The sequence below is a fragment of the Indicator indicator genome, chromosome 20 (assembly GCF_027791375.1).
Source record: "Indicator indicator isolate 239-I01 chromosome 20, UM_Iind_1.1, whole genome shotgun sequence".
NCBI classification, from domain to species: Eukaryota; Metazoa; Chordata; class Aves; order Piciformes; family Indicatoridae; genus Indicator; species Indicator indicator.
Window position 1 is genome coordinate 606,078 of NC_072029.1, and position 136,197 is coordinate 742,274.

At 44.5% G+C, this 136,197-nt stretch overlaps 3 protein-coding genes across 3 annotated transcripts; 1 reads left to right on the forward strand and 2 right to left on the reverse strand.

Moving 5' to 3' along the window:
* Window positions 1-61,672: 61,672 nt before the first annotated feature.
* On the reverse strand, window positions 61,673-99,082 carry PRTFDC1 (phosphoribosyl transferase domain containing 1). Its single transcript, XM_054390113.1, has 9 exons — window positions 99,026-99,082; window positions 96,238-96,344; window positions 95,407-95,590; window positions 77,346-77,411; window positions 66,662-66,679; window positions 65,192-65,274; window positions 64,735-64,781; window positions 62,719-62,795; window positions 61,673-61,720 (listed from the first exon to the last, which is right to left on the reverse strand). Exons 1-9 carry the CDS (start codon window positions 99,080-99,082, stop codon window positions 61,673-61,675), a joined length of 687 nt encoding a protein of 228 aa, XP_054246088.1.
* An 8,759-nt stretch (window positions 99,083-107,841) lies between these two features.
* ENKUR (enkurin, TRPC channel interacting protein) lies at window positions 107,842-115,833 on the reverse strand. The gene is made up of 5 exons (XM_054390208.1): window positions 115,757-115,833; window positions 114,570-114,715; window positions 113,923-114,149; window positions 111,950-112,096; window positions 107,842-108,015 (listed from the first exon to the last, which is right to left on the reverse strand). Exons 1-5 carry the CDS (start codon window positions 115,831-115,833, stop codon window positions 107,842-107,844), a joined length of 771 nt encoding a protein of 256 aa, XP_054246183.1.
* Window positions 115,834-117,435: 1,602 nt separating this feature from the next.
* On the forward strand, window positions 117,436-119,700 carry THNSL1 (threonine synthase like 1). Its single transcript, XM_054390232.1, has one exon. The coding sequence runs from the start codon at window positions 117,484-117,486 to the stop codon at window positions 119,698-119,700; it is 2,217 nt and encodes a 738-aa protein (XP_054246207.1). The 5' UTR covers window positions 117,436-117,483.
* Window positions 119,701-136,197: the final 16,497 nt, after the last annotated feature.

The window sequence follows — 136,197 nt, forward strand, 5'->3', positions numbered from 1 at the left end:
CAGTGTAGAAGAAAAATCTGTTTTCCTGTAAGGCAGGTCTTCAACTCAGCTCTCAGACCACAAGCACTATTTCATCCCCTCACGTTTTACTGAGGTGGGGATTGATGAAAATTGCCAAAAAGACTGTGTAACCTGCTACTTCAAGGAGACCATTACTCAAACCAGAGTTCCACTTGAGAAAGAGCTGTTAGTCTCAGACTTCACAGGTCACAGACCTGCTATCCTCAGTAGCAGCTTCCTTGGACACTTCTAGGTGGAGACAGTGAAGAGCAAAGCCACTATTCAAAGCAATACACGTGCCTGATCAGGCCTGACAGCTTCCACTTCTGCCATGGCATGTCAGTGCAGTGGGAAGAGAATAGCTGCACTGTAATATCCCCTAAATGAACTTTCGGCTTCATTTCAAAGAAAACTATAAGCAGCAACTCATTAGAATTTATAGTTTATAGGGAACCAAACAACACCAAAACCAACCTACACAGCCATCACATACTGTACTTAAAATCTAGAAGATCAAACAGGCGGAAGAGTGTGTGTGTGTGTTAATTAAACCTTCCACTCCAAATTGCTGACAACCTCTCTTTCCCTTCCCTCTAGTTATACCAAGCATCAAACTCATTTTAACACTTCAGAGGACTGCCCACATCATGAGCCTTTTCTTTTTTTCTTCTGGATTGCTCTGAAGCATAGGATGCAATTCTTACATAAGTGTCAGTAAGTTAGATCAAGCTTAAGTCAGTTAAGCACCTGTGAAAATCAAGGCTCATGCTTCCTCTTTAACCTCTAAGTGCAAGGTCCTACCTCTAGGTTCGGGTAATCCTTCTTATCGGTCCAGGCTGGGGGATGATGAGTATGAGAACAGCCCTGCAGAGAAGGGCTTGGGGGTATTGCTGGACGTGAAACTGGACATGAGCCAATCATGCACACTTACAGCCCAGGTCTGTCACAATCTGGGCTGCATCGTAAGAAGTGTGGCCAGCAGGTGGAAAGAGGCAATTCTGTCACTCTGCTCTGGTGAGACCTCACCTGCACTGCTGTGTCCAGGCCTGGGGACTCCCAACACATGAGACATATAACTGCTGGATCAGGTGAGGCCACAAAGATGATCAGAGCACCTCTCCTATGATGATAGGCTGAAAGAATTGGGGCTGTTCAGCCTGTCTTCATAGGAGAGAAGAGAAGGCTCTGGGGAGACCTTAGAGCAGCATTTCAGTATCTGAAGGGGACCTACAGGAAGGCTGGGGAGGGACTGTTCAGAAGGGCTTGGAGTGATAGGATGAGGGGAAATGGTTTGAACCTGCTCAGGGTAGATCTAGGTTGGATATTAGAAGGAAGTTCTTCACAATGAGTGGTAAAATACTGGAACAGGCTGCCCAGGGATGTGGTTGAGGCCCCATCCTTGGCGACATTCACCATCAGACTTGATGTGGCCCTCAGCAGCCTGATCTAGTTGGAGGTGTCCCTGCTGACTGCAGAGGGGTTGGACAAGATGCCCTTTGAGGGTCCCTTCCAACCTGATGCAATCTGCAAATAACATTAAGGAGATAACTTGAAAAACCCAGACACTATGAATCAGCTTTTGCATAATCTAGGAACAAAACCAAACCAAAACACAACAACCAACCACAACAAACAACCCTACAGCACCACAGCAACTTACCTGCCCAATTCAGAAGTTCCAGTACAGACATGACACATCCAGGGGATGTTTACATTGTAACTGGTGCATCATTTCAAAGGACTTCTGTGTATGGTGGGAATATTTCTCTATCATCTGCCTCTACTTACTACATTGAAACTGCTATAAAGAAGTGCTCACCTCTCCCTTACACCACAGAAAAAAAAAAAAAAACCAAATTTGCTTCAGTGACTGGCTGAATGTTGTACGAAAAAAATTCAGGTATCTTGAAAGTAGCATTACAACTGCATGTGCTATTTTAAATCATTTAGGAAGTGGATTACACTTAAAAATATTTTCATTCAAAATCTAGGCAGGTTTTTGTTTCACACTTCCCCCCCCAAGTTCTGCAGTAAGTCAATTAGCCATCAATATGTCCATATTAACAACTGAATAACATCCTGTGGATGTTTAAAGTACCACCACCACCCCTGCTATTTTTTTAGATCATATTCATGATCAAGTATTTTGGAAGTAGCTAAGATATCCGAGTTCTAATAAAGCAGAAATTTATATTTATTACCACTGCAGTTTATGCTGGCATCTCTCCCTGATCTTTTTGTGCAATTCAAAGTAAACCCCTCAAGGCTTAAGGCTCTAAGAGAACAATCTAAAGCACCTGAAGTGTTAAAGAAAAGCAATTATCTAGTCAAAGCATGCTTTGTATTGCTTAGGAACTCCAGAGAAACTCCTTAGTAAATGGTAACATTTCTAATACTACATCCCCAATATGACTGGGGGTAGGGAGAGATGATCTCCAGAGCCTTTTCCCCCTCGCCCCACACACCAAATTACACAATCATACGAATAATTGTAAGGAGAAGCAAACAAACCTGCGTACTCCAGGCACAATAGAGGTTACAGAGAAAGCTCCAGTTGCGATTGATCACGCAGTCCAAAATCCTGACCTGGGCCATGGCTTGCTCTAGCGCAGGCTGCTGCTGTGCTCTGACTCAGCTTTTGTCCTAACGATCCTTGAGGATATGAGAGCTATGCAGCAATGACATTCAGGAACAAGGACCTTCCTTCCTGTTCAGTCTCCCTTCCCACTCCAAGCATGTGTCAACTCAACAAAGATAAACTGACAGAACTGCAGAACATTCTTCAAAATAATTGTTCCAAAGCTGCCAAATTATGCATTCTGAGGGGGAAAAAAGGAAACGAGAACATCCTAAATCTCCCTGAAAGCAAACACAAAAGCTGCTCTTAAACTGTGCTGCTTCTCTTCCCCTCTTCATTTCTGCTGCTGCTGAAACCAGGCTGATTAGCAACTATTTAGTGTCATAACTCATAGCATATGAATCTTAAACTTGCTTAGGCACAGTTGTGATGATGCCTTCTGTGTTTTCATGAGATCCAAAAGCTTAGGGTTGCAATTCTAAACACAGTACAAGGGTCAAACAAACTGCATGCTCAAATAGCAACTCTTAAGTGTAAAACACTCATACAGATATGGCCTCATTTGTTTTACCCAAACCAAACCCAAACCATCTCATTCTGATTTATCATCTCAAGGGCTCTGCAAATACATGCCAGAGTCTAAGCCAATCTCTCCTCTTCTCATCACTGTCAGCAAGTTGTGTACAAGAAAATTATCCAGGTCAGGTTCATCTGAAGATGTGCATGCCAAAGATTCTCTACTACTCTTGCAACAGCTAATTACAAAAAAGGGAAAATAGTAGTAGTGTGACACAGCACAAACTGAATGTGACCTCAGAAAAAGCACTTAAAGAAAGAGCTTCAGACAGTAAAAATATGACTAAAAATCTCCTCCTACAAGTTAAATGATCTGAACTGAAGCACCCTGTGCTGACAAGGGGCTAGGAGAAATATCCTGCTTAGCAACTATTACTAGGTGGAACAGATACACTTCCTCACAACACATGGTAACTATCTAAGCTTGAGAAATCTTGGAGAGAGAGGGTATTTGGGAAGCTCTTATGGAAGAGGGGGTTACTGCAGAGATGCTGGAGCAGAATGAGGCAGTGAAGCCTCCAGGACAGGAAGGCTGGAGCGAGCAAGGACCTGGCACCCTGAAGGACCGGCAGCAGGGATGCTGGCAGAAGGTGTGGGGCAGCCTCTCCTGGACTGGAAAAGGGCCTGCTGCACTATGGAAAAATGCTGTCAACAGCTAAGAAGTTGGGAAGAATGGAAAGGGGATCTGGAAAATTAAGACTGCTGTTTTGCACTAGAAATTACATCAACCAAGTTCTTCTTAAACAACATTTTAGTACAATTCTGCAGTGATCAGTGCAATTGCCAATTACCTACTTACTGTAGCCTTCCAATGTCTGAAGGGGGCCTACAAGAAAGCTGCGAGGGACTTTTTAGGGTGTCAGATAGGGATAGGACTAGGGAAAGAGATCCAAGCTAGAGGAGGGGAGATTTAGATTAGATGTTATGAAGTTCTTCACCATGAGGGTGGTGAAACAGTAGTACGGGTTGCCCAGGGAGATGGTGGAAGACTCACCCCTGGAAGTTTTTAAGGCCAGGCTGGATGTGGCTCTGAGCAACCTAACCTAGTGGAAGGTGCAGGTCAGAAACATAACTTCAACTTTTTACTTCTCAGAATCTCCCCACCTTGTATGCAAACTCTGGAAAGTTAAAAAAAAAAAAAAAAGCAGTAGAGAAGAGGCAAGATTTTCCTAAAATGATGTCCCTCAAGTATCTGGACTTAGCCAAAGACTGCAGTGAGCTTTCCAAAATACAAAACACAGCTCATGTCCACAGAAAGGAAGGGCTTCTACTTCCTAACACTCTGGATACTTTCTGTACATGAGCAAATATGCAAGCTGTACACAAAGGTCAACTGCATCGTCAGCACACACTGAAGCACATCCCAGAAAGATGCCACTCAGAACTTACAGCACCAAATTCTTGGGAAGGGTAAATCCTTCACTAAAGAAAACCTTTCTCTTTCTCATCAAGCTAATTGTAACCAAGCTGTCTGTCACTAGAGAATACACCTGCAAAGAAAGGCACTGTCAATCTCTGGTTATGCTAAGGCATAAAAACAACTCTCCAAGGCTCCCTTTTAACAGCTAGACATGGAAAATACACTTCAGTAAACCATGAGGACCCAAGTCAAATGAGGAATTCCCAATATAAGTAAATCTATTTATTACATCATCTATCCAGTCAAGAAATCAGCATGCTTGCAGCCAGTAATAGAAATTTCAGAGGCACTACTGTCCAATGTAACAACAAAGACTGAATTGGATATTAGGAAAAAAAAAATAGGAAAAATTTCTTCACTGGAAGTGTGGCGAGGCATTGGAACAGGCTGCCCAGGGAGGTGATGGAGTCACTGTCCCTAGGGGCGTTCAAAAAACACATAGACATGGCACTTCAGGACATGGTTTAGTGGGCATGGTGGTGTCAGGTCAACATTTGGACTCCACAATCTTAAAAGGTCATTTCCAACCTTGATAATTTTATGTTTCTAGGTTCCATCTTCCTGTGAAAGGCTTTGCTGCACTCTACATGGAGCAATTGATATTTCCTTCCTTATAATGACATTTCAATGACTTAAAGAAACAAAAGCAAAGCATGCACAGACAGAAGCAACAAATAAACGTCTTCATTGGTGCCTCCCTTCTTCCACCTCAGAGAAAATGTTTTTCATATCTGGAAAGCAATTATTTTCCACCAGAATTTAGAAGGTCCTAGAGGAAGGCCAATGTTTGTGTCACCCTTGTTGTCCCAAAGACAGAAGAGAAAAAAGCCTTTTACAGTACCTCTTAATTCCCTCTGCTACCATTAACCACAGCTGTACATTGTGAGTACTTAAGAAGAATTTCAAAAGCAACTGAAATATATTTCAGAGCTTACTAACCAGGTGTAGGCTGATAATGAGAATGGCGAAGCTCCAGAAGAAATCTGGCTTTAGTGAATGAAATTGAGTGTCCAAGAACAAAAAAGCAGGTTTGAAAAACAACAGCGTTTTCATTGCTCAGCTGACAAGACTGACAATGACTAAAGTTCCTACAAACTAAGTCAAGAGCAGGAAGAGTTGCTGAAATATGATTTCCATTCTGAATTCTTTCCTATCATTGAAATTGCTATAAAAACTGTGAACATTCATCAACAACCTGGATGAAGGGGACAGAGTGTACTCTCAGCAAGTTTGCTCATGACACCAAGCTGGAAGGAGTGGCTGACACCCCCCATCAGGCTGTGCTGCCATTCAGCAAGACCTGGAGAGGCTGCAGAGCTGGGCAGAGGGGAACCTCATGAAGTTCGACAAGGGCAAGTGTAGGGAAGGAATAACCCCCTGCACAAGTGCAGGTAACGGCTTGACCTATTGGAAACCAGCTCTGCTGAGAGAGACCCAAGAGCACTGGTGGACAAGTTCTCCATAAGGCAGCAATGTGTCCTCGTGGCCAAGAAGTCCAAAAGTATCCTGGCATGCTTTAAGAGAAGTGTGGCCACCAGGTCAATGGAGGTCCTCCTGTCCCTCTACTCTGCCATGGTGAGGCCACAGTTGGAAGGATTGTGTCCAGCTCCAGGAAACCCAGCTCAAGAGGGCCAGGGAATTACTGGACAGAGTCCAACAGAGGGTAAAAAAAGATGATTATGAAACTGGAAGATCTCTCTTATGAGGAGAGACTGAGAGAACTGGGGCTCTTTAGCCTGGAAAAGAGACGACTCTGAGGGGACCTTACCAATGCTGATCAATATCTAAAGAATGGAGGTCATGAGGATGGGGCCAGGATACAAACACACATAGAAAAATGTAGTGCTAGCTCTGGTGATTATAGAGAAAACTCTTTCAATGTACTGGGATCTTTATTTACACAGCAAATCTATTTAATACAGTTAAATTTCCTCGACAATTTAGCAATCTCTGAAAACAAGATTTAAATAAAGCTAATCAAGTGTGACCACACTGAAACGCCTTAATTCACAGCCCAGTATCCTCTTACTAGGCCAAGAGGTGCTCAGAAGGCTGAACTGTATGTGTACAAAGAACTGCCTGAGCTTCTTGCAAGATGATCCCAGAAAGCAACACCTATGTCAGGCTGCATAGGAAGACAATCTGCCAGCCTTACCAGAAGGAAGTAGTATTTCTGCTTTCTCTGAACTCACTCTGCCAGGAGAGAACTAAAATTAAGATTACTGCTGTTGGTAAGTACATGAATTATTCAATATTAAGGTATTTTTTAATGAAATATTCATTTTTGAGTTAGAACAGTGGGCTCTCAACACCTCACTAGGTGTTCTACTTCAAAATCCAACTGTGACATTCCATAGAGGACAAGAACAGACTGACCTTTAGAACCAAGTATAGGTTTTGCAGTTAAAGTCTCACTTGACAGGCCATTAGACTAGCTGAGCTCCTCCTGAAGCTTGCCAAAATGAGGATAAAACATCATTAAAGTTACCAGAGCATGTGGGAACCAGCTCAAGTTTCTCAGCTAGCAAAATAATCACGCTCCTTTGCTTGCCCTGCCTTCCCCTTGCTTCAGCAGGAAGGCAGTCCACTAGCAGAGCAAGAAAGGAGCTGTACAGAGCTGTCAGTCAGAAAGGTAAGCTCCAAGAGGAAGCTGAAGTCTAATCTTAACTATCGTTCAGAATATCCTAACATCTCTTTCACTTATCCAGTATCACTGACCTGAAAATAAAACACAAACAACACAATACAAACCCTGAAAATCAGTTTTGGCATACTGGAAAACACACTACCTAATTCTATTAACCTTATTTTTTTGTAGAAAAATATTATTTTGCTATTCAAAGCACACAGGGTTTGGGGTTTTTTTCCCCCATGAATATAGTGGAGTAACAAAAACATGTTTATCTTAAGTGATAACCTTGCAGATGGTCAATCCCTGTAATTTAAGGCTTTGCTTCTGCACTATCAGAGCACTATTTTTAGATGCTATCTGAGTTCATGGGGTATTTTTGCACTATTTATCTGCAGTCATACCTTCCCCTGTGTCTTTACAGCATCCTAGCATTTTAACTTCCCTTCATTGGTCCAAATGTTACCACACAGAAAAAAATAAGGAAAAATGCAGAAGATGAGACTTGAATGTCAGTGCTGGAATGACTAGGCACAAGCCATTCCCACATCAGAAAAAAGACTCTGCACGTCCACTCTGCTTCCTTTCCAACCAGGGAGGATGTGTGGCTCTGAAAGACTCAAACAGGAGTACAGAGCTTCACACTGAGCACTACTGGTTCTAGGGGTTGAATTTCAAAACAAAAGCCTTAAGTTTGTCTTGCAATAGCTCTTCTGAAATTCAAGCAATGATCAGCCATGACACATGTCCTAAAGACCCTAGAAAACAAGTTGTAAGAGATCATTACATGTAGTAGGTGAGTACATTCCTTAGTGTCTCACTGGAAGCTTCCCACAGAAGTAGGAGGTCCAGGCTCTGACAGCAAACTCCTTGAAAGCAGCTGCAGTCTGGCTGGCAAGGCCCAGGCATGCTGAATACACTCCTTGGCTACTTCTACTCTCCAAGAGAGATCTCCAAGTGCTCTTCACAGGAGCCTTTCCAAGTGCCTTTCTCCTGTTGCCACCTCTGGTCTCAGAAGTGTAAGGCCCAAGCAGAACTCACACCTTTGCAGTGCTATGCAAACGCTCCAGAGACATCTCCCACTTCAAGGCACTATGAGCAGCAGCTTCCTCATTGCAGTTCGAAGCCCAGCTCTTACCAAACATTACAGCAGCATCCCTGCTTTCAAGCAAACCTTAAAACCATGACAACTGAAAACTATGAGTGCCCCTACATACAGGGAATATAAAAAAAGAGAGTCCTTAAGAGAACACATTGATTGTAAACCTACAGCTTGGCAAGGAAGAAATAAGAGTCACTCATTAGTACTTCTTTTCCTGTAGATGTATGGACAGGGGACACAGATCCTAAAACTTTAGATTAGTAATGAGCAACACACCTCACACCTGCCCTTCTGCTTTGCTTTTGTAAGGGGATAAAGTGTAAATATAGTAGCTAGCACACAATCCCAAATAAAGCTACTAAGGGTTACACTTTCAAAGCTGTCAGTCAATTTGTTGTATTGATTACAGTCACCATAAGGCAGTACAGAGATCTATCACACTTTAGCTATAGAACCCTGCAGAGAAGCAAGTATCACCACTTGTCACTCCTAAGTGAAGAAGAGATAAATAAAAACAGCTTGTTAACCAATACAGCTTGGTGGCTGTTGCGTCTAGCTTTGCCTTCTGACTGCCCTCAAATGTCAGTAAGCTGCACAGTGCCAGAGGCTAGTCTGTCAAATGCTGATGGAATTTATCATCATGAATCACTCCAGATGAACCTGAGGTACCTCAAACAAAAAAAACAACAGAAGTTAACATCTCTGCCCCCTGTAAACCAAGTTTACAAATAAAATTTGACAAAGAAAGATTCAGTTTAGATCCTATGACCTTGCTTCCATACACTGAGTTTTCAGAGGTTCAAAATATTGGTTTTACTCTTAAAAAAACATCAGACAACTCCAAGATGAACTCTGTGAACTCTGCCCATCTACTCATCTCTCCAGACAATTTAGGCAATTGGAAGAAAACTAAATTTTCCTTCAGTTTCTCTATCATTTTTCCATGTAGACCAAGCCCAGTTTTGCACACTGTTAACACACCACTCATCTGACATGTTCTAAAACTGACTTTAATAACTTCCAGTATTTTTTGTTGTATGAAATACATGCACTTGATCAAAGCTCTTACCCCCAACTGTGCCAGTTTCTGTCCTTTCACTCAAGTCTTCACTCATCTAAACACGGACCGAGTTGGAAGGAAACACACTTCAAAAGAAGTTCATATCTTCTCTCAGTGAGCTTTGGAATTCTAAGAAGCCTTAAGGTTTATTTTAGAAACAAATTAGATGTATTAAGTTGCTACATGAGTAGTAGAACTGACTTTGGTCTCATACACCTTGTACCAATCACTTATGCTCTTTCCTGAGACCCCCTATTTAAAAAAAAAAAAAAAACAAACCAGTCTGATGGCCATCAGAGCTCCCCTGTCACACCATCAACGTGAAGCACTAACCTGCACTTCTCTTCCATCTAGCTGATGAGTTGCTCCAAACTTCCAGGCACTTTATTAACTCTGAGACCTTTTTCTTGCCTTGAAATTTAACCAGAATTGGCCAAAGAGCTCAAGAGCAACTGTAGAGGAACTAACAGATGGGCAGACTGATGGCATGCACAAAAGGAATCAGATTCAAAAATTTTTATTTCATTACATCACTTGCTTCCCACTGGATCTTTTCCCTGAAGAATACAGGCCCTGCATTTTGAACTGCACTGCTTTCTGCTCCTTCAGCATGCAGCTACCGCACAAGCTACAGTCCATGGGGATTTTTTTTGGACGATAAACCAATTCCCTACTTCATTAATACTTTTTCCATAATCATTCTCAAACTGTCCTAAAGAAATGCAGAGATCATGACCTCATCAGAAACACAAAAGGAACTTGCAGAACCACAGGCTAGTGCTTTTAATACATGTCAATCCTATAATGCGAATTCTTCAGACAAGAAAAATAAATCAGAAAAGGCCTACAGCAATATTCCATTAAAAGATTACATTATTCCAGGTGGAACAAGAAAATTTTTTTCTGACCAACATTCATTTTCCAACAGGTTCAATTCTACTTTTCCCAATTTCTCTGTTAGGAAGAACAACAAAAGAGATGAAGAAAGCTTTCCTTGAGAATAAAAGCTCAATGCCACAAAACATAACTACAGCAAAGGTGCTGCTGCACTTCACCTTAAATGGCACACACTTCTGGAGTGGCATTTACAATGTGAGGAGCTCAGGCTACCATCTCAGAAATGCACAGATTTAAGCATCTACTAAGGAAATTCAAACAGCCAAGTACAGACCAGGCAGATCATAGAATGGTTTGGGTTGGAAGGGATCTTTAAAAATCATCTAGTTCCAAACCCACAGACATGGGTAGAGACACCTCTTACTAATCCAGGTTGCTCAAAGCCCCATCCAACCTGGCTTTCAAAACTTCCAGGCTTGGAATCTCCACAACTTCTCTGGACAACCTGTTCTAGTGCCTCACCACTCTTATGGGGAAGAATTTCTTCCTCATGCCTAGTCTTAAATCTGGCTTCTTATAATCTGAAGCCATTACCCCTTGTCCTGTCACTTCATGCCTTTGTCAGAAGTCCTTCCAGCTCTCCTGTAAACCCCTTCAAATACTGGAAGGCTCCTCTAAGGTCTCCCTGGAGTCTTCTCTTCTCCAGGCTGAACAACCCCAACTCTTTCAGCCCATCCTCATAGGAAAGGTGCTCCAACAGTCTGATCATCTTCATGGCCCCCTCTGGACCTGCTCCAACAGTTACCAAAATCCTAAAAGCAATACTAAGATATCAAACTCGGCAATATATTACACTGAAGAAAGAAGTACATCCAAAAATCCCAATTGTTTCTAGAGTTCAGACAACCGAACATTATTTTTAGACAGCATGTGCAAAGCACCACATAAAATTAAACACTGCTTGCACTGTCTGTCTAAATCATCAAAAGCACAGGAGGCAGGTGCCTGAACTCATCTGCATGCAACAGGCAATTGCTCGTGGTATGAAAGACTTGACAGGATACTTAATGCTTTCATACAGGGGAATTGAAACTTTTTTGTATCCTAACCACAGGATAAAAAACTTTTTCTGACAAAATAAAAGTATGCAAAGCACTACTGTAACACTGGTGAAGACCAGGGTTTTTTTTCCCTCAACTGCAAGCACTGCCCTGTTACAGTTAGAGAGGAAGTCAATAGCTGCACCCTCTGGCCTCAAAATTTCAATTATAATGTGAACACAGGGCAATTTTTAGTGGTTACCACTAAAGGGAAATGCAGTGATTGCAAAAAACCACAGACTCGACATACACAGCTCCACAGGGAGGATATCTAAGTACATCTCAGCAATAATGTGTCGCTCAGAATTACACTTTTAAACCTGGCTGTTCTGGTGGCACAATTCATCCTTCCAAAGCTCGGAATAACAACCACCAGCACATCCTCTGACAGGTAAGACAAGCAGTGTGCTGCACCTTCCCTCAGTGTAGGAAGTGTCAAAAGAGGCAGCAACTTAAAAAGCAGAATACTGCTTGGACTAGCATCTTAGCATTCATCTGCACACAAAAAATACCTAACAGTAAGTTTCACCTTCCAAATGATCTCTCATGACTACACTGAAAGCCTACATGATTTATTTCTAGAAGTGATGGGCTTGGCCAACTTCACAGCTTGGCGCTCAGCAAACCACTTCAGCTAGAGACTGCTAAGAACATCACCAGAAACACAGCCAGGCCGTCGGTGTGAGCTGAAATTCCCCCCCCACCAACAATAACCAGGCTAGCTCAGTCTGGAAGCAAATGAAAAGCTGTATTTACAAGCAGAGTCTAAAATCTACAATGAAATGCAATGAATATGTACAAATATACAAAATTCACAACATTCATAAATATATATAATCAACAGAAAAAGCACAATCGATCTCCCTTTGCTTCCCCCCAAGGGGACCCTCCCAAAGGGGCCTCCCTCTCCCAGGAGCTTCCCCCCCAGACCCCCTGGACAGAGAAGCAGAGTTAGTTAAGCAGAAAGTTGTTAACTTAGCTGCCAAGGTCAGTGTGTTATCTTCAGCCAGAAGAGAAGAAGAAACAGCAGCCAGACAGCCCAGCAACTGCCCCCACTGCCGAACGCAGAATGTGCCGAATGCCTACTTTGTTTTGGGTAATAGTTCTTAAACATTTCTATCTATCCAATGGAAGTGTTTAGAACAATCGTTATTTTGCTTTCTTACACCCAATAGTGACTTATTTACATTCTTTCACTTTCTCTGTTCTGAACGTTGCAAGGAAAAATTAAAAAGACAGTTTCAAACCATCACAGTCCACCCCTTCTAAACAATTCCATTGGCTGCTACTATCATTTATCTAATCTAAAATAATATCTACAACACTAGGTGAATAAAGACCATAGTCCATTCCGGCTATTTCAGATGTAGATGGTTCAAAAGAGTCAAATCACAGGAAAAACAGCAAACAGCTTTTTTCCTCGCAGATGGAGCGAAGAAAGGAACAGGGACTCTCAGGTGACTCAGGGCTCTCAGGGTTCGTGCACCGTAGATCTCATGAACTCTCCTCTTGGGCGCGATGCTGTATCTGCGCAACACTGTGAATCTAACCTCTCTCAGCCAAAGTTAGATTTCTTTGTGGAATGCACTGAAATTCACCATTTTCTTGCATCACCCAATAGGTGTGACCAGGACCTTCAGCAGAAACCACCCCTCGGACAGGTTTGGCCTCTCCTGAAGGAGAAAATACCCAAACAGTTTTGCCTAACAGATTCTTTTCTCTGATAACAGGAACTCTATCACCTTCTTCCTTTCGCAACAAATCTGATTGGGCAGGTCCAGCTCGATTCACTGAACCTCTACTATTCACCAACCAGGTTGCTTGTGCTAAATGTTTCTCCCAGTTTTTCAAAGATCCACCCCCCATGGCTTTGAGAGTGGTTTTCAGCAAACCGTTGTAGCGTTCGATCTTCCCTGCAGCTGGTGCATAGTAGGGAATGTGGAATATCCACTCGATGCCGTGCTCTTTGGCCCAGTTTTTTACAAGATTGTTCTTGAAATGAGTTCCGTTGTCTGACTCAATCCTCTCTGGAGTTCCGTGTCTCCACAGGATTTGTCTCTCCAGGCCAAGAATGGTGTTACGTGCAGTTGCATGAGGAACTGGATAAGTTTCCAGCCATCCAGTGCTTGCCTCTACCATAGTCAGCACATACTGCTTACCAGATCGAGAACGAGGTAGAGTGATGTAGTCAATCTGCCAGGCTTCACCATACTTGTACTTGGACCATCGGTCACCGTACCACAAGGGCTTGATCCGCTTTGCCTGCTTAATAGCAGCACAAATGTCACAGTCATGGATGACTTGTGTGATAGCATCCATGGAAATGTCAATGGATCTGTCACGAGCCCATCGGTAGGTTGCATCTCTGCCTTGATGTCCTGACGAGTCATGGGCCCACCGGGCTAAGAACAGCTCACCTCGGTGTTTCCAGTCAAGATCAGGATCAGGATCAGAGTTTGTGTCCACCTGGGAAACTCTTGCAGCTAGATCTGCCTGATGGTTGTGTTGTTGTTCCTCTGTAGCTTTGCTCTTAGGAATGTGAGCATCGATGTGTCTCACTTTCACTGGGATTCTCTCAATGCGAGCAGCAATGTCTTGCCACAGATCTGCAGCCCAGATAGGCTTTCCTTTCCTCTGCCAGCCATTCTTCTTCCAGTCTTTCAGCCAACCCCACAAGGCATTGGCTACCATCCACGAGTCGGTGTAGAGATAAAGCTTTGGCCATCTCTCACGTTCAGCTATGTTAAGAGCTAGCTGGACAGCTTTTACCTCTGCAAATTGACTGGATTCTCCTTCTCCATCTCTCGCTTCTGCAACTCTGCGCGTTGGACTCCACACTGCAGATTTCCATCTCCGCTTGTTCCCAACAAGACGACAGGAACCGTCTGTGAACAAAGCATATCTCTTTTCATCATCAGACAGATCACTGTAAGGAGGAGCTTCCTCAGCACGAGCTACTCTCTCCTCTGGAGGTTTAGCACAGCTTGTGCCTTCTGGCCAGTTTGTGATCACCTCCACCAAACCAGGCCTTTCGAGATTTCCCATTCGAGCTCGCTGTGTTATCAGAGCCATCCACTTAGACCAGGTAGCATCTGTTGCCTGATGTGGTGAAGAACCTTTGCCTTTGAACATCCAATTCAGAACTGGCAATCTAGGAGCTAGAAGAAGTTGTGACTCAGTTCCAATCACTTCAGAAGCAGCTTTCACTCCTTCATAAGCAGCTAAAATCTCTTTCTCTGTTGGAGTGTAGTTTGCCTCTGAGCCTCTGTAGCCACGACCCCAGAAACCAAGAGGACGTCCTCGTGTCTCCCCTGGAGCTCTTTGCCATAAGCACCAGGTTGGACCATTGTCACTCGCGGCCGTGTACAGAATGTTCTTAATGTCTGGACCGGTTCTGACAGGTCCCAGACCCATCGCTTGGACTACCTCTCGCTTGATCTGGTCAAAGGCTGCTTGTTGCTCAGGACCCCATTGGAAACTGTTTCTCTTTCGAGTCACATCATAGAGAGGTTTCACAATCTGACTGTATCCAGGAATGTGCAGTCTCCAAAATCCCACTATGCCTAAGAAACGCAGAGTTTCTTTCTTGTTGATGGGATTTGCCATGGTGGAGACTCTGTTTATCACATCCATTGGGATGTGACGGCGACCATCTTGCCACCGCACTCCCAGAAACTGGATTTCTCTGGCAGGTCCTTTCACCTTGTCTCGCTTGATAGCGAAACCAGCTTGCAAGAGAATGTCAATGATTTTGTTTCCTTTCTCAAAGACTTCTTCAGCAGTCTCACCCCAGACAATGATGTCATCGATGAAGTGAATGTGTTCTGGAGCTCCACCTTTCTCCAAAGCATCATGGATCACTGCATGGCAGATGGTTGAACTGTGAATCCACCCCTGGGGCAAACGATTGAATGTGTACTGAATGCCTCTCCAGGTGAAAGCAAACTGAGGCCTGCATTCCTCTGCTATGGGAATAGAGAAGAAAGCATTAGCAATGTCTATGGTAGCATACCATTTGGCCTGCTTGGATTCCAGCTCATATTGGAGTTCCATCATGTCTGGTACAGCTGCACTCATAGGTGGAGTTACTTCATTCAAGGCACGGAAATCAACTGTCAGACGCCACTCTCCATTCTGCTTTCTCACAGGCCAGATTGGACTGTTGAAAGGTGAATGAGTTTTGCTGATGACCTTCTGACTCTCCAGCTGACGAATCAAGTTTTGAATGGGCACCAAAGAGTCACGGTTGGTTCTGTATTGTCTGTGATGCACAGTTTGAGAAGCAACCGGCAGCTTTACATCCTCTATCTCATGTTGTCCAACAACTGCAGATTCATCTGAAAGCTCAGGTCTAATGGACAACTTCAATTTTCCTCCATCAATTTCTACAGTTGCTATTCCAAAAGCCCATTTGTAACCCTTAGGGTCTTTAAAACGCCCTTCTCTCAGAAAGTCAATTCCCAAAATACAAGGTGCATTAGGACCTGTTACAATAGTATGTTTCTTCCACTGCTTCCCAGTTAAACTTATATCAACTTCTATCTTAAACAACTCTTGAGATCCACCAGTGACTCCCTGAATAGTTATAGATTCTCCCCCTTGATAATTTGATGGTATGATGGTGCACTGAGCTCCTGTGTCAACCAAGGCCCTGTACTTCTGAAATTTTGAAGTGCCAGGCCACTGGATGTACACATCCCAATAGATTCTGTTATCTCCATTCTCCCTTACCTCCCCCTGGCAGAAGGCAGGGCACCCCTAATGGTGGGGATTACCTCCACATGTACAGCTGGCACAACGTCCAGCACCAGAATTAGGATCACTGTTGGAGCTATCAGAGTTGTTCTGGGAAACTGAGGAAGCGACAGCTACCCTCCTGGTATTGCTACCTCGGGATCTGCCCCTCTGCAGCTCCCGTAACCTCTTGAAAAGATCAGAAGTTGGTTGACCATCCCATCTGTTCATGTTCTCACCAAACTGATCACGCAGAGTTATCCAGATACTGCCACGTGATTGCCTCTGCTGTCTGTTTTGGTTTGACCTATTCTGGAATGGCCTTCTTGGAGCACGTCTGTTCCTAACAGCTGAAACTTGTATCCATCTGGAGGAAGAGGAATTAGAATCATCCCCCTTCATCAAGTTGGATATGGAGGTTTTAAGTTCCTCCTTCAGCTCTTTCATGCAATTCTTCATTTCTCCAGACAAAGTTTCAATGGCTGAAACCAAAGAAGTACGTGTAAGACTATCCTCCAACTGCCTCATTTGGTCAGTGAAATGGCCAACAGTAGGAGGTGCTCCACCATAATTTCTTGCCACAATCCTGCTTGCCAGAATAGTAGCATAATTAGGAGGAGCAAGCTTAATGAGCTTTTTGGCAAGGCCTGTTCCAACAGGAATTTCATCAGGATTCAGAGTCTTATGATCTCCATACATTACTTCTCTCACAGCAAACTCTCTCAGACGCTTGATTCCCTCAGCTATTGTGGTCCAAGGCTTAGGGTTCCATGGTAAATCATCTCTGCTGGGGTATCTCAGCGAGACTGCCAGTAGGAGGCGTGCCCACAGAGAAACTTTACCAATGCACTTGCCTAGATGCCTGTCTATGCCTGTATCCTTTGAGAGCATCCCCAACTGAGAGGCCGACTTGTCACCTACCACCAATGCTGGGGCTCCCATATCAAAACACCTGGCTAGCCAAGACAGGACTGGCTCATTATCTCCTCTGATGTAATCCTTCCTCACATGTCTAATTTCCTGTCTGGGTGCATTAGCTGACTGTATGTCATCCTCATCATCATCATCATCATCATCATCCTGAGGTCGCTGTCCCCATAATCCTATTTTAATCCTCCGTTGAATTTCTTTGAGTTCAGAGGCACTACCAGCAGTTGCTAATCTACTAGGGTCTACATCCTGACCTACATCTCCATCATCCATGTGGGGTCTCAAGAGGTCTACCAGAGTTTTAAGGCTAACCCTCTCTTCCTCATCAGAAGGATCTTTCTTAAGAGAGGGACCCTGAGTAGAAGGACCCTCATCTCCATCTGCACCATCTCCTGCAGCATCTGCATCTCCTCCTGCAGCTCCTTTACGCTTTCTGGTTACAGTGGCCACCAAATTTACTGGCTTGGTTTTCACATTCACAGCAGAGTTGGAAGAGCAAGTAGCCTTATGTCTTTCTTGATACAGTGCTATCAGTAGCCATATGATTATTCCAAGAAGCAACAAAATTAAGATTAAGGCTAGTACAAGATATCTAGGGTACCACTGGTTACAAAGACCCTCTGTAGTTGTAAGAGGAGTAACAAACTCATATGTGTCTGCTAGCAGATCCATAGTTGAGTTACCATAGCTTCTTAGCCCAATAAGACCATAACAGAATTCACCAACATTCAGTAACTTGTTCTTAACCCAAAGAAACGACTTATAGGCCACATATCTCACAATCTTGTCTATCATGCAGGAAACAGCCCATCTGTAGACAATCACACTGATAACAGAGGAAATAAAATTACTCAAAATCCAAAACAGCTTCATTTTGCTTCCTAATCTGAGCAGAAATAAATCAAACAAGCAATCGAGCCCCACGTTGGGCGCCAAAAATAAAAAGTGTGTCGGTGTGAGCTGAAATTCCCCCCCACCAACAATAACCAGGCTAGCTCAGTCTGGAAGCAAATGAAAAGCTGTATTTACAAGCAGAGTCTAAAATCTACAATGAAATGCAATGAATATGTACAAATATACAAAATTCACAACATTCATAAATATATATAATCAACAGAAAAAGCACAATCGATCTCCCTTTGCTTCCCCCCAAGGGGACCCTCCCAAAGGGGCCTCCCTCTCCCAGGAGCTTCCCCCCCAGACCCCCCTGGACAGAGAAGCAGAGTTAGTTAAGCAGAAAGTTGTTAACTTAGCTGCCAAGGTCAGTGTGTGTTATCTTCAGCCAGAAGAGAAGAAGAAACAGCAGCCAGACAGCCCAGCAACTGCCCCCACTGCCGAACGCAGAATGTGCCGAATGCCTACTTTGTTTTGGGTAATAGTTCTTAAACATTTCTATCTATCCAATGGAAGTGTTTAGAACAATCGTTATTTTGCTTTCTTACACCCAATAGTGACTTATTTACATTCTTTCACTTTCTCTGTTCTGAACGTTGCAAGGAAAAATTAAAAAGACAGTTTCAAACCATCACAGAGGAGATGGAAGAAAAACCTCCAAGCTAAGTTTCTGGTTTCCAAGTGGTAGTGATCTTTGTTCAAGTCATTAAAACAGATAAATAAAAAGTCTCATCTGAAACTCATTCTAGAATAAGGCGTTCCTCTGTTCAAGTTAGGGATAGGAGATACACTCCCTCAACCTCTAACTGCAGGGAGGGGGCATCCACAACCTCCCCAGGCAACCTGTTCCAGAGTCTCACTACCCTCACTTTAAAGAATTTCCTCCTACTAAATCTACCTTCCTCAAGCTTCAATCCATTCCCTCTTATCCTATCACTACAAGATCTTTTATAAAGTCCTTCCCCAGCTTTCCTGGAGCCCCTTCCACATACTGGAAAGCTGCTCTAAGGCCTCCCCAGAACCTTCCCTTCTCCAGGCTGAACAGTCCCAACGCCTGCAGTCTTGCCCATAGGGGAGGTGCTCCAGCCCTCTGATCATCTTCATGGCCTCCTCTGGACCCTCTCACTAATTGATGACAGACAAGCAGTGCATCTGTGGTACAATGGCCTATATCACAACTCCATCAAGATTTATCACTCTCAGGAGCATGCTGAACTGGGATTCATCCTTTCTAGTCCTTATTCCCCGAGACCTTGACAGGAGAGAATTTGCACTAAATTGTTAAAGCACAATGAGAAAAAAAAAAACAAAGAGCTTCCGAGGACTTATTTTAAAACAAAATTTCTGTATTTCTCCAAAATAAAGATAAACTAAGAAAGAAACCTCTAGAAAGCAGACTTCTACCTTCACTTTACTTAAGCACTGCTCATGCAGAAAGTCCTCACTGCAGGAGCCACACAGACAAGATAGCTCATAAGAAAGTCAAACTTCTACTTCTCTTCTCGTTTTTCTTACCAAACTTTATCTCCTAAAGTTAGGTGACAAAGAGAACTCTAAATATGACCTAGTCATCACCCCAGTCAAAACTCATGCTGTATAATGAAAACTCATCTCTTCTTCAGTCATCACAGTGAAGTTCTCAAGACAGACTTAAGATCAAGATGAATCATGTTATTTTTTCTTATCCCTGAAACACCTTCATCTCTAGAAGACATTGCCCTCACTAATCCAAAATAGCACAAGTCAGCTGAAAACTTAATCTTCATGAAGTACTATACAGGTGGGCCTCAGGAAAAAAAGAATTTAAAAATAAAATTCAAGCTGTGAAAGCAAGAGAGACGCCAGTGTTCTGCAGTGAATCCAATTCAGTTTTCCCTATTGTTAAAGGGAATTCCACAGGCTCAGACAGGTGTGCTTTTCCTGGCATAAGTATATTAAGATATGTCTCTTGTTTTTATTAGAGGCACAGTAAGGTTTTTTTGTGTCACAAAATGGAAGGTTAGAGAGAGAATACCACAGCTTTATCGCTGGCTCTGAAGACTACTGATTAAAAGGTTCATAAGGTCTTTGTCCAGTAAAGTCCTGAAAGTCCCCAAACAGGAAGGTTCCAGAACCTCCCACAATCTGTTACAATGCTTCACCATCCTCAAAACCAACTTTTCCCCCTTGCACTCACATGGAGTTTTCCTCACTGCAAACTGTTCCTTCTCATCCCTTCACCTTCAAGTGGCTGAAACCCCCAGCCACAGCCTTCCCTGCTCCCGGCTGAACACAGCACTCCAGCCCCGGAACTTACTCCCTCTCTCCGCTTTGTCCTGTCCTGCAGGGAGGGCCAAAAACTGGGCACGGTCTTCTGGGAGAAACCTCAATAGCACCAAACAGATGGGGAGTGACACAACATATTTTGAAGACAGAGTGCAAGCATTATGACCAGCAAGTATGACCAACCACATTACTATGCCACACAGGTACAACAACAATTTCAGCACCAGCATTACTCATAGTAGGAGTAAGTATTAATTTTTTCCTTCATTGACTCATTAGGACTATCCCCACCAGAGCTGCAAAACTGGCACAGAATTCCATGGCCTTTCTCAAGCCTTTCAGCCACTAAAAGATATAGTCTTTGCCATGCACTCAATCATGGAGAGAAGTCTCAACAATGAGGGAAGCAACAGTTCAGCAGAAAGAAGATGCAGTGAATAGGCTGAGAGAGGGCATTAACCGATCCTCAACTTTAGGCTGCACAGTGGAAGTTATTGACAATGCACAAAGGCATTAAAAACAGCAATACATAAAAGAGGTAACAGCAGAAAAAAAACCAACAGGCTCATCAAACAACATGCAACTATCCCAGAAAGCCTTCGTTAAGGGGTAGGAATTAATTGCAAGATCCTGCTACAGCGAGTCGTTCTGAAATGCAACTAGACCTATTCCCTTCCCAAACAAAGGAACACCAAGCTCCTCAAACACCAACTGCACTGCAGGATAAAGGATACAGAAAAAGAACCATCACTGCTCCTCATGACTTGTAAAGCCTATGGAGATACTCAGCTGAGGGCATCCTTGTAATCCCTGCTTTCTCACTTACAAAAGTAGGGAAGGCTATAAGACCATTCCAAGCAATGAAAGCTCATGGGAACTTGGTCCCAAGCAGCAAAAGGGTATCTGCCAGACCAGATTATCTAAGTGGGGGAAGCATCCACAGTATTAACTGAACTTAATGTCAAGTTAGTCCCACAAATCCTTTTCTTAATCTCATAGATAATACCTTCCCCTCTTCCCTTCAACTCATCTGGTGGCATTAATGGCTTGAATTTAAAAAATTAATTTTTTTAAAATAAAAATCAACAAAGAAACAAAAAACCACCAAAACCAACAACAACAAAAAAAAACCCACACCAAAAAACCCAAAACAAAACACAGCCACAAAAAAAAAAAACCAAAAAAACCCACCACAACCAAAACCAACAAACCTCCACACGCAACACAGCAGCGAAAAGAAAAAGCCCCAAACCACAAACAAAAGCCCCCAGTCTAAAACTATGATTCACCTTTCTGGCACTATCCAAAATCAGATGAAGATGACTGCGGTGTTTGTGCTTCACCTTCTTCACAGTAGACACAGAACATAAAACAGATAAAATTCTGTTTCCAAACTTTAGGTTCCCATTGTGAGCTACAAGCGTGCCCATAGACAACCACTCTATCACTAACTGATGCTGCATCATCCACAGTTTAACCCACTGACAGCTGGCCATGAAATGGGTGAAGGTTAACAGGCTGAGGGAGATGAGGGACATTATTAATCTTTTTCCCATATAAACTCATACCAGACTGAAAAAATAGACACCAATGAATTCTAAGTAGTAGTCTTAAACACAAGGTTTTTTTCCCCTAAGAATATACAACTCCTCAGTATAAATGAAATGAGGAAAAAATTATTCTCTACAATACAAATTTACCAGGTGATAACTGTTTACCCTGAGCACACCTTACTGAATTACTGTCTAGTATGACCACTGTCTCTACTCACTCACCTTAAAGAACTGAGTTTCTCAGTCATGAATCACTGATTACAGGAACAGAAACCAAATTAGCCACAGAGGTCTTAACATTTTAGATACAGCTTTAGAAATAGTTTAGGGGGCTGGAATTTGTTGGTCACCTCACCCACAACAGAAAAACTGCAACTCAGCTCAACTATTTTTGTGGCCACCTCACTTCAGAGTTCTTTAGGTAGAAGTTTACCTTGGGGGTTTTACGTTCTTGATAACCACCACAGGAGAAGAAAGCCGTTTTCCACTATCTTTTAGGGATTTACTGGGTTTGCTGCTGCAGTATTCGCAAGACTTGGAATTCAGGATGAAGTCCTGCAAAGCAATACAGTCCACTAAGAGTAATGCAGAAAACAATTCAACAGACGAGAACAGCTGCCTGGGGATTCAGCAACTTCCCTGGGAAGCCTGTTCCAGTGGTTGAGAACTCTTTCAGGAAAGAAGTTGCTTCCCAACTCCAACCTAAACCTCCACTGGTGCAACTTGAGACCATTCCCTCTCATTCTATCACTTGTTATTAGGGAGAAGAGACCAACACCCACATGGCTACGACCTCCTTTCAGGTAGCTGTAGAGAGTGACAAGGTCTCAACTCAGGCTCCTCTTCTCCAGACTAAACTACTCTAGTTCCCTCAGCTGCTCGTCACCAGACCTGTTCTCCAGACCCTTCCCCAGCTTCATTGCTTTTCTCTGGATGCACTTGAGCATCTCAATATCTCTTTTGGAGTGAGGGGCCCAAAACTGAAGTACTCAAGGTGTAGTCTCATCAGTGTAGAGGACAAGGGGTCAATCACATTGCTGGTCCTGCTGGTCATTCCTGATCCAGGCCAGGATGAATGCTGGCCTTCTTAGCCACCTGGGCACACGCTGACTCACGTTCACCCAGCTGTTTTGTTAACACTTGCACACAGAAAAATTCTTTGCTCCACTGACTGAGCTAAAAGCCTCATTTTGTTCAGGTGTGCAGTACTTTAAGTAGCACTATTTCTCATTTCTAAGAGCAATGAAAAGGCTGGCAAAGATGATGCAGTTAACAAGATACCTCCCTGACACCAAGGCCAGAACACCAGTAGCCATAGTCTGGCAAGCTGAATTACTCCAACATCTGATTCGCATGCACAGATTGCCAGAAACATTGAAGACTCTTCATGTAAACTTGTTTCACTCTTTGAACTTTCATATTAATGCTAATTTAGGGAGATGAGATACTTTAATAACCCAGGAGCAGTACACAACCCATTCCTTCTTCCTTCTTGAAGAAGGGAGATCACGCTCAAATTCCACCTTGCAGGCAGCTCCAAAACAAGTTCTGCAACAATTTCTTTAAAAATAACTAAAGCAAACAGAAAATGTAAGGCTGTATTCTGACAGACCCATATCAAAACAGCAAAGCACACCGAATGGAGCAGAAGGCCTGTAAAACTGCCATGAAAATTGATTACTCCAGGCAAAGTTTAGTTACTCACCTTTTTTATCATGGTGACTGAGGACAATAAAATTTTAAAATGCGTGCAAGAAGTAACAAGCAAGACTTTACAGCCACTGATGAATAAGAAATGTTTGTGGCTACACATGGGAATACTCACTGCAGGCACAGGCTCCCTATTGCATCTGCATCAAGGTGAGGGAGCTGAGAAGGAAAGCACAGCACTAACCAAGCAAGCACTGCAGGGGCTGCCTTGTCACACCAACACGGTGGTATTCCTTTCACAGATAGCCCTAGCCAGATCTTTACCTCACAAAAACAGGTCAGAACCTACAGGTATTAAGAGCCATCTGCTTGAGATGCACAAACCAGAGCTGTGGCTTCATTTGCTGCCCAAAACAACAACAACAAAACATTTTGGTTCCCAATTCTTGCATCACAAGGAAATTTTGATGGTTTTGCATGCCCCTGGCAAGTGCTGACTGAACTCTAGTCCTTTTAAAACATTACAAAACTGAGGGCGTATGAGTTTAAACATGTCTAAACTATAACAGACTTTAATTAAAGAATTGTGTTTAAATACGAATCAAGTTTCTTAGGAAACCAATCACTTCCATCTTTCAATACAACAGGGCAGTTCTTGGAAAAGTTTTTTTTTCTCTCTCTCAAATGTAACTGGAGCTGCCTAATGATTTTGCAATCCACAACTCCATGATCTAGTTTTTGAACAAGTTCTGTCCATATGAAGTTTTTTGATACAAAAACACAACTTAAGTTGTAGATGGACCTTGGTTTCAGTTCTCAAATTGAGAAGTTAGTCTCAACACCAAAAACAAATCCCTGGATAGACTGCATCTCTGTCACAACCCTGGTATGAAAGAGTGCTAAGAATTTAAAATTCTCTTTTAGCTCAGCCCATGCTCAGGACAGGTAGCACCCAACACACATATTCACCTCAAAGTGTTAAATCATATCACAAGGAAATATTTATTTTAGCCTTTTCTACCCTTACACTTAGAACTAAAGAGAGTACACAGACATTGGAGTAGAGAACATCTGTGTAAATTCAACACTAAGTTTACAGAAGCTCATTCCCTTATATTCTCAATTTTGTGATATAAAAAGACCCACAGGGAGAACTAAAATATGAAAATGTAAAATAGAGCAGAGATATAAATAGGAGGACACATTACAATTCCCATTAGCAAAAAAAAAAAAAAAAAAAAACGAAAAACCAAAACACAACCAACAAACAAAACCAGCACCACACCCAACAACAAAACAACAAAACCAAACCAGCTCAAGATTTCTCTTTCCAACTGATTTATACCATCTGCAACTCAATACTTAAGATCTCTCTTCAATATAATTCATAGCTCTCTATTTGACTTCTCTTTTCTAGTCCTCCAAGGGAAAAAAAAAAAAAAGTGAGGCCAAACCTCTGAATTTAAAATCAGGAATATTATGCTGACCAGCCAGCTTAGTGATGCCAAGGCAAGACTATTCCCTCCAGTGCATTTGCTAGTGCTTAATGCAGTCCATACTGTGTGATCCTAACACATTATGTAAATGGCAGACACATAAAAGAAAACATCTATCTCCAAGTGCACCCCTCCACCAACAGCAGAGCTGTAATTAGCCATGTCCTCTGAGGAGGCACCTCATTCACTTCCAGCAAAGCAGCAGCTGCTGGTAAATGGAAATAAAGAAATGGAGAACAAAAACAAGCCTACTACCTACTCTCCCAAAGGTGTATGCTCATGGTTGCAAGCCAGAGTCCAAATCTAAGCAGCTGTTGTGTTTTTCCAGAATGCCCTCACAGAACTTAAGCCCAGCACCAAATATTTACTAGGGTGATTTGTATCAGGCTCTCTGGAACATCACGCTGTTCAGGGAGCTGCAGCACCAGCTCCCAATGCTTCCCTCATAAATCAGTTCTGAACTATGAGTTTTCAACACAAAAAAAAAAAAAAAAATAAAATCAAGAACAGAAAGTAAAGCAGCAATGTCTCCTCCTGAACACAAATCCCTGATGACATACAAAATTATAACAGGGTGCACCAGTTCAGAAAGATGCAGTAGTTCTAGCCCCCCAGTACAAATAAAGAGGTTCAGAGAACAAAGCACATAGCTGTGTGTGGTTTTCACTTCTCTATTAGCAAGTGATCCAGCATCACCTCCCCAGATGAGTTGTCTTCAAACCTAACAGCAACAATAAAACAGTAAATTTAGAGAATTGTTTCACCATTCCTAACAAAAGATGGTAAACAACAACTCAGGGAATAGCTGAGTTCCCCTGTAACTGCAGCAAAGGAAAAATGCATTTTCATCCTGGTTTAAAAAAAAAAAAAGAGAAAAAAAGAAGAAAAACACAGAGGCAAGCTTCCCGTTAAATAATCTTTTCATCTTTAAGAACTGAATGCTCAAAACAGCTTATCCCATCTTGCAAGTGTAAGATTAGGCACTTTCACATTTACAAGATGTGCTGAGCCTCAGATACGCAGTCAATGCTGTTTGCTGTTGCTGTTCCCACTCATCATTGCACTTGTACTTAGGTACCTACTACTAGGTGATGGGGAAAATATACCAGGGAAGTGTCTTTGCAAAAATACTAAAAATTACAATATCTAAGAAGTATCTGGACAGGAGAAACGCACAGTATTGATCTATATCCTGTATGGTAAACATGCAAAGCAGGATGCGATTATCGCCATTCATCCACTGGGCTGATCAGGCAGTGAAACTCTCATCCACTGTTTATCTCCTATGCTTGGGACAATCTATTATTTAGTATATGTACATATATATATATACATATATAAAATCTACTGCGCAGGCAGACCGACTTCCTCTGCAGCACAGCCCTAAATTCGAGGATTCGATGAGCTCATAGATTTGGACACCTTCTACAACTGACTGAGTTACACCTGACAGCTCATCAGGCTACTGCTGGAGTGCTGTCAGTTGGGGCTGTTTCAATGCCCATTTAGAAACCTCACCATTTACACTAGTGCTAACTCACGATTTTAAAAGCAACAAACCATGTTACCAACAGGAACTAAAGCTGTTTTCATTTAACATAATTTCCTAATTTTTTTTACATCGGCTTCTTACCCTATGCAATTTTCTATACAAATTACAACTGCAAGGAAGAATAAACACAACTTCCGAATGCTAGAAAGCCTTCCTTTTGCTTCCACTTGTTATAAGACTAAAAAAGTTACTGGTTGCACGGCACCAGTAAACATTCCTAACAGGTCACTCTATCATTGCTCCACTACACTACAGCTGGCCCAGGCTGCCCAGAAAGGTGAGAGATGCCCCATCCGTGGAATCATTTAGGTCAGGTTATTTGGGACTCTGAGCAACCTGCTTTAGTTGGGGATGTCCCTTCCAAACCACACCAGTCTGTGATTCTGTGACTTCCTTAGGAAGAGACACAGAAAGTTTCTCTTCTAATAATCTCCCTGGTTGCACGTTTGTATTCTAATCATGGTCTACATGATTACATGAGACAGCAACACAAGTACCTATTCATAAAATTAAAACCCACAAAACCCCACAGCTTTTTCTCTTTCCAGAGCCCAAATTGTTCTGCTGACTACAATTTGTTCATACACTCACAGGAAGAAGATGTTTTCATACATTCAAGGACAAGCTCACAAATGCCTGCAGCGTGTAAGATGAAATACCTTCTTGTCCCCAGCTATTCTCTCAAAGTTCAAGAAAATAAATTCAAAGACAGGAAGTAAGCACAAGTCCATCTCAAGTAGCAGATATGTTATTTTCACACTTCAGTAACAGAAATCATTAAAAAACAGCTTATACAAGAAAAAAGTCAACACAGTGCTTTGATGTTTGTTAAGCCTGTTAAAGAAAAAAGTTCACTCTTCTAATGCATGAACTGCATGGAATAAATGCAGTTCCTTTGTGCTGACAAGGTTCAAGATATTCTCCAAAGCATCATGTTCCTCTTGCAAAAAACAGGCTGTCTTTTCAGGCAATTAGCAAAGCGCTGCAATCAGCAAAGGTGGATTCTGGGGAACCAGAAAGCCGCTTTAAAAAACCATCAGATGCAGCTAGTCTCAAAGGCAGATCCCTTTTCCTGAAGTAACTATTAGCTGCTTTATATCATTGCTTATTGAATACGCAATACTTCCTCATGGAAGAGGTCCATGTTCTGTCAAATTACCTCAGGCTTACTCTGACATAAATGGGGACAGAAGTCAGTGTTATGTTTATATGATTAAATGGGATTTGACTCAAGCTTTTTGAATAGCTTCAACCACAGCTGCTGGTAATTTTGGCATTTTTAATGGATTTATTCTCCCTTGGTGCATGGTTTGTGCAGAATTATCTATGTGAATAAGAAGTAACACACCTCTAATATTACTTTTGGTATTGTGTATTGCTTGACGTATAAAAATCTTACAAATGCATTTCTCTAAAATTCTGATTTTTAACATTTTAGTTGAACCTTACAGCCTCTCAGTATCAGACAGAGGAAAAAGCATTGATATCTAACACCACCAAGTTCCAGGACAGTTTCCATGTTTAAAGGCATAATCACATAAAGATTGAAATGCAGTATCAAAATACAGTCCTTTAGTATTTGTGCACTACAGCAGCGAGACAACACCTGGCAGTCACCATTCCAAGTTCACCAATGTCATCCCAACTGTGCTGTTAAAATAGTAAATGATCCATTAATTATTGCTAGTGAGAATGTCAGTAATTTTCTATTTTTAGTGCCATCATTGCCCTTCTCTGGTTCCTGACTCTTCTACCACAGGCTCCTCTTCAGTTACGCAGCTTGCTCTCCCTGCTAAGGTGTAGGACTGAGAATACTAGGGGTGTTCTCCTCCTTTCTCACATTGAGTGCTTGTGGTTACAAAGCCAGTACTAAATTACCTCTGACTTTTCTTTTATGTTAAGTCTTTGGAAATGCACTTCCTAATTATTGCCAAATACAAAAAACTCTATGGAATCTCTAAAGTCAGTCAACTATTCCTAACAACTCACCAAACAAAAAAAAAAACAAAAAAAAACCAAAAAAACACCACAAAAACAGAACCCCATACCCTTAATGCAGATTTGCAGTTAAGTATTAGAAATTTACAATAAATATCTACATGTTTGTGTGCTCCAACTAGATCTGACAGAAAAACATCCAACACCTTTAATAAATTATTTGATAAAGTAATTTTAGTATTCATAAGCTGAGCAAACAGTCTTGTTTATAAGAAAACTTTGGCTTCTAAAGCCACATGTGCTGTGGTTAGTATTTTTTTCATCCTATGTTTAACATTTTAATATAATCTTAATACAGATTAACAGTAAACTATACCACAAACAGATTCAGTAATTCTTTTAAAGCAAACACAAAATAGTGGGGAGAAAAAAATAAGAAAATAAAAAGGCAGCACTTTTTGTTCTTCTTGTGCCTTTCTAGTTTCTAGAAGGACACTAAATTTACAGCAATGGACAAGCCAGTTCCAGTCCCAAACCTGGACAAGCCTGTAGATGGGATGTTGTGACTGAAGTAGTACTGCTTGTACCAGAACAGGGCTTAATCACTCCAACAAAACACGGCTCCAACCTGACAAAACAGATAGTATATGCCTATTAATCCAAAAGCCAGAAAGAACGCACTCTTGCTTATCTGTCCTTATGAATATAAGCTCAGCAAGTCTTGGACCCATTTGCAAACGTGTGTCAGATTTCAAACAGAATGACAAACAGCCTTGAGAGTCCCAGGCCCTTTCTGCCAGCTCCCCCAAGAGCCCAGATGACGTGATCTGTCCCTTGGAACAGGCGCTCCATGTTTAGGCCCGAGCCTCCAAGCCTGAATGTGCAAGCTTTGTTCTCAGCAATCATTGCAGTGAACAGCCTCTGGAGTGAGAAAGACCATCAGGTACAGCATCAAAGGGAAAACAACAAAAATGAAGTATAAATAAAAACAGAAACCACGGCAAGGCATGACCAGTGGGACACAGTAACAGAGCAGACAGGCATGCAAAACAAAATAACAATTAGCAACCGACACAGTCATCACCTAAAGCAGTCAAATTACATACTCTCAATTCTCCACCTCTGCATGCAAAGCCACACAGAAGCACTGTCTTTTCAATCAGACGTTCCCTTCCTTTGCCTGACCGCTTATCTTGAAGCCAGACCACCTGATCAAACCTTGATGATTATAGCTGTACACTTCCAAAGCCTTTAACTGGCTGAAAAGTCTAATTTATGCTGCAACTCCCTTGCCCTGTGATGAACACAGGATATGCTTGGAGTCTTTCTTGTGCCAGCCTGCTGTGCACACAGGTCTACATCTGCACGTTAAATGCAGATGAGCTAATATTGCATTACAATGCAAACGCCATATGGGATACAGTGTCCTGAAAACATAAATCATTTTCCAAAACTGCATGTCAGCATTGGCACACTATAAACCCCTGTGACTGCAGCAACTTCTTTTCCAACAGAATATACCGGTAAGACGTGAGTTAAAGGATTTGTTCCCATGCAACACATCAAGCGCTGCACACAGTAACTGCTCCATCAACTGAAATGAGATAGCAGATGCCAAGCCACAAATCCTCACTCTCTCATAGCATTTTGCACCAATGTGTGAAAAAAAGTTTCAAGAAAATAAGTGGAACCTTAAGTCACGCAGCAATATGCATAGTAAAGTGCGTGCAAAAACGTTGCAACTTCCATTAGGCATTGATGAGGGTTATCTATGTTTAAGCACAGGTTATGCCATGCCTGCTGATTAAGGCAATCATCAGTGTACGTCCATGTTTGCTGACAGTTACCTTTAAACTGCAACATGGAAGTACCAGGCAAAACGACAGACAGAGCAGTCCATCTTGCGATTCCATGCCTATTAGTAGTTCCCAATTACACAGTTTAAACACGATGAGCTTCAAAAGCCCCACAGGCTGTGTTAGGGCTTACCACAGTAGGGATAGGTGGATTATGACAAGCGCTACTGCCAAAAGACCAACAGTCTCAATTACACAGAATTAAAAAGCAGATTTTCATTTCTACACTTGGACATGTGGTTTCCTCCCTCTTCCCACACTATTTGAACAGTATTAAAGGCCAGGTTCTCCAAAAACATCCTTGTTTTCAGTCATGTTTTTAAAAAGGACATCAACAAGAATAACGCCAGATTAAATCTACATAAAAATGAGGATCATCATTTATCACAGAATCTTAAACCTTAACATTTCCTGTTTTCTTACTTAAGACTCACATTTGACCCTCACCTAACCCACCCACTTTAAGAGACTCTTTGAATCTGTTAACAAAACTAAGGGCAGTAAGGAAAATATTACAATACCATGTGTGCAACTTTTAAACCAAGGAAAAAGGGTGAATTGAGGATACCAATAAACTGAAACTTGGTGTCCTTAAAAAACAGTTTTTAAAATCACGTAACAGAAAAACTCCACGACCAAACCAAAACCCACCAACACTTTTGTTTTCAAGGTCTCCAAGTTTAAAATGACTATACTGTATTTCAATTTCAGCAAACAAAAGAGGAGCACCCATATAAAGGACAACCATTTCTCAGCCCTACACAGATTTAAGTCGGCCTTTGGCACAAGATGCCCTAACACAGAAACAAGCCTGTCTCCGTAAATAAAGTTTCAGACAGGTCTCATAACAAGTCCACTTAAACTGTTAATGTGTGTTTTGCTGCATCTGAAGTTACAGTTGTTTCACAGATTTATTGCTACTCCCAGGGAGCACAGAAGGAAGCAACAGACACAGCTCAGTGTTAAAAACTCTGCTACGAGTCGAAACATGCAATGGTGCCACCACAGGGCACGCTATAAAGTTTTTAAACTAAACAGAGGACCGTTCCAGCAACAAATGCCATGGATAGAAATACTTTTGATACAAGCCGCTGCGTACAGGCAGGAGCGTGGCAAGTACAGGCTACAAGAAGGGAAAGACCAGGCCCATATTACTACTGAAAAGCACCGGCGTTTGAGCCTGAGGAGGAGGGAGGACGAAGCCGTATCACCGTGCCGCCCAGCGAAGCGCTCCCGACCCTCGGGGCCGGAGCTCACAAGAGTCGGCACGACGCGGAGAAACTGACACAGGGGCCCCGAGCTAACCGCGAGGCCGGGGGCTACGAGGAGACTCACCGGCAACCCCGAGAGCCAGCAAGGCGGTCACTCCGCTGGGCGGGACGCGCAGCCGCCGCCCGGCCCGTCAGGCGGGGGCAGCCCCCAGCCTCCCAGCCGCAGAGCGATGCACCAGCTACGAGACAAGCCCTCGGCCGGGCCGGCAGCCTCCCCTCCGGCCCGGCAGCACGCCCGTACCGCTCCCAGCATCCAACTCCCAGCAACTCCAGGGCGGGCAGGAAAAGAGAGGGAGGGAGAACGGAAGGGAGGGAGAGAGGGGGCGGCCATTAAGCCCGCTGTAGCCAAGCCGTTCCCCACAGCGGGAGGCGGCCGCACGGCACGGCACGGCCCTAGTCGCCGCCGCGTACGCTCAGCCCGCGCCGCGCCCGCCCCCACCGCCCCTACCTGGATGCCGCCGCCGTCCGGAGGGGGATCGTTGTCTCCATCTCCGCCGGGTGACCCCGCTGCCCACCGGGTCGCCATTATTTCATTCCCCGTTACAAAAGAGGCGCAAATCCTCTGGTCCCCACATCGGGGAAGGGAAGAGAGGGGAGCAAAGAACCAGCGCCAGAGTCACTCGCGCACAACCGAGGCGACGAGGCCAGCTCCGCCGTCGGAGGAGAGGGACTCGGCCCCTTCAAGCAGCTGCCATAAGGAAAAGCGCCGGCACGGGCCTGAGCTTCAGCTGCGCTCCCTGGCTTCTGCCTTCATGGCTGGAGAGAGAGAGAGCAGATGTGTCAGTCCTCGGCACGGGGCCGGGGCCGCTGCCGCCGCCTCCACCCGTTCCTTGTTAGGCTAATTGCACCCGCTCGTCATCTTCCTCTTCCTCCGGCTCCTCCTATCCAGAGCTCCAGCCGCGGGGAGGAGAGAAGCAGGAGGTGCCCACTCCCTCCTGCTTCGCTACACACAGGCGTTCGTGCTGCCGGAGGCAAGGCAGAGGAGGCAGCGCTGTCCCGGGCCGCAGAGGAAGGAAGAAGAGCCACGGCTGGCAGGAGCAGCAGCCAGGTAGCTGCTCGCCCGAGCCCAGACGAACTTTGACCAACCGGTGGAGGACAGGGTAGGGAGTCGCGGGACCGGGCGGAAGCTGCCGCCCGTTCGCGGTTCTCGCTGCGGCCGTAAGTAGTGCCCTGACCGGGTGAGAGGCACAAACTCCGATTAGCAAACCGCAACAAAAGAGCCCCTTCCGGCAGCAGCGAAGTCGAGACCGTCGGCTGGAGGAGCCGGGCTTTTGTCTCTCACATAAGCCTACCCCGCTCATAGGCAGCTCCCTCCCCCCAGTCTACGTAGCTGGAGCTGTTCGCGATCAGACCACCGCGCCTCACGCCCCGCCCGCAGCCCCTCCCTCGGCACAGACGCGCCGTTTCGCCCCGACCACGGCAGCCGACGGCCGCTCCGGGCATGGCCTTGGCTCTCCCCCCTGCTGCCAGCTCCGTCGCTGCCAATTAAGGCGTCTCGTTGCTGGGGGACATCGAGACGCGCCAGCTGCGCCCGCTGCGCTCCCTCGGCCACCTGGGTACCGGTCTAGTCCACCGCCGCGGGCAGGGGCCGCTGGCTGAGCTCCAGGCTCAGCATGAAGGGGAGCCATGGGCGTGCCGAGCTTCAGCCGGCGCTCCTCTGTAGGCGCGGACTCCTGCGCGGCTGAGCCGCCTGCCCCGCGCCGCCGGCTGCGCTCTCTCTGAAGGCCAGCGCGGCACCTCGTCGTCCGCGCCGCTGCCCCCTCCCTTTCTTCCTGCCCCATTTACACCCCCGCCTCGGGAAGGCCCCGAGGGCCCCAGCACCTCATGTGGGCTCCCGCCCTGACAGGAGCAGGAGCGGCAACCGCCCCCAGCCCGCCGAGCCCGGACCGGGAACGCAGTCCCGCGACGGGCGTCTGCCCGTCGCCGGCCCTCTTACTCGGCGGCCCGCGGGGCTCCGGCCCCGCCGCGGCGACGAGGCGTTCCCGGAGCTGGCGGCTCCCACTGCCTCCGCCTCTGGGGCCGTTGGGGAGCCCGTCCCCTTCCCCCGCCTCCAGGCTGGCGGTTTCTGTTCCCTCCAAAATCCACCCACCTCCTCAGACGACACCGCGAGGGCAGGAATTGGCTCCCGGCTGCCTTCCAGGGCACGCGCCCTGCGGCCGGGGAGCGCAGATCTTTGCCGGGCCCGCACCCCGCCACTGGCCTCCGCCCTTCGCCCGCCGGCACGTCCCGAGGCCCACGGTGTCGGCGTTTTCGGGGGTGTTCGCACAGGACTAATACCCAGGTTTCTACCCTCACGATTTATTGTTTCTGTCCGCAGTTCCGACCTGCACTTGGCTTCTTGCGGGCTCTCCCGGCGGGACGGCGGTGATAACGATCGCCCCTCGGGGGGTTCTGGGTCGGAGCCTGGCTATCATCTGTGGGGTGCGGGAATCAGTGTAGACTCTGAACGAGTAAGGTTTCAGAGGGGGTGAAAACACAGCGTTTGTACGAAATAATAAAGATCTGGTGTGAAACGAAAGGTCGTGTCTTGTTTGTGGGCTCAAGACAACGATGATGTTTTGAGTGGTGGTGGTTTTTTCACTCTGAAGTGATCTCTGAAAAGAGGTGAGGAGCCCGGGAAGCAACATGGTACCCAGAGATTCTGGGAAAGAGCTTACATGGAGTAGCTGGAAGAAAAGGCTGAAGGGCCAAGTGCTGTTTCTTTTCAGCTGAGGACACATCTGGCAAGTTTAAAGGGTGTTACTGCTTGAGGCCTGTCACACTGTCTGAGGTGCTGACCTACAATTCTGTGTGCTGCCATGGATTTCATTAGGTGTACACACAGTTAAGAACTTGCAGTAGTTTGTGAAGAGTTTGAGTTCCTCATAAATTCCTGCTACTAAAGACTTCTTTGTGGATAAACCTAACCTGGAACAGAGATTATTTGTACATGTTTTAAATAATCACTGCCATTCAATCTGGCAAGCCACAGGATGGTTCTCTCCAGCTTCCTAATCATTTCTCACTATCATACAACATTTAAAGGTTTATTTGCCATCTAGACCCTGAGCAAACTTACAGCCTGGTCCTCAGTTGCCAAGAAGTTGAATGACTGGAAAGTTGAAAAGATTTTTGAAGGCTTGAGAAAGTGAACAGTCAGGACACTTCCTGTAAGAACCAAAAGCGTAGCTGTGTGCTCTGCACTGTAGTCATCACATAAATCCACAGAACATTAGCAAGAATCCATGATGTATATAAAATCAGCTCTTTGTATTCGTAATAATCACTTTTTTTTTTTTTGTCTTCAGGAGCCACAGTACTGACTTCAAATCTAAATTAGCATCTTAGCTAATATCTGTGTAGAAGGCTCTCATATTTACAAAATGTCTTAGCATTAAACCACAAGCAGACTCTGGGACGATCCTGTAGTGTCTGTCAGGTCTCTATTGATACCAACATAGCTACATCACTACAGTGACAGATCTTCTGGGTTTACTTTTCTTACGCTGCAATTCAATTTCTCAGCTTTAGTTTTAAAACTATAATAGGAAGAGGAAAATGCCACAGAAGAAAATGTGATCCTAGAATCACAAATTCTTTCAGAGCTAGACTGAGGAAATAGATCTTATTATTAACTCTGAGCAGGTTATATTTGTGTAAGTATCAGAAGAATGTTGACACTGTCGAATCTTTTATTAAACTGTGTACTTAATTTTCTTCCTCAGTGTTCTGTTTTATTGTGGCAGGTGCATTTGTTCCAGATGCTGGGGTGTTTTGGGGACTTTCACATATAAGGCTATGCTGCTGTAATTTTTCATTCTAAATATGGTATCTTAGTTACAACAGAAAAACCTTAAGAAGGAGGCTTCAGAAACATGCTCATTACCTGGGATTCGTAACACACAAGTAAAACCTCAGGGTCCCTTAACCACCCTTGAAAGTGATTTAGTAAAGGAGGTTGCAAAAGCAGAATTAGGGTAACTGAAAGCTATAATTTCACTTTCTCACCTTCCAGTCCGAAAGTGTTGACACATCCTCACTTACCAGACAGCTGCAGCAGCTTGCAGCGTTAGCACCATCCTACTGTTTATTATCACTCCTTGCTAAAGAGCGTCACCCCCACAGGAGAGCCAGTGCAGACTTTTCCAGCTCATCTCAGCCACCTCGCTGTGAAGTCCAGCAGCTGAGTTTGAGTCGCTGAGATAGGCAGAGTCCAGCTTGCACTGTGGTCCAGGGGCTGAGGCGTGCTCAAGCCGATCTGTTCTGCCCGTTCTGCTGGGTCAGCAGTGAGTTAATTATGGGGTTTTATCTCCTTGAACTATCATTTGCTGAATTAACATCTTGGTATCCTGAGACTATAGAAATTCTAGAGGCTAAACTGTGGACATCAAAATTCACTTGGCCAGGTAGACTGGAGGAGAGAGATTCATTACATTAAATACGTCCCAGCATGATCTCTAAGCCCAGCCTCTGGCAGGGCCTAGGGAGATGCCTTTCTCTCACATGCATGATGCGTTTAGACATGTGTGACCTGCACCCAGCCCACTGGGAAGCAACTCACAGCTCGAGCAGTTCTTTTGTCCTTGCCATCTTGGAGGCCCTCTCATTTCTTACCACCTGCAGCCCACCATGTGTCAGACCTGGGGAGCAGTGAGGTTGCTCAGTCAGAGCCAGTGTCAAGTGTCCTACCTTTGGGTTAGAGAGTGACACGAATGGTCAGAAGCAGGTTTCTTACAGAACTTCTTAGATTATTGTGGAGTACCTGGGTAGGGTAGATGAGATAGTGGATAGTAATGGGAGACAGTAGTTAATCCCAGGAGGTTTTGTGCTGGCATAAGGAGAAAAACTAAAAAGTCTGACATTTTAGGGAGGAAAAGGTCCAAGATTAAGAGGGCCTGATTTTGGGAATGGAAATAAATGTGAGTGGGAAGAGGCATGCCTGTAAGCAAGCAGATGTTTGTTCTGATCTTTGCTTTCACAAATCGTTGCTTGTAGGTGTTGCTGAGGCAATGATCACTCCAAGAACACTTTCACTCTACTGCTCCTGCACTGGAAACAGAAATAAATGTAATCACTGCTCCCATGTATATGCTGAACTGTGACCAAAGTGTCTCCTTTCCTTTACTGCAATCTTCTTGTCACAACAGGTCACACCTACCTCACTTGGCCCCAGATGCTGATGCTTATCAAGTGTTTCCAGAGCACTACCAAAGAGAAGTGCAGCCAGACCTGCCACAAGGTCCACAGTGAAAGAGGACTTTGGCATCCTGAAGCTTCAGTTGTGCATCTCCACCAGTCACCACCAGGGTGGTAGGCAATGTCCCTTAGAAGTAACACCATTTTAAACTCTTGCAGTATCCTGCAGGACAGCCCTCAGGGAAGATCTCCTTCTATCTATCTGCCTATCTAAAGTCGTGGTGAAAAGGAGGCATTTGCCTACTGGAAAGCTAAGAAGCATGCCTAAGATATGAGGTGGGCTGTACATCTGGAAAGTGTCAGGGTGCCATCTATGAGCTGCAACTGGCCAGCTTAAAATCACTGATCAGAGACATCCAAAGATCCTGTGAACAGAGCAGCAGAAAGTAGCAGATATTGCAAAAGGTGACCATCAAGGCACAAGAAATGAGATGGGATGTGAGAGGACTGTACTTCACACATCCAGAGAAGGATGAACCATTTGGGAGCAAAATGCACAATTTATACAGCAAGAAGTCTCAGCTGTTCAGACCAACCATCACTGTTATTCTGAGTCTGGGGTTTGGTACATTTTGGTGGGTTTGGGACATGAGTGTTTCAGCTCCAAACCAAAGTTGGTACTCTCTAAAGAAATATTAAATTGTTCAAGCCTGCAGGAATTTACCATCACCCAACCAGAGGCAAAACCAATTTCAAGTCTAACTCAGCTCAGAGGAATGAGTTGCAATGTAAAATCTGAGCAGGCAAGATTATGGTTAGGAGGAGCCTGTCAGAACTCACTTTGTTTTGAACTGGGGTTCCTAGCAATGAAAATCTACTGAAACACTCTGAAACCATAAGCAAAGCAAAACTTCTGTTTTTCATGTTCTGCTGTTGGAAACTGTCACTGTGGAATAACAACTTGTTTCTGAAAATGCTAAGCCTGTTTACAGCAAGATTTCCTAATTTTGTAAAGATCTACCACTTCCACCTCTTCTGCATTCACTTAAACTATCTACATTCTTTCATTTGTTTTAAATTAGAGGAGCCAGAGTCTAATAGATACAGTCATCAGCCTCAGTTCTGCTGAGGGTTTATTCACTTTAGGTCAAACAATGTTAACTTGTTTTAGAAACCCAGCAGGGACTATTAGATATGCAGCTGTTTCCCTCAGAACCCTTTCCCTCCCACACACACACAGGTTAAAAGAGTTCAGCCCGTAAATATCCAAAGTATTTAACAACAGAAAAGGTTGAATTGTTTGAATGGCAGAGAAGAGCAAACTGACAACTTAGGTTACCTTAGCTCCTCTACTGAAGCAGCAGCTCTGTGTTTGGTTCTGTGCTGTCGACTGGGAGGTGCTAAATCAGCCCTGTTTTGTGAAATGTTTAGTTTAACTACTGAGCCGACAGCTGAGGTGGAAATAGCTGGTGATGAATTGACAACAGCGCTAGCCAGCGCTAGCGCTCTCTCCTTGCTTTATCACACCATCAGCACCCTGATCCGCTGATTAGTGAGCACTTGTGTTAGTAGCACAGAGGTGCTAACAGACATCTCTAAAATTCAGGCTACCCATCTTGTCCTGCTTCTGACTATCAACAGCTTCCCTCTAGGTGGACAAAGTGTGACAGCCTTCTCCTGAGCCCTGATATTTAACAGATATTGCGTAGCTGGGACTGGATCGAGATAGCTTCCAGGCACTGAGAAAAAGCTCAGCAGTTAAAACGATGCATTTGTACCATACAAATTGATTTCATCACAACCCTCCCTCTTTCCAACAATGGCATGCTCCCCCCAAGGGCAGTGTGTCATTCGCTACTTTCTTATTGTCTGCTCTGTCCAAAGAGCACTTGGAGTTCCTCAGAACCTCACTACCAGCTCTGTAGACACCAGGCACCTGGCTCTTACTGGCTTCTAAACGTTGCTCCATGTGCTGCTACTTATGCCAACAGATTGCTGCTCAGCTCTCTTCACTGAAGAGAGGCACAAGAGATGCTCTCTGGGACAGCAGGAGCCATCTGAAGGTCTTTAAACCTCTAAGCTGATTACTATTTATGGGGACTAGGCTCTGAAAGTGATATTACAATGTTCTTTTTTTTCTTTCTTTCTTCTTTTTTTTTTTTTTTCCCACTGCTTTCCCATCACCCATCTTCTGGCTCTGGCTTTTAAAAAGTGAGATACAAAATGGGGAGATAGGATCCAGAAAACCAGGACACGCCACTCCCCTCTCCCAAATAGTAATAATTCTGTGAGGCAAGCTGGATTGCCTTTATGTCTGTATGGGATGAATTTTCCAGAAGAGGTTGGGTTAAGGTTATATTTGATATTTTAACAGACCCGAACTGCCACCATTAGCTTCCTGGAAGAATACTATAGATTCCCCAGTACATCCTAATTCCAGAGGGAAGATTGTCTATGAATGCTGTTTTCAAAGAGAAGGAAATGCTGGATTTATTCTCTTTCACTACAACAAACCTTTTGAGCAAATGTCAAGTGCTACAGGAGATGCTGGCTGGTGGCAGGTAGAGATACTATCTGCTGAGTGATACTGCTCTAGGTTTAGGGACCAACAGAGAAAGCTTTGGGAACTGGGGACACCTGTGGCTGTTTTCAGGTTCCAAGTAGCTCATCTGCCTGTACAGAAAAAAAAACCCAAACAACCCCAACTTTAGAAATCCACCCATGTAAATTATTGCAGCTAATGGACAGAAATGGTCACTGCTGACTGCCTGTGCAAACTGCAATGTTTCAGGAGGAAACACGACTTTGAGCTGACTGAAGAAAGCATTGTAAATGGCATGTTCCTAGTGTAGCTAAATTAATTGTTAGCATCGTCCACCAGTTTGTCCCTGTTTGACAATGGACTTAGAGTTGCAAACCTTGATAAAAATCAATCCAGAAAACTGCTCAGCAATAATATAATGTTGGGAGAAGGCAAAATGAAAACTAATGAGCTAAGGAACAAAGCCATGTTTATGGAATATTTTCAGCCCAGTCTTTTGCTGAGACACCCTCAAAACTGGTTTCCCAGAAGAAAGCAGCAGCCAAATATTTTAACTCATTAGACATACTGGAACTCTTCTCTGCAGTGTTGTACCATTTCACGTGCACAGACTCCAAATGGCTCCATGTGGATGCAAAGTATGTCCACACAAAGGTCACTTGCAGGATCAGACCAAAGCGTTAGGAGGGAGGCGAGAGGAAACAGTCCAAGTTAATTTAATTCTCAAGGCAGTCCTTAAGCCCTCAGCAAAATATGAAACAAACTCTGCTCACAGTAATGCAAAGCATTTCCCCCTGAAGTCTCAGGATGGGGCTTAATCTTTTTTGGTACAGTAAGAGTGGTCTTTGCTTTTGATCAGGTGGGGATGGACCATTAGATTTCAGGACTGTCCAACTGCCTGAGGCGGGGACCACAAGAATCATGCCACTTCTACAGAGGTAATTATCCTTAATCACTGCATCTGATTAATGCAGAAAAGAAATCTACAGAGAAAAGCCTCCTCCTTGATATGCTCCTTGATATTCCTGTTTGATCTTTTCATTCCCAGAGCTGTAAAACCAGCTGCAGGAGCAACAGTTTCTGTTCCATTTGTGATATATCAAGCTTCTCTTTTGGAGACATCCTTATGTTTTAGAGAAATCTTGACAAAAGCCAGAGAAAAAGCAAAGATTTGCATTAATCACTCTTTGCCAAACTTTTCTATCTGCTAAGACCTTTTATTTTGCATTGTTGATAGCTTCTGTGTTTATTTAATCTGCTTTCCCTTAGTTATTGCTTTTCTTTTAGAAAGAGACAGTTGTTAAAATATTGCCAGCACAATAATTCTCTTCAGATGTAACCACATTGCCTTTTGCACTGAGTGGTACTTCCAAAGCAGGAAAGAGTTAAAGACAAACAAACAGATTACTGCAACTGTCTGCATTTCAAAACAGAGGTAAATAACAGCTGTGCAGAGCTTAAGTCCCCTTCCAATAGTTAGCTGCTTTAGTGAAGGGGATAAACTGAATGGAAACACTGCAGCAGTCATCTTTTGGCTTCTCCTCCTGCAAGATGTTTCCTGACTCCATCTCAGAGGGCTGCGTTCTTCATGATCATAACAATATTGTCCTTACAAGAACAAAGATGAGGGCTGAAAGTGAAGCATGCACGGGGTCACCGGGAAAAGATGCTCCGTGAGAACGTCTCCTGAAGACAGCTTCCTCAAACAGCTCCCTAATTTAGCTGCACCAAGAGCCAAATGGCTCTTTCACAGGCTGCTGGGCTACTGGAACAGTGCCCCCCGTTGCGCTACTCTGCACTGAAAGAGGGTTTAGAAACAACTGACCCAGGAGGGTGTGCTGCACGTCCGGGCAAGGGGATTGTGCTGCTCCATGATGCTGCTCCTTGGATCTGCAGAAACATTGCTGGAACACCTTCTTAAAGTCACATGTGGCACTCTGGACAGAGCAGGGTGGCAGCCTGCTCTAAACTGTGTTGGGGATCACTTGCCACTCTCCAACAGGCAGTGGGTTCACTTAGTAGCTAAATATTTGGGTTCTTCTCTGATAAACGTAGGAGTCTCATTCTTGTAATTTATGGTCTAGACTCTTGCAGTCTTTGCTCATTTTACACTGCCTTCCTCCAAGTCTTGCCAGCCTTTGCTCATGTAATTTCCATTGACTATGCATAAGATACGTGCAGAATCTCAATGCTCCTTAACATATTGGCTGGAAATGTAATTAAATGGAGCTCTTTACTCCTGTTCTCCTTCTGGCTCTTTAATGAAAGACTTGCTTTTGGTTCCAATTCAGAGCAGGAGCAGTGCTGAAATATTGAGAATGTTAATGGGTTGGCAAAGTGCAGGCTGGGCACTCCCTTTCACAAATATGAATGTCTCATTCCCCTCTGGTTTAGCTCACTGTGAAGATGAGAACATGAGGCTCTTGTTGCAGATGAAGGTGTTTCAGCCCAGCCGCTGGTGCTGGCTCCAGGTGCAAGCAAATCCTTACAAATCTGGCTGCAACAGGACTCTCTCTGGGCAAACAGGGAGCCTAGTAGTACAGCCCTCAGATATCCTGAGGCAAGGGAGGTTTTCTGCCTGCCTTGTGCTCTCCCAATGTGCTACACTGAGGATGGTATTCATGACACCTGATTTTACCCATCTATAAATCACTCATGGCATCTGAGGTAATCAGCTAGGCTCTCTCCATGAGAGACACAGGATCTGACCAGACACGTTCATACCACTATTTAGGATGGTTTACATCAACTTAGGTTCTTATTTCTTGCCACTGACTTCTGGGAGAGCCCACACTACTGGAACTGTAATGACTTCTTGTTAGCCCACTTGCTTTTTGTTCCCCCTCGTGTTATGAGAGTGACAATCAAAGAAAAGCTGTATGTGTATAAACCAGCATCCCTTTGGTGACTGGCAGGGGACAGCTGTGCAGCTCTGCTCTATGGAACTGCACATATACAAGTATTAATTATTTCTATATTAAGCAATAAGTGTGGCATGAGTTAACAGTAAGGCTTTCATCCAAGAGTGTAGGGGGAATGTTCTCCTGGTAGCATTGCTGTTAACCAAGTATGTCTCAATTGAGACATTTCAATTATGTTAATTAATTGTTTCCTAATTCCTTGGCTTATCACTTTATAAATTGTCATGCTGTTTTGTGGGTTGAGAGCAACAGTGCAACAGTGTGCTGCAGGATCTGTGCTACTGGAGGCTTGCCTTTTCTAAGGGAGGATATTTTTGAACCGAACAAAGTGCCAGGGCTTGTATTTTACAAGGTTCTGTGAAAGAAAATATTGATTTTCTGTTTAGTTTCATTCACCATGTTACAAAACACAGCAGTCTCCATCCAGACCATACCAGGAGTGGTTGTGACCCTAGAAACAACATGTCCAGGACATGTCATCATTATTGACAGAGACACTGGGCCCACTTCACAGCAACGAAGAATCGAGCGGTGGTGTCCACTACTATAAGATATCGTTAGAAAATGTGTTTCAGAACTGACTTGTGAGTCCAGAGAAAAGTAAAATACTGAGATATGATCTAAGTGATCTCTCCTGAGGTGAAGAGTTAAGCATCATATACCATGTGCAGCTGCATTCAGACTGAATTCAGATCCTGTCTTTTCTCAGTACACACTCTCACAAGGGTTAGGGAGGGTTTTCTTCATCAGAGATCTGTTCTGTACATCAGCATCCTAGAAAGATTTTCAGTCTAAACTCTTCTGTAGCAAGAAGTGACTAAATCCTTATCCTGTTCACTGCTGGATAAGACAGCAGTTGGGGATGTGTCCCTTTCATGGAACTGAAAATCAAAGCCTCCCTGCAGCAGGTTATTCTTCAGTCCTTGTGGCTGTGCAGACAGCCCTCGATGTGTCACTTCAGCTGAGCCCACAGCAACCATTCTTCTGATGCTGCCTGAAAACAGCGTGAAACAGTAACTAGTTACCCAAGAACTGCTGCCTTTAGCATGGCCAGGATGGTAATTCAAAAAGCAAATACAATAAGGCTGAGTGTATGAGAAGGCACACCAGGCATTAAAAGTGCTGTAAACTACAGTTGTGGACTAGAAGCTTTGGAAAGGAGATGCCAGTGTGATCAGAAAGAGACTTATCTTTGAGAGTCTGCAGAAACTGTGACTCAGGGACCCATTTAACACATGTTAAAAGCATTTGGTAGTGAGAAAGGCCTTCAGGAGAACCCACAGGATTTGAAAAGATGCCCAAACACTGAGTAGCTGGGTCCAGCCTCTGTGGATTGCTTGGTTGCAGCTCCTGCAAAGTGCTCCACAGCCTGTGCAGCTCTCCCTGCATGTTCTCGTTCATTTACTTGTCCTTGATGTCCAGAAACAGACTCCCACAAGTTCCTGAGTACCAAATTAGAGCTACCCACTCTCTTGTTATAAAATCTCACTAGTTTTCCCAAGACAGCCAAGAAGTACAAAGGCAGCATGAGGATTGAAGGATACTCTGTACTGGATATTGATTGTATGTCTACATATACACATTTGAAATACTGGATATAGGATTGGATATACTGTGCATTTTCCTTCTTAATTGTAGGAAAACGCTTTCTCAGCTTTCTATGAGGCTGACATCAAAATAATTCTGTGTCACAGGACCTACAAACCCCACTTTTTTTTCCTTTTAAGACACTTCCTCTTGATTAGCAGGATTTCCAGCAGTATAAACCATGTCAATGAAGTCAAAGAAACTAAAAAGCCATCTCACACACTCTTGGAGTAGCCTATGGGCAGATCAGGCCTCAGTGCTCTTTTCATGAAGCTACAGTGGTATGAGGAGGTGGTTGAAGCCCCATCCCTGGAGATATTCAAGGTAAGGCTCAACAGGGCTCTGGGCAACCTGATCTAATTGGGGATGTCCCTGCTGACTGCAGGGCAGTTGGACTGGATGAGCTTTGGAGGTCCCTTCCAGCCCAGACCATTCTATGATTCCATGATCATCACTCTAGACACCTGAGGGCCTCTGGAATGTTAGTAGCATGTTGTATCCCCTACCCTATCTTCATTGTGCACTTCAGAGTTTTTCATAATTTCCTTTTCTGTGGAGGAAACCCTACAAACGTAGGAGCCAATTTGAAGTCACCTATGTGGTGCTACACCTACCCTGTAATTACAGGTTTTGTATTCAGTGAGCAATGCTCACAGTGTTTATTTTAACCACTGCATAGCTGGACGGAACTGCATGGATCTGTAATTATTTCAGGCTAAAAGCATGCAAGTGTTTATCACTGAACCAGAAGAATCTCTTTTCCTGTTCTGCCTCCAAAGTAGTTCTGTTATGAAGATCTATTCCTAAGCTAGCACACAGATGTCACTTAGAGACAGGTTGTAATGGGAAACATTTGCTTTTTGGCTAGGATCAGTGCATTTAAAGGGATCAGTGATGAGATGCAGCTGTAGGGTGGAGGCTCTTTAGAAGCTGTACTTCTCAATGCCAAATATAATGAAATAAGGATGACTTCCAGCTAACTTTTTGTTGATATTTATGCAAGGGGAAATTTTGCAACACGAGAATTTTGATACTCTGAAGCTGTGCTGTGGAAAAGCAAAAAAGATACATGGTCATTAGAATGGTAAGACAGACGAAGGGAGGAAGCAAAAGCTGACAGAACAGGTAAATGTGAAATGAGCTGAAGAAAAGGATGACCAAGAAAATAGAAATGGTTAAACTCTTAGCAAAAAAGAGATTAAAATAATGGAAATTAGAGAAGGGATAAGAAGGAAATGATGAGTGGATGCAAGCAAAATAATCATTACAAGAAAACTCTTCAGGAATAAACTGTAAAGCTGTACAAATTCAGAGCTAAGAAGGTTATCTGGATTCTGAACTGGTGACTTATCAACACAGGTAAAATACTTTACTTTTTTTGCTCTGCTCACAGCTCTACAGATTGTGTTTGGATTGTGTTACTTACCTGAGTGCTCAAATCTGTAAGAAATGGAGACTCCTGAAACAGCTCAGATCAATCTTCTCGCTTCCTTCCCAAGTATCTCCTTTTTCCCCCTCTATATATCTTCCACAGCCATTATCAGTTCATTTACCATGTCTCTGGCTGTAAGACGGGAAACTCTCAGGCATCTTGTGCTAATCCAACAATAGTTTGAAAAAAATCAAAAAGGGGGGAAAAAAAATAGAAAGAAATCTTTTGCCAGTTGAGAAATGCAGCACACCACGTGGAGCTGTTCAGCTGAAAAAGAAATAACACACACAAGAAAGCCCCTGACCTAGTGTCCTCTTCTGCAAACTGTCAAAAATGAAGACAAGTTCTGGAGACAACAGAAGTCAAATAATTCTTGTCAGATCCTTAAAAGTCAATTGTGTGTCATTTTAAAAGAAGACCTCAGAATGTGACCCAGTATGGATTCAGGTTTCTTCAGCACTTCAACCCAAACAAAATGCATTGCAGCAGAATTCAGTTAGAAGGAAAAAACATTTGTGAGAGAAAACCTGTGTGGACAAACGCTGTGAGTGGGATAACCCAGAGCTTTATGTAGCAGAAGGCTTGAAAAGTGCAAATGGACAAGAAGGTCACTTGCAGCTTCCCTACGCTTGCCTCATGGTGCTCGTTGCTCTTCCAAGCACAGCCATATCAAAGCTGTCTTCCTTCACATTGGCACTGCAGCTGGACCACTGGGATTTGCTAAAGACACAACCAGGAGTGAACTATTTCCTTGGCCTGCTGGGTTTGAGAACTAGAAACCTGAGCTGCTCATGGGAAATAAGATCCTTTGGGGGCCAAACCCTAACTGCATTAACTGTATGTGGAGTTAGAGGTTCGAGTGCCTCTCACACAGCAGGGAGTGAACCATCCAACAGGAGCTGTTTCCAGCAAGCAGCTTTGGGGAAAGCAGTGGGCTGTCTGCAGCAGGCCCTGCCACAGCAAGGCTGCACCAAGCATCTTGCATTTTAAATTGCTTCAGCTCTGCCATCTAGGGGAGCTCAGCCCAACAGGGTATATGATAGAGGAAATCACAAGGAATCAGTCCAAAACAAAGAAGCATTTTGGGAGAGAAATCCTAGGACAGTCCACAAGGCAGGGAGGAGGAGGCCTGTGGGGGACTCATCTGGTTACTCCAGCAGGCTGGAGCTGTAATGTTACCACAACACAGGAAAATGATCAGTTGGAGTCACATTAGCATTTCAACCTGAGCATAATGAAGAAGAACACAGTGCAGCTGCAGGTTTGGCAGTCCTGCCTGAGCAGCCCCTAAACAAGGCTATTTCATTCCAGAAGAGAAACTTGAGACTAACACTGTCTTTTGAAACCATCATCAAAACCATCCCCTTCCAGTTCCAAATAAGTTGTTCCCAACTCTTTTTTTTTTTAATTATTTATCTGGTTTAATTTAAATGACTCAAGAGATGGAGTTTCCACCACTTCCCGTGGGAAATTAATCCATGGTCTGATGGACACAGCCAGGATATTTTCCTGATGTTCAGCCTTCAGTGGTTTTCCTTTGTTCAGTTTAATCTCATTACTCCCAGTTATTCCCCATCGGTTAGGGCTAAGCTCTCAGCCCCTCTCTTTTGTGTTTACACCTTCACAGCTAGAGACATTTTTCTTTAGAAGAATCCAGTAGGCTTGGTTCTGTATTGTTCACCTTCTCAACTTCAGAGACAAAACAACCGAACAAAAACGAGCAAAGGATAGTACAAGTCAATCTTAAAGGCTGTTTTCAAGACTTAATCTACTTCCACTCACCAAACCTGTCTTAGACCCGCTCACTTCTTGTAGGATGGGGTGGTTGAGGATCTCCCACCTCTCTCCTACCTCTACCAGAACCATGGGAACACAGGTTATACCAAACGAGAGTAACAGATGTGGGAAACCAAAATGAAGCTTCTATAAGAGGACACAGGACCTAAAGAGTTGCAAGAAAATATGTTTAGCAGAGTGGTGTTAAAAAAGATGACCAAAAAAATATCCCAGTGTGGGTACTGCACTAAGTCATCTTAGGAACCACCAGACAGCAGTGTGGCAATTACTGCCGGAGAGACAACTCCAGATTTGCACTTGGAACAAAGCTGACAGATCTGAAGTAGGAAGGCTGGTGAGTCACGAGCATGGAGAAAGCTGCTGAAGTGGTATTTATGGTGAGATCCTTTAGAGGCCAAGTAGAGAGAGGGAAGATAAGGTGACTGAGTAGAGATATTTTGTGAACTTGCAGAAAATGCTGACAAGAGTGAGAATCCCTTGACACCTTGGATGATCTAAGACATGGAAGCTGAGATAGGATTGTGGGACCAAATGAAAGTGTGAAGAGTAACCAGAGCAAGTTTCTCAAAAGTAAGAGACAGATCAGAGGAGGGAGCAATAGCATTAGCTAGAAATAAATCCATAGAGGCTTTTGCGGGACCCTTAAGGGATAACTGAGCTTTCTGGAGGCTTGGGATGAGAAACACCATCCATAGAACAGTTTGTTCCTTGTTAGCCTTCCTCATAAGCGGCTCCAGAGAGACGTGCACTAGCCCTTCTCCTTTCCACACAAGCTCCTGGCTTTACCCAAGTTACCCAACAGTTTAAAATCTTTTCAAATTGACAGTTTTCAATTAGAATAAAAGCCTCCTCTCACCACCTCCTTCTGGGCTTTCTGTAAGCCATGAACTAGGTAAACTGATTCAGTGGAGCACGGTGGCAGAAGCCAAATCAGGGCAGACCTAGGTCAGAACTGAAGAAGGAAACTTGGAGCAGTGATTGTAGATGTGCTGCTCAAGCAGCAGACCCACAGCAAAGATGAGAGAGTACCTGGGTGAATAAACGGAGTCAAGGACAGGCTTCTTAGAGTGTGAGAGGCTAAAGTATCCCTGGGGAAGCATTGCTCCTTGCACCTGCAAATACTCTATTTCCTCTTTCCCAGTGAATCCACTGAGGAGCAGCAGGAGAACATCACTTCTGTTGTGAATAGTGGCTGTAACTCTGTGGCACTAACATGATCAGGAACACTCCAGTGGTACGTGCACAGACTCTGTGCTCTTGTCCTTTGCACACAGCTGAAAACATAAAGAATATTCAGATACTAAATGGGACAAAAAACCACAACAGTTATGGGCTCAGGCACAGCTACTCCAGGGACACTGCTTTGCCTTCCAGAATGTCTGGACAGCAGCGAGGTGTGGAAGAAGATTCTCTGGCATATCTTCATGAGGTAAGCGTAAAGTTATTGTTGTTATGTGATGAGCTAGTGAGAGAAACTGGATGAACTCGCCTGGAGACAGCAGAATCTCCTTTCAACTAGCTCAGTTCAGACAACACCAGAGAGACAGACCATGGCCATACACATCCAAGCCCAGAGACTGATTTTAAAATGCAAGACATGAATTCTGAATTTCAGATGTTCAAACTCCACCTCTTCTCTTGCTCTAGATAACTTTCTGTAATGTGTGTTTAAAAAACAATTTTCTCTATGATTGTTTCGTGGGTTTTTTTAACTTAGGCATTTTTTTGTCATTGGACAGGTTGTGAGATTGAAGATAGCACATTTGCTGCTGGACTTCTTACTGTATGGAAGAAGATGAAGTGCCTAGTGGTTGGCTGGCCTTGCCAGCACTCCAGTTCTCAAGCAGGAGTGAATAAAGGCTGAAAAAATGCAAACAGGATCTCAGGCTGAACTGTCTGAAAAATAAAATAATGGTGGGGGTGATGCTGATAGGTAAGACACTAGGAGATTTTGAACACTGATTTAGGAGTTGCCAGGTTCTGCCAACTTTCATTTTGTCTGGAAAGCAGTGGTACAAATATAAAAATACTGTCCAGGCCAGAAGCCAGTGATTTTTCTGAATCTACATCTTGCAGTGACTCCACCTACACCTACAGATTGTTTGGCTGGGATGTAGTGGTGTGGTGTGAAATTGCATTTAGTTATCCATTTTAAGGATCAGGCTTGAACTCAAAAAGATAAGAGAAATGTCAGGACAGAAAGCAAGGATCTGTGATTCACAAGATGTCACATGCTTCAGTTCCTTGACTAAAGTTTCTGAAATGAGAACCACCTGCTCGTCAGAGGAATGCAGCATCTCTTATTGGAAAGGAAAGCAGCTATTTCAGTAGAGTCTGGGGGGCGAAAAAAGCTACAAGAAAGAAATTCTGCCAGAAGCTTCAGCAGCAGTCCAGGGAGACCAGAAAGGAAGTTCAGCAGATCCTTTGGAGTCTGAAAGTCCAGAGAAGGCTGCTAGTTCTAGCAAAATTAAGACAAAGCAGAATTAAAAGTATAACAAGAAATGAAGGAAGATGGTGAAAAAAATGCAGCCAAAGGGCAAAAGAGGATGGTGTGAAGAAGTGATCATGGTGCAGCAAGCAGAGTGTGATTTAGCAGTTGATCTACTGGGCAAGGGGTCAAGCAGCTAAATCCCAGTGCAACCAGCTGGTGTTGTGACAAGAGCATCCTTTAAAGATGCTGCTGCTAAACAGGACACTTTGCCACATGCAGTGCCACTGCTGAGTATGAAAGTATTGATACTACAGCTCCTACAGTACTTTGTTTTCATCTGTTGTTGCATACTAAGAGCTTGAAAGTAGAGCTGATATGTATCTGTAAATCAGGGCTGCAACAGCTCAGTTTTCAAAACAGAAGGTCTGAGACCGTGTGCTTGCCCACATCAGGTATTTATGTAGTGAAAGCCAGCTCAGAAACAGCTGCTGAGGGCCAGCTTGTAACATCCTTATCTAAAGCAGCACTTTGCTCTTGGATGTCACTACACTTGGCTGTCCACTTGATTAGATGAACTTCCATGTTTTTCAAGAGTGTTTGGAAAATAAGATTAGTAGAAGGGAAGATGATGTCCTGGAAGAAAGAGAGGGGTAGAATCTGGCCTCAGGCGATGCATACTGTTTGGGTAGGAGGTGCTGAAAACATACAACTGCTGCTTTCAATTCTAATTACAACAGAATTTAAAGGAATTGTAATTAGTACGACATGAAAGCTCAGATGGAATGGCCTGGCACAAACTGAGCCTGTGGTTAGTTTAAACATCTATCACGCTGACCTCTCATAAGTCAGGGTCAGGAAACAATGCGAGGGCAGGCGAGTGTTTGCGCTGTTGTTTGCTGACTGGCTGTTCAAAGGAATGCTGGAAGAATGTGCCAAGAATCTGCTTTTGTCAGGAAAAAAGAGTTCTTGTTCTCCGAGAGACTGACAGGTCTTCAGAGACGAAGGGGAGAGAGCTGGCACACAGGTGAAGGAGGCTAAAACCAGAAACAGGACTTGCAGAAGTTTCTCCAGTGTTGAAAATAATTGACAAGGGTGGGAGAGGCACAAGGCATCAGGCTGCAGTTCTGCTTGGTGCTGCACCTGGGTGTGAAGCAAGTACCGAGCGTGGGAGCGAGGTGAAGGCCACAGCATCCTGACAACCGCCTGAGGCTTGCGCAGGGGTCTGACGGTTCGGAGTTGGGGAACTCAATCCCGGGGTTGCTGAGGTAGCTGTCGGCTGCAAGGCACTGAGAAAGGCAGAGGGCAAGCCCTGGCACTGCCTCAGGAAGCTGTCTCGGCAGCCACAACGAGGCCCAGCATGTATTTTATGCTGTTGTTACGCCCAGAAGGGCCAAAATAATGAAGAATACTTCCCTAAAGCCACTTGTTCTCTCTTTAAGGCTGCCTTGTTGTGCCACAAACCATCACTGGAGTAAGAGAAGACACTTTCTCAGGTGGGAGCATGGCGATGCATGCTCAACACACACAAGATGTACTGGAAGAAATAAGGTGAGTGGACCTGCTGTGGAAAGCACAGAGAAGAGCAAAAAAAATTTAATCCAGATGAGCAATCTGGATGCCACCTTTGAAATCTATTGGCTAGAAGGAGCAAGCTTTGGGACATGGTTTAATGGCCAGGGTAGTCTTAGGCTGACAGTTGGACTGATTACTGAGAGGTCTTTCACAACCAAAACAATTCTATGGTTCTGTGAAAACCAGGCTCATGAATGATCCCTTACCCAGAACAAGAAAGAGCAGTAAAGAGCTAATGAAGTACTCCACAGACAATCAAGCTGGAACCCTGTGACTGACTTAAAACATTGAACACAAATTCTGACAGAGCTCTGGGAAGTAACTGAGAATACGAGAAATAAAAAAGTAGCTTTTAGCTGAGACTGGATTAAAAACACTGATTTTTCTTTTGAGCTGGCTTACTATGTCCACATTTCTCCTGACAACTATTGTACATAAATTAGAAGTACTTTCTGCCTTTCAGGAAGCCATTAATGCAGGCAGTGACACAGGAATGCTCCAACTGCATATTTTAAAACTAATTTTTAGAGCAATCGTGGTTTGATGACTTGGAGTTGAATTAACTCAAAAGAGTGATGGCAACTTCCCAGGATTTTTCACCTTAGCTGAACCTATAGACAAAAGATCAAATCATCAACGCTTGTTTTCCTGGGGTGACTAATTAGCAGATTTCTGGAAATATGCTGGCAAAGAGCTCTTGCAAAGCGTGTCAAGGCAGAGGAAAGGCTTGAAAAAGCCCAAACCCCTCCAACTTCTGAATTCTTAAAGAACTGTTTGTAAGTTTGCAGCTCTTTATCTGTTGGCTATTAGTTACGTCATGCATAAATCCAGCACATCTACCGGGACACTGCATTTCCCTATATATCAAAGCCATCTGAAGGAGTGAAAGCAGCAGCTCCAGTCAACAACAGCAGAAGACATTAGCCAGGCCTTGCTGCCTTAGTGTTTCACATCTCTTGGTAGCATAATTTTGATTAAACCTAAACATGGAAATCACCTACTTCCTGATTTTCAAAATAACTTCCCACCCACACAATTACTTTGGTGGGAGCCATGGGCTGGCAAGGGAATGGTAAGTCAGGAAGGGTATTTTTGGACCGTGAAATGCATGCTTATAAAGCAGTCTGGGGGACAAGAGTGAGAGCCAGCAGAGGGTCAGCAAAACTGGGTCTGGAATGAAGCTGAACCAAGGTGGTACTGGCAGTCAGGGAGGGCAGCACAAACCCTCAGGAGAAGGGCAGGGATGTTTGAAGGTGACAATGACATTTTTTATTTGGAGCTTGTTCTTGTGGGAAAGCTAACTCCTACATCTTTGCAGTTTTAGACTTGGATGAAAATATGGCTTTAGGCAGGCCAGGCTTGGCCTTGAGTAGCCACAAGGACAAAAGTGCTAGAATTCAGATGGACTACTGACCAGAGAAAAAAAGCAGCTGTGCTCCATTCTGATTGTTATGCATCATCAAGAACTTACATTCAACTTTTTCTTTTCTTCTTCTCACTAGAAATGAGACTTGTAAGTTTTTGTTATGAATTTTGGACAGCCTGCTTAATGCTGTCTGGGCACAGCTATGACATGCCTCTCTCCTCAGGCAACGGGATTCACCCCAACAGCCACAACTCCCAGAGGACATTGGTGGATGAACTGCACAACCTCATTCTTATGCTATTCAGTGATGTATTAAGTGTTGTACCAAAATTTTAAATTCTTACAGTAAGCATTCATATACATTGTACCAAAAACTTCAGTTCTTACAATTAGCAAAAGTACAAATGAATATTCCTCTTCCTGTTCTTAGGCTGATCCATTGTACCCAAAGAGGCTAAGGACCATTTGGAATAACAGCCACATTGAAAATGATATTGCTTTCATGCTGTCTATATTTAGCCCCTATCCAGGGGCTAGACTATGGCAGACTTTCTATCACCCAATGACCCCTCTCCAGGGAAGAAGATCAGGAAAAGGAGAGAAGAGTCACAGGCTGAGATGAGAAAGGATTTCATAAAGCAACTAAACTAATACCAACACAAATATGAAATATATAAACACTTAGCTCAGCAAACACAGAGCAACCATAGACAAGAAACCAGTCCTCAGGAGCAGACTGGTAAGCAAGGCCCTCAAGGGATGGACAGAAGAAGAAGGAATTCCTATCCTCAGTGAACTTTCCCCCTTTATAATGAGTGAGATGCTGATGGGCTGAGGCACACCTATGGCCAACTCAGCTCAGCTGTCCTGGCTGTCTCAGGACTGCTGATGGTCTGCAGCCCATGGCTGGCCTGGTGGTCTGTCCCAGCAAAGCCAGGACACATCCATAGAGCTGTACTAACTTAAATCTGTGGCTCTGGTCTTGCTAAGGCTGGGTAGAGGCTTAACTGGGGGTGTGTGAGCAGCTGTGTTTCACTGGTGTGTTTGCTGTGCAAGTAGAGAAGATGTGCACTCTCCCTTCTTATTGAGTAGCTTTACACACAGTTTGCACAACCTCTTTTGACTTCACCACTGTTGTCCTTCTGCATAAAATAATTTACATGTCTCAGAGACTGCTGAAGTTGAACAGTCTATTCACAGCTCCAGGGATGGAAAATAACCCCAGTAAATCTCTGCCTGGTCGAAGGCTTCAGCTCAGCCTGGGGCAGTGCCACGATGTGCCTTGACTTGCTTCTTCCTTTCTGCACAGGAAATGTGTTCTCATATTTTGATCTTTTTCTATAAATAAATGAAACATAATCAGGAAAATAGTTGCTAGCTTTGGACTCCAGCTTGTGATCTGTGTGAAGAAAATGTCAAAATATTTTAAGACATATTTTGGCTAGGATGCTGCAAGATATGGCTGAGGCCTGACAGGAGCAATTGTGTGCCAGACCTGACCTGGATAAGCTCCCTCCTGCCCTTGTCTGAGTACTGGAGCTAGAAATACTGCAGCAAAGGGGGATCTTTGTTGTGCTCATTTGTGTCCCAGGCCACATTCCTCCTCCAGACACAGCTGGTGCCTAAGCTCAGGGAGCAAATTAAAGCATGCTGGGCAGCGGTGGTGGCACACAGCATCTTCTTTCCATGCCTTGCAAGTGAGTTAGCTTCTTCACTCTGATACTTTTGGACACAAACTAGAGATTTTTTTTTCCTCTTAAATGACGAATGTTCCCCTTTTCTTGAAATCTCCCATGAAAGTCCAGCAGCTGCCTCCCAGCAGAGTGTCTCAGTGGTCATGGAGTTTGTTTTCTCTAGGGAGTGTGACCTCACTGGTGTTTGTTCTGTGTATCCAGATCATCCTTCACCCTGCTCCCAGCACTTGCTGAACTTGTTAATTGATTTCTGCCCAACATGGACTAAGAGAAACTGGGAGAAACAGAAATAAAGAGATAAGGAATAGGGTAAAGCCCTATTTTACATGGGAAGACATAAAAACCTCAGCAAACAAGACAGAGAGAGAGTTAGGAACAACTCTGAGATCTATTCAGATGGAGTAACATGAGTGTCTAATGTGGGTGACTCTGTTGAAGACATAGAGAGATTCAGGTTGACCTGACAGAGCCAAGTGCCTTGTACACAGCTTGGGCAAAATAGTCCTGGAAACTTAACCTGAGTGTTTGTAATTAGAAGCTTAAATGCAGTTAGTAATGTGGTGGTGTTACGTGAAAAGCCTTCTGCAGGAAGACAAACAATTGCAGTCTATTGTGGTTTTCTTTCCCATATGGCACAAATGGGCCCAGGACCAAAGTGGCTCTCAGCAGCCACTTTGCAGCCTTCCATTTCTGCACTCATTCAGCAGGTCATCTTTAATCCATTTGAACATCTTTCCTGTGCACTCACTGCTGGATCCACTCCAATCAATATTATAAAGTTCTTAATGGCACTTAATTTTTTAGTCTCCTTGACTCTTCTGCTGCTTATGCTACTGTTGAGTATTCCTTTGGATCTGGTCTGATTTTTGTCTTTCTGTGCTAGTGTTTAGCTTGCACTGTTCTTTCCAAAAGCTAAATTTGAGCACCCACCTCATTCCAAATCTCCTAGCAAAAAGCAGAAACACTACTACAGTCATTCTCATGACAACCCAAACAAATAAAACAATTAAACAACACTTGTATGATTCAGGAATACAAAGAGATATTCATGCCCACATCAAAGAATGACACAATTGTACTTACCCCTCCTTTTTATCCTGGTACCTCCTGTTTCCATTCCAAGTTAAGCACATTTTCCCCTTCTATCCAGGTTAGCAAAGAAACATTTCTCAAAAGTAGAGAATGCAGCATAAGGACATGGAACTGCTGGAGCAGGTCCAGAGGAGGCCCCAAAGATGCTCGAAGGCCCTATGGGGACAGGCTGAGAGAGCTGGGGCTGTTCAGCCTGGAGAAATGAGGGCTCCTAGGAGGCCTCATAGCAGCTTTCCAGTACCTGAAGAGGGCCTATAATAAAGCTGGGGAGGGACTTTTTACAAGGCCTTGTAGTGATAGGATGTGGGGGAATGGATTGAAGCTGGAAGAGGGGAGATTTAGACTGGAGATTAGGAAGAAATTCTTGAGAGTGAGGGTGGGGAGACACTGGAACAGGCTGCCCAGGGAGGTTGTGGATGCCTCTCCGTGGAGGTGTTCAAGGCCAGGCTGGATGAGGCCCTGAGCAACCTGGGCTGGGGGGAGGTGTCCCTGCCTATGGCAGGAGGTTCCAACTGGATGAGCTTTGAATTCCCTTCCAACTGAAACCATTCTATGAATCCATGAAATCCCATAACATTTTCTTGGATGCTTGAACACCTTCCAAAACCTGCCCTTAAAGACTTCAGAACAAGGGCCTATCTTTCCTGGAAAACCAGAAAAGTTTGTGAGTGTCAGTAAAACCTACAGGACAGCAGGAAATTGGTTAAAAGACAGCAGGAGAGAACACAACATAAACATGGGGTGCAGTTGGAGAAAAGCAATCTGAAGAAAAGAGATTAGGACTTCCAATAGTGTAGGAAAATGGAAAATTACTGAGAAAATGTGCTTCAAGCTAATTCTGCTTTCTGGCATGGCTGTCAAAACATCTCAGCTAAATCCCAGTGTTTCTCTATGCAAATTCAATCACTACAAAGGCCTTACATGCATCTTCCAGCAACAGAGCTGTCCCTTGTGTGACCTCATGACTTCACAGTGCTGAGAAACATACAGAGCTCTACTAGCAGTAAGAGCAACGGATTTTGGAGCTGTAGTCATGATTTAATGCAATGATTTTACGTCATGATTAGAAATGAGATTTTCTTGCTATTATCAGGGGCCTGGTCACACAGAACTAGGAGAAACTGCTAGATCACAACACAGAAAGCCCATTTTTGTCTTTTTCTGCTATGCAGAAAGAAAAGGGAAATCTCTTGTGCTGTTCTTGAAACAAAACTAAAGGTCATGCTTTGAATGGCATCCAAACCTTTTTCTCCCTCAGCATTGCAAATAAATTGCTGTACTGCAGACTCCAGTAGTTTGTCAGTAGTTCATTACTCCATGCAGCAGCAGAAGGAACAAGGCATGACAGCAAGTATTTAACTAATTGAGCCCAAGGTTCTGCAGGTTTGGAACCCTCTTTGTGTTCCAAAACAAACCCTGGCAGCAGTGAAAAGTTCAGCTGCAGATACACGTGTCCTGGGAAGGTACAGAGAAACCTAGCACTAGTTTATGGACAGAAAGGAAGGTAACATCAGCCAGTGCTTCATGACAGCACAAATAAGTACCCTTACTACAGCTGACAACCCTCAAGGGGCTTACAGACCCTCACCCAGAACTGGTATCTCCTTTTTCCTTGGGTGTTCTCCATGTTTTCTGCAAAATAAATGACAATCTTTCTTCAACAGGTTAGCAATCCCTGCTCTGTTTCAGTTAGCTTTCCCCTCTCATCATTTATGGTAAGTGCAGAATATTGCTCTTTCTTCACAAAAAGTTATTCTCCTTTTCAACAAAGTCTGGAGAAGAGGAAGCTGAGGTGAGACCTCATTTCTCCCTACATCTCCCTAAAAAGAGGTTGGAGTGAGGTGGGGAATCGGTCTCTTCTCCTTAGTTTCAGGTGACAGGACAAAGGAAAGTGGCCTGAAGCTGTGCCAGGGAAGGTTTAGACTGGAGACTAGGAAAAATTTCTTTGCTGCAAGAGTGGTCAGGGATTGGAACAGGCTGCCCAAGGAGGTGGTGGAGTCACCAACCCTGGAGGTGTTCAAGAAAGATGTGGCCATGGCACTTTGGGACATGGTTTAATGGCCATGGTGGTGTTGGGTTGTGATGGTTTGACTGGATATCTTAGGGGGCTTTTCCAACCCAAACAATCTTATGATTCTATGATAACAGAGCTCTTAAAAACTACAAGTTAAAAGAGTAAAGAAAAGAGGACTAAAGCACTTCTCTAGCAAGCAAAATAATCCTTTGATCTTCTTCATCCCATTCACCTCATGGATTTTATCCAAGTAACCAGAGCTTCTGAGCAACAGGATAGATAGCTAAGGTCTGTTAAAATGTGTGCCTTTTCCAGGCGCTTTTCCTGGCTGTGCACACTCTGCTGAAGCAGGAGAATCCACAACCATGCCAGGTAGCAAGTGTCCTACTGTTTATTAGTTTGACTCAATCTGAAGCTAGTAACAACCTGCCCCTTCCAGTTCAGAGCAAAGCCATGGACCTAGAGCTAAGCACTGTGCTTCCCTTGGGAACAGTCACATCCAGTAGGGAATGCAGCTTTCCATGCTTGGTACAGCATGCAGATGAGCAAGTCCCTTCAGGCACCAGGCCGAAGGGAAGGAGAGTGTGTCGGTGTGAGCTGAAATTCCCCCCCGCACCGACAATAACCAGGCTAGCTCAGTCTGGAAGCAAATGAAGGCTGTATTTACAAGTAGAGTCTAAAATCTACGATGAGATGCAATGAATATGTACAAATATACAAAATTCACAACATTCACAAATATATACAATCAACAGAAAAGCACAACCGATCTCCCTTTGCTTCCCCCCAAAGGGGACCCTTCCCAAAGGGGACCCTTCCCCCCAAAGGGGCCTCCCTCTCCCAGGAGCTTCCCCCCCAGACCCCCCTGGACAGAGAAGCAGAGTTAGTTAGAGCAGAAAGTTGTTAACTTAGCTGCCAAGGTCAGTGTGTTATCTTCAGCCAGAAGAGAAGAAGAAACAGCAGCCAGACAGCCCAGCAACTGCCCCCACTGCCGAACGCAGAATGTGCCGAATGCCTACTTTGTTTTGGGTAATAGTTCCTAAACATTTCTATCTATCCAATGGAAGTGTTTAGAACAATCAGTATTTTGCCTTCTTACACCCAATAGTGACTTATTTACACTCTTTCACTTTCTCTGTTTTGAACTTTGCAAGGAAAAAATTAAAAAGACAGTTTCAAACCATCACAGAGAGCATCTCTGCAGCCTTGCAGTAGCTGCTTAGCTGTGTCTTCCTCTGCTTTCCCCTTTCTTTACACCAGTCTTCTCCAACGTGCTCAGATCTGGACTCTTAAAGGTGACAAACAGTTACACAATGTCTCAACTTAGACATGCTACAAAAAATCAAATCATAAAGGAGTAATTGTCTAACTAGCATTAAAATGTTATGCTTAATGAGCTTTAATTAAGAATATCTGCATAGGAGAACACAGTGTTAATTTTTGAACTTGTTTGTGTCCTAAAAAATTAAGGAGCTAGTGTGCAGAAATTGAAACTTGTCTGGCATTATTTTGTCTTGATTCAAATTCAGCACATTAAACAGATTAGATCTGGCATACCAAGACCATGATATCTTCCATTTCAGATCAACACTGTCTTGTAAAGGTTCATTTTGTGCCAGTCCTCTAATTCAGCACATTCTGAGAGGTAAAACTTCTGTCTGGAAGAGGCAGAACTGGCCTGCTTAGAAATGTACCATCCTATATCATATGGCTCCAGCTGAAACTTTTGAATTGTGGAATTAAATCCAAATAATGCTTTTGATTTGGCAGCAGTGTGTCTGACCAAGGCTAAAAGTTCTTCAGAGTGTCTGCCCAGCAAGTTTGCTGACAATACCAAACTGTGAGGCTTGGCTGAGACACCTGAAGGTTGTGAGGCCATTCAGAGACTTGGACTGAGAACTGGGCAGAGAGGAACCTAATGAGGCTCAACAAGGATGAATGCAGAGTCCTGCACCTGGGAAGGAACCAGTACAGGCTGAGAGGTGATCTGCTGGAGAGCAGCCCCGTGGAGAAGGACCTGGGAGTGCTGGTGGATAACAAATCATAGAATCATAGAATCAAGAAGGCTGGAAGAGACCTCAAAGATCATTGAGTCCAACCTGTCACCCTAAACCTCATGACTATCTAAACCATGGCACCAAGTGCCACGTCCAATCCCCTCTTGAACACCTCCAGGGATGGCGACGCCACCACCTCCCTGGGCAGCCCATTTCAATGGCCAACCACTCTCTCTGTGAAGAACTTTCTCCTCATCTCCAGCCTAAACCTCCCCTGGCACAGCTTGAGACTGTGTCCTCTTGTTCTGGTGCTGGTTGCCTGGGAGAAGAGACCAACCCCCTCCTGGCTACAACCTCCCTTCAGGTAGTTGTAGACAGCAATGAGGTCACCCCTGAGCCTCCTCTTCTCCAGGCTAAACAGTCCCAGCTCCCTCAGCCTCTCCTCACAGGGCTGTGCTCAAGGCCTCTCCCCAGCCTCGTTGCCCTTCTCTGGACATGCTCCAGCAATTCAACATCTTTCCTAAACTGAGGGGCCCAGAACTGGACACAGGACTCAAGGTGTGGCCTAACCAGTGCTGTGTACAGGGGTACAATGACCTCCCTGCTCCTGCTGGCCACACTATGCCTGATGCAGGCCAGGATGCCACTGGCTCTCTTAGCCACCTGGGCACACTGCTGGCTCATGTTCAGGCAGCTGTCAACCAGTACCCCCAGGTCCCTTTCTGCCTGGCTGCTCTCCAGCCACTCTGACCCCAGCCTGTAGCTCTGTATGGGGTTGTTGTGGCCAAAGTGCAGCACCTGGCACTTGGATTTGTTGAATGCCATCATGTTGGACTCTGCCCATCTGTCCAGCCTGTCAAGGTCCCTTTGCAGAGCCCTTCTACCTTCTAACAGATCAACACCTGCTCCCAGCTTGGTGTCATCTGCAAATTTACTGATGATGGACTCAATCCCCTCATCCAGATCATCAATAAAGATATTGAACAGGATGGGGCCCAGCACTGATCCCTGGGGGACACCACTAGTGACAGGCTGCCAGCTGGATGTGGCACCATTCACCTCCACTCTCTGGGCTCAGCCCTCCAGCCAGTTCCTAACCCAGTGCAGAGTGCTGCTGTCCAAGCCATGGGCTGACAGCTTGGCCAGGAGTTTGCTGTGGGGGACAGTGTCAAAGGCCTTGCTGAAGTCCAGGTAGACTACATCCACAGCCTTTCCTACGTCCACCAGGCTGGTCACCTGATCATAGAAGGAGATCAGGTTGGTGAGGCAGGACCTGCCCTTCCTAAATCCATGTTGGCTGGGCCTGATTCCTTGGCTATCCTTCAGGTATGCAGTGATTGCCCCCAAGACAATCTGCTCCATGATTTTCCCTGGCACTGAGGTCAGGCTGACAGGCCTGTAGTTCCCAGGTTCTTCTGTTCGTCCCCTCTTGTGGATGGGCGTCACATTGGCCAGTTTCCAGTCTTCTGGGACCTCTCCAGTGAGCCAGGACTGGTGGAAAATGATGGAGAGAGGCTTGGCCAGCTCATCTGCCAGCTCTTTCAGCACCCTAGGATGAATCCCATCAGGTCCCATGGACTTGTGAATATCCAAGTTCTGCATGGGACAGCAATGTGCCCTGGTGGCCAGGAAGGGCACAATGGGATCCTGGGGTGCATTGAGAGGAGTGTGTCCAGCAGATCCAGGGAGGTTCTCCTCCCCCTCTACTCTGCTCTGGTGAGACCTCACCTGGAATATTGCATCCAGTTCTGGGCTCTCCGGTTCAAGAGGGACAGGGATCTTCTGGAGAGAGTCCAAGGGAGGGCTACCAGGATGCTGGAGGGACTGGAGCACTGCCTGGTGATGAGAGGCTGAGAGCCCTGAGGCTGGTGAGTCTGCAAACAAGAAGACTGAGAGGGGATCTGATCAATGTCTATCAATATCTGAGAGCTGGGGGTCAGGAAGGAAGGGTCAGGGACAGCCTCTGCTCACTGTTCCCTGTGATAAGACAAGGGGTAATGGATACAAATTACAACACAGGAGGTTTCACCTTAACATGAGGGAAAATTTCTTTACTGTAAGAATCACAGAGCACTGGAACAGGCTGCCCAGAGAGGTTGTGGAGTCTTCTTCTCTGGAGCCTTTCCAGCCCTGTCTGGATGTGTTCCTGTGTGACCTGTGCTGGATTCTATGGTCCTGCTCTGGCAGGGGGGTTGGACTCAATGATGTCCCAAGGTCCGTTCCAACCTCTAACATCCTGTGCCCCTGTGATCCTGTGCCCCTGTAAGGCTGAAGTCAATAAAATTCTGTAAAATAATCTCCAGAATGGCACTTTTGAGTGATGTTATGCCACAGTGAAGCACAGGGATTGCAGTGGGAGGACTGATGGTGTGAGCAACAAAAAACGCATCCACAGTGAGACTTGAGGCAGACATATTATTAGTCAAAAAAGAAAGGCATCTTAGGTGGTAATTTGAATACTTCAAAAAGGTAGTAACTTCTACTTCACAGTTTAGATAAAAGCTCTCACTCCTGTAAATATTAATCAGTATCTCTAGAGTTAAACCCTCATTATACTAAGCTGAAAGAAACAGAAGTCACTTGATCTGCTCTTCTGGGAGCTGCTTGAGGGAGCGTAGTCAAATCTCTGCTTCACCGAGCTTGCAGATCTTCAGGTGAGGCTGTTCCTGCTTCAGACTCTGTATTTTGCTTTGCCATGGTTGTTGATAACACAGATGTGCTGAAAAAACAACACAACACTGACTACACCAGCACAGTTGATGACATTATTAATTAGTAAGGAATTGTTAGCAGGAATATTTTTGCTTGACCAAACCAGTAATCTTGGAATTACCTCTCCTGTCCAGAGACCTGCAACTGAATTTAGCTCCTAGCTACAGCAAGTTTTTCCACTTGCAATACCTAGCTCTGAGGTGCATCCCTGGGAGTAGCACAGGAAGCAAAAGCAAGGCTGGCACTTTCCTTCCATCATTATCTTGCTGAGAAAAGGGGCAGGCAACGCAGCAGCAGAAGTCCAAACACGTCTGCACTGTAGCTGTGTTCCACTTTTTACTGTCTCTGCACATCCTGGGAATGGTGGATGTGGGAAGTCCCAGGGTCACAGCAGATGGAAGCATAGCAGTCCATACTGTGGACACAGAGTGGAACACAGAAGTTCCAGCTCAGCATGAGGAGACATTTCTTTACTGTGAGGGTGATAGAGCCTGGAGCAGGCTGCCCAGAGAGGTTGTGGAGTCTCCTTCTCTGGAGACTTTCAAGATCTCTCTGGACACGTTTCTGGGTGACCTGCCCTAGGTGATCATGTTTTGGCAGGGGGGTTGGACTGGATGATCTCCAGAGGTCCCTTCCAACCCCTAACATTCTATGATTCTGTGATATGGACTTGTGCTCTTTGAGGGAAGAAATTGGGAAGGAACCAGTGACAGCACTGAGCAGTGTCTCCTTTGGATTAGTTAAGGTTTTGCAGGATTCATAGAATCACAGAATTGTTTTGGTTGGAAAAAGACCTCTAAAATTATCGAGTCCAACCATCAAGCTAACACCACCACGGCCATCAGACCATGTCCTGAAGTGCCACACTTTGGGAAGTTCTACACTCACTGGAAGGATCTCAACCATGACACTAAGGGCCCAGAGAGGAGGCAGATCATGGGGTGTGTAAAACCCTTCAGCAAAGTACACAGGGGGTTTCCAACTACCCTTTTGAAAGAAACTTACGTTTAGGTCTCTGAAGTGCTCGTTGTAGTCTAAGGCATAACCTACCACAAACAAATCTGGAATTTCAAATCCATAATCTGTATTGAGACAAATAACAAACACCATCAGCATGAGAGCAGTGGCAATCCCATAGCCTTCAAATTCAGGTGCTGGATCTCTGACAAGCAAGCTATAGATCCATCAAGTCAGTTGAGGTCATGTTGCTTTTGACTCTCAGACATCGAGGTCAGCAGGAGCCCTACAACCAGTTCCTGCTCTTAGCCTTGCTTGTGACAAGCATGTGAATAGTCACTGGGGAGCAAGAGACCTGTGGCACAACAGGCACAGTGCATAAGGAAGCCAGAATGGGAGCTGAAAAGTTCTGCCTGCATTTGGAAGCTCCATTGGCATCTGTGTGTGATGACAACTGCCTGGTGTCACACTCATGCTGAGGGAGTACAATTTGAATGCATTGTTAACCTTCAGAGATTTTCCTTTGGGAAGAGCAAAGAACAGTTTGCATATTGTGCTGCCACAGCACATCAAATACTTCCTAAACGAAAGCCCCAACCTTGTGGAGACTCATGCACATGGTAAGTGCATGTAGTGTAGCTGGATCATACAACTCACACACTTCAGGCTAGGCAGAGGCTTGTGTCTTACTGAGTGTGCAGTACCAGCACTATACAAACCAAGTCAGACTCTTTCCAAACTGCTCGCTTAGAAAAACACAACCATGTGGACACAAAAATAGGTCAGTGTAACAAAGTTTATAGGTACTCAAGTGACGAATTCATTCGGTTGTTAGAAACTGTGGGTAAAAGACACTTTGGAGTCCTGGACTTCAGTGAGCAAAGGGGCAGTGGTTTATGAGAGTGAGCTCTGATGTTTTATAGAATTCATCACCAGGTATTATAGAATACACCAGGGTAAAACCTGCTTCACTTTAGAAGTTAGCACATAAAAATATTAAACTACCCTTTGTGAAGTCATTTGATTGCCTTTTTTATATGTTTGACACTAGTCCATCCAGTCAAAGTTATACTTTAATTTACTGGATTACATTCCACATGTAGAAAACACTACTGCATAAAAGGTTGTACAACCAAATGCTTGGCTGACAGTTGAGATTATTGGGCTAAAACCACAAGGCCATGCTCAACACTGAGTAACTTTTGCTTCATGAAGTTTCCCCCTCTCCCACATCCCAAACCAAGAACCTTTATGCTGTCTCCTGGCACTCACCTCCCTACTCTTCCTAGCCTCTGCCCCAGCTGAGCTGAGCAGAACATTCCTCAGCAGGCAATACTGGTCCATGCCTTCTGGATCTGCTCCTTGATGTATTTAGCTACAGGCCTGTTGTGACATCATTTACTCTAACGAGTCTGAAATGACTAGAGCTTGGTATAGCTCCATGGTTGGCTTCCTCACAGCACAGTACAAGCACCAAATAGTTCAGAGAGAAGTGGTGCTGGTGTGACACAGACAGAGCAGCAGGAGGAAGTTGAAAAAGCCCAGCTTATCTTTTGCCTTTTGGGGAATGGGATTTCATTATAGCGGTTTACCCTTTAAACAATAATTATTTTAACAATAATAAAAAGAGCTATTCTGTTATAAAAATGTAAAGTTTGTGAACATGTAGGCCACAATAACATACCTTTCATGTACAGCTGGAATCCTGCAGCTGCTCCAAAGAGATGCAGCAAGGAAGGAAAAGGAAGGAAAAGAAGGAAAAGGAAGGAATGGACTTTCTCTTCTCTATCATTTGTCAAGAGACAAAAAATAAACCACTCAGCTTTTGTGGATAAAACTAAAGCCTTTCATACTTTGCCTATAAAGTTGGTACTCTGCAGAAAACACCAGGCTAGGAAGAGGCTAGGCTTCCCCAACCACAGCTACACCAATCCTCCCATAGTCCCACTGACAGCTGGTATTTTACAGTGCTTCTAGCAGTCCAGAGAACTATATGAAAGGCAAGTGGTACAACAGTGCTGACTTCTCATACCGTCACTTACAACTTCTCACAACAGCACTTACAGTCTGGTCTGTACCCATCGGGCCAAGATGTTCTTTTCACCAACAAACTGTAATTAAAACCAAGACAAAGCCCATGTGGATCGAGAGATTTACCTGGATAACATGCACAAAAACTTCTGCCTTTATCAAACACATCTGAGCCATGCCAATCACTCTGCTCCTTCTGCTTCTCCTCCTGACAACGTCCTGCTGACAGGGAAGAGGTGAGGCTGCTTCCCTTCAAAGCCTGTCAGTGCCAGTCTTGAAACGGCTGAGGGGTCACTGCCACTGCAGAGCAATGCAAAAACATTTCCTCTCCTCTCCTCCACCCTCCTCTTAGTGACTCAGGCAGTGACTCTGAAGAGCACCCCACACACTGCAGCACTGGATTAAAGCAGGATCTTGGAATGGGAACCCCCACTGAAAAATATGTTGGGCCAGACTAATTAATTACTGAGTTTGTGATTGCTTTACTCACCTTGCCACTTTAATCATTTTTGGCTTGTATTTTTCTATATTATTAAGCAGAACCTTCATAGTCCTTCCAGTTCCAACAATATCCTTACAAAAAATGACAAAGAGAAGAAGTGAAAAACAAAGAAAAGTTGAAAAGAGGAAATCTGGACAACGGCTGAGCAGTTCCACCTTCTCATTTTGTGCAAACTGTGTATTTTTCCCAGTGTATTGTGAGCCACATCCAAAAAAAAAAGGTTATAATTGAGCTCCCACTCTTTGATATGAGCACTTTCTACACATAAAGTAATCAGTCAGAGGACTGTCTACTCCCTCTGTAGCTATGTTTCTACTACCTGGGAGGTAACACAGGACTGGAGATGACTCTGCTGGGCTCTACAGGGGTGCAGGGATCACCCTGTGTGCATCATGCTCAAGCCTGCAGCATGCCAGCATCCCCCCATGCCGGGGCTAAACCTGCCATTTGTTGTTAACTGCCCAGTACAAACCAGTGCTCTCCAGAGCTGCAGCACCCAACCTCATCAGAATCAGATCAGCAGATACCTGGCTACAAAACTGACCAAGGCAAGGAGAGCAGCTCTGTGGATGTGGATTTCTCATTAGCAACACCTTGTCTCTGCTTCCCAGCTGTCCAAAAGCATTAACCACCTCTGCTGCGGGCCTGTTCCACTCTGCTGCAGCAGTTAGTGCAGATCTGGAGCTCCTGGTAGCTGGTTGGGTAGCCAGCTGGCTGTGGCTGCTGAGCTGCTTTCCCACCTTTGCTAAGAGAAGATACTCCACCACTGATACATTTCCTTCACTGCACTCTCCAGCTTGCTTCCCACAGAGGCAGCCTGGGCCTGAACTGCCACTCAGAGCCTGCTGCGCTCTCCAGCCGTCCCAGTTACCTTTCCAGCACTTCAGAGGAGAATCAGCTCCATTAACTGTGAGAGGATTTGCAGCAGCAGCGAGGGGGCACATTGTCCTCCTCTGCAATGGCACCCTGGTGATTCACATCAGTGCCATATCTGTGGTGGGCCCTCCCCAGGGCAGGCTGCAGGACCCAATGCTACCCAGCAGGAGACACAGGGACGTGAGGGAATGCCTGAGGTTCACAAGCAGCCTGTGAACACCCCTGAAGCTGTAAAGCACCTGCAGGGCTGTGCTACCATTTCGAAGTGATGCAGCTGAGAAGTGCAGGGCACCGCTGTGGTTGATTCATCGTCCTCCAAGGAACAGAGCAACTTGCAGAACAGGTTGGTGAAACCATAGAAAGAACAGATCAAGTGAGGCAGAAACAAAGACTGCTGAGTATCAATTAGAGCAGCAGCAACAGAGTGTGTTCCATCATGCAACTGTGAAGACTGAGAAGTCATTAAGCAAATCAAGCCCTCTCCCTCTTCACCCCCTCCCAGCTAGAGAAGTGAAGCATGGGCAGGCTTTAGAAGCAGAGCTGGACCCTGTGACTTTGTCTAAGCACAAGCACCCCACTTACCTCCACGATTAGAACGTTCTGAAAGACACAAACAGAGAGGAATATGGTTACACAGGAGTCACCACCTGAAAGGAAGAGATGCTTGCAGAAGTGAGCTGAGGATGGCTAGGTGCATGTGCATTCCTACCACACGCTAGGACACAAGGAGTTTCCTGCCCTGTGTTTGTGCCCTGCAGTCAGAGCTACAGCTTGAGACAGCTCTGCCTAGAGGATCCTCTTTGTGCAAGAACAGATGCAGCTTCAGAAGACAAAAGCAGGTGGAAGAAATCCAAATGGGATGAGCTTCACTTCATTCCAGTGTGTCTAGCCATGCACTACAGTGTTCCCTGTAGTTAGTAAAATACTACTGCTGATGTTAATGTCAGATGCAGCAGTAAGATTATCCCTCTGAAATAAATGCTCTCCTCCCACTCCCCAGAAACCTTGCACCAATATGCACCACCCACTCTCACACTGGGGAGCACTCCTCCTCTCTTCAAATACTGCTGCTGAAACCAGTGCTGGTGAAGAAAAGGGGAGTGGTCATCACTCATCAGCAGTGTCATCAGCAGTGATGGCAAGACCTGTGAGCTGATCTTTTTGCTGCAATGGTTCATCACAGGAATCACAATATCTAGGTGACTTCTGTTCTTCTACTAAAAGCAATACCAAGAAGTAATGTCCTTATCAGAAGACATAAAAACCTGTTTACCATCATGTGTTCAAAAGGATGAGCTCTTACAGTCTTGCACTAAGCTCTGCTTTCTGAGGTGAAACCTGCACTAGCAAAGTCATTTGATAAATACCTCTATGAACAAGTTCTACACCATGAGGGTGGTGGAACACTGGAACAGGTTGCCCAGGTTGGTGATTGAGGCCCTATCCCTGGAGATATTCAAGGTGAGGCTCACAAGGCTCTGAGCAACCTGATCTAGTGGAGGATGTCCCCACTGACTGCAGAGGGGTTGGACTGGATGACCTCTGGAGGTCCCTTCCAACCCAACCCATTCCACAATTCTATCTATCTATGCATGCATCTCACATGCATGTGTACAGAGCATGTCCCACACAACCTCAAGACAGATGGTTTCACATCCATGCAGTATTCACCAGAATAGTTTACATTCTATTTCCTTTCCATGAGGCTTGCTGGCTCTGCTACACACATAACATGGAGATTTGCCTGACTTCCTTTTCCACCACAGAATCACAAGGTGGGGAATTCCAAGGAGGATCCAAACACCATGGAGAAGTGTGTGAAGGGAGTGTGCTCATAAACAGCACACCTCTGACAGTTTCCTGAACTGCTAGGTAGATCTTTTCTGTATCTTCAAGCCAGAAATGTTCAATATAGATTCCCCCTATTTACACTCATACTGCAGCTTCTCCTATCAGTCTCAGTGCTGGGCAGGGAGACACAGCATGCTTCATGCATCAGTCACTGCAGAAACGTGGCACCACAGATGGTGTTGTACCTGGGTTCTTCTGAAAGGGCAAAGCACTTGGTAAAGGTGTGGAGGGAACTGCTGGTAGCAGTTCAGCAGATGTCAGCAATGGAGACCTCACTCGGGAAGCCACTAATTTAGACTGAGCTCCACTGTGTTCATCTGGGAAGGTGGCTCCTCTCTGGTGTTTTCATAACAGGTTTCACTGGTGGTTATCCTGCTAGGCACTCCTGACTTTCAACCTCTCAGCTGCTGACACAAACACCACTGGGTCTGAAAGACCTAGTCCTGTGGAGGTAAAAAGTCAAAGGCCTCTTAACAACAAAAGTCCAGTGATGCCTGCCTCCAGAAACTTCTTCCTTCAAGAAAGAATGGAAGTATCTCAGTCCTCTAGATAAGCTGAACAGACCACCTTCAGGAGAAGCTAATGACAGTTGTGCAGGGACACATTTTCTTGAAGTAAGCCATTTGGATCCAAGACCAGTTTGGCTCTCGTCTAGCTTCCTAGGAAAAGCACTTCCAAAGACTTGCCCAGGCGCCTGGGTCCGAGGCATAAGTAAAGCTCTCGATTCCGTCAGGGGACACCTGAAGATCATGTGCAGGAGCTGTGGCTGAACCACGCCACAGGGAACTTGGGCAGCTGCTGGAATGTGTCAGTGTTTCTGTGTGTATGGAAACACACACAGAGATGTGTTAGAGGGGGAGGACAGAAAAGCTGGCAAAGAAAGAACCTGACCAGAACTAAAGATGGACATGAACTGCAGTCTAGGGTGACTGCAAGTGCCACCTGTCAAGGGAGGGAGACCTGACAGCAGCCTGCCATCCTGAGCCATTCTGCCAGCTCCATGCATCTCTTGCTACTCCTCACACTGGTAACAAGAATTTGCCTCCCAAAGGAAGAGCACCGATTTTCTAGTGCCAAGACCTATTCAGCACCCCTGGCATAGATGGGGCAAACCAAAACTGACTTGGCAGAGGGCTGAAGTCCAGCATTAGCAGCTTGTTTCAAAGGGTGGCTGGTCCCTGAGCGAAGGGTAGAGTGCAGTGACACAGGTGGCAGCGCAGAGGCTTTGCCAGCCAGGGCCCAGCCCTACAGGTGCCATGGTTTAGATAGTCATGAGGTTTAGGGTGACAGGTTGGACTCGATGATCTTTGAGGTCTCTTCCAGCCTTCTTGATTCTATGATTCTATTCTATGATTCTACAGTGCCCCAGCCAGGCGAGCAGGCAGACCTGTGACTTTTTCAGCCAAGTGTCTCACTGCCTCATTATCTGAGAGCAAAAATACAGCTAGAAAAGATCTGTGGCTGTTTGACCTGAGCTTGTTTCACAGTGGACACAGAAAAAGCTTGACTATCTTTTTAACTTCTTCTATCTGTGAAGACAAGTGTATGTCCTCAATTTTCTCTCCTTCAGACCAGACAACCTCAACTCACCCAACATTTTCCCATGAGTTACATCTTCTATTCTTCCTAGATTCATAGAGTGTTCAGGTGGGAAGGGACCTTGAAGATCAGCTAGTTCCAACCCCCTGCCATGGCACCTCCAGGCAGGGGGCATCCACAACCTCCTTGGGCAACCTGTTCCAGTGTCTCACAACCCTCACTTAAAGGATTTCTTCCTAACCTCCAGTCTCAATCTGCTCCCCTCCAGCTTCAATCCATTCCTTCTCATCCTATCACTACAAGTCCTCATAAGAAGTCCTTTGCTTTTGTTCTCCTCTGGAAACTGTCTTGTTGGTGAGAATCCTTCTCCAGTTGTGGTGCCCCAAACCAAAGAGAAGCCTTTTCCAGTGCTGGGATGAACAAAAGAACCACCCTGTATGCTTTACAAGTAATCCTCCTTTCTATATATTCCAGCACAGCATCTCTTATGAATGTGCACTGTTGTCTTGTGCAAGCTGTGATTCTCCTTGCATTCCCAGCAACATTCCTTCCTCACTTGCATAAATTTATGCAAAAGATTCCTTCTATAGAAGCACAGAAGTGAATATTCATCTTTATTGTCATTCCTGGTCATTCTTTCAACCAAATTCTTAAAATAATTTCTTAAGATCATAATAGTCTCTTGTAGTATTTTTCCAGGTAGTATCAGTAGCACTAAATTCCATCTTCTGAATCATGAATGAAATATTGTACAGCCCCTGGTCTCCTGCAGCCAGGCTGGCAGTGAAGGGTAATTCACTGTTTCCGGAGAGCAGCTTTCCAACCAGTTATACTTTCCTCTAATAGAAATTTAATCTTGTCTGCATTTCCTTATCACAAATGACTCATGTCAGGGAAAGAAGATTAACATGGATCCAGACATGCCTGAAGGGTCTGTCTGGCCACAAGAGTGGTACTCACCTGCACATGGCTTCAGCTGAAGCAGAAGACAGACCTCAGACTTTTTTACTAACCTGAGAAGGAAGGACCTTGTAACTGTCTGAGTAGCAGTTATAGAGTGCAAATAAAGAAGGGTTGGAGGCTCAACTCTCAGAGGCTGAAACACCTTTCTACTGAGTCCTTGCAAGAGAATCAGCAGCTGTCGTTGCTGGTAGATCAAAGGGAAGGTTGGGAGCTGACAGATCTGCATGGCTGTGATTCACCCTGTGTTTACAGCTGTTTCTGCCAGGGAGCAGGCTGGTGCAATACAGAACCACAGAACGTATCGAGTTGGAAGGGACCCATAAGGATCAGAGTCCAACTCCTTGCTCCTTGCACAACTACCTAAAACTAAACCCTATGACTATGAGCATAGTTTAGGTGCTCCTTAAACTCTGACAGGCTTGGTGTTGTGACCACTTCCCTGAGGAGCCTGTTCCAGTGGCTGGCCACACTCTCAGCACAGAATCTTTTCCTAATGTCCAGTTTGAACTTCCCCTGACATGGCTTCTTTCCATTTCCTCCTGTCCTATCACTGCTCACCAACATCTTCATTGGTGACGTGGATGAGGGGATCAAGTCTGCCATTAGTACACTGGCAGATGGCACCAAGCTGGGGGGGGAGTGTGGATCTGCTGGATGGTAGGAAGGCACTTCAGAGAGACCTGGCCAGGCTGGGCCATGGCCTGAGGCCAGTGGGATGAAGTTTAACAAGGCCAAGTGCAGGGTCCTACACTTTGGCCACAATAAGCCCATGCAGTGCTGCAGACTGGGGGATGAGTGGCTGGAAAGCAGCTGGCAGAGAGGGACTTGGGAGTGCTCGGTGACAACAACTGGACATGAGCCAGTGGTGTGCCCAGGGGGCATGGAAGGCAAATGACATCTTGGCTTGTATCAGGAATAGTGTGGCCAGCAGGACTAGGGATTGAATTCTGCCACTAGAGAGACCTTAGAGTCTCATTTCAGTATCTGAAGGGGACCTACAGGACGGCTGGGGAGGGACTCTTCAGAAGGGGATAGGATGAAGAGCAATGGTTTGGACCTGGAGAGGGCAGATTAGGTTGGACATCAGGAGGAGGTTCTGCACTATGAGGAGGGTGGTAAAATACTGGAACAGGTTGCCCAGGGATGTGGTTGAGACCCCATCCCTGGAGACATTCAAGGTCAGACTGGGTGTGGCCCTGGGCAGCCTGATCCAGTTGGAGGTGTCCCTGCTGACTGCAGGGGGTTGGAGAAGATGCCCTTTGGGAGGCTCCCTTGAAACTCAGTGCAATCTGTGAATTTGTCTCCCACATTTCCACTTTTTAATAAATTTCAGTGCACCTCTGAATTCTGAATTTTCTAATAACAGACTGGAAACCTGCAAAAATCCACAAGCTGTGGTTCACTGCTTCTCAAAGTCAGATGAGCTATTAATGCATGTAAGAAAAACCCTAGCTTGGAATAAACTGAAAAATAACCCAGCTCTGAGTCAATACATTTCTGTTGTTTACCTTCCCACAGGTCCATAAGAAATGGAACAATGTCAGCTAACGAGACCAAGCAGAGCAATGAGATCATGTGTGCCTCCTGCCTCACAGCACAAAGTGCTATGGAAATTGTTCTTCACCATCCTGGAGAAGAATAAGCAGTCTTCCTAGATTTTGATCCTATGTTCCATTTTTAGGAATGATTTCAAAGGAAAAAATGCTATGAAAGAACAGTGCTTGTAAAGAAGAGTCTGAGGGAAAGGTTGGCTTGGAAATCACATAACATGTAAAGCTTTAACAAGGTTAAAATGCTAAGTTACAAAGTTACCAAGGGAGAGTTGTTCCTGGAAAGCAGAAACTCTGCTTAAGTAAGCAAATAAACAATCATACTTAATGCAATACTACAGCTAAGAGGACAAACACAGCCCTTGCATGTCTAGCAAGACAACAAGGTAGGTACACAAAGAGATGATTTTCTCCTGAAATGCTTTGGCATGAAATCAGTGGAATCACTTGAATCCACATTTAAAAATAAAAGCTGTTTAAAAAACAACACAACACAAACCCAAACCAAACCCAAGCAAACAGAACAAACTAAGACTGACAAGATTAATCTACTTTGAGACCTGGACAAAACACCTCACAGGGAAGGAAGGTTTGTAGCAGGAAGTAATAGATTTTATTTAACAGCCCAGTTCCCAGTGGGAAAACATTTTTCACAAAAGAACTCTGACCTTTCAGCCAACAACCTCAAAGAGACCACAAAATACCTTCAACAGCTGAGTCTGGGAGCAAAAATTCAGAGCTGCAGTATGCAGTAGAAATCAGGGGCTCAATAAAACACTGCTTTTATGGAACACGATAATCTTCCACTGCAGCTGACCTCCACCTCCTTTATCAGTGTTCCACAGCTGATAATTTGCTCTGCTCTCTTACTTTAGCTCAGAGGAATTCTTACCATTTTTATCTGCCTCCTTGGTCATAGGGCAGGTGATCATGTAGGGCAATCAGTTCCCCCCTCCTCCCCAGATTGTCTGATTGACACATCAGGTTAAAACTTATTCCCCATCCATACTTAGCTTCAAGGCTGCTCATTCTGTTCAGACCCACAGAAGGATCTGCATGCTTGAAATGCTGTTTCCTCCATCTATCTCATTGCCTGGTAGTAATTCTACCTTCAAACCTTGCCTCATTTCCACCCTACAGTATGAGTACTTTACAGAAGGTTCTTAGGGTATTAGTTTCTTTAAAAGAAGCTGTTCAGCCTGGAGGAAAGAAGGCTCCAGGGAGACCTTACAGAAGCCTTCCAGTATCTGAAGGAGCCTACAAGAAAGGTGGGGAAGGACTTTTTACAATGGCTTGGAGTAATAGGACAAGGGGCAATGGATTTAAAATGGAAGAGGGCAGATTTAGACTGGAGATTAGCAAAAAATTCCTTACAGTGAGGGACGTGAGACACTGGCACAGGCTGCCCAGGGAGGCTGTGGCTGCCCCCTCCCTGGAGGTGTTCAAGGCCAGGCTGGATGAGGCCTTGAGCAAAGTGGTCTAGTGGAAGGTGTCCCTGCCCATGGCAAGGGGGTTGGAACTGGACAATCTTTAAAGTCTCTTCCAACCCAAACCATTCTATGAATGTATCTATAAGCTTAAGTACCGACTTTAGGCAAGTATGTAACCATATGGCAATATAAATCTGCTAAAGGCAAGCTGTTCAATCTAGTAGTAAAAAAGGCAACAGCAAAAGCCAAAAGGCTATTTGAAATCAGAAGAGAAAAGTAGGGTCAGCCTTTGAGCAGTGACAACTTTTTGGTATAAAATGCCTGAAGTATGAAGGTTTCTCCATCAAGGATTTAGGTCAAAATAGTTGGTAGCTGAAAACAGCAGTGTAGGCACAGTGAAGAAATTATCATTTGGGATAATGAAGTGCAAACAAGAAAATCAAGCCTTTGGACCTTCAGGTATAGGAATCTCTAAGCAAAGCTCTGTTTGTGATTATACTGGGAGAAAAATGGAAGACCTTCATGTAGCAAGGTCTGCAGAAGTTCTTAAGGAAAAAGAGCAAAGGAGCAGGAGTACATAAGTCTTATAGAGCTCATTGGAGGTAAGGAGGGCAACTGTCAAAAGGGCAGCCAGTATAAAGCATGAAAAGTGACTAAAGATGGCAGTTAAGTGGAATGCTTCAAGACACACAAAGTCAGCCTTTGGAAAGGTGCAAAAGGCAGGGCTGCATGTCTGGTAGCTACATGGTAAGATGTAGAGGTGAGTGGGTATCTGACCATTGCAGAGGTGTAGAGGTGAGTGGGTATCTGACCATTGCAGAGGTGTAGAGGTGAGTGGGTACCTGCCCATTGCAGAGGTGTAGAGTGGGTTCTGCAGACCTTTACTGTCATGTAGTCTCTCATGCACAGAATGTTCTCAAGAGAATGACATTACCTAGTTATGAAATCAGCTACTGAGAAAATTTGTGTTCACCACATATCTTTAAAGGAGAGATTTTGAAATGATCCTTTTTTCTGCATAGAAATGAACAGTCACGAGGTATTAGAGTCTTCAGCTCTATCAGGATTCACCCTTTAAGTAGTGTTATTAATGATTCATGCCATGGAAATCTTCATTCTTGCCTCTGCCACTTTCACAGAAGAAGAACCTCAAACTGTGAATGACTTTCTTCAGTGAACAAGTTGAGTCTGTATGCTAAATCTCTTCTTCAGAGTATTCCTCTTTTTCCTGGCTTGGGCCATTATACATTTTTCTCAAGGCTTACAATATTGTCATAAACAAAAGCATATTGTAGAGAAGTACAGAGGAGATAGCCTTCCTTCTGAAGAGCTATTATCCTGAATAGCTTCTTTTTAATTAGCTTTTCAAATTTTCTGCTTTCTTTGAGCTTTCTCAGAAAAAACCTAAACCACCACCATTGCTCTAGAACAGCTTGTACTTGAATATAAGAAGTGATCTTTGTTTCTGTCCAATAATAAGTAAAGTGTGGAAGTTTAGTTGTTCACTCAAATTATAGGTTAGCTGAGGTTCCAGGTATTAATGAAGAGCACTTTAAGATCAAAATCTTAAAAAAAAAAATCTTCTTTTTTTCTGCAGGTTTCAAAAGTGTTTCTGTTATTGCTGCTTTTTGAACTTTACAGCAAGTTAATGGAACTTCTGTTCAGAAGCCGTGCCAGCACTTCTGAAAACACCTTCCATGACTCTTAAGTGAAGGGGACTTAACCTGGCATACTAATTTTTCACTATGATGACAATCTTTTCTCAGTAAGTGCTCCAAGCAGGCAAAAGAAGCACTCAGCTCCCTTAAAAGCAGGGAAATTGAATTCTGTCAGTAAGTTTTCCACTAATTCACTCAGTGACTTGGTTACTAAAGCCAGCAGTTTTAAAAGCCAGCAGCTAAACTAAGGTACTGAAAACACTTCAGGAAAGATTTACATTGACTGTAGGAGGCTCTGAATCAGTCTGCAAATGGCTGATTAGTAAAATGTGCCGAATACTTGCACTAATTGCTTAAGTCAACAACAGATGGAGGAGCTGGCATCTGTGGCCATAAGGGCACTCCTTCATATATCCAACTTTAGACAGTAAGGATGAGTGAGCTCGAGCTTTGCATCCCAGCCTCCTGCCAGCAAAGCCAGACTCAAGGAACCCCCTTCCCATGTGCTGCAGAGAAAATGCAATTAAACTGTTCAGACATCAGCTGTGTCACAGATAGCCACACATACTGGACATGCCCTGTGGAGGAAGGCTTATTCCAGTTATGCCCTTTCAGCAAGCCTGCTTCCCTGGCAGTCCTAGCCCTCTGCCCTGCTCTGCTTCAGCCTCTCCACACTCAGCTCTCAGCACTGGGCTCCCTTCCTGATCAGCAGCTGCCTTCATTCCCAAACCAGCCCCTTCACACCTACCCAAGATCCCAGCCTCCTTACCCAGCAATGCTAAACTAACTCTAATCTTCTCCCAGGTATCTCCTAGCCAATTTCTATGTCCTGTTCCACATCTGGGAGCAGGAGTGCCAATGAGAAAAAAGTCCCTGGGATTTTCAATATAAGAAAACAATTTACTTTGTGTTTGAAAAAGAGCAGAACTACTTAGGGTGAAATTTTCCTTCTCTCTCCCAGACGCATGGAGATATGCAAACACACAAAAGTCCTGGGAAAGAAAATAATGGTTTGCCCCAGTGAACTGAAAGAGTATGCCCCAGTGATACTAGAAAGAATATGGATGGAAATAAATCAATAATGAAAATTGTTCATCAAGAAGATTTGGGATTGGAAGGTGGGGAAGGAGAGCTGGGCCCAGGAGCTTAGAAAGTGTATGGACTGTCTGGGGAAGAGAAATGTTAGACAAGATGAATATGTGCACTGTGAGGTAGAGAGATGTATGAAAAGTCACCAGAGAAAAACAGGTAGCTCCTGTGTCTGAATATCAGAAAGCAGCAAACCAATTCGTACTTCCCAAGAACACGATTAATCCTTTGGTGATCATTTGGAAACAAACACCCAGCAGGAGTCTTTAGAAATGCAAACCAAGGCCATCTGTATCCTACAATATCCTGAGTGTAACAGCATTGTTTTCGTTTATGTTCTGCTTGCATCAAAACCCACTTAATGTGAATGAAATATTTGAAGTTTTTATCTTTTTTTTTCTTGTGTGAAACAGATGAGTTTGCTTTGTGCTACCTTTGAGTGCCTTGAAGACTCCAGTATTATTTAGTGCCAGCTAATTAAAAAGCCACTGCATGTCCAGTACAAACACCAAGGTAAGTGTTTTGTTACTTTAATGTATCAGTAGAGAATCCATTTCTGACCGTTCTCCACACAGACAATTTGCCAAATGAAATCAACCTTCCTTCCTCTGCAAAGTGCTGCTCTGTATTACCATGGTAGGAAGAACAGCCTTTCCACTGCTTCCAACCACTCTCTCATTACCATAATATTCAAGCACAGTGCAAAGCAAACTCAGCCATAGGGCCAGCCTGGCACTGAAGTAAAAACCTCCCATGTGAGGGGTTTTTCACCTACACTGAAAGGCTCCACAAGCGAACTTTGGTCAGTGGGCAATATGTATCAAACTCCTCGTATGTTGAATCCAACAGGGATACTCAGTGTGTAGTCTGCTTACATGAAGGCATTAAAAACAAGGCTCCACGAAATGGAACAAATTCAGGGGAAGCCTCCCTGCAAAAGTTTTGCCCAAGATCTCACTGATGCTCTACAAATAACAACTGGGAAACCTCTGCACTAGGCTGGAGGGGCTATAGTGTGAACTTTCAGGGCATCTGCAATCTGAAAGCAATGGCATTACAGCAATTCCATAGAGATTAATAGATTTCCTGGGTTCCAGTACTAGTATCTGACAATCCAAATACAAAACTACACACCATTGCTCGAGTGGTTTTAGTATTTTCTTTCTTAAATTTAAAGTGAACAAACCTTCCCAGTCAGCTTCGAAAGGTCATCTCCTCCCATGATCTGCATATCCTGCATGGACTGATCATTCTGAAAGAAGAAAGATCAAACTTTGAAATTGGATATAACTGTAAAAAATGGAAGTAATTATCAGGTCAACTTTTTCTGGATCTTTCCTAGTCTTGGTAACCAATATTTCCTAATGCTCATTAGTTTCAGTGTATGACAAAACCACACTCACTTGTTCCAGCAGCTTCTATCATCTCCTGCTTATATTAAGGCAGTATCAAGCTCCAGGCTTTACTGAAGTAGAAAAAGTTGCATCTTTCCTTTAACAAAAAAATAATGTTCCCTTGCTTGCTATTTCTTAATGTGACAAGTGTTGAGTAACATATTTCATACAGTCATAGAATTGTTTTGGTTTGAAAAGCCCTTTCAGCTCACCCAGTCCAACCATTCCCTAACTCTGCCAAGGCTGGGGCTAAACCATGGCCCTCAGCACCACATTCAAGAGGGGATTGGACATGGCACTTGGTGCCATGGTTTAGATAGTCATGAGGTTTAGGGTGACAGGCTGGACTCGATGATCTTTGAGGTCTCTTCCCGCCTTCTTGATTTTATTCTATTCTATTCTATTCTATTCTATTCTATTCTATTCTATTCTATTCTATTCTATTCTATTCTATTCTATTCTATTCTATTCTATTCTATTCTATTCTATTCTATTCTATTCTATCTCTGCCTCTTCGAAACAGCTGCAGGGATGGGCATTCAACCACCTCCCTGGGCAGCCTGTGCCAGTATTTGTCCATTTGTCCCTTTCATAAGAGGAGGACAGGAGCATCTCAACACTTGGCCAGAGACCTGTAAGCACTTTTTTTTTTAAACAGCCTTTAGGAACAAAGGCAAAACGTGCTTGTATCTGTCACTCACACAGAGAACTCAGCTGGTTTTGAAGAAATTCAGTCAGTATTATTCGGGGGGGGGAAGTTTTGCAAAATCTATGACTTATATCAAGAGTAGTACCAGTATGGTTTCAATGGGTTTGGTTTTGCATTTTCAACTAATAATTCAGAGATAAAAACATTGAAATCAGCTTCATAAAATAGAATAAAATAAAATAGAATAAAATAAAATAGAATAAAATAAAATAGAATAAAATAAAATAGAATAAAATAAAATAGAATAAAATAAAATAGAATAAAATAAAATAAAATAAAATAAAATAAAATAAAATAAAATAAAATAAAATAAAATAAAATAAAATAAAATACTGCTAGACAGGTCTAACCAAATGCAACAGGACAGGATGCTTCCATTTTCCTATCAGAAAAGATGTAAAAAAAAAAAAAATCAGTACAGCTTTTATTGATACACTTGTTTTACAGAAGGGAAAGCTCTGGGGAGACCTTACAGCTTTTCTTCTTCCCCCCAGAAAGCACCACCAGCAGCACACAGGCAGCTGCCACATGGCTGACTTACAGCTGCTCACCTCTGCAGAGGGACACTGCATTTGCCCACACTCACAGCACAGGTGCCAGAAGTCCAGGGACTTCCACAGCACCTCTGCAGCCACCTGACCACAAGCAACCTGACAACCCCAGTAACTATTACAGAATCAGACAGAATCACAGAATGGTAAGGGCTGGGAGGGACCTCTGAAGATCACTGAGTCCAACCCCAGGCCACAGAGGTGACCCCAGCCCCATGGGAATGGGCTGTCTAAATTTATACAGCCTTTCTGGGTGATTGGAAGGGTTGCAGAATGCCCAGAGGACACTACAGGCCAAACAAAGGGCTTTGTGAGAGGTGCTTAGCAGTCACTGCCTGACAAGAGCGTTGTCAGACCTGCCTTGGCTTCTCCTGCACTGGAGCCTGGAACTTCAGATCCTTTGCAGTCTGCTCTCAGGTGTTTCCTGGGAAACAGAGCTCCAGCAGGAATGAAGGTTACATCCCATATGCTTTTTAATATGTTACAACATTTCTCCTTTTTGTAAAGAAAACCAGAAAGGTTTAAAAAACCCCAACCAAAACAAACTAAAATACTCCAAAAAAACAAACCCACAACCAACAAAGCAAGAAACTGATGTCCTCAGATGATTAAAAAACAAAATAAAAAGTGGAGATGAAGAAGATTTTCAAGCTCAGGCTCGAAAGAATAAGCCTTTTGTTGTAGAGCAAGACAGGTCACTTCAAAAGTCAGGAACTTAGTCAGGCCAAGACTAATAAGAGTAGAAGAAAGAGTTTATAACGTCTGCAGTGGCCACATGTAACCAAGGTAGTGACTAAACATTTTTTCATTTCCAAATGAGAAAGTCTGGAATTTCATTAACAATCCACACAGCACAATTATTGAAGAGGCAGCTTGTCCCCAGTTGAAAAGAAGAGTTAAAAAGATAACAGTGAGGTGCAGTGATTAATGAATTTATTTATTTTCAACTAAAAGGAAAATAAATCTCCACTAAATCTCTTTCAGCAGCCTTCACAGCAGCACTGTTTCCTTTGCATTTGGTATTCCTGGCTCCAGCTGAAAGGAAGATGCTGAAATAGCATCTTCATTGCTGGCAAGCAGTTAAGCCAACACAAAAGCCATTGAGAGCTGGGGGATCTCAGCACCCTGTCAGTCTGCATGGTCACACATGGGCTGTTGTAAGACAACTATGAAAATCCTCCTGTTCTGCCCAGAGAACAGCTGCTGCCAGAGCACGGGGATGACGATTCACCATGCTTGGAAAATGTATGGAAAAATGCAGCCCTGAATCCTCCAAAGTGCCTGCAAGAAATTCCTTGCACCACCAAGTACAGCAATTCTCTTGCCAAAATAAATTAAAAGCCTGATCATTGATTTTAATGGCATTTATAGTTATCTCTACAGTCATTAATTAACTCATACTGTAAAACACAGACCTGCCAAACAGCAAGACTCAACACCACAATGTTCAGAGATAATGTGCACACTGGGGTTGCCATGGGAACCTCTCCATGCCTTTTTTCCTGAGTTCTCACTTTACAACCTCAAAATAAGTCTGCACTAAATACGTATAAAGTACAAGAAATGTCAGGAAAGAGGAAAAAACCTGTTTCATTCAGTACAAATTGCTGCCAATTCAGAACTATTTCTTTAATTAACATGGTCTCAAGTAATTCAGAACTTCTTTTTTTTGCCTTTGGGAGTTGTTCCATACCTTGACGAAACTGATATGATTTGGTCTAGTGAGGGTGGGGAGACACTGGAACAGGTTGCTCAGGGAGGCTGTGGATGTCCCCTCCCTGGAGGTGTTCAAGGCCAGGCTGGATGAGGCCTTGGGCAACCTGGGCTGGTGGGAGGTGTTCCTGCCCGTGGCAGCAGGTTGGAACTGGATGAGCTTTAAGGACCCTTCCAGCCCAATCCAATCTATGAATCTATGAGTCCTAAGGACTTCTTAGACATGTAGAGACATGAATTAAAGGTTTGCTTCCCATCACCCAAAATTCTTCACTACATTGCTTTCTACCATCCCTCAGCTCTGTCAACACCATTTTGCTGGTAAATAGTTGATATTAAATATAATGTCCCAGATAGAGACCTATCCAAACCACACACTGGGTTGGTCAGTGCAGTGCAGGATGCTTCTAGCAGATGCAATGCATCGGTTTGCATCCCCACACCTCATTCTCAGCTGTCTTTCATATTCCATTTTTTTTCTGTGCTTAATAAAACTGCATTTTCAAGGATAAATCTCCATTTCTGTGGTTTTATTTATAGGTATTTATTTGTGGTGTATTGTGCTTTTTGAGCTGTTCATCTTTGGTTTGAAATTTTTTTTCTTCATCAGACCTTGACAATAGACATCCTCAGATCCTAGGAATACTCAATGAACGAAAGCAAGAATCTTGCTGCTTCCACCTCCATTTTTCACAGCATGCAAGACAAAATGTTGACTTTCTATGTTGACTGGAAATATAGATATTTAAATTCCATCTATACCAAGTCATGTCTTTTGAACTGGGTGGGGCACAGAATTATTACATCTCTTTTACATCTCCTGAGATCCACACTTGGACATAGTTCAAGTTACAAGTGAAATGAGTTGGGTGGTCTCAGGGAAATTTATTATAAACAACACTGCTCATCTGAAAACTGCACCAAACTGTGAACATCTGTTACTCTTGTACAGACACAGAATCTGGAGTGCATTATTAGTGGCCTCAGCGAAACAAAGATTCTTTAATCACGGCCAAAACCCAAGATGTAGCTCTACCATAACAGTTTAAATGCAGACCTAAACGACGAGCTGTGGACACCAGGTCGTTAGCACACATCAGGTGTCTACAATCTGCAGAGTTCAGATGGAATTTCTTCCCCAAAAAAAGGTGATCACCCTTTTCACCCAAAATTGGGTGGGAAAACTCTGAAGAAGGAAGGATGTGAGTATCAGGCCTGTTCTGCTTTGCTTTCGGCCACTTGGGTGATACAACAGTTCCACCAGCCTAAGGATGCCGTGAGGACAGCTCACTCACTTTGCACCATCATCCCATTTCCTACAACTGGGATTTTCAGGAAGGTTTTCATAGAATCATGGAATGGTTTGGATGGGCAGGGACACCTCCCACCAGCCCAGGCTGCCCAAGGCCTCATCCAGCCAGGCCTTGAACACCTCCAGGGAGGCGACATCCACAACCTCCCTGGGCAATCTGTTCCAGTGTCACCCCACCCTCTCTCTAAAGAATTTCTTCCTAATCTCCAGTCTAAATCTGCCCTCCTCAAGCTTCAATCCATTCCCTCTCATCCTACCACTACAAGCCCTTATAAAAAGTTCCTCCCCAGCTTTCTTGTGGGCCCCCTTCAGTTACTGGAAGGCTGCTATAAGATACCCCCAGAGACTTCTCTTCTCCAGACTGAACAGCCCCAACTCTCTCAGCCAGTCCTTGTAAGACAGATTCTCCAGCCCTCTGATCATCTTCGTGGCCTTCTCTGGACCTGCTCCAGCAGTTCAATGTCCTTCGTGTGTTGGGGACCTCAGAACTGGACACAGTGCTCCAGGTGGGGGTCTCAGCAGAGCAGAGCAGGGGGGCAGAATCACCAAAAAGAAGTGACAGACCATCACTTTCAGTTGTCCCTTGGAAACTCAAGCCCTTGAATACAGAACATCTTTAAAGCTTCCCTTATCCTTCCCTATCACTAAGTGAAATGGTTAGGAATTACTACTGTGAGGTTCCTGACTTGTACCCACAATAGGCAGAGTTTAAATAGCAAGAGTCAAGCCCCACTTCAGGAACAGGTTTAGTGCAACACATCCACTAAAGCACAGCAGAGTTCAGTCTCCACATTCACTTTGGCCTCACCTTTTTCTTTTTGTTATGGTTTTGACCTAAGATTATTATTAAGACTGTTATTAACTGCATGTGATCTATGATGTCTCTGTCCTCACAGGGTGACCCATGAGATTGAAATGTCTTCATTAAAGACAGGGTTAGTGGGTATCTGAAAGTTAAGACATCTATATTTATGCATCCTGGACTCCATAATCAGTGGAGAAAACAAGACAGATCACATAAATCATCTCTGTCACCACAGGAGAAATCTACAGCAAGTAACTTACATCTAGGCATCTAACTGTGAGAAATCTGAAGCTGGGTGAAACAAATTCCAGCTTCAGAGATGAGATCAAAATTTTCTTCCTAAAAGCCTCACTGAGCACTCAGAAAGAAATTATTTTCAATCATATTTACCAGAGGCACATAAAAAGCAACAACCTTGACTATTTTCCATGAGTAACCTCCCAAACAATCCAGCCAGGCTCTGGCTCATGCAAACGTTTAACACAATTCTTCTTGGTACCACTCCAGGACAATTTGCTTGCATTTTCACTCCAAGATTAGATTTTCCTCTAGGTGAAAAGTATTTGAGGAGAGATTTCAAGATACAACCAATCTAATACTTCTTCCAACTTAGGTCATGCAAAATTATTAGCAACCAGTCTTTGCAATTATTTTACAGAGACATTACAGTGGATGATTAATAGAGGACAGGAACATCTCTCACACGAGGAAAGGCTGAGAGACCTGGGGTGGTTACCCTGGAGCAGAGGAGACTGAGGAGGGATCTGATCAGTGCTGACAAATATCTAAGGGGTGGGTGTCAGGCAAATGGGGCCAGATTCTTCTCAGTGGTCCCCAGTGACAGACAAGAGGTAATGGGCATAAACTTGAACATAGGAAGTTGCATTTAAATATGAGAAGGAACTTCTTTACTTTGAGGGTGGCAGAGCACTGGCAGAGGCTGCCCACCTCCATCTGTAGAGGCATACCTGGATGTGTTCCTGTGTGACCTGCTCTCTGTGATCCTACTCTGGCAGGGGGATTGGACTTGATGGTCTTCAAGAGTCCCTTCCAACCCCTACCATTCTGTGATTCACCCTAAAGTTCTTGGACCAGAATTTACCTATAGTTTGCCCACTGAATAATGAAACCCACAGAATTTCATGTCAGGGGCATTCATGATCATCAAGAATGGAGTTTCCACAAGCCTCAATAAAACAAGAACTTGCATTTGATACTGGAGGAAGGGTATCAATTGGGCAGACCACACTAACAGTAAATTTGAAGATGACCTGAAAAGCTATGTTTGGAATATGGAATATTTGGACTAATAGCACTGAAGTCAGAGGGGAGAACATTTACCAAGTTAAGGAGTGATAAGGATTTGAACAAAATTATTGGTAGTTCATACAGCATAGAAAAGCTGAGACTCTGAAACATCACCTGGGCACAACTGACACAGGAAGTGGAGATGTTTTCAGACACATGGCTACAATGCACTGCTGCAGGAGAAACTGCAAATGACAGAAAACCCAAGCAGAATTGTGTGCTCTGGGATACAAACTAACATAAATAAGAAAACAAAACATATCTGCTCTGTTTTCATCTCAGCATCATGGAAAGAAATTCCTTTCCAATATATATCTTTCCAAAATGAAGACACAGAAGCAATGTTTTGCTTTGAAACAGAAAATTACTGCTTCTGCGTGACTCAGCTGCAGCAAACCAATTCAGAAGACAACCAAGCTCTCTGCTCCGAAAACATAGCCCTGCAGGAATGAGTTGCAGGTGTTGGCAGAGTTTAGACAGATGAATCTGGGATCATGAGGACTTGGAAATGATGCCCTGTTCAATAATTATGGTACTTTTTGCTACATGACCATGCTCTACCATCTCAGGCATGAACATAATAATTAAAATGAAAATGTTGATGTTCCAGTCTGGATGCTGACACTCCAGTATGAAACTTAATTGCTCTGCAGCTTGCCTCCTGAGCTGTGCTTCAATCCATGAATGTGTTGGCCAGGAAAGTGTCAGTTTAGCATCTACATCATCTGTGAACCTATTTTGACTCCTAGGTAAATTTTGACTCCTGATATATGAAGCACAGGCTATGAAACAGTGTCATGAAGAAGGTGCCAGTCTGTTTTCAGTGGTGCCCTGTGGTAGGGCAAGGGACAATAGATACAAACTGGAAGCCAGGAGGTTCCACCTCAACATGAGGAGAAACTTTACTGTGAGGGTGACAGAGCCCTGGAGCAGGCTGCCCAGAGAGGTTGTGGAGTCTCCTTCTCTGCAGACTTTCGAGATCTGTCTGGACACATTTTGGGTGACCTGCCCTAGGTGATCATGTTTTGGCAGGGGAGTTGGACTGCATGATCTCCAGAGGTCCCTTCCAACTTCTATCATTCTGTGATTCTATGAAATTATCCTCAGTGTATCAGTAGGACACCAGTGCAATGGTAGTACACAAGATACCAAGTAACATACATTTGAATTAATACTATTTGGGGTTTCTTCTCTAGAGAGTAACAGCTAAGAACAAAGAACCTCAAGAGAGCAGGCCAGATCATGAACTGTCATGGTTCTCATGGCAGGCAACTAGAAGGACTATCCAGTCTTAAGTAGCAACATTCAGAGGACAGCTGGCAAGCACTGTTAAGGTGGAAGGCTGTGCAAGTGAGTGGGAATGCTATAGTTCATTCCCAGGAAAACATGGAAAGCATGCCTTCCCTTCTTCAGAATCAGATGTATACAAAGGCAGTCTGCAAGCTCTGGGGCACACCCACATGCAAAATAAGTAATTGCCAGGTCACTGATGTACTTGTGGGAGGTGCCTTGAATACCTTGCAAACAAAGCTAACAATGCTGAACCAACTGGAAATCAAACACCAAAGTGGCACACACCTGCTGCCAGAACACCCCTGTCCTACAAGGGCACAAAGCGCTCATGGCTCTGTGTCTCTGGTAGCTTCAAAGCTGCCTTCTTGAGCTGCTTGGAAACCACACCACTGACTATGCTGCACTAAGACCTGCCCTGCTGCTATGGCCAGAATAGAATCATAGAATTATAGAATCACAGCATGGTCTCAGTTGGAAGGGACCACCAAAGGTCATCGAGTTCAACCCCCTCTCCAGTCAGCAGGGACATCCCCAACTAGATCAGGTTGCCCAGAGCCCTGTCCAGTCTCACCTTGAATATCTCCAGGGAGGGGGACCCAACCACCTCCCTGGGCAACCTGTTCTAGTGTTCCACCACCCTCATGGTGCAGAACTTGTTCTTAACATCCAATCTAAACCTGCTCTTCTCTAGTTTGAAGCCATTGCCCTCATCCTGTCACTGCAGGATCTTGCAAACAGTCTCACTCCATCCTTCTTGTAGGCCCTTCAGGTACTGGCAGGCTGCTATTAGGTCTCCTTAGAGCCTTCTCTTCTAAAGGCTGAACAACCCCAGCTCCTTCAGCCTGTTCCCATAGCAGAGGTGCTCCAGCCCCTTATTATTTTCGTGGCTCTCTTCTGGACCCACTGTGATAGAAAACTTTAAACTGCTGTAGGTCTGACAGAGCTCTGGTTATTCCAGTTTAAGACATATTTTACTGTTCCATGATCAGAACTAATCTGAAGTTTTCACTTGTTTTTTATTTTTTTTCCCTCATTGTTGCTATTCCTTAACCAAAAGCTCCACCACACAGGTTTGGAAGTGCTTCAAATGCAGGCTAGTGTACCCAGTTCCAGGGAAGGCCAGAGCCCTGCAATGAGGAAGTTGGCTTTGGACAGAGAAGGACAAAGAGTGGATTTACAGCCAGCGAGGTACTCCTTATCAGCTGGCCTCTGCTAACACCTCTGTGTTTCTTCCCAGCTGCAAAAGCAAGGCAGCTGACTCAGCTTCAGCAGCTCTCACAGCAACAGTAAGTCCTTAATCACTCGGATGGTTTACAGTCACCTGTTCAGGCACTCAGTCATTTCTTGTGTACCCTAATGGCATGCCTTCTCTCTATTTAATCTGAAGAAGGTAAGGAATTTTCTTCCCTGAAAAGGTTCTCAACCACTGGAACAGGTTTCCTAGGGAGGTAGTTGAATCCTCACCCCTGCAGATGTCTAAAAACCACAGAGATGTGGTGCTGAGGGACATGGTATAGCACTGGACTTGGTAGAGTTAGAGAATGGTTGGACTCAGTGATCCTTGAGATTCTGAGATCTTGAAATAAATACTAGAAAGTTCATCCTCTATAGGAGCTGCTTCCATGGAGATTCTCTAGCATCTAATGAAGCATAAACTGCCACTGAAGCTTTTCCCATCCTGGTCAAGACATCTCTCTTGTGTGTGCTCTCAGACATCAACAAAGGTGAATTCACACACAATATGAATGTGTGTCAACACACGTTATACATGCAACTAACAACATATTTGCTAGAGTTGTCTATTAAAAGCTGTAACTTCTTTACTCTCTTCCATTTTGTAGGAGGTATGTGCTCAGCATTCTGTTTCTACTACTTAATAAGTTCTGTAGATATACAGAATGAAGAAATTTCAAATGTTTTTCAAATAAAGAAAGTTTTCTAAAACCATGACTGCATAGATGATCTACCCCTGGAGTTTTACTGCAGGTAAAAATGTCCTTAAAAATCTCTAAAGAGAGAGAGGATTTCAGTTTTATTGGCAAAAACATGAAGTTGCAAATTGCAGCAGAGTTTAGACCTTGGCTAACAAGGATTATAGACAGTGTTTCACCTTTTCCTTTCTGGTTTAGGAGCTAAGTTTTATATATTTGTTTGGTACAGGTTCAACAGGTTGTTTTGTTTAAGAAGAGGGCAGTAGGATTGCAGAACCACCTAGAACCACATGGCACAAACAGCACTTAAAAAGATCAACAGGAACTGAAATCAAGACCCTGTGATACCCAATGGCTTGAACTGCATATAAATCACAAACACAGTAAGTCCTCAGATCTCAGCAGGCTGAGGGTTCATTGTTTGCTGTAAAATAATGTTTGAAACATAGAAATAAAATCTGTGTATATTCCAGGATGAGAAAAGGCAGAAAGCCTTCCAGAGGACTGTTCAGTCACATAAAGTGAGGTTCAGCCTGCATATTCCAGAGATGGGAGGCAAATCAAATTTAAAACTTGCAGGCAAAAGAACAGCTTAAGAAGCATACTTCCTAGAACTGCCATAGTCCTACCCAGGTACTCACTTTGGACTGCCAGGAGGCACTGCAAAGGGTGCCCACCTTTTGTGATAATGCATTACAAGCTCATGATCTTGGAACAGAAGACCTGGGCTTCTTTTCTCCCTCAGCACTCAGAAGGCCACCATAAGCTAAAAAGTGTAGGGAAGATCTTTGTTCTGTTACTATGCCAGGGTAATGCAACAACCATAAAGGACATCAAGCTATGGGCAGCTATACTGGACTCAAACAGGACAAAGTCAGCTTGGGTTCAGATCCATGTTAACTGGAGTATGTGTCTTTCACTCCATCTTTGTTTATCATTAAATGCATGGATATCACAGCAGCAGAACTACAACTCCCACTTCCCAGCCCTTTGTGACACTACTAGATCCACAGGCACCAGCTTAACTCAGCCTTTTGCATGCTCTGGTAAAGCAAAGAACAAAAGTAAATTATCATTGTGAAAAATTGTAGAGTGGAGTTGTAGCTCCATAGTAAGAGCCTGTCCTTTGAGGGGGCTCTGCAAGCACCAGAGGAAACTTTCTCTAGGCTAAGCAGCAAGTACTAACCTTCTGACCCTGAATATCAGTAGTTCCTAGGATGTGGTGATAAGGAAAGGTAGGAGAAAGGGGGAAAGGGGACAAAGGACTGTTTAAAAGGGACTGTAGTGATAGGACAAGGGGCAATGGTTTGAAACTGAAACAGGGCAGATTTAGGTTGGACATCAGGAGGAAGTTCTTTAGAGTGAGGGTGGTAAAATACTGGAACAGGTTACCCAGGGATATGGCTGAGGCCCTGTCCATGGACACATCCAAGATGAGACTTGATGTGGCCCTGGGCAGCCTGACCTAGTTGGAGATGTCCCTGCTGACTGTAGGGGGGGTTGGACAAGACACCCTTTGAGGATCCCTTCCAACCTGATGCATTTTGTGAATCTTCAAGTCCGTCAAATAGCCACAGGCTGAGAAGACAGAGACATAGGTGGGAGCAAACTCCCAGAAGATGAGACTGATAAAAAACTCAGATGGTTAGTCCCTCCCAGCAGTCTGGAGCCTTCTATATCACTGACTCTTACAATTCAGTAGTGCTCACTTTATTACCACTGCCTTCAGTCCCCTGGCCAGTGACAACCTGGAAGCTTCTGACAGCACATGTCTTTTGTGAGTTTTCTTTCAAGGTTATTTTACACTATACTTTCTCTGCTTAAATATTCAAACTTCTGTCTGTGAAATGAGGAGGGAAGAGCATCTTGTATTTGTCAGGCAGATAAGCACTGCAGGAACACAAGAAGCACTTCTTGTCACTGCTATGTTCTTTTAAAGTAACCTTTTAGTTTCCTGTCTCACAGCGGCCCTGGGGTGTGGCCCTGCGTGCACATTGCACAAGCCAGGATCTGTTTTACAAAAGAGCATTTAAGAGATGCCGGTAAAAAAGAGTCATAGGATTCCTTGGGAAGATTAGAACCCTTTGGCTTCTTTTAATTAATTTTGCTCCGTTTCAGATCTTACTATAAATCCCCCCCCCCCCCCCCACACTACCAGGTATTATTAGAAGCCAAATAAGTACCCAAGGTGTGATTTTTCCAGTGCACATGGCATGGTACTTTCAAACTGGTCAGATCAGATTTGTACAATAGGATCAGCAACCAGCAGAGAAGCACAGAATCGTTTTGGTTGGAAAAGAACTTTAAAATCATTGAGTCCAACCATGATCTAACTCTACCAAGGCTAGTGCTAAGTCACAATCCTCAGCACCACATCTCTGCCTCTTTGAAACACTTCCAGTGATGAAGATTCAACCACCGCCCTGGGCAGCCTGTGCCAGTGGTTGAGAACCCTTTCAGTAAAGAAGTTTCTTCTAATCTCTTACCTAAACCTCCCCTAGGGCAACTTCAAGACATTTCCTCTCATTTTAGCATTTGTAACTAGGGAGAAGAGACCAACATCCACTTTGCTACAACCTCCTTTCAGGGAGTTGGAGAGAGCCAGAAGGCCTCTCCTCAGCCTCCTTTTCTCCAGACTAGACCCTCAGCTGCTCCTCCACAGCCCTGTTCTCCAGACCCTTCACCAGCTTCATTGCCCCTCTCTGAACACACTCCAGCACCTCCATGTCTTTCTTGTAGTGACAGCCCCAAAGGTGAACCCAGTACTCAAGGTATGGCCTCACCAGTGCTAGGCACAGGGGGACAGTGCTGGTCACACTGTTGCTGGTCCAGGCCAGGATGCTGTTGGCCTTCTTGGCCACCTGAGCACACTGCTGTGTTCTGAACATTTTTGACATGTAAAGCTTTGCAAGGCAGGCTGAGAATACAGCCTAAAGTCTGTCCTGATGACATACAATACTGCTCCAGATGTCATAATCTAGCAGTAGCTTGCTGGGGGTTTGGTGGAATATGAAACTGTACTAAGACTAAACTTCCATTTTTCAGGCTTTGTAACAAACAACTGCTTTACAACAAATACTGTACCCAGGGGAACTTTAGAATCTAACTCTTTGAAAAGATGACCTCTTGAATGCTTTTAATGGAATCCCTTGATGCTTTGAATCTGTTCTAAACCTGAGCAGCTTTAAAAATATCCCTAAATGCCAAGACGTTCCAGAAACCTGGATTGCTTAAAACTACCAAAGATTTAAACTCACACGAAGAAAGCATACTAAAAAAATAAATAAATTAAGAAAAACTAACTTCAGGTTTCCAACTCCATTTCTAGATGGTAGCTGCACCTCTGTGGCATATTGTAAGCCTAAACATTTATTTCAAAGTGGAAAATACTTTTCAAAAGCAAACACTACAGCTTGTTAGAAAAATGCGATCCTCAGGGAGTCAAATTTCTCCAGAACAATTAGAAAATAGCTCTTGGGGAGTTTGCATCAGATCCAAAGTCCAGAAGAGCAGAGGATCAACCCACAACACAAGAAAACTGGCACATCTTTTTCAGTTAGAAAATAAAGAATTCCACAGTAAAACTCAGAAGTCAATATGAAGGAAGGTAACACCTAAGCAGGGAACAACACATCCAGCTGAAGTGTCTTGACAAGGCACAAAATTCATTGTGTCCCAGAAAGGCCTTCAAACAATATTTTGGTATCACTGGAGCTGTAGCACAGCTCAGCACCACTCTGCCTTCACTGCCACAGCTGTTCTCCTTCTGTCCCTATGGCAATCAGGCCACTTCTTACTCAGTTCTCCCCCGGCAGAGCTGTTCCGTTCCCCTAAATCTTTTCTATGTGAGTCACTGAAACACTTACTCATACTTAAAAAACCTAAATCAGTAAGGATTCAGATGGTGCTAATATATTTAAATGGTGTGTAGGTGTGTTATCTGATGCAGGCAGTTACAGGGATCATCCCTTTCTGAGTAAGTTTTACATTAAGATAAACTGGATGAGCTGACTGTATGACAGGCTTGTGATGACCTTTCCTGAACTATGCCCACAAATTGATGCCTACTTACATGATTAGTAATGCTCCAAGCCCCTCAGAGGTGTCCAACTGGGTAATACTGCATGTTTTAATTGAAAAAACTTCAATCAGAAACACTTTCTTCATCCTTACACTTAAGACAGCCTTGAGCAAGTGATGAATTTAAGCTCTCATACCTCACAACTCTGCCATCACATTAAATGGAAGCTGTAGATGTCTAAAAAGGAGAGCATCTGCCTCCAGACCTGAGAAGTTCCACAGCACTGAATTTTAAGGTCACATCTTATTACATATAGTGCAGCCTTCTTCACTTTGCCTTAGAACACTATGGAAAGTGGGTTCCTTCCCAGAAATAATTAGGGATGTGTCCTGGTTTTGCTGGTCCACAACACCAGGCCAGCCATGGGCTGCAGGCCATCAGCAGCTCTGAGTCAGCCAGGACAGCTGAACTGAGTTGCCCACAGGTGTGCCCCTGCCCATCAGCATCACACTCAGTGCAAAGGTAAGAGTTTGAGATAATGGCAGCCTGCTGCTTGAGCCCCTCCCCAGAGTTCTCCTCAGCCTACTTCTCTTCCCTGTCCTGCTCTCAAGGACTGCCTTCTCTCTGGTACACAGAGAGAAATCCCTCTAGCGATTCCAGGGGTAGATCTCTAGTCCAAACTTCCATCTTTCTCTTGCCCATAAGACCTATTTGGCAGCACTGTCTGCAGTCACTAGAAAATATTTCTCAGAACAGCAACAAAGTTAAAACCTATATCCCTGACACTGTGGACTGTGGACTTCTGTGGACTAAATGTCCAATTTGTGGACATTTTTGATGTCTGCTTTGATGGCTGCTCAGCATCAAGGAGATGACAGTTACCAGCTCAAGTGTGTGCATGAAGCAAAATAAAGGAAACTCACAACCTGCCCTCATCTCAGGATGCACATTTTTGTCAGGAGATCACAAACTGTGTTTTCATGACATGCAGGCATGGAGGTTAACAATCAGTGTAACACTGGTGTAGAGTCTGGCTGTAGATATGGATCTCTAAATGCAAGCAATACACTTAGTTGTTTCTCTTGTGTTGTTAAACTATTAAAACCTTTTTGGAGCTGCTTGCTTTTTAGGGTCACAATTACACCACCTCTCCAGATGTGGAGTTCATACTGCTCTTCAAAACAAAGCAAGCTGCACAGAGTAAAATGATACTGAAGAAGAACAGGAATGTACATTTTACATCACTCTCTCCTCTAGTTACAGTCTGATGCCCCATGCTGCTGTGGGTTTGAAGATGTAAATATTTAGTAATGGTGTATGGGAAACAAAGCTGCACAGCAGAAGACTAAAATGTTTTGCTGCATTTACCAACCAGCTTTCAACTTACTCCTTACAAAATCCCTCTGTTTCCTTACTCCTACAGTAGAGAGATTTAGCAAAACTATTTACTGAGATGACTTCATACAGCAAAGACATTCAGATTACTGCTGAACAATGCTTGTTTTATTGCTTGTTTTCAGAACTTTGCAGCACTAAGGGTCCTGTTTATACCAAGATTAATAACCAACAGTTGTAAATATATTTCAAACAACTGGAGGCTGAAGAGGAAACAGATCATATCAATGGGTATGTTTGTGAACAGGCTTCAATGCAACCATTGTGCATGGATTAGAATTCAGAGGTCACTTTTTTTTTATTAGTTATGTTCTGGAAGCCATATAAAATAATGTCCATATTTTAAAGAATTAGATGAATTGATAAATCTTCTAGGAGATTCCTCCAAGTAGCAAGCAACATTCCTTTGAAGTTCATTGGTATTTTTCAGGGTGATTTTCAACAATATGTTCTTGACATTCCAAGATGAGAACAGCACTTCTAGAATCTGCAGTTCCGATACTATGTGGAAAAGAGATCAATATTCTGTAACAATCTGTACTCAAGGTGGAGATGTCCTCTCAAAACAATAATCCAATGTCCTTTTCCCCTGTTACCTGTGTGTATACTAAGTTCAGTAACCTGACATGACAATTTGAGATACTGAAACAAGACACCACTTGTAAAACCTAGGAAAGTTTCTCACTACAATGTCTAGGCTTGGGCACATCTGTCAGTACTTTGCAAACCAGATAAACCCAACCTGATTGTGGAAGTACAATCAGCCAGAGATAACATCCAGAAAAATCTAAATGTACTATGCTTTTAAAATACATAAATAAATAAAAAAAATCCATTCATTCGTATGAAGAAGTCTAAAAAAAGCAGTTACATGCCCAACTCTCAGCTACTTAATATGAAAGCAGATCATAACATTCTAATTAATATGATGTCAGGTTGGCAAAACAAAGGGCCATGTAAAGCTGGTCATACTTGCAATCTCCTTTCCCTGTAATTACACCCCTATGGCAGACATCAAAGTACAACATTCTCCACTGGCACTGGCAGTTAAGATGTCCTTTCACTGAGGCCAAGAGCTGACTTAGGGTCACAATACCAGCCCATTCTTGCTAGACAGCTAAACCCAAGAAATCCCATTGTAAATTGCAACCTCTAAAGATCAGCTGACCTTTCTGTCCAGTACTGAAGCTGGAACGAGACAATTCAAAAATCCCAGGAGTCTGAGCTGAAATTAGCTGTTGGATTTAAACAGCTGGAGGGGTAAAAGGAGACACAGCTGAAGGAAGTATATTGAGAGCAGCCGGACAGCCTTTAAGAGAGAAACAGAACACTTAGCAAAAGGAAGCAGGATCAATAATGTGAGAACAGTGTCAATAAAAGGAAAAAGGGATAAAAACAGAGAGAAGTAAAAAGTACTACTAGGAAGTGGAACACAAAAGGCAAAGGGAAGTAAAGCAGTAGAAGTGGCAATGCTCCAAGGCTTTGTGCAGAGTCTTAGCTCTAAAATTGTAATGATTTGCCCCTGGGTAAAGTCTAATAGACTGTGAGAGGTAAGTTATCACAGAATGAACTGAGGTGGGGAATTTGGGAGTCTCATACATGGCTGGGGTAAAGAGTCACTCAAATTAGTAACAGCAAGTCCCTCAAGTGTTCTGACCATGGTTGTGTGTGCAAGGGAACATTCTGTAAAGCCCACAGCAGGACAGGACACAACAGTAACTCCAGAGGTGAAGGATGGCAGAGCCCTGGAGGAGGTAGCCCAGAGAGGTTGTGGAGTCTCCTTCTCTGAAGACTTTCAAAACCTGCCTGGATGCATTCCTGTGTGACCTGCTCTAGGTGATCCTGTTTTGGCAGAAGACTGGACTGAATCATCTCCAGAGGTCCCTTCCAACCCCTAACATTCTGTGATTCTGTGAAGAGATGACCAATAGGAAATGGATGTCCATTACCTATATGCCCAGTACAAAATAAACCCCATGCAAAATTACTGAGGTGCTGTCATTACCATGCAAAAAAATTAAAAATATAGTGGAGTATAATTTCCATGTGCCCTTATGTGAGGCATATGATATTTTATTTTAATATTTAGTTCTGCAATTCTGCTAATTAGCTAGGAACAGTATAATATTAGTATTGCACATGTATTTCATAGACTTGACCAACTCTTGGAAGAGAAATCCCAGGACCCAATCACAACCAAATGGCTACAAAAGGCCCTCATGCCCTTCCCTTCCATGCTGCAAAAAGTTCAGACTGGATTTGTAGAAGTTAGGAAAAGTTCATGGTCACTGGGGTCAGAGCAAAATGCCACACACCAGCTCCTGTCTGTGGAAAGGTGGTCTACATTGCTGCTGTGTAAACTGCATGTGTAAAATGCTGTGAAGTAGGAAGCATTTAATTGGTTTAGCATTAAATGTTTATCATAAGACATAGATTTATCATCTTGCAGTTATGCCAAGCTGTGTTAAGGTGGAAAATGAAGTAGCATGAAATAAGCTTGACAGAACTGTTGAGGGTCTTGAGAACGTACTGACATTTACAGGATGAAAACTTGAATCATTTTCTGTCCAAAAGTGAAGACAGACTAATAACAAAATGCAGCTTGAGGATGCTTCCTATCCTCATTCACACTGTCCACAAGGTATCAAGGGACATGAGCAAATATTTTGAAAGAAAAACCTCACAGGTTTTTCAAACAACAATATTCTTCACACTGTTTTTCTTGTAATTTGGAGGGGAAAAAATCCATTTATAAAAATTCACCATTTATTCTGAACATAGAACTAGAATCTACATAAATGAGTTGCTGACTTACATGGTAACTTTTCAGTCTAACAAACTCGACTTTCATGGAGATGAACCTTTCTGAATTTCTGCTGAGATTTTTAATGTGCTCCACGAGGTCAGCACAGAACTTGTAGCCACCTTTGAGGACACAGAGAACCACAATATCATTGTCTCCAATATCTTGCACAATATCTTTGGCCAATCGTTCTGTCCTGGGGGAAGACAAAAAAAAATGATAAAATAACTTCAAGAAGGACACTGAGAGGCTGGAGTGTGTCCAGAGTAGGGCAACAAAGCTGCCAAAGGGTCTCGAGAACAGGGCTGGGGAGGAGCTGTAATGAGTGGCAGAAGTCAATGGTGCAGCTAGGAATCAGGAGGTTAACTGGGACTGATGATTTGTACAAGGGAGCTGCCAAAGTCATGCATAACTGGACACAGGGTTTTTCTCCTTTTTGTAGTAAAAACCCAGGATGGTTAGAGAGCAAGTGGGACATTCAAGTACTACTGTATCCAAAGCTTTCTACTTGCCCTTTCACCTCCAGTTCAGCTCTCTTGCAATTTACATTCCAGTGCCAATTTCACTAGGTGATCCCACTCCCTTTTTTGTGGGAACCTTATCAATGCCTATATCAGCAATTAGGTGAAAAAAATCAGACAAATCAGTTGCAAAAGCAACTACAAGTCTGGTATTTCCTAACCTTCAAGTATTTATTTCCTTCCCAAATTAAATAAATAAAAACCATTTTTACAATTGCTAATGTACTACTTTAGGACAAAATGTTACATCCACACTGCCTGTGGATGAAAAGGAATCACACTGACCAAAGAATGGCCTTAGCCACACGCACACTGCACATACCTGTCAACAATAACGCCGTGAGGTATGAGCACATATTCCAGATCTCCGTAGTAGTGCTGGGGGTAAGTGAACAAATCCAGGCTGTATCCAGGCCAGTTGTCTGAAATCTGCATATCAAACAGCACCATTAAGAATACTTCACAACATGTAACAGATAGAAATCAGTGCTGTAGTACACTCTGTTGGCTGGCTTAATCCCATGACTTTCTTTTTCAGTTCTAATTTACAGTTTCATTTTTCCTAGTAATTACTTTACCTGCAGCAGTTATTTGCTGATAGCTACTACTGAACATCTGCATATGAAGAACATGATTTGGAGATTCCTGCACTCAGTGAAAGCTTTTCCCCCTCACTTACACAAGCCTTGAAACTACACAAAAGAAAAAAAAGAAAGTTACTTAGTGCTGTTCTTAATTTCCATAGAAACAGGAGATTATAAATAACCTCCTTGGCGAGTTTGTAACTAGAAGCAAATCTTGCTCCAAAAACACTGCTGCAAAGGCCTGGGAAGCTCATTTTCCCCATCTTCCTTTTCAGTACATAGGGCTGGCTGACACTTTGCAAACATTTTGTAGCAGTGAACTGTCTGGCATGATTTCCTTCAAAAGTAACAGAAAATAAAGGATTTCAGAGAGTGCTTTAAATTGCACTACAGCTGCCCATTAAGAAGCCTTCCCAGTAGTGCTTGCTTAGGCATTCTCCTCACATTGCATGGTTCTGGTGTGATGCAAAACATCAAACTAAAGAGATGGAAACTGCTTCAGAGTGGACCAGTGCGTTTTACTGGGGTTACAATATGTCCTTCAGGAAAACAGGATCTGGATGAGATGTTGATTCTCTTATCTATCCTTCTGGTGCTCTTGAATACAAGAATATAAAGTGCATTGCTTTGCAGTAACAGAGTTGTTCTCATTTGCCAGTATTCACTGGCATTGGACAAAAAGGATTAAATTCATGTGTACTTTCTACTTATTATCATTACTCATTATTCTAACATAATAAAGCATAGTTTACATTCCTCTTCCTTTTAAAAAGGCACTTCCCAAAAAATAAAGGCTTAGAAATTCCCTTTTACCCTAAAGCTATTCACAATGTTCTGCTCTAAGACAATTCTGAACTAACTGTACCTTTTTATAAGTATTTCACATCAAAAAATATCCACACCATGAATCACAGAAACGTTCAGGTTGGAAAAGACCCTCAGGATCACCAAGTCAAACCCAGATCCCTGCTCTACAAGGGTCACCCCCCCTAAACCACATCCCCAAGCACCACATCTAAACCACCTTTAAACACATCCAGGGTTGGTGACTCCACCACCTTCCAGGGCAGCACATTCCAATCCCTGACCACTCTTTCTGGGAAAAAATTGTTCCTAACGTCCAGTCTAAACCTGCCCTGTCACAGCTTGAGGCCATTCCCTCTTGTTCTATCGCAATTACCTGTGAGAAAAGACCAGCACCAGCCTCTCTACAACCTCCTTCTAGGTAGCTGTAGAGAGCCATGAGGTCTCCTCTCAGCCTCCTCTTTTACAAACTAAGCAGCCCCAGCTCCAGCAGCAAGCAGAAGAAATTAGTATAGTAAAACGTGGTTATGAGCATTCATCTCCTTTGCAATAGCCTCACCTTGCTCTGGTGCTAAATACAGTCACCCACCTCAAAAATGTCATAGAATCATAGAATCAGGTTGGTTGGGAAAGCCCTTTCAAATCATCCAGTCCAACCATTCTCTAACTCTGCCACTGCTGCTGCTAAACCATGGCCCTCAGCACCACATCTCTGTCTCTTCACCACCTCCAGGGATGGGGATTCAACCACCTCCCTGGGCAGCCTGTTCCAGTGGTTGGGAACCCTTTCAGGAAGAAGTTTCTTCTAATCTCCAACCCAAAACCCTCATGCAGCTTGAGGCTAGGAGAGGTGGTTGATGCACATTGGTTTCAGACAGAGCTCAAAGACAACAGAGTTTGGAAGGGGCATGAGGGGACACTGGCATGGACAGGGGGTAATCACTGCCTGCACCAAGCCCCCAGCTCTGGGCCACGATCTGGCCGGTTGCTCTGCAGCTCGGTGAAAATCCCATTGCCACAATAAGATGAACATACCCGAGGCAGTGGTAGTGATTAGCTTCACAGGAGAATCTGGTTCGTCCCTCAAAAGAGGAGTTCTTTATTACATGACTTATTCAGTCCCACAGGTGCTCACAGAGCACGCTGCCAATGTTCGGGCTCTCTCCCACCACAGAAGGGCACAGGGGCAGCCCAACAGCCCTCCCGCATCCTGAGAGGCCTCTGAGCTTCGCTGCGAGCCAGACACGTCGGGACCCCTGGGGATCCTGCTCTCGGTTACTCGAGCAACCTGGGGAGCAGCCACAGCCGCAGCGGGAAAGCTCAGGGCCGTATTTTCACGGTGGAAGCCAAGAGCCCGCCGGAGCCCGGGGAGCCGGCCTGCCGCCCCAGCTCGTGAAGCCCGACACGCATCTCCCCGCAGCAGCCCGCAGGTCGGACTGGCCACCGCCCCCTCCGGCAGCCCCGGCAGGGCTGCGGCCTGAGCAACGTAAGCCGGGGCCCGGGCAGAGCGAGGGTACGCGGCCCAAGTGCCGGCCGGGGCAGCCTGGCAGGGGCCTGGCGGAGGGCAGGGAGGGGAGCGGAGCAGCGCCGACGCCCGCAGGGCAGGGCCGGGCAAGCGCGGAGATCCCTAGCATAGAGCGGTGGGGCAGCGAAAGCGGGAGGGGCCGCGGGGGTACCGTGGGACGAGCGGCCGGAGCGGGCCGGACGACGCTTTGCATTTACCACAACGCCGCGGCCTCCGCCGCTCCGCGCCGCGCCGCTCCCGCCTTGCCCGGCCATGTTCCTGCGACCCGCCCGAGGGGCTGCGGCGGGGCGGAGCCGGGCCGCCCGGGAGAGGGGCCGGAGCCGCGCCGGGGGTCGGGCCGGCTGGGAGAGGGGCCGGAGACGCGCCGAGGGCCGGGCTGTGCACGGGAGAGGGGCCGGAGACGCGCCGGCAGCCGGTCCGCGCCTGGGAGTGGGGCTGGAGCCGCGCCGGGGGCCGGGAAGCCTGTTCCAGTGTCTCACCACCTTCATGGTGAAGAACTTCTTCCAGGCATCCAATCTGAATCTACCCATTTATCTTTTTGCTCCAATCCCCCAGTTCTATCGCTACCTGGCACTCTAAAAAGTCCCTCCCCAGTTTTCTTGTAGGCCCCCTCCAGATACTTGTCTCCTCGGAGCCTTCTCTCCAGACTGAACAGGGAGTTGGACAAGATGCCTTTGAGGGTCAAGTGTTGGTGACAACAATAAATAAAAGTATGCAAATGAAACCCTGGATGAGTTTAGCTGGAGTGCAGTTTGAATGGTAGTGCTGCTATCAACAGCCACTGGTCCCATCCACAAAGTTGCTCTTTTCCCTGTAACATTTTTTTCCATTGTAATAAAATGTAATCCATGTGGTTTAGTTTTTGTTGCAAATGAGACAAATTCCTGGCTCTGCAAACCCACAGAATTAATGAGGCTTTTTGTGCATGATGGGAATGAACCTGCTAGGGATTTTGCAGTGGGGGTACAAGTGCTCAGTGTTTATGTGGGGTTTGTACAGTATGAACTGGTGTAGAATGAATAAATGTACAGTAAGGTTTCAAGCCCTTTTTAAATTAGGGCCAACATATGATTATTTAAAGCATGGTGTCAGGGGAAAGAAGACTGTAAGCATTCTGAAGGACGTTTTTATTCTCTTTGTTTAGCTGTTTGTTCATGAACTAAAAATAGGAGGAAAAGAATAAACAATCTTAGATATACAACCATGGGAAACGATCAAAGGGGGGAAGAACAAAGAAAATAGGGTAGATCATACTAATAAGTAGGCCTGGGTAGGTCTGGACACATAGCCAAAAGACATAGAGGAGCAGATGGAAGAGGCAACACGTGGAGAAACAAAGTAGAGTTCAGACTTTCATCCAAATCCCTTGTGCTCATGTCACACAACAAACGTTCTCATTTCACTTACACATCTTTTCTTCCCTTACCCTCCCACTGACAGAAGCAGAACATGTAGCATCCACTCTTTCACAACTCTCATGTAAAAAAAAAAGAGAAGGTTGGGAGCAGAGATATAACAAGAAATTAGTCCAAGACAAACACTAGCATGGACTTACCTGGTAGCCTTTGCTACTCGATGATGTATTCTCCCAAGAAGTTCTAACAAGCATTTGGCAACTCAATTTAATACATAAACACCAAAAGTAGACAAGAAAAGCATGAAAATCCAGACTATTTCAAGAGGTATGGCTTACCTAGGTAGAAGCTTGTCAATCGGGATGAAGTAAGAGCTCTGATTCTGGTTCTGCCTGTTGCTGCAGCTGTTCTGTGAGCAGCAGTACTATAAACAATCTTTATCAAGCATAAACTTGCATTTCTTAGTGCTTACAAGGCAAACAGCCCCCCAGCTCCTTGCAGAGAAAGGCATTTTTGGGTAAAATGATCACTGAAGGGAGTATTACACCCAAAGGCATGTACAGTGCTTCAGGGCATGCAGAAAGCAGTTCTAAATTGCTTTCATATATTAATATATTCTAGAATGTTTAGTCTTTGTGCATGACCCGAGGCAGTCACCCAGACCATAGTGTGGCTGCTGAAGACCCTGAGCAGCAGAACTTCCTTGCCTGACAGTGTCCCAGACACCTGGGAGAACATGGAACTATTTCAAGCCATTCTCCTCCATCCAGGCCCTGAGGGAGGCTGTAGGGAAAGCTGCCCAGTTAGGCAGGGATGGGTAGCACTATGGTGAATAGCAGCGACTTGCAACTACTGTGCTACAGGAGGTGATGGGAGTGGTGCTGCACACTGGGCCCTGGCTCCTGTGCACCTTCCAGTTCAGCAGAATTAGCACCTTGAAGAACTGGAAGTTCAGCTTTAAAGCACTTGTAGCCTCTAGGATCCACAAGGGAAGCTCAGAGCATTTAGCTGTCATGGTAAAGCGGTACTGACTCTACAAGACTGGCAAAGGCCTTGGAAGTTAACTATGATAACCTCAGTATCAAGAAAATCTCATGAGGTTCAATAAGGTCAACTGTAAGGTCCTGCACCTAGGTTGGGGCAATCCTCACTACCGATCCAGGTTGGGGAATGATTAGATTGAGAGCAGCCCTGCAGACAAGGACTTGGGGTACTGGTGGATGAGAAGCTGGACATGAGCCAGCAACGACCACTTGGCAGCCCAGAAGGCCAATGGCAGCCTGGGCTGCATCAAAAGAAACATGGCCAGAGATGGAGAGAGGGGATCCTGCCTCTCTGCTCTGCTCTGGGGAGACCTCGCCTGCAGTGCTGTGTCCAGCTGTGGGACCCCCAACACAAGAGAGACATGGACCTGCTGGAGAGGGTTGGACAAAATGCCCTTTGAGGGTCCCTTCCAACCTGATACAACCTATGAATTCGTAAAATGGCTAAAAGCTGCCATTCAAGATATTAGCCTGGATTTTTTTTTAATGACCTTTAAATCAGTGTTAAGCACTGCTTGACGGAATTCTGGGCTTTGACTTATTTGGTCTGTGATAAACATCTTTAATACAAACCTACATTTTTGTTTGTTATTAATCTCACTGTGCCAGACCAGAGCAGCAAGAGCTTCACTTTGCAATTTCCTGGCTCCTGAAGATACTCTTCCTGCTTTTCAGGTTCATGTTATTAATACAGAATTCTTTATATCTGAAGTCAATGCAAACAAAAATTTCCTCTTCTCCTTTAATACTAGAATAAACTTGATTTCCCTCATCATATTATGCAAATATTTCCCCATACCAGCTCTGGAGTAGGATTGGTGTTTGAATGATCAAGCATTATGTTCAAGAAATGCTGCTCCCACCATATCCTGTGACAAATTCCTCACACTGCCATGAAAACTACTCAGGGAACTGTAAATGCATAGTGGGTCACACCCAGTGTAATGAACTGAACTGTGAGACTTTGTTTTCTTTTTAAAGGAGCTTGTTCATGTGGCTTCATTTTTTTTTTCTTCTCCCCCCTGCTTTTTTTTCTGTCTTTTTTTTTTAATAAACTACAGCAAATTTGGGAAAATCTGCAAAACAAAATATTTGTGAGTGTTTTAAAAAGTAAATGAGAAGCAATGGTGGTGTTTTGGGTTTTGGTTTTTTGGTGTGTTTTTTTTTTTCCAAAATAGCTTAGAGGTCTTTGGTGTAATTTTGTATACTTCACAGCTTGTCTAGAACGAACAGTGCAGCAACAAAAGTGTGTTGAAAAGCAGAACCTGGCCCAGCAAGTTCTCCTGTGACTAAATGGTCATGGCTTGGCCAACCCCTGAGCTCTGTGGCTGCACAGAATGACCTGCTGCCTGAGGGTGCTGGAATGCTGGGCTTAGACCATGAGCTCATTTTACTGTGTAAAAGGCAGAGCGTTCCTCCTGAGCAAACAGCAAAACCTGTCTGCTTCTTCACTGTGCAGTGCTTGGGGCCACAAGTTGAACACCACTGAATATCTTTCTCAGCTTTAAAGTGGCCCTCAAAGCAATATGGGAGCAGTTCTAAAGGTACTTGTCTATCTTCACAGCAGCTCTGGAAATTAGAGGATTGAGCCACCTGAACTTCCCCTACAGGGGCCCTCTCCTAGTGAGAGGAAAATAAGAACTAGCTTTGTTAATTTTGAGTGACCAGTTTGAGTCACTCAAACTGTTATATTAGTGCTGTCTAGGGTCATAGCATAGCTTCCAAGTTCAGGCACATATCCTGTGTTTAAAACATACGGGCTCAGGAGGTTTGCAGGAGCCAGGAACCCCCAAAATGAGAAATGCGGTATTCATGGCTCCCAGTGAAACAGCCAGGTACAAGTCATTCGCCATTGCATTTCAAACACATTCTATGACAAAGGCATGAATAAATCATACTGCTCCAGGGAATAACTTAAGTGCTTTAAATCTCATCTCTCTTCCTTCAACTCCTACTTCCAGTTGCTGAAGCAAATGACATGAGGGTTCTTGGAAAACAGATCCTTTCTGTAAACAACTTGAATCCCTTCCCTTTATTGCATGCTCTGTGGCAGTTTAGGCCGGGTGCCCCCTGCCACTGCTGCATGAGATACACCTCTGGTGTCCCAGGTACCGCCCACTAGGGGTGGACACAGGAAACGGCATATTTCTACCCATAAATCCTGCGCCCTATAAAGCCATCTGCAGAGTCATCCTCTTGCTCTTTCTTCCCTCTCCGCTCCCATGGGAGATGTCCTCTCTTATCAGGTAATGCCAGGGGGGTATCTCAGGCCTCTTAGGCCTGACTAGGCCTAATGCCAGGAGGGGAATGGAGGGGGGGGGGGGGCAGTCTCAGACCTGGCCAGCCTGAGACTTGCCTAGCAGTGGGAGGTGGGGGGGAAGGAAGAGCCCTGAGGGATATGGGTAGACCCTCAGGTGGGAGGAAGGGAGGATTGGGAAGCTTTTGGGAATTCTGTGAGGGGGTTCTGTATGCTTTAGGATGTTCTTTTCCACTATGCTTTGTAGTTTGTAGTTTTCTGTAGCTTCACCAATTTGCTTTTCCATTTAAACTTTTTCCATCACTCTCCAATCCGTTTGCGTGTGTCATTCTTTTGTCCCTTTCAGGGCAAGAGATGTTCTGGCTGGCCTCAAACCAGCACAATGCTCTTAATTCATTCCCAGATGATCATATTTATTATTATTATTATAAGCACATAGGAGCTCTGCTTGCAGACAAGAATGTGTGTCAGACACTAAGCAAAGAGAGAAAAAGATGATCCATGTGAGAGATAACTTATAACCTAAGCCTCAGACCAGAAACAACTGGCTGTGGTGCCACTGCACAGTTCAGGGAGATAAGCCCTGATCTCAGCTCACCAGCAGCTCAGCTGTTGTTGAATTTTTGGTGGGCACCATTGCAAAGAACTTTTGAGGAAGGATTTGAAGATGAAGTTATTGCAATGTTTGCATGTTTGTGTGAATGTCTCCATGCTGTAGAGCCAGGGATGGAGTAAGGAATTAACGATGTGGTGACTGAACACAAGTTTGTCCTCATGGCAACATCAACAAGAGCAGCTGACATGAATGTAGACCACCATTTGCCTATGGCTGCTCATCTACAACTGTTTGCTGGAGGTATAGTCTAGGAGGGGGGAAAAGAATGTTTTTTATAACTAGGTGAAGTGGAATTCACATTTACTTCAGCACCCTTTAAACAGTAGACAAAACACCACAAACATGAAGCTCAGCTCACCCTGGATTCCTACCATAACACCACTGCTTAGCCTGGAGGACTTACCCTGAATTTGCTCATATTTTGTTTACATAACATTGTATAACAAAAAGGAGCTGGAGCAAGACTGAGACAGAATGGGAAAGAAAAAAAAATATAAGCTAGGCATTCAGCAGTCAAGCACACATCACTGCCTCAGAGGTCCAACTCCTGGGGAGAAGTGGCCAGTCCTCCTTAGCTTGGTCAGGCTCCATACCCTTCTGGTTGCTGGGCTGGATGATCAGGGCTCAGCAGCTGGCCTGCTTGTCTATGGGAAATGTCAGCCAACCTAAATAATAGGTTTTGCCACCTGTCTCTCCTGTCATTATTAATATTATAAACATCATAGAGCTGGGGATGAAAGTGTTGACTAGGACCAGTATTTATCTAGACTCCCAGCAATCTGCATATATGTGAAATTTTCTTATGTGAGAGATGTTTGCCTTCATCAGGGCTGAAATGGTTAGAGATGTTGTTTTCCCTGCAAGGCATGCCAGTGAAAGGACTGGATTTTAGCTCTGGGACAGAGACAACAGAACAGCAGTTTGTGATGCCAGCTTCTCACAAAATACACAAAGGGCCAGCACAGGCCCTCCTCTACCAGCACTCACCTGCAAAGACTAAGGACAACAAAATCAGGGAGGAATTTCTCCCACATAATTTCTTCCACAGAGTTTTGCCCTTACTGTCTCATGAGGAGAATGAGGTTAGGCCTCTGTCAGTAAGATTTTGAGAAAGTGTCCCAGTCTGAGTCCCCAGGAACATATGCAGAGCCTAGGAAACCACTCTGCTTTGAAATCAGCCACATGGAGCCCATACGCTCCTGTCAGACCTGCTGCTTGCTGGAGGCAGCTCTGTCAGAGCTACACGATCAGGAACTCCCTGTGTGTGTGACGATGCCATATCTGATCCCTTCCTTCCTGGATAGAAATAGTTTCATTCTGAAGAGCAGCCAGTGAGATATTTATCATAATTTCATGTTGCTATTTTTAAAAAATAGATACACAGTTTTACCATGCACAACTTCCAACAGGAAATATTTCCAGCAGCATAACTCTTACTGACGTGTAAAGCATTCATCCCCTCTTCTGGGTGTGTTTTCTGATGGCTGTCCAGTTCAACACAGACCGCTTAAAAACAGCAGTTTGATAATTAGGAATTACTAGGAGCATTTTAAGGATTTGGTTTCTCATGATTTCATTGATTACCAGTGAATTTAGAGAACATTGCAACTGGTAATGCCAGTTTCTAGTCTATGGGCAGACTTGTTTCTGTTACTATTTAATATCTTTTATGAACCAACAATTAAGTTTACTTTTTGCTTTACTTACACTCATGGTACATATCAGTTGATTTGTGTTACACCTTCCAGTATTGACATTTCCTGAACATATAAATACAGAGTTACATTCTTTGGATTCTGTAAATTTATTTAGTCAGGCTCCCCAGTGAGAGTTAAAGGGGAGGAATGTTAGACTCCTGTGTCTATTTTTTTTTCCATAATCAGAAGTCTAAGGAGGTTGTATGGAAAACACATCAAAATAGATGGAAGGAGTTAATGACCTCCCTCCCCATAGGTGACAGCATCCATTCCCAAGAGAGGAACATTCTGTATGGCAGCAGAGGTACCTGCAAAGCACTTTAGACACCAGGTTTATGCAAAGAAAACCCCACACTACTGTTCAAAGACACTAGTGACAGCTACAGGAGAGCTCTGGCTTTAGTCTTTCTGTCTTCTGTTAAGCAGGAGCACTTTTTGCACCCCTTCCCACCCATTTCCTAATTTCCCATAATTAAGAAATAATCATAATACCCCTCTGACAATTTAGGAAGCAGCCATTGTCACTGGTGAATGATGGTTGCTTCCAAGCGTGGCCTAGCTGTTTGCCTCAAATTTTGGGATAGATAATCACGTACTTCACATTTTCCTAAAACCAGCACTGGAAGAGCCCAATCCAGAGCCCCAAATGGGCTACAAGTAACTGAAAGCTGAGGGGCAGGAAGAGTGAATGCAAGCTGTTTTGGAGTTACATCTTAGGGGGGTAAGGCACTAGAAATAGCCATGTTTGATTACATTGCATCTGTTGAGAAAAGCATTTTGTACTTGACTAGGAGATAACATGTGTTATTAAGTGCTTGTAATTGCTGTGGTTTGGTTAAAATACACAGCAGAAGTCATTCTTGGGAGTAAACAGTAACTGAAATTTGTATTTTACAAAAGCACAGTTTTCTGCCAGCTTCTATCTTTCAGAAGCAAACACACTGCTCAACAATAAGTTACAAAGAACACAACACACATTCCTGCTCACCCACGCTTCCCTGCTGCATGTCACAGCCGAGTGTAAGCAGAGCAGGAAACGTACCCTGGAATCACTGTGAAGTCTTCAAAGCCAGTCCCTGACAAGTTTATGAAAGGAATTTGATGTATGTGAAAATTTGGCTTTTAATAGTGCATTCAAAATTTTTTACTTCATCCTCTGCTGATGTCAGATTCTGTGATGTCAGAACAGCTGCTGGTGCTAATGATTGATACCAGGCAGAAAAAGCTCTGTTCTGAAGCGAAGGTTAAGCAGCAGGAAAGAAAAAAACAATGATTTCTAAATGCAAATAATTGCAGTATAGTGTGCTCATATCATTTCTGTCTGGGTCTTGACTCATGTGCTAGTATGTTGCTTTCATTCTCACAGTGCATACACAACAGCAATCAAAACACGTTTTTCTCCTGTAGTTGTAGATTTACTAGAACATTTCAGAATTATTTATACATAAACACACACACAGCAAGCTCTGCATGCTCTCTCTGCTGCCTCCAGTCTACATTATTATGGGCTTCCACTATAACAAATTGTGCTTAGTAACCAAAAATGAGTACACAGAATGTTATGCAGAAGCCAAATTGTTTAGAAATACAACCACTCAAGCTGTTAAAGTGCAACAGCTCCTTAATAACCAGTCCAGAAGCAATCCCACCCTGAAGTTGTATTTACCAAGCTGTCTTCAGCAGCCCAATATTTCACTTTGTTTTGGTTACACAAGGAAAGGAGCTGCTCCAAACCTATGAAACAGTATTTTTTATGCCTTTATGTAGGATGTTTATAGTAATCTTAGCAGTTAATAAAAATTACAAAGCATAACAGATTCAATTAGTGTTTTTATAGTTGAAGTTTAATGAAGAATTTCATTATGATTTATATAGATGAGAGCTAAAAGTATTAACTTCTTTAAGAAGCTACATACTTTTCTTAGTTGAATATTTTACTTGTGAGTGGTGCCAATTTCTTCTGAGAATTTAGAGGGGCACTTCTTGGAGGTGTAGGGGTAGAGAAAAAGAAAAGGAAGAAAGAGGCAATAACTGAAAAGCAGTCCTTACTCATCTGCAATGTAGATAAATTTGTGCTTCTCGATTACTTCTATGTCATGCTCCAGTTGTTTCATCTGTGTTTCCAGCTTTTCTTTATTTAGCTTCTTGGGTATGGTGTCTATTTGTACTGGAAGACGTTGAAATTCATGATAGACTTCCTCCCAGTTCTTTTTCAGCCCCTGGTGCCATTAGATGGAAGGGAAATACATGAGAAAAACTTACTTCAGTAAGAACAACGTACACACTTTGGGGTTTTTCTGTTGTTGTTAATTTGATAAGTGTCACTGCAATGTAAAAATAATAGATAAATACGTGGATAATGTTTCATCACCTTAATTGGACCAAATCAATCAAATGCTTAAAAGTCAAAATAGTTGCAATAAATTAAAAAATACAAAAATTTACTCATTCTGATGCAGTCTAAGGAATGGTCCTTAAACCCCTCTGTGCCTTGGAGAGAAAATATTAGTGTCTTTCAGAGACAACAAAATAGTAATTAAACTAACCACAGAAGGCCAAGCTATGAAAATGCTGAACTGAGAAAAGTATGTCCCTGTGACTAAGTCAGCTCTGTAGCCTGCCAGGAACTTAAGGAAGTCTGTTCACTTCATTTCCAGCCCTCAATGTCTTCAAGAAAAAACTGCACAAGGTAAATGAAGAGTGACTCCCATTCTATAGAAGAGACTGCCCGAGCTCTCAACCATCTACAGGCAGGCAACTTTGACTGCTCTGTTGTGTCTAATGCTAATGTGCTCCCCCGAGGAACTACTAGGATTCTTAAAAGCTGCCTCACAACTCCTATCACTCAAATGCTTTCTTTTTTCTCCAAAATGCAACAGGCATTATCTTAGAAACTGCACTACAGAAACCACATCCCTATAAACAGCAACCTGCCTACCACAGGTATCAGCACACTACACACAGTGGCATTTCTGACCTGAAGTAATCACAAGAGTACCAATACTTAGAACTCCAGCCAAAATTCAGTGGCAGTTTCAGCTCATCTCACCACTGCCTTCATTTTCTGTAAGTGAGCCTTTGCTCGGACCATGGGCACCAAACTGATGTCAGGATGGTTTACCTTCTATAAACTGATACCAAAAAAAAATATATAAATGATTGCATTCCCCTTCCTAATTTACATTTACAATAGCATTTGCAGGTAACTTATTTCTCATTTTAACAAATTTGTAGTCTAAATGAGAAATATATGATGAATGGAACCATAAAAGTAAAAGCTTTCTTTACCTCCTTGCAATTATCATAGAATCACAGAACGGTTTGGGTTGGAAAAGAACATGAAGATCGTTCAGTTCAGCCATGGGCAGGGACACCTCCCACCAGCCCAGGTTGCTCAAGGCCTCATCCAACCTGGCCTTGAACACCTTAAGGGAAGGGGCATCCACAACCTCCCTGGGCAGCCTGTTCCAGTGTCTCACCAGCCTCACTGTCAAGAATTTCTTCCTCATGTCCAGTCTCAATCTCCCCTCTTCCATCTCAAACCCATTCCCCCTCATCCTGCCACTATAAGCCCTTGTAAAAAGTCCCTCTCCAGGAGGGACTGGTGCAATCACTGCAACAGTTGCTCTTACTTTCTCTCCTCAAGAAGATAATCCAAATCTACACATACAAAAGTTCTCAACTCTCCCCAGTAAGTGAAACCAGATTGAACCAACACACTGAATTGATGGCACATTGTGATTTCCAGCCTCACAGAATCACAGAATGGTTTGGGTTGGAAAAGCCCTCCAAGATCATCCAGTCCAATCTTCAACCCAACCATGGCCATCAAACCATGTCCCCAAGGGCCATGGCCACATGTTTCTTGAACACCACTGAGGATGGTAATTGCAACACCTCCCTGGGCAGCCTCTTCCAATGCCTCACCACTCTTGCAGTCAAGAAATTTTTCCTCATATCCAGTCTAAGCTCAGTGAAGTTTGTCTTGCTCAGTGAAGAGAATCTCCCACCTTTTACCCCAAACAGGAAGAAGTGGCTGGGTCCCAGCTCTGCTCTTCCCTTGCTCTCCACACTTTGAGGAACACACTTCTCCACCTTTCAGCACCTTTTCTCCCAGACTGGCTAATTGATTAATGTGACTGAAGGTGAGCCTAAAAGAACTATTCTTCATAAATATTTAGTTTTGAAGATTGTTGCTTCTATTTCAGAACTCAAGGACTCTTGTGCTTGTCTGATTTTGCCCAGGGGTCAGGTGTAGTTCACAAATAAATAGTCATGACAATAAACACCATCTTTCCAAAACTTTCATGGAAGGGTCATTCATACCTTCTGTTAAATAATTCCAAACTAGTTTGGAAATCACTGAAACCTGAATTTTTAAAGACATGAGAGCATCAAAAGACATTAAAGCTTGCACTCATCACAATTTACTCTGTCCCTACAGAGTGGGAAGATCAAAAGCAGCTCATGATTCCCTCTGTTAAAATCTGCCTTGCAGCCCTCCAACTGCACTGTAACGTGCTGACCACTACTGCAAAGGGCTCCATCACAAACTGAGGATCTGACTCCGTGTAAGGAATTCTAATAGACACTGGATCAGGGAGAAATATGTCCAGCATTTAGCAACATTCTTTTAAGTTCTCATAAAATCCCAACACAAGTGAGCGCAAAGGAGGGTTCAAAAAATGTTGGCACAGATTATTCCTCCTTATTTTTGTAAGTCCATGAGGCTTGATTCTGTCCTCAGCCATCTCCTGCCACGTCTTCTTTCAAATCAGGTTGTGCACATGTCTTCAGCAGCAATGTCTATTATTCTAAAAGACAGGAATTCCCACATGGCTACAGCTGAGCACTGGGTGGAAGCCACATACCCTGGGGACACTAATTTCTCCTGACAACATAACTGTGTAAATGATCTGGCCCATGAAAGAACAATTTAAAAACTGTAAAAGAAAATACTGAGTTAATAAAAAAAATCTAAAAACTTTCTAATAAAAAAAAATCAATAAAATTCAGTGCACTCATTCATTTTAAAAATATGTAGTAGACCATTTTAATCAATCCCAGAGCAAAACTGTGAGCAGCTGAATTCACATGCCTTCCTTCACATATATTTTTGCTGCATAGTTAACTTGCTGGACCATCAGTTTGTCTCACGCCTTTCACACCATAAATATATCTTAGTCTTCTCCCCTGCAGCTATGTTCTTTATAATGCTGTCCCCATACTCCTGCTTAACTTCTAGTGCACAAGCAAGGCACACACTATTTTGGATCTTGTTGATCAACCAGTTAATCTTTGCAAGTGACTTAGACACTGTGTTCTCTCTCTGGGTATTCTGCTGGCTTTATTTGTGGTGGGAATTTAGCATCTTGGAGATGTCCACCCATCTGCTAATTTGTTTCAGGCGACTGCTAAGATCCAATTATTAAGGGACAGACCACTAAACAAATATCAGAGTAATGACAGGAAATTTGGCTAAAATGTGATCATGAGAAATTCCAGTTCAAGGAGGGGATGGACTTTTAACATTTCTGCTCTACTTCTTTTATGGTATTATTTCCCTTTAGAAAATCTCCTGCAATAAAACGTGTATGAAAGAAAGCATGCAAAACAGTGACAAAATACAGTTTTCCCAGCCATAGTTCTACAGATATATTGCAAGTTAATGCTGTTTTCTGGTCTTGCTACATATTAAAGCATGACCTTATGCTTTAGTCAGTGAGGTCACAATGTGAAGGCAGAAGCTGCCAATAAAAGTGGTGACGTGATGTATCAGGGGGAAAAAACCAAACCAAACCAAACCAAACAATTTCTGTTTTCCCACAAATCACAAGTAGAACCTCAGAACTGTTACTAAATCCATGTAGGTGATTTTCTGTGTTCATCTGAAGTTTCACTGAAACACCAAGTCACGAAGAGGGACAGGAATCCAACAGAACTGAAGCTCTTGTAAAAGTGGAGTAAAGCTGCAGCTAAAGCAGCTCCCTTCGGTCCAGTTTACAACGGTTCTGCAGCTCCATCTAGTGAAATAGGAGGCAACTCAGCTGCCGCCTCCCTTAAAGCTCAACTCTAGCTTTGTTTATATGGACTCAGATTTCCTGACTGAATCCTTTGTATATGTTACTAACAGCACTCCATCTAAACATGCACCTGCAGAAGACTTGTCCTTTCCTCATCAGACAGTCGTTTCATGGCTCTTTTCTTGAGAGTCTCCAAGATACTGGCCTCATATTCTTCCTGAGCTCTCTTCTCTTCTTCATTTCTCTTTGTTACATATTTTGGCGTCACACCGAAGTCCTATAAGGGCAAGGAAGAATTTGCTAATAGGTGTTTATAAGAAGGAAACAAAGACTTATCTGTCAGCCACAGTATATTATACTTGCAATGACAGCTTGAAATGGAATGCTGTGCCACTCAGCAATAAAATCTTCAATCGTTGTGTTCTTAGAAATACCACATGTGATTGTCTTTGTAGCCTAAGCCAAATGGACAAACAATTCCCTTCCATTTCTTTTTGTAGCCTTGGAAGACATCAGAATCCAGAGACCAAGGGGGAAAAAAAAGTCAATTCCTTAGAACTGATGGTTGAGTGAGGAGTTTGAAATCTGTGAATGACAGCAAGCTATTGTACATTTATATATAGGGTCAGATTCTACCTTCTGAAACATATCCATTACTTTCTCTGTAAGGTCTTCCTGTATCCTGATCCTTGCTGAGTGCTGCGTGCCACAGATGACAGTGAACAGGTTGGATACTAGGAAGAAATTCTGCAAGAGTGGTCAGGCACTGGCACAGGCTGCCTGGGGAGGTGATGGAGCCACCATCCCTGCAGGTGTTCAAGAGACAAGTAGATGTGGCACTTTGGGATGTGGTCCAGTGGTCATGGAGGGTGTTGGGTAGAAGGTTGATCCTGATGATCTCAGGGGTCTTTGCAGCCTTAATGATTCTCTGATTCTAGTGTGAACACTCACATGAGAACTGGCCTAGTTAAGAATGGCAATCTTTCCCACACCGAGTGTGGCAGAACTGTGTTTCTGGGAGGAAAAACAATTTCTGAACATCCCAGCTGTACTTGGGGGAACACAGCTATTCCTTGACCTTTGGAAAATGAAGCTCTGCTAGAAAGTACCAGAGTATACCTTCTTTAAATGCTCAATTATTCCCAGCTCTTTCAGTGCTGAGTAGCATTATAACCAGCATGGTTTACATCTACGCTTAGGCATGCAACGAACTGCAAGGGCTGCAGGTTCACTTTTTTGCATCTTTGTCATGAGTTAAGTCATGTGCCATGTGATGTGTCTACAAAGCTTGGCTTATCTTAGTGCTCTGTCAGGAGTTACTTTCTAGATAAGCCAGACTTCCAACAAATCTTGTTTTCCTAAGCAGTGGCAGGGACTGTGCTTGTGCTTGGAGGAGGTTGTGCTTAAAGGCATGCCAGCTCACTCCAGCTCCTTTGCTTTTCAGAGCTGTCTCCCACAAGGTCCTACCTACTAGTTTCCTCAATAAGTTGATCTTTGCTCTCTGAAGTACAGGATCTGTACACTACCTTCCCAAGGAGGAGGGGATCTTGCACTACTTCATGGCCTGTGCAACCAAGACTACTCTTGATTAGTACACATCCAGCCAGTTTTTTCTCATTTTTAAGTAGCAGAACCAGAAGAATGTGACCACTGGGGCCTGGGACACCCATCCCACACCCTTAGGCTGCCCTGGAGCAGCTTGGGCCCATTACCTATTGTCCTATCAGTAGTTACCTGGGAGAAGAGCAACCCCAAAGGGCAAGCCCTCTTCTTCTTCCCTGCCTGTCTTTGTTAAAAAGCCAGCATTCATTCACCACAGAACTCCATTTGTCTTCACATGAGACACTCCCTAGGTTCCCAACACAACCCATAGGCTATTGCTTCAGCAGCAGCATTCTGCCAAGGTTTTTGCTGACCCCATAGGCAGGTGGGCACAGAGCAAAGGCAAAGCACAGTGCTAGTGACTTGTCCCTGAAGAACCTCAAACTCAACCACAAACACCAGTAGTACTCATAAATATCAAAAAGAATCATAAATATTTCATAGGAGAACCTAAAATAGGCATTGCTGTTAGGATTTTCACTATAATTTAATAAAACTTACCTTTTTTTTAATGTATTTTGGAACAAGTCCTGAAGTTTCAAGCAGATATTTATCTCCCTGTCTTCTATCAACGTACATAGGCTGAGGCTTTTTAGGCAATCCTGTGATAGCAGCAACTGCATTTGTGTTTATAAAGTTCTTTTTACTCTGAATTCCCATAACTGGGTGATCTGCCCTCTGTGGCACTGACAGTGCAGGTAATTTCTTACTATCCTGTTCCTTTTTTCCTGTGAATTAAGCATTTAAACATTCTCAGCAACAACCATGAGGAGCTTTGCAATTTAATGTTACTCCATTTTTCAAAAGGGAAAATTTGTGTATAAAATTAGACAAAAGCAGAAAACAACTGTATCTGTAAGGAAAGAATTGACTTGGAATATAATACAGTGAAAAGGAGCAGACTTGTCTGCCACAGCAGAAGGTTCATAACCCAGGAAACACTATGTTGGGTTAGATGGCTTTTCCTCATCACGTTCCACCCACTCCCTCTTAGCTGCAGTAGTGCAGGGCTTTTTTCAAATGTAATTAAAACAATTTAAATGTTTTTGCACATTTCGCTCCCCATAACTAATTGTTCCTTTCAACATTATCAATTTTAAAAAGTGAACACATACATGACCTTTCATATACTTCACTTGCACACTTACTTGCTGGAAGCTTGGGTTCCTTTGAATGTTTCTGCAGAAAATTCTTTGGAGATGGCACTGCAACTTTGGCTGGTCCCATAGTTTTCCATTGAGCTTTATTTTCCTGTGCTTCACATTTCACAGATGGTCTAAATGTGGATATATACCTTAGAAAAGAGCCAGGAAAAAAAAAAAAAGGCTGAAAGAAAGACCCAAGGTCTTGTATGCATTGCTTCAAACTGGTCAGATCATACTATTAATCAGGTTCAACACTGCTGTTACCAGCTGGCTATTTGGCACATTGCAAATCAAAGCAGGAAGGAGGGTGGCAACAGAAGTCAGTGAGTTCAGAAGGGGATTTAGTCAGGTTGCATCCAACCTAAAGAATCCCTGGTCTAAACTGCACCTGATGGTCATGCGGTATCCAAATCCCTGGAGGGTGTTAAGACAGGAACAGACGTAATGTGCTGTGTGTCATACTGTCATTTCACTTTCCTCTGCCTGCAAATTGTTTCTCATATTGCAACCAAACAAACGATTGTATATGATGTGTTTTTATACAGAAAAGGCTCAGAACTAGAAATCACAAAAGTTTGAACCCTTCTACCTGAAAAGGAGTAGCTGTCTTTGTTTTAATGAGTGTCACTGATACTTTAAAGCTATTGAGTTAGGACCTATATCACCCTTTCACTGCAAATGTTAATTCTGACAGCTTTATTTCCTAGAGAGAATCTTGAAGAAAACAACATACATTTGCATAATTATCAAATAAAAATTTAACAGAAACTCTCAAAGATGTTTTTAAGGTAAGGTGTGAGAAAGAGAAATAAAAGAAATGTCGGCAGACAACTGATACATGAAAAGAATGGAAGTGTGGCACTGAGAAACAACCCCAAACACCCCAACTTTTCAGCTGTTCACTGAAAGATTATTTTAAATGTGAATAACAAAGATGTCATTGAACTCCTCTGCATGGAAAGACAGCTTTGTAAATTCTTTGTCAATGAACAAGATAACACTGAAGATACCAAACTGAATCACCAGCTCATGGAGCAGGCAGTAAACCCTCAGATGTTAGTGACTCACTCGGAGGAGCAACAACTACACCACAACTGGAGCATGTTTCTTAACACCTGTTCCCCGTAAGATGTCTTGCCTTGCCAGAACCAGTCACCGTGTCGGCAAGGGGTGCTCTCACACCCACTTACCTGGCAGGTTTGACAGGCTTCTCTTCCTGGCGGGGCAGGAGGTTATAGATGCTCTCCTGCGCAAACTGAGTCGGCATCCTCTGGCTGAAAGAGACTGGACACGGGGAAGCGACCCCCTGGCTGAGGGGCTTTAGATACAGTGAAGCGCCCACCTGACCGGAGGCCCTGGACACGGGACAGCGCCCACCTCACTGCGGGGCCCTGCACACGGGGAAGTGCCCACCTTGCCTCTTCTTCCCTCCCTTGGCAGCTGCCTCCTGACCCTGTGCCCGCGGTCAGCTCGCAGCTGGCTCCCGCTGCGGAGCTGCCGGCAGGCGCGGAGGGGAGCGCGGCTGTCTCGCGGTTACCAGGCAGGCGCGTCGCTGTCGCTAGGTAACGGCGCCACGAGCGGGGCGGAATTACGTCACACACTGCCACCTCCCTCCGGACAGGGCCCGCGGTCGTGCAGCTGCAGTCAGCGCTCACGAAGCCGGCCGGGCCCGAATGAAGGCGGGGCGTACAGGGGGCTGTGCGTGCGCAGGGGAGGGACGTGGGTGACGCCTGGGTGTGCGTGGGGCGCGCGAGGTGATCCCGGCCGCCTGCTCCCGCCGCTGCCTGTTCCCGCCCCGGCGGTACGTGCGCGCGCGCGGCGGCGCTGAGGGCGCCGTCAGGGGGTTGCCTGTGGGTGAAGAGGGCCGGGCGGAGCGAAACAAACTGAACCCAGCCGAGCCGAGGGAACAGGGCCAGGCAGGGCCGCTGCTGCCGCTCCCGCGGAGCGGTGCGAGCTCGGAGTTGTGCTGTCTGGGGTGGGCGGACGGGCGAGACTGACCCCGCCCCGTGGTGTCACGTTTACCCCCGTGCGGTGCGGTGCGGTGCGGCCCGGCCGCCCTGCTCCCACCGCCTCCGCATTCTCAGACGCACTTTTGACGCCTTCTGGGCGTCAGAACGGTGAGGAAGGGAGGGCGGTCGTGAATCACAGAATTGTTTCGGTTGGAAAAGCCCTTTAAGTCCTGTCCAACCATTCTCTACCTCTACCAAGGCTAAACCATGTCCCTCAACACCACATCTCTGCCTCTTTCCAACACCTCCACGGATGGGGATTCAACCACCTCTATGGGGAGCCTGTGCCAGTGGTTGAAAACCCTTTCAGGGAATTCATTTCTCTCAGTCTTCAACGTAAACCTCCCCATTTGGGAACCTTTGTAGGAGCTTGGTCTATGGGATGATCATGAGAAGGCTGAAGTTCAGGGGTTGTACGCTTCGTTTTATTTTTTTTCTCTGCAAAAAGCTTCAGGAACAGTCGAATGGAAGTTGTCCAGGGCTAACAATTTCGGTATGTGGTAGCCCTTAGTCCTGACCTCCCCTGAGATGTTTGACAGCTGCAAAGTGCAGCTGACTTGTGTGGTTCCTGCATTTCAACCATATGTTACGTTGTTACAACTTTGTGCCTATACCAGTTAACACAGCCCAGTTTTCACTGCGATTCTTGTCCTGCCAGTGGTTGTTCAAACTCTGGATAGTTGCTAATGCTTTGTGTGGGAAAGGAAAGGAGTCGTGTTCTGAAAAATACCTTCCTGGCACTGGATTTATGTTTGAATTCTTGCTCTGATTTTCATATCCTTTGGGGTTTCTTCATAGGTGTTTGCTGAAGGACTAACTAATGTTGGGTTTTTTTTCTCTTTTTGAAGCAGTTCAGTGGATCATCAAGTTGGCTTGGAAAAAACCCCAACCAAACAACCCAGCAGAAGATGTTTCACATTGTTCAGCATCAGCCTTTAAAGCTGCTAACCCGAATCAATCTTTCCAGCAAGTGTTTGATGCTTTCAAGACCTGTTTCATTTGTACGGATCTGGAAGTCATGGTTCTCAAGCCATTCTCTTGTTGGAAATAAAAATATTATCCTGATGGGACCTCCGGGTGCTGGGAAAACAACCGTTGGGAGAATAGTAGGTCAGAAACTAGGTTGCCCTGTTGTAGACATAGATGATGATGTCCTTGAAACAACCTGGAATATGAGCGTGTCAGAAAAACTGCAGGATGTTGGTAGTGAGCAGTTTTTAGAGGAGGAAAGAAAAGCCCTGTTGAAGTTTTCAGCATCTGGAAGTGTCATTTCCCTTACTGGGTCCAATCCAATGCATGCTGCTGGCATGCAGCATGTGAAGAAGAGCGGAATCATTGTGTACCTGGATGTGCCTACGGCAGTCATCATCAGCAGGCTGCAGTCAATGAAAGTGGATCGCATCGTGGGCCAGGCTCCTGGTGTTTCTCTCAAGGACATACTTCAGTTTAGGAAGCAGTTCTACCAAAGGTGGCATGACATCCGTGTTCTTTGTGGAGGGGATATTTCAGCAGAGGTTGTAGCAGAAAAGGTACTTGATGCTGTGAAGAGATACCAAAACTCAGAACTGGAAACTTTTGTTTCAACTAGGTCTAGTAGGTCTGAGAGGAGCATGGACAAAGACTCTCATAAATACTTCAGTGACATCCTAATTGAGGGCTTGGCTCCCGATGGAGGACTCTTTGTTCCTGAGAGAGGACTTCCAAAATTCACTGCTGGAGAATGGCAGAGCCTAATAGAAGCAACTTACATTGAAAGAGCCCAGGTGGTACTGGAAAGATGCGTACACCCTGCTGACATTCCTGCTTCTAAGCTGGCAGAAATTATTGTAATGGCTTATGGAGAAAACTTCAATTGTTCTAAAACTGCACCAGTCAGGCACCTGGCAGGCAATCAGTTTCTCCTCGAGCTATTTCATGGACCAACAGCATCATTTAAAGACTTTGCATTACAGTTGGTGCCACATCTATTTGCATATTGCATTCCTAGAAGCTGCAACTATCTGGTTCTGGTAGCTACTTCTGGTGACACAGGGAGTGCTGTCCTGGATGGCTTTAGTCGTCTCCATGACTCAGACAAACAGAGAATTGCTGTGATGAATTTTTTTCCTGAGGATGGAGTAAGCCCAATTCAGAAATCACAGATGATTGGCTGTCAGAAGGAAAACGCCTGGTCAGTAGGTGTCAAATCTGACTTTGACTTTTGCCAGACAGCTATAAAGCAAATCTTCACTAACTCTGATTATACTGGCTTTCTTACAGTGGAGTATGGAACAGCTTTAGCTGCAGCAAACTCCATCAACTGGGCACGACTGCTTCCTCAGGTAGTTTATCATGCCTCTGCGTACCTTGATCTTGTTCACCAAGGCGTTATTCCCTTTGGAAGCCCTGTAGATGTCTGCATTCCCACGGGAAACTTTGGCAACGTATTAGCTGCTTTGTATGCTAGAATGATGGGAATTCCTATTAGAAAATGTATTTGTGCTTCCAATGAAAACAATGTTTTGACTGACTTCATAAGAACAGGTGTTTATGATTTGAGGGAAAGAAAATTAATTCCCACTTTTTCACCAGCAGTGGATATTTTGAAGTCCTCCAATCTTGAGCGATACTTGTACATGATTGCTAATGAGGATGGGCAGCTGGTGATGCACTTGTATAACCAGCTGGAAAATCAGGGCCACTTCCAGATAGGGAAAGATCTGCTTGGAAGGCTTCAGCAGGATTTGGTGGCTGGCTGGTGCTCAGAGGAGGACTGTCTGGCTGCCATTCACTCTGTCTACAGCACTACAGGATACATTTTGGACACGCATACAGCTGTGGCTAAAGTAGTTGCAGATCGGTTACAAGACAGAAGTTGCCCAATTATTATTTCCTCTACAGCTCATTATTCCAAGTTTGCACTTGCTATCTTGAGGGCCTTAAGGATTGCAGAAATAAACCAGAATCCAGTAAGTCAGCTTCACTTGCTGAGTTCTTACAGCCCTCTGCCTCCAGTCCACCAGGGCCTATTGGAGACCCTGAAGAAGAGGGGGAATGAGGATCACCATGTCTGTGCTGCTGATATGAGTATGCTGATGTCCTGTATAGAAACCTTAATTCAAAGTCATTTTATGAAAGTTTTCTGATCAGCCCTCCACTCTGTCAATTGCAATGCCTTCTTAACAAGCTGCATGTTTTAACTAAGTCATGATTCACCTGGCCTGTGTCCAGTCTATAGCATAACAGCCACAGTTTTATATCCAGTTGTGGAGTTTTCAGCAGTATTTGTAACACCTGTCAGATTTCTGGTAGTGATGGAAGGTCGTGAACTGAAAGTGCAAAAGACTGGAATGCTTTTCTGCAGGTTACACCTAGCAGAGACACCAGGACTGCTGGCTGTCCCTGGTCATGCTGTCTCCTTCACAAGCCTGAAGGTTTCTCCATGGAAGGAGGAAGTGATGGACAGGAAGATAATGAAGTCTGACCTTTCTGAAACTAACAGCCCTTGTTTTGTTGCAAGAATGATGTGATCCTTTGGGCAGTGGACGATTAGTTAAATTTTAACTCTCTTCACGTAAGGCACCAAAACATGATAGGATACTGTAATGATGTTCACATGCTACTGATGAGGGTTGATTTCACTACAAAGGCTGAATTATACTTGTGGTGTTAATCCTTGAACCATTCGATTTGGTGATATGTTGTGGAATGTTTTGTATGTATTGTGAAGCCAGCTTTTATGTTAAAAAAAAATCTGGTCATTTTGGTTTTCACATTCTTTTTTTTTTTCCTCCCAGATGTTTTCTTGTGTAAAATAGAATTCTTTATTCAATATTTATAATGTTTTTTGATCTGTGACTTTTCTCTTGACATGTTGTAGTCTCTTTCTGAGATCTTTTCTATTTGAACTTTCACTTTTAGAATCCTTTTTTAATGTTATAGAAGAATTGGTTTGTAGTAGCAGCAGCCATCAAATAAGAACCAGACTTCACCATTTATTTACATCTATTTCTTTTATCCAAAGTCCTTAGAAATCTAAGTTTTATCCTTGAAGTCGTATAGATTTATTGTACTAATCACTTCTGTTTCCATGTTTTTTCTTAAATTAATTTCCTTGGCTTGTATAAGAAAGAGGCTTCCCAAAGTGGTTGGCACCTCATCAGGGAACGTGAAGGATGAATTCTAGTGTGTGGAAAGTGTGATAGCATCAGAGGTATTCATTGTGTAACCTAAAATAGATCTCTGTTAGCAGTCTGGTTTTGCTAATGACAGGTTCCTTATTGTTTGGGGTTTTTACCATCAGAAGAAAAACAGAGCAGGTTGCCCCAGGAGATCATTTGGCTATGGACAAATGTGTTCTGCTAACTGCAGATTGTATTGGGCAAGGACATAGAATTCTAACTACATTTCACACTAAGAGAAATGGTGAAACGATGTATTGGCAAGTTTTGAATGGTGTACAGACACAGGTTAACAGCCAAGAGTCATCAGATGTGAGGCCACAGAGCTATGGGAGGCTGTTTCCCACTAAGATTCAAATAGGAAAAGTGTTACCAAGAGAAGTAGTAAACTGATAACAGTGTAGCCTCTCAAAGAGGCAGCATCTTCTATATGTCAGGACTCATTTGAGGCTTTGAACTGTTGCCTCCCCTCTGTGTCTGCTTGTACTTTTTGCCACATGAGGTGAAGAAGACATCATCCAGCCAACCATTTTAGAGAGCTGCCATTTCTTCGAGCTGAAAGTGCAAGACTCAAGCCAGATGTGATCTGCCCCAGCGTATGTCTTTGACAATAAAATGGCATGGACCTGCTGGAGTGGGTCCAGAGGAGGCCACTGAGATGATCAGAGGGCTGGACCAGCTCTGCTATGAGGACAGGCTGAGAGCTGGGGCTGTTGAGCCTGGAGAACAGAAGGCTCTGAGGTAGACCTTAGAGCAGCATATCAGTATCTGAAGGGGGCCTAAAGGAAGGCTGCAAAGGGACTCCTTAGAAGTACCTGTAGGGATAGGATGAGGGCAAATTGTTTGAAACTAGAGCAGGGTAGATTTAGGTTGGACATCAGGAGGAAGCTCTTTGAGAACGGTGAAATACTGGAACAAGTTGCCCAGACAAGTGGTGAAGGCCCCTTCTCTGGAGACATTCAAGGTCAAACTTGGTGGAATTCTGAGCAACCTGATCTAGTTGGAGATGTCCCTGCTTACACTGGGGAGCTGGACAAGATGACCTTTGAGGGTCCCCTCCAAACCAGTGCATTCTGTGATTATTAGGTTAAACGGTCAGACCTCAACTGGCAGAGGGTTTATTTTGGCATGACTCAAAGGTCAATATTTCAAAGGTCATGGCAGCAACTCAAGCTTGCTTTGAAGGAAAAGGTGTCAGTAACATTTCTACTTGCTATTTTCATGTCACATGAACCATGCTAGCAGTTGATATGAATAGAATAAAAAAGATGAGAAGTTGCACTTAGAAGTTGCACTCTCATGTTTAGAAGAGACTTGCTATGTTCAAGTTTGTGCCTCCTGTCCTATCACTGGGGACAGCTGGTCCCATCCTCCTGACACCCACCCTTTAGATTTTGTCAGCATTGATAAGATTCCCCTCAGCCTCCTCTTCTCCAAGCTAAACAGCCCCAGCTCTCTGAGCCTTTCCTCAGAGGCAATTTCCCAGAGGTTCAAGCAGCAGAGAGGGTGAACTGCGTTCTGCTGCCTGCACTGCGTGCTGAGCAGGCTACTGGATGTGCTTAGCCTTGTTCTTCCTGTCCCTGGAGAGATGCAAATGGGCTACTGATGCACACTGACTTGACTCATGGCTATTAGGATATGGATCATTAGTTTTCAATTTCATTATACAATATGTGTTGTGATGGGTTGGGCAAGAGATCCTTTCATTATGGAAATGAGGTGAAGGCACACAGGAGGCAAGTGCCTATGCAAATGTCAGCTGTATTGAGTTATGAGCTATGTAATGAGCTAATTATTATTTGGTTTTCCCAAGGTTTTAGAAGTTAAGAAACATTTTACAGCTTATGAGATGCTCTTGGACCCCTTCCTTCTATTCTTTGTACAGAGTATCTTTGGTTGGAAGAGACCTTCAAGACCATCCAGTCTAACCTTTGACCCAGCACTGCAAGTCCATCACTAAAACATGTCCCTGAGCACCAGGTCCACAGGCTGTTTAAATACATGTGGGAATGGTGACCATTACAATCTTTGAGAACCCTTTCAGAGAACAAATATTTTCTAACTTCCAGCCTGAACCTCCCCTGGTGCAGCTTGGAACCATTTTCTATAGTCCTGTGGGTTGTCTCCCTCTTCTTTCCAGCCTCCTTCCAGGTAGTTGTAGAGAGCAATGAGGTCTCCCCTCAGCCCCCTCTTCTCCAGACTGAACAATCCCAGCTCCCTCAGCCCCTCCTTGTAGGCCATATGCTCCAGGCCCTTCAAGAGCCTCTGTTGCCTTTCTCTGGACAAACTCCAGCAGTTCTGTGTCCTTCCCATTGTGACGAGCCCAGAACTGAGTATAATTCCTGAAGTGTGGCATCACCAGTGCAGAGCACAGGGTTGCCTCCTTGTCCCTGATGGCCCCTATGTTTCTAATCCAAGCCAGGATGCCATTGGCTTTCTTGGCCACCTGGGCACAGTGCTGACACAAGTTCAGTCGACTGCCAACCAGTACCCCCAGGTCCCTTCCCAAGTCGCAGTTTTCTGACCACACATCCCCAGGCCTGTAGCTTGCCATGGGTGTAAGCTGATACAGGATGTGACACCTGGCCTTGTTGAACCTCATACAATTAACCTTGGCCCATGGATCTAACCTGTATAGATCTTGCTGTAAAGCTTCCTTACCCTCTAGCACATTGACATTTCTCTCTGCTTTCATGACAAGTTGTGATCCACTGTCCAGTTTCAGCTCATTTTCTGCTCATAATAAGACCTGTATAAGATACACTGAAAAAGTGTCATTTCTATACTCCAACTCAACCTTTTATATACACCAACCTAAGGTCAGAGAGGACAAAGTGTGCTGACAGGGTTCTGCTTTAGGAATGTATTTTGGGACTGTATTTTCCATACAGTTTAGCCTAAATCACCACATGCTGTACAAATAGAGTTGGCATTTAGTGGACTTTCTGACTCAGTACATGTGGCAATCTGAGTCTGTTTAAAATGCTAATAAATGCATCCCATCTCCTAATGAAACTGTTGCTCCCTGCATCATTATTCAGCATTGTACACAGAGGAGGACAGGGAAGCCATGGTCACAGTTCTTTGCATCCAGAATGGGTAATGAGAAGAGTGCTACACAGTTCTGAAAGGGGATGCAGGAATATCTCTTCTCTGCCAAACCAGTGTTTTACTAGTGGGCTGAGGCCAACTGGATCGGACTAGGCCCACGGCCAGGTCCTGCACTTGGATCACAACAACCCCATGAACACTCCAGGCTGAGTGGCTGGAAACTGTCCAGCAGAGAAAGACCTGGGGGTGCTGGTTGACAGCCAGCTGAAGATGAGCCAGCAGTGCCCAGGTGGCCAAGAAGGCCAACGGCATCCAGGCCTGGAACAGGAATAGTTTGGCCAGCAGGGGCAGGGAAGTGAGGTACTGGAGCATGTCCAAAGAAGGGAAACAAAGCTGTTGAAGAGTGTGGAGAACAGATCCGGGGAGGAGCAGCCGAGAGACCTGTTCAGTCTGGAGAAAAGGAGGCTGGGGGAGACCTTCTGGCTCTCTACAGCTCCCAGAAAGGAGGGTAGAGCCAGGTGGATGCTGGTCTCTTCCTCCTGGTAATAAGTTCTAGCATGAGAGGAAATGGCCTCAAGTTACACCAGGTGAGATTTGGGTTGGAGATCAGAAGAAACTTCTTCCCTCAAAGGGTTCCCAATTACTGGCACAGGCTGCCTAGGAAGGAGGATGAATCCTCATCCCTGGAGCTGTTTCAGAGAGATGGAGATGTGGTTTAGCACCAGCCTTGGCAGAGTTAGAGAATGGTTGGCCTCGATGGTCTTAAAGGTCTTTCACAACCCCAACGATTCTATGACCTTAAGCAGAAATGTAGTTAACAAGGCTGCCGCTTACAGCCTGTAGCCACGAGGTGGCGCCCTAACAGAGGGTTGCCGTGCCTGGAAGGGCTCTGCAGGAAAGGCTGCCAGCCCCATTTGCCTCTATGAGCGTTTGAGGTGTTTGTAACATGGAATTAATACAAATGTAAGTAAGAAACCTTCATAATTAATCCTCGTTGATACGTGGAGTACCCAGGAATATGTGGTGGTTCCAGGTCAGTGAAACACCACTTGGGGCATTATGTGGCTGCTAAAGAATTTTCATCTGTACATCCTGAATCACCTTTGCTTTAATGTAAGAATGTAAAATACATCCCCTACCCTCTCCAAATTCTTTAGTATTTAAATCATGAGCACAAATAATACTAAATAATACAAACCCCAAGTGTCTGGGATTTTGAGTAGGATGCAGCTTATGAGGCTTGTAGTGAGTTTTGGGATAAAGAGCAGGTAACAGTATTAGCAGGAAAAAAAAGCACACATACACCCCCCCCCCCCCCCCCCCCTCCCCTCCCCCAGGATAAACAGTCTTGCTGTGCACAGAAAGAGTTTTCATAGTTCAATGTTAAAATGACCAAGCAACACATTCTCAACTCCCTGTCATCCAGGCTGCTAGCACAGCCCATGGGCAGCCCTGCTTTCTTCCAAGCTTTTTATCCTTTTCAGTTCCTTGCAGTCTTTGTGTGCTAAATTCAAATGCCTTGTTATTTTTATTTTTTTCCTTAAATACAAGCACGAAGGGAGCATAACACAACCTACTGAAGCCATGCAAGTGTACAAGGTGTTATGCAATGGAGACATGCATCTTGTACTTGCTTTTGCTTTTCCCCATGGTTAATGTCCTGCTCCTACTTTGCTTATTTTTGCTGATTCTCTGAGATCAGGCCTGAGCTAACTAATCATTTATATTTCTGTTCTAGCTGGTGCCCTAGTTGCATTCTGTGTTGGAAAATAAACAGACATTGCCTTAAGTTTCTGGTGAAACTGGAATCTGATGTCAATTGTCATTTTATTTGTTATCCAGGTCTATTTCAAGGCAACAGAAAGGATTATGACAGACTAATTTTCTTATTTGTTTGGGAGTTTGTTGTTGATTGTTTATTTTGTGAGGGGTTTTTGGTTGCTTGGCTTGGGGGGGGGTTGTTGTTTGGGTTTTGTGGTTTTGCTTTGGGTTGTTCAGTTTTTTTGTTTTCTTTAGGGAGGGAGGTTTGTTCTTGTTTCTGCTTCGGGAGTGTTTTGTTTGTTTGTTTTCTTCTTGTTGCTGTATTTTATGGCGGCTAGACTTCTCTAACACCCTTTCTAATTCATGTGCACACATCCTGCTAATCCTCCTGCTCCCTGTGCCCCCCTGCTGATGCCTCAGCCCTCTGGTTTTGGTTCCTATGGTTTACCACAACTGAGAGGACAGAGCAGTGGCTGCATCAGCTGCTGACACTAATGACAGTCTCTGTGGAGTGAGCAGGTACTGCTGTGACATTGAGCAGATGTTGTTTTTCCTAACATGCTGTTGCACCTCTATCATCTCTCAAAGGTGGCTCTGCAAAACTGAATATGAATTTTTGTTTGCTGAAAACAGTTGCAATGAAAACAACCACTTTCAGAGTGGTAGAAACCTGCTTGCTGGTTGAATTAGGTAGGAGGACTGCAGAGGCAAACCTGAGTTAATGGAATCTTGTGTTGAACACCAGTAAAAATTGAGGGCATGAACATCTCCCACTTGCAGCAAACTTTAAAGAAATGTGTTGAAGTGGAGATGACTGTTGGAAGGATGTGGAGATGGCAGTACAAAGAAAGTTACGCATAATAATTATCAAATGTAGCTAAGGAATTAAGTGGTTTGTTGCTGTTAATTTTCTAGTTCAGTTAAACATTGGTTTTATTTAGTCTTTTTTTTTTTTCAGTCATGATTAGGCATAGATAGATGGGGGTGAATAGATGGGGACAAGAGTCCACTGAGAAGAGCAAGAAGCCTGTTCCATGGAGGAGATTTTAAATAGGGAAAAACAAATGTACTGGAGAAAGAAACACTCTGCTTTCCAGGGCTGATGGCTGGCATGTGGAGAGAGCTTATGCTGAAGGGTAGTTTGTAAGTAGAAATATACACAGCTAAGCAAGGGAACTGAGTTACTTAAGGCAACAGCAGAATTCAGGGACCCCTGTCCTGGCTTTGCTGGGTCAGAACACCAGGCCAGCCATGGGCTGCAGGTCATCAGCAGCTCTGAGTCAGCCAGGACAACTGAGCTGAGTTGGCCACAGGTGTGCTCCAGCCTATCAGCATCACACTCAGTGCAAAGGGAGGAGGTGGCTGGGGAGAAGGAAGTCTCCTGCTAGAGCCTCCTGCTTGGGATCCTCCTTACCCTGCTCCTGTCCTGCTCTCAGTGCCTTCCTTCCTGGGTATTGTGGCTGCTGCCCCTTTGCTGGGTATCACTTTATACACTTTGTGCAGACATTGGTTATTTCATCAGATCCATTTTCATTTCAACCTGTGGCTCTTCTTTTCCTGATCCCCTTCTCTGCTTAGCCCCAGACACAGGCTAAACATGGACACCTTCCAATGCCATAATGAGCAGTGAATGATGGACACTAGCACAGAAGTCAAGAGGCTCAACCCTTGCTGATGTTGCTTCCAGGACATCTCATGATGTTGAATCAGATGGATGTGTACTCCAGCTCCCAGAAATGCGGTAAATATATAATGCTACATTTGTGCTTTTGCCTGAGGGTCTCTCAGTTGCATGTCAGCCACTGTAAGTTCATGCACCCACCACTTGCAGGTGTCACTATCAGAGCCATGCCATGCTGGCTGCTGGCAGATACTGCTTCTGATGCTCCACCACTGATCTGCAAATTGTTCTGCTGGCACAGAGCACATCAGGGGCTAATTTGGTGCAGTTTATTGTTTGCAAGAGGTGGATTATAAATGTTTGGAACAGCATCTTATGTAACTGCTGGATGCTGTGAGTAAGTGTGATCTGGGAAAGGAAAATGTGATACTGGGAACTGTAGCTACAATCATTATCCCTTCCCCTAGGTAATGAACTCGATGCCTAGGGCAAGCAAGCTCAGTTACTGACAGGAGATGTGTTTGTTCATGCAAGTGATTTTATTGTCCTGATTTATCACTCTGGATCATGTTTTTTGATGAAAGATTTTTCTGGAATAAGTGTACTCCAAAAGGAATTCATTGTTTGTCTTCCACAGATGACCAGGTTTGCCTATGGAAAAGAAGTTGGATTTATAAAGCACTTTCATGAGGTTTTTAAATAGGTAGGTTACAAAGGATCATTGTGCAGCACGGGGATTTGCTCCCTCTAATTAGCAGCATAACCTTTCTCACTTCCTCAGCCTCAGAAAGGTAGAAACACACATTTTAGAAAATTACCTCATACTTAAATATTTACTATAGTTGGCAATGGTATCATTTTATTTTGCCTGTGATCAAAGAAGAATGCCAGGATCTCCAAACTGATATTGGGTGCTGGAGATGGTTGCTGAGAACAGAAGAGCAATCCTCACTGCCTCTGCAAGAGGCAAATGATGCTCCATTTTCACCTGAACTGTGCACATCTCTTGTGCTCCTTCTTCCTTGTGCTCCTGGGTCACTGGTGGTCAAGCTCTTACTTTCTTACTCGTTTATATTATTGTGCCATAAGTGCAGGTCCCTTCCCTTACTGAATATAAGCCAGACGCAATTATCCACTTTGTTACTTTTGCCTGACACTAGAATTAGTTTACTGCAGACAAATCAAACAATACAGTCAACCTCTTCTCAAAATGTGTAGTAGTGAAGCTGAACTGGAAGATACTGAGTGCAAAGTGAACTTTCCAACACTGTATAAAGCCACAGTATAAGCTAAGGTCTCTGTAGTGCCCAGTATCTCCAGTTGCTGCTCATTTTCTCAAGGCACAGCTGACAGCTGAGGGAGGGAAATGAAGAAATCCAAACTGCAGTTTTTACTTCTCTAAATCCATTCAAAATCAAATTTGCCTTCTGTGAACACTGAGCTTGTGCTAAGCTGATGGGGTGAAGAGTAGGGCTCCCACCCCCTGTGCTGGTGGCTGGCAGTCAGGTCAGGGACAGCAGAAGCACCTCCTGTAGTGGTGAGGTTTGGTTCCCTGCGTTGATTGCACAATCTGCTTCGTAAATAAATTACTTTTAAGATCTTCCCTTTCCATGTAATTGTGCAGCTGAGAAGCTCTGAGTTATTGTGCCTTATGGCTACTGTGGCTGTGTGGGCAAGGACCAAAGAGGAAAAAAAAAAATACTCTCTTTAACCTCCAGTCCCCTTTCACTTTCCCTCAATGAATTTCCTCTCACTTTGATTTAAGATGGCTTTTGATTAACTTATGAAAGCAATTTTATTATGCAGTTGTCTCCAGTTCCCCAGAGAGAGTTGCCCACTCCCATGTTCATAAATTCCTCTCTGTATGTGCTATGATTCCCTTGCTTTTCATTTTTTCCCCTTTTTTGACATCTGCAATAGATGTTGTTAGTGACAATGTGGCTTGTAGATCTGTTTTTACAGGGTGCAGAATCATAGAATGTTGGAGGTTTTCAAGGACCTCTGGAGATCATCACGAGCTTTTGAGGTCCCCTGCAGCCCCTAGCATTCTGTGATTCTGTGATATGCATGAGTGTGCTGCTATCTGATAAGCTGATACCATGCTCAGAAAGCTTCTCCTCTCCTCTCCTCTCCTCTCCTCTCCTCTCCTCTCCTCTCCTCTCCTCTCCTCTCCTCTCCTCTCCTCTCCTCTCCTCTCCTCTCCTCTCCTCTCCTCTCCTCTCCTCTCCTCTCCTCTCCTCTCCTCTCCTCTCCTCTCCTCTCCTCTCCTCTCCTCTCCTCTCCTCTCCTCTCCTCTCCTCTCCTCTCCTCTCCTCTCCTCTCCTCTCCTCTCCTCTCCTCTCCTCTCCGGCATTTTTTCCTGCCTTCCTCCTCCCCAAATTCATAAATGAATGGCACAAAAGTGATGAGCTGTGTTTAAAATCAGACATCAAACTATGGAGTGTAAAGCTGTGTGACTTCTTCCTCACTAGGAAAGTTGCCAGGGTATCCTGTTCAGTTTACTCTGTTTTGAGAGGCAGAAAACATGAGAGAGTTTAGGTCTGTGCAGATGTTTATGAAGTCCATGCACACAGATGACATCTGCACTGCAGCCTGCACAGAGTATCAGGCTCACAGGATCCCTGTGAAAGTCATCCTGACTGATGCATCTTAGATCAGGTGTAGGAGGAGATGTGCATCCCTGTGGGTACCCATCTGCCACATCAGCAGGTCCAGGTGGCATCTGGCCTGTGCAGTCATCCCTCCTGTGCAAGACATATGAGATGCCATAGGAGCTCCCTGAGCTGTGCAGCTGAGCAGGCTCAGGAATGCAGCATGGTCTGAAGCCCAGGCCTCCAGATGGCCCCTGTGCAGCACCACTGACCTTGGCTCCCTGCTGCTGAGCTGGGAGAGTGCAAGCTGAAACCCTGCAAGATGAGGGAAGCATGAGCAGGCAGAGCTGAAAGTGCTGAGCTGCTGAGTGTCTCAGGGACTGGAGGCAAAATACTGACTTGGAATCTATAAAACTATATCTCTGACTGAGGACTTGTGCTGATTTCCTGGGGTATTTTGACCCCATTGAAATACTTCTCTTATGGAACACAAAGTCGGAAGCAACAAACCTCCTCCTGTGTTTTATGTCTTCCTTCCTTCTCTCCCTTTTCCTTTTCCACTCTTTTTCTGCACTGATCCTCATCTCCTCTTGTCACCTCCACCTTGGCACTGCTTCTCCAGTCAGCCTCTGGTCAAAAGTGCCTCCTGATGCCCTTTACGGCTTTGCTCTCCTTTCATGCAGCAGTCTCTTGACTCCTCTCACCCCCCAGGCACACTTGGTGCTGTGCTCTCAGCTGAGATGCCCAGAGTGCTGTGGTGGCAGTGGCCCCACAGTGACCAGCCAGCCCTCTGCCCACCTGTGCAGGTAGAGGGCTGGAGGGGCAAAACCAACATTCCCAGCCCTGATGTGGGTATCCAGGGGCAAAAGAGACTCTGCACTGTGGCTCAAGCAAGCATCCAGCTGATAATGGCATTGCTCTCTAATGGCAGCAGTCCCTGGGTCACTCAGCAGTCCCTCAGGAAGCTGAAGTGGGACTTCAGACAGAAGAGCTGAAGGCACTCAGGAAGGAAGGCTTCCTAGCTGCAGGCCACCTCTGCTCTGTGCCAGCCACTGCTGCCCAAGCTCCCTTAAGCAAATCATCCTGAGTTTGGAGTGAGCTGAGGCTCTGCTGGTGCACAGTGCCCAAGAGCATTCCCTCTGGGGCATTTGATCAACAGAGAAAAGGTATTTTTGAGAGAGACTCTCACCAGTCTAGCAGCTGTAAATAAATGATCCTCTTCTGCAGCCCACTGGGTTATACCCTGCTGACCTTAGCTGCCTCCTTTGAGCTTAGACTCACTCCATCCCCAGCTGCAGCTGGGCTGGGAGCATACAGTGTGTGGCACAAGGGAGAGCAGGTGGTCCTCTGTAGCCTTGTTTGCCTTCAGCCTGGTCTGAGTGATTGGCTTTTGGAGTAGGGGTAGAGGTCTAGGGGCATACAAGTAATTAATCACCAGAGTGTTCAGCTGACTGCCAGAAACTGCTACACCTGCTGCCCTGCCTCTGATGGGCTTTGAAACACAGGCAGGCTGAAGGCAACGTTTGTCTTTCATGATAACAAAAATAAGCTCTTTGTTCTGGTGTCTGTAACGTTATGACAGTTTCCTCCATGGACTGATAATTCAAGAGCAGTTTCTGCCTTGTGATGATACATAAATGAGAGGAGTATTTTTGGAAATGCTGATTGCTTTCATTATATTAAAAAAAAGGCAAAAAAAAAAAAAAGAAATTTGGGAGAAAAAAAGAAAAAAGAAAAAAACAAAATAAGAAGAAAATCACTTATGGTAAAAATAATTTTCAGTTTGCTGAGTCTTTTAATATGCAGTTTCCAATAGAAATGCTTTGAGTTATCAGACAGAGGGAAAACAACTCATTTCTCTGAGACAAATTTGGCAGTCCCTAGCATGGAACAAGTGCCAGAAATCTGCCCTTGGAAGGACTCTGGGTGCCTTTATGGCACAAGAAGTCTTCTCAGAACTGGGAGCCAGGACCCAGCACACTGATGCAAAGCAAAGGCTCAATGCTTTACTCAGCCTGCCCAAGGCATTGGGAGGGTGGTAGAGGGCTGGCAAGATGCCTAACCCCAAACTGCTGCTATGGGTACCCTGATGGGAAAAAGGCCCAAGACAGAGTAGCTCAGAGGCTACACTGGAAGATGCAGATGTGAGTGCACTTCTGTGTCTTGGCTTTGCTGGGACAGAATCCCAGTCCAGCCTTGGGCTGCAGGCCATCAGCAGCTCTGAGTCAGCCAGGACAACTGAGCTGAGTTGGCCACAAGTGTGCTCCAGCCCATCAGCATCACTCTCAGCGCAAAGGGAGGAGTTGGCTGGGGAGAGGGCAGCCTCCTGTCTGGGTTTTCTGCTTGGGCTCCTGATCATGCTCCTCCCCAGCTCTTCCCCTGCTCTTCCCCTGCTCTCAGTGCCTGCTGCCCCTTTGCTGGGTGTGTATCACTTCATGTACTTTGTGCAGCCTTTGGTACCCGTTTGGCTGTTTGATCACATCCATTTTCATTCCAACCTGTGGCTCTTCTCTCCTTTTCCTGATCCCCTTCTCTGCTGGGGAGGGGTCACTGGGTAACAGCAGCTGCTGCAGTTTAGCCCCAGGCTAAACATAGTCACTGTTTGACAGGCACTGGTAGTGCACTCTGGGAAGGTTCACTCCTGGATTCACTAAAGGCTTTAACAAGTCTGCAGATGCCAAGCCTGACTTTGAGGTTTGGGAGAGATGGTTTGCTGCCCATAGAGACGCTGTTGCAGCAGCAGGACTAACACAGCCTCCTCAAGAGCATTGCTGATGCAGGAGTTGGGGAACTTCACTGCCATTTCGTGGGACTAGGTGATATGACACCCAGGGTGATCATGGGGCTGGGTCCTGCTTCCCAGCACTGCCAGTGCCAGCTGCCCTGTGCTGTCCTGGGCCCCTTTGTTCTCTCCCCTTGCTGCTGTGCCACAGCTGACTGATGCCACTGCCCTTCCCCACAGTGAGTGGCTTTACCTGCATTGCTGAAAGCCTTTGGGCCAATCTGGATATCTATGGAAGATAGTAACACATATCTAAACCACTGACAGATAAGGTGACTTCTTATTTGGGAATAAATATTTGGAATATAATTCTCAAACAGCATTTAAAAATGGATTGCAAGAAGAAGCTGAACTTCCCTTGTAAATGAGAAAAATGATGAATGATCCACTTGAAACACAATCTGTAGCTTCACTGAGGCTTGTTTTTTTAAGGAGGCTGTGGATTATCCTTCTCTTGGCCATCACCTGCCCATCTGGGTGGCTGTGCCACATCAGCACCTGCCTCTGTGCAATGGGAGTAAGAGAGCTGTGCCTCTTGGAAGAAGACCCTGGCATTTCAGAATAGCAAGTTTCAGTGCTGGACTGGACATTTTGATAGCATTGCAACTGGATTCCTTTCAACTGAATCACAAAAGTGCCATGGAGCTCCCTGGGAGGAAATTATTTATATATTTATTAACCATCCTGACATTCCTTCCTAATCCTTTCAATCCTGTTTTCACACAGGCTAAAAGCCAGCTACCCCAACAGCTGACTCTATGTAGCTTTGAAGACGAGCAGGACATGATTCTTTCCAAAGCAATTAAAATTCTCATTCACTCTTCCCATCTCCCTCTTGCTCACTGTGTGTAATGAAGCCAAAAGACAACAAGGGACATGGTCACTGGAGGTGCTTGTCAAGTCTGTGACTACAGCTACTGAAGTTTCCTATTAATATGATGTGAAAACTTGGGTAAAGAAATGCTACAGCTCCAAGGTCAAACACTCAGCTGCCTGGAAATAACCAACTCAGAAGTTCCCAGGCAGTTTCCCTACCTACCCTCATAGTATAGGATTTAATCACATCTCCACAGATCATTTCTTCCTAATGTCTGCTCTCAGCACACCTGGGTTTATGTAGCCCTAAAAGCTGGGTCTTCACCCTCATGCCTCACAGAGAACTGAACTAGAACCCACCAGAGAGAGACTTGATCTAAACTCTTGGTTGCCTAAAGTTTCAAAGGCAGAGTCAGCCTGGCACAACAGCCCTGAATGAGGATAGCTGAGAGGCACAGGGAGGAGAAAGCGGAGCCACATCTCTGTTTCTCCCATCCACTTCTCCTTTGTATTTTGCCAGAGCTGCACTGACCAAAGTGATGTCCCCCCAGCAGCACAGCATCTTTACTTGCCTGATGGGCAGAGCTCATCCTTGCTAGCTGAGGGCAGCTCTGGGAGAGGAAAAATGCCTGTGGCCAAGAAGGCCAACAGCATCCTGGCCTGGATCAGCAACTGAGTGACCACCAGGACTAGGGAAGTGATTATCTCCCTGTACTCAGTACTGGTGAGGCCAAGTACCAAGTTCAGATTTGAGCCCCTCACTCCAAGAAGGACATTGAGGGGCTGGAGGGTGTCTACTGAGGAGCAGCAAAGCTGAGGAAGGGTCTGGAGAATAGGGCTGGGGAGGAGCAGCTGAGGGGCTGCTTAGTCAGGAGAAGAGGAGACTGAGGGGAGACCTTCTGGCTCTCTCCTTGAAAGGAGATTAGAGCCAGGTGGGTGTTGGGCTCTTTCCCTAGGCACAAGTGATAGGATGAAAAGAAATGGCCACCAGGGGATGTTTAGGTTGGAGATGAGAAGAAGATTCCTTTCTGAAAGGGTTCTTCACCACTGAAACAGGCTCCCAGAGAGGTGGTAGGATCCCCATCCCAGAGGTGTTTCGGAGGCAGAGATGTGGTGCTGAGGGCCGTGGTTCAGCACCAGCCTTGTTACAGTTGGATAGTGGTTGGAGTTGGTGATATTGAATGTCTTCTGCAAGAAAAATAATTCTATAAATGGTGTTGCAGAGGAAAGGTACAGAGCAGGTGGCCAAACTTGCTAAAGGGGGGTTTGGGGTGAAGCCATGGCTGGTGTGAGGAAACACCTTGGAACCACCAGGAATGGCAGCAGCACAGCAGCTCTGCAGGTCTCCCTTTTCCTTTTGGCAGCAGCTCATCAGTCCCTGTGCAGGGAATAGGCTCATGGTGAAGAGCAAAACCCTTGGCTGGCTGTTACCAGGCAATTATTTGTGTCTGCCTCTGGGACAGCAGCTACCTTCTTATTTGAGAAACAAAGGAGAGGACTTCCCATTAAGCAGTCAGCCTTGTTTACAGGCAAATGCACAGGCAAGTAAGAGAAATCATCTACTGAGCCAAAGTTGTACCTTCTTAAGTGAAAAACCTGAGGGGGAGCCACTGATGTAGAAAACACTGGAGAGTTTGGGCTCTGCCTAGGGAAAAACAAAAGGAAAAACCCTGATGGTTTAAAGCCTTTCTTGTAAAAGATCTGCCCTGTGTTTGCAAAAGCAATGACAACCTCTCCAAATGGGTAAAAGCTGTCACTGCTCATGAGTTGGTGAAGGAGCAAAGAGTTTGCACATCCTTCAGGCACTTCTTTACTTTCAAGTGTCCCAGTTAACGGAATCACAGAATCGAAGGGACCTCAGAGCTTATCTACTCCAACCTCCCCACCGTGGGCAGGGGCTCTTTACAACTAGACCTGGCTGCTCAAAGCCTCATCCAACCTGGCCTTGCACACCCCCAGGGAGGAGCCACCCACAACCCCAGAGTTTCTGATTCTTTCAAAAGGAGAGTTGGGAAGGATGAACATCTGTCCAGCATCCAGGTGACACTCAAGGTGGTCCTCAGGAATGCTGAAGAGCCATGTTTGAAGCCCTGTGAACATCAGTGGGGTTGCACAATGAGTGTCACACAGAGCCAGTGCAGTTCCATGGACATTTCTTGACCTGGATATAAGCATTGCATGTGCCTAGGCCTCCTTAGGCTCCATTTTGGGGTTTCTTGGAGGATGCTGATTTATAAAAAATGGTAGAAGTACTGAGCAGGACCAAATGGAAATGAATGGCATGGTAGGGGGAGGATCTGTCCCTCTCAAAGCCATAGCAGATGCAGCAAACTGACCTTCCCTGGCTCCACAGCTGTGCTGGGGAGCTTCTCTGCTGAGGAGGTCATCCCGCGTGGCAGCACAACCCCTCCAAGAGCTGCAGATGCTGCTTGGCTGGGGGCTGCATGGCACACGGTGGTGCACAGCTGGGGGAATGCTGTGCACGTTGCTCTTCCAGCCTTACTCCGGGACCTGCAGGCATTCTGCCCACTTCCCATGGCATGGGTTTGCAGCCTGAAGCAGGGCAAAGGCCACCAAGATGCTCAGGAGAGCAAAGACACCACCCGGGCTGGGAGGGAGCCTGCAGCACACCAGGCTCAGGATGAAGCAGTGCTGAGCCTGTCATGAGACCAGCTGTGCTCCAGACATGCTCCTTTTATTCTCAGCTTCCTGGGCATCCCCAGCAGCCATTTGCCAGCTCCCTGCCCCCAGCCCTGCTGTAATGACTCCTGGGGGAAGCATTTGCCTCATTTACCCTGGGCCAATAACCTGGTGCAGATATTTTGCAGCAGACAGCTGAG

What these genes read in the sequence shown, in the direction of transcription:
- PRTFDC1 (XM_054390113.1), bottom strand. Translation starts at nt 99,082, where the DNA reads ATGGCCGGGCAAGGCGGGAGCGGCGCGGCGCGGAGCGGCGGAGGCCGC. An exon ending in TTAGACTGAAAAGTTACCAT is followed by an intron (nt 77,412 to 95,406) that starts GTAAGTCAGCAA and finishes TTCTTCTTTCAG; the next exon opens with AATGATCAGTCCATGCAGGA. An exon ending in CGATGGGTACAGACCAGACT is followed by an intron (nt 62,796 to 64,734) that starts GTAAGTGCTGTT and finishes GTCTCAATACAG; the next exon opens with ATTATGGATTTGAAATTCCA.
- ENKUR (XM_054390208.1), bottom strand. Translation starts at nt 115,833, where the DNA reads ATGCCGACTCAGTTTGCGCAGGAGAGCATCTATAACCTCCTGCCCCGC. An exon ending in CAAAATACATTAAAAAAAAG is followed by an intron (nt 112,097 to 113,922) that starts GTAAGTTTTATT and finishes TTGCCCTTATAG; the next exon opens with GACTTCGGTGTGACGCCAAA. An exon ending in AAAGGACAAGTCTTCTGCAG is followed by an intron (nt 108,016 to 111,949) that starts GTGCATGTTTAG and finishes TAATGGCACCAG; the next exon opens with GGGCTGAAAAAGAACTGGGA.
- THNSL1 (XM_054390232.1), top strand. Translation starts at nt 117,484, where the DNA reads ATGTTTCACATTGTTCAGCATCAGCCTTTAAAGCTGCTAACCCGAATC.